The 113,888-nt window shown below is 42.1% G+C and overlaps 1 protein-coding gene across 1 annotated transcript; it reads left to right on the top strand.

The window, feature by feature from the left end:
- The first annotated feature begins 7,424 nt into the window (after positions 1–7,424).
- HIBADH (3-hydroxyisobutyrate dehydrogenase) lies at positions 7,425–88,858 on the top strand. Its single transcript, XM_083706055.1, has 8 exons — positions 7,425–7,596; positions 13,277–13,437; positions 14,932–15,041; positions 17,591–17,712; positions 60,103–60,236; positions 61,456–61,532; positions 78,589–78,745; positions 87,972–88,858. The coding sequence occupies exons 1-8, from the start codon at positions 7,515–7,517 to the stop codon at positions 88,128–88,130; spliced, it is 1,002 nt and encodes a 333-aa protein (XP_083562181.1). The 5' UTR covers positions 7,425–7,514; the 3' UTR covers positions 88,131–88,858.
- The last annotated feature ends 25,030 nt before the right edge of the window (positions 88,859–113,888 follow it).

Genomic DNA, 113,888 nt, shown 5'->3' with positions numbered 1-113,888 from the left:
AGGGGATAGGTGAGAGCAGACACGTTAATTGTGTATATGAGTGTGTGCGGCAGGGTGGAAAGAGAGAAAAGAAAGGACTGGATTCTAAGGTGTGAAATTTGGCAGCTTTGCACTGTACAATGGGCATAAGAAACCACATTTTTCTGTCCATGAGCACATCTGACTTGCTGTTATTTCACAGTTGGATGACTGTATTGTTAAAGTAATGGAATGTTTTTTAATAAATGCAAATCATGAATTAAGTGCTTGAACTGGCTACAGTTGCGCTCTCTGGTGTGTAATTAATGTGTGTGTTGGAGACCCATGTCTGCGGGAGTGTTTCATTTATTATTTATAGCACACATTTTCCCCCTTTATTTTTTTTTTACTTCTAGCACACCTTCTCACATACACAGAAACAGAGTCCTATACCTGCAGTGTTGACAGTGAAACCCTGCTAACAGATAAAGCTTTAGCCATTGCTACCTCAAATTGCTACCTCCTGCCAACCTAGCAGTTTGAAAGCATGCCAAAGTGCAAGTAGATAAATAGGTACCGCTCCAGCGGGAAGGTAAATTGCGTTTCTGTGCGCTGCTCTGGTTCGCCAGAAGCGGCTTAGTCCTGCTGGCCACATGACCCGGAAGCTGTATGCCGGCTCCCTCGACCAATAAAGCGAGATGAGCGTCACAACCCCTGAGTCGGCCACGACTGGACCTAATGGTCAGGGGTCACTTTACCTTTACCTCTAATTGCTATCTGTTAATTCAATGTTTAATGAGAAAATTTCCCAGTCCAGATAACTGTTGGGCTCCAGATACAACCATGTTCATGGACTCATGACTTCAGCATTTTGTAGTTGCTGTTGGCATCTGTCTGCCTCGAGAGACAATGGAATGTGCCTCTCAGAGTGAAGTCAAATTGCTGTGTTAGCAGCACTGAAGTGACCTTGGCGCGCAAGCCTGGGCAGTGTGTATGAAGGTCCTGGGCTGCCCAGCCTTGCTGATGGGGTCCAAAGGAAATCAGAGCAATACATTTGGCACCATCATGGCTGCAAGAGTTGCCAGGAGGTGGCAATCAAGGTGCTACCCAACTCTCTTAAGGACTCTACTCCAGATTTGTGTAAGGTTTACTCCTTAGCGGCCTGGCCCTTTATTCTCCCAGTGTTTTCCTTCTCTTGATGAGCTACCTTCCCAGGTTGATGTCCCATCTGCCCCTCCCTTCCCTCTACAGCACATGTAGAAACCGCCCTGTTAACCACTAGACCCACTATTGGTCTTGTCTGCTCAATCCTCCTGAGCCTGTCTTCACATGCAGAGGAAGTCCCTAACTCACTGAGGGTTTGAGATCCCTCAGCTCCCCTCACCTGGTTTAACTGGCCAGTTGAAGCTGTTTCCAGGGTGTGGCTTCTGTCACACGCTGACAGCTTCTAGGAACCACAGGTGAGAGAGCTGAGTGCAGGGTGTGGAGCAACAGTGGACAAACTACTCCAGAAGGAGCACAAAGTATCCCCCACCAGAGGTACTACCCACCCCCTAACACCCCATAAACCCCATAGATAACCAGTGTACTTCTTCATGATGAGAGGCACCGCTTCTTTAAAGTTTCTCCAGAGACCCACTCATTACTTTCTCCACCTTATAGGCTCCCTGTGCCAAATAATAATGATGAACATCATATTGGCAGGGAGGTGTTGTATAAGATACATGGTCCTGTTTGAACACTGTCCTCTCACGATTTTAGACCATTGTATGTTTAATATACTCTTTTACTAAGAGATTAACTATTTGCATTTATAAGGGAGAACAAAGTTCTACTGAAGAAGTTCTCAAACTATGGCCTACAAGCTGCAGTCAAGTAGTCGGTGGAAAAGATCAGTCTTGGCCCTGCAATTGATTTATCATTTTTCATGACAATAGGAACATCTACAGTGGTACCTCGGGTTAAGAATTTAATTCCTTCTGGAGGTTCATTTTTAACCTGAAACTGTTCTTAACCTGAGATACCATTTTAGCTAATGGGGCCTCCTGCTGCTGCTGTGTTGCTGGAGCACGATTTCTGTTCTCATCCTGAAGCAAAGTCCTTAACCCGAGGTACTATTTCTGGGTTATCGGAGTCTGTAACCTGAAGCGTCTGTAACCCGAGGTATCGCTGTACTGTACTTCCTAAAAAGGTAAAGGGACGTGGGTGGTGCTGTGGTCTAAACCACTGGGCTTCTTGGGCTTGCCTATCAGAAGGTTGGCAGTTTGAATCTGCTTGATGGTGATGAGCTCCCATTGCTTTGTCCCAGCTCCTGCCAACCTAGCAGTTCGAAAGCACACCAGTGCAAGTAGATAAATAGGTACTGCTGCAGCAGGAAGGTAAATGGCTGTCTTCCATCACAGTGTTCCGTTGTGCCAGAAGCGGTTTAGTCATGCTGGCCACATGACCCAGAAAGCTGTCTGTGGACAAACATTGGCTGCCTTGGCCTGAAGCGAGATGACTGGAGTTAATGGTCCAGGGGTCCTTTACCTTTACCTACTTCTTAAAACCATGAACATAAGCACTTTAGAAAGTCAAGACTACATTTATTTAAAAACTGTGTATTTTATTTATTTCATAAAATTTATGCACCACTTGATTGTTAAAAAAACACCAACACACTCAAAATAGGTTGCAAAAGATAAAACAGTAAAATTGAGAAAAATTCACAACCATACTTTAAAACATATGCAAGTTAAAATACAAAATATTAAAATGTCTTACACGTTTGGATTTGTTTGTTGTTGTTTTTTAACAAGTTTAAGTGGTCTGAAATGCACGTTAATTTTCCAGTAGTCTGCTGGGGGCAGGCAGAGTTTGCAGATCACTGTTCTGTAGGTTGCAATCTTATGCTCACCCAAGGCCCACCCTATATTTAGGCTCCAGGCAGCTGCAGCAAAGTTTTGGTTATTTAATTCATTATTATATTTCTAATGCCAGGGAGCAGGAACAAGTGCTTGTGGGATTTTCTGCCTTAGATGCCAAACTAGCCTGGCAGCTTTGAGTGTTATGCATCTTGACATGGTGGGAGGGGTTTGTTTTGTCTTCTCAGAAGACAAACAAGCAAGCCTTAGTGGAACTTCAGTTAATCACAGCCTTATCAAGGGAGTCACTGTCATGTGTAGAGTTGTTGTTTTGTTCTGCTATTTCATGTAGTATCTTGAAACTGCGGTGAATGCAAATGTTATGCTTACTTTCATCTCTGTAAGAGGAATGCAGTTGACAAGGCCATAGAAGGAATGTTTCAAACATAGAAGATGCCAATGACTGGGCAAATCACAGCTCTAATCTTGTCAATTGCTCTTCCTGAGATATGTGCCCACTGCCTTTACCAGTATTTCCTAGCTCCTGAGATGAATAACCAGGGGTTACCCACCCATGTTAATTCTGAGCTTAGAAATACTGCAAGTCAAAACAATACGCTTTCTTCATAATTCCTCATTCCTTACAGAAACATGAAAAAGGATATTACCTTTAAAGCCTGAAACCTCGGTAATTGAAAAGCCACTTCTTCTCATACCGTGTACATGTGATATATACACATACGCAAAGACTCATACTCCGATCAATCACAGTCCTTTTCATCATGGCCCCTTCGTTGTGAAATATTCTCACTAAGGCAGAAGTAGGGAACCTGTGGTCCTCCAAATGCTGCTAGATGTCAGATCCCATCAGCCTCGGCGACTATGACCAATGCTCAGTTGTTGTTTAGTCATTTAGTCGTATCTGACTCTTTGTGACCCCATGGACCACAGCACATCAGGCACTCCTGTCTTCCACTGCTTCCCGCAGTTTGGTCAGACTCATGCTGTTAGCTTCAAGAACACTGTCCAACCATCTCCTCCTCTGTCGTCCCCTTCTCCTTGTGCCCTCCATCTTTCCAACATCAGGGTCTTTTCCAGGGAGTCTTCTCTTCTCATGAGGTGGCCAAAGTATTGGAGCCTCAGCTTCAGGATCTGTCCTTCCAGTGAGCACTCAGGGCTGATTTCCTTAAGAATTGAGAGGTTTGATCTTCTTGCAGTCCATGGGACTCTCAAGAGTCTCCTCCAGCACCATAATTCAAAAGCATCAATTCTACGGCGATCAGCCTTCTTTATGGTCCAGCTTTCACTTCCATACATCACTACTGGGAAAACCATAGCTTTTACTATACGGACCTTTGTTGGCAAGGTCCAAATCAAAGAATTGTAAAGTTGGAAGGGACTCTGAGAGTCATTTAGTTCAACCCCATGCAGCACAGAAATCTCAGCTAAAGCATCTCTGATAGATGGCCAACCAACCTCTGCTTAAAACCTATAAGGAAGGAGAGTCCACTACCTCTTGTGGGAGTCTGTTCCACTGTCAGAAAGTTCTTACTGGTGTTTAGTCCGTAACTCCTTTCTTGTAATTTGAATCCATTGGTTTGGGTCCTAGCCTATGGAGCAAAATAAACAAGCTAGCTCCACCCTCCATGTAGCAGCCCTTGAGATATTTGAAGATGGCTTTCATGGCTCCTCATGAACCAGCTTCTTTACCAGCTTTAACATACCCAACTCCCTCAATTGTTCCTCATAAGGCTTGGTTTCCAGACCCTTTGTCATCTTGTCACCCTTCTCTGCACACATTCCAGTTTGACAATATCCTTCTTAAATTGTGGTGCTCAGAACTGGACACAGTACTCCAGGTATTGTCTGACCAAGGCAGAATAGAGTAGCACTATTACTTCCCTTGATAATAATAATAATAATTTAGAGAGCCAGAGTGGTGTAGTGGTTAAGAGCGGTAGTCTCGTTATCTGGGGAACCGGGTTCGCGACTCTGCTCCTCCACATACAGCTGCTGGGTGATCTTGGGCCAGTCACACTTCTCTGAAGTCTCTCAGCCCCACTCACCTCACAGAGTGTTTGTTGTAGGGGAGGAAGGGAAAGGAGATTGTTAGCCGCTTTGAGACTCCTTAAAGGGAGTGAACGGCGGGATATCAAATCCAAACTCTTCTTCTTCTTCTATTACTTATTCTCCACCCATCCAACTGGATTGCTATACTTCTGTTGATGCAGCCTAGAATATCAGTAGCTTTTTCAGTGTTGCATCACTGTTTATTCATGTTAAGCGTATAGTCTACTAAGACTCCTAGATCCTTTTCACATGTACTACTGGCAAGCCAGGTGTCCTTTATCTTATATTTGTGCAGATGGTTGTTCCTGCATAAGTGCAGAACCGTACCTTTGTCCCTATTGAAATTCATTTTCTTAGTTTTGGCCTACTTCTCCAATCTGTTGAGGTCATCTTGAAGCCCACAAGTTCCTCATTGCATCCCTAAAGAGTCTCACTTGGCTTTCTGGCACCTTTTGGGACATGTTAAGAACAAGCTCTTTTGGAACAAGACATGAGTATCGGCACTTCATTTGTTATAAAAAAGCAGCAATACAGTAGTGATACTTACTGAAGTATCCAATCTAGCAAAAGATTTGGTTAGTTACCTGTACTTCACTCTCTCATCTCTGCAGTCTTAATATATATTTAAAGATAGCAAATACATTGGTGGTGAGGTAGAGAAAATATGTTCCATATTGTATTTACCAAGGTTTCCCCCCACAAAAAAACCGTTTAACGCTAAAACCATAAAGCTAGTATTATTGCCTTTAAGACACAATGCTCCATTGATTGAAGAATAGCTTTTAAGCCAATTAAAGTTTGGCAGCAATCCTACTACAGGCAAAGTAATGCTTGTTAACAGTTCATTTTTGTTACACAGTTTTCAGTATAATCGTGCATTTCTAAAAAGCCTATTTAATGCTTATGAGTATTTTGAAATCTCATTTTACAGACATTTTTAGCCTTTGCTTTCATATTGAAAGGTATTTTAAATGTTATGGGCACCCATATATTTAATACAGGGGAGACAAAAATGTTATAGTGTGTAGAAATAAGCTATGCAGTTAACAAGCAGTTAATGCCTGTTTACATTTTAAATATCCTTCAGTTTCTGAAAATATACACAAATCTGTTTGAGTGTCTGTATTATTAATGGCAACTCTATCAATACTGTGGCTCTATGGACCCCTTTGGAGCATTAAAAAAAAGGCAGTTTAACACAGTAGTAAGCTTTCACAACTGTTGAAACAAAAAAACAAACAAACCAGAAAGCCTGCAAAATCTTTATAATTCATTAATACCCAATATGCAATATACTAGGCTTTGTGCTAATTTCTCACACATCATCTTATTACCTGTCAATGCTGAAACAGATTATCATGGGAATTCGAAATAAAATTTAACGAATACCTGATTTGTAGTTGTAATTTGCAAACAACTACAATCAGAAACTTCATTTTCCAGGTCACAAGCACAATATCCTCAAGGAAGCCTGGATCCGGAAGGAGATAGTTCTTCCTTTCATGGCTGCAGATGATACATTTCTTTCCATTGTTTGTTATGCAACTTTCTGATAATGTTTTGAATCATATCCATCTTGTGTGAATATTCTCTGCGAGCCAATGTCCGTAGTTTAAAATACTCAATAGACCAGTGAAGCAATTTTAAAGTTGGAAATACCTACAGCCAGATCCCCTTATCTGGTGCAGCAGTTCTCTAAACGGAACACATTGAGCTAGCGTTACACAAGAAAGCAGGGAAGGATCGCTGACTGAATCGGCTTATTCAAACCGGAGGCTGGGAGTAAGTGCCACTGAACTCAACGTGACTTAATTCCGAGCAGATATTAGGACAGCACTGCAAATTACTTGCGTTACTCCCAGGTTAGCAAGTCACCCGCACTTACCTGGGAGTAAGGCCGCCATCCTTGACCCACTATTGAATTCAGTGAGACTCAGCGCCTAGTTTAGGCACACATAGAAATTGAACCCGGAGAGACCTGCAAATAAACCATAGCTGTCAGCGTTTTCCTTTTTTTTAAAAGGGAAATTCCCTTATTCCGAATAGGATTCCTCGCAAGAAAAGGGAAAAGTTGACAGCTATGCAATAAACATGTATAGGGGGTTGCAGAAGAACACAAAACGTGCAGCCCCATCTCGCGCACGTCCCGCCCGTTTCCACCCCCCAAGTAAGCGTCCCTCGAATTGAAATTTGCAGCTGCAAAGGTGGGGGGGGAATATCCCCTTTTAACTGACAGCTCCCCCAGAGCAAAGCCTCATCTGAAAGTGAGGTGGTAGGAGGCAGGTCTTGCATCAAAACAAGGGATCGCGGCCCGCAAAGAAGAGGTTCATCCAGCTAAGGGAGGGATCCAGGCCAGATCCTCCCAGCAGGGCGATCCCTGCCTCTAAGGGGGGAAAAACTGCTCTGCTGCCTCTGCTTGGGTCTGGGTGGGTGTAGCCACCGCGGGTCACAGCCAGGCACAGCTTGGCTCCGATTGGCGCTCGGCCTCCCGTGGGGCGCGGCGGTTGGCTGGCGAGGCCGCCACTCCCGCCGCCCGCCTCCTCCCGTGCTCGGCGGCCGCGAGTGAGAGCGAAGGGGAGCGGCGGGCGGAGGTGGGCGGCGCTTAGGCTGGAGGTCGCGGCGGCGCGGAGGCGGGCAGGCAGCATGGCAGCGGCTCTGGTGCTGAGAGGCTCCGCCAGTTGGTTGCGCAGGCAGAGGAGGGTCTGCACGGGCAGCGTGGCGATGGGTAAGGAGCGCCGGGCTGCGGGGATGAGCTCGGCTGAGCTGCTGGCGGATCCTTGCAGAGGAGCAGCAGCAGCAGAAGGGCCTGGCCTCTTCCTAAGGAAGCCCCGAGGGGAGATGGGGCTACTGTTTCCCCCTCCACCCCACAGCCCCTCGCCTTGTCACCAGGTCCAGGGGTCTGACAGCCCTTTGCCCAAACTTATTGTCAACTGCATAGGCAGCAAATCAGGTGCAAAGAAATGGTGCGTTAGAAATGCAGCCTTCCAACGATGACATCTGGGTCTTGCTTCTCCAGAGCTAGCCTGCTTTTATTCCCCCCCCCCCCCCAACCTCCTGGTCTAAAGTTTGCATAGGCTTGCAAGGTGCTGATCAGAAGGAAAGGCAAGGTTGTATGACTTGCATTTGGCGCCCTTTACAAGTATTGTACCCGCACTGTTAAAACCCACACAAGCTGTAAAATTATATTGGGCTAATATCAGAACGTACGGTCGGCTGAAGAGAAGGCCGGTGTAATAAATACTTTAACATGTTTACTTAAAATAACATGCACCGTGTTTAAAACAGGCCACAAAAGTTTATGTGACGCTAGTGACCTAACGTATCGAGTTAATGGTATTTATAATCTGCTCACATTTGCTTTTCACATAATACTGATTATTTTTCTCGCAGAGAACTAGGCATTTTATTAATTGCTGTGATCCTGGACAGTTTTATACATACATGTAAAACTTGGTACAGGTGTGGTTAGTGTTGTTGTACCATGTACACTATCCTTTTTGTAAAGTTAGCCATAGCCTTTGGGTTTGCGCAAGCGATATTCATGCTGCAGCACAAGCCAACGTCTGAATTCCATGGAGTTTGCTCTGAGATAAGTGTATAGTATCTAGGATTGCAGGGTACTTTCTCATCTTTAAAGGAGCAAGTTTAATTGGATGCTTTTACTTGTCTGCCTTAGTTAGGTTATTAGTAACGCCAAATAATATAAAAGAAAATGTTTTAAAACCCTCTCGTTCATCCTTAATCAATCTCTGTGTGTATTTTTCCATTCTTTTTGATAAGGAGCTCTGTGCTCTCAAAAGGCTTGCATGTTGTCTTACTAGCAAAAGCCTGGCTTTGTATAAAACAGCTTGTTTTATTGGGTGAAGCTATTGACATCCAACATACAGTGGTGCTTGTTTAACTTCCAAAATGACTTCAATTCCTAGTGTCTTTGAATAGAACAACATGTGACTGCATAATAGTGAATTTCAGTAAATTAAATTGGTTCTCAGTAGAACGTGTATAGAAGTTCTGTATCATTAAAAGTGTGCCCTATGAGTGCAAAAGTCCGTAATTCAAAACGCCCCTCTGCCATGAACTCATGCACTGACTTGAGGGAAAACATTTCTCATTCCATCTCCAGATCTGTAATATGATAATACTAAAGCTGGCTTGCTTTACAGGGTAGTTTTACGGATTACCAGGAAAATATACACTGAGCGCTTTGAGCACTTCAAAATTACCGTATAAGCAATGAGTTATAATATATATGAACATATATATATATATATGTATGCTTGCATATATATTATATATTGTTGCCATCATGTGTCAATAAGTCTTTGGTCATGTTAGAATTGTCGAGTTGGAAGGGACCCTGAGGGAAATCTAGTCCAACTCCCTCCTGCAATGCAGGAATCTTTTGCCCCTTGTGGGGCTCAAAGCCATGACCCCGAGCTTAAGAGTCCCATACTCTACCAGCTGAGCTCTAAACTGTATTTATGCAGACATAAATCCACACACTTTACACAGTTGTTAGATTGTGCAGCTTATTATGCTTACGGCATTAAAGTTGAAATCCTAAACATGGTTGCTCATGAGCAAGCCCCAAAGAGCACAGTGGTGGTGTTTACTTTTAAGTAAACATGAATAGGATTGGTGCCGCACATCATTCATTTCCTAGTGGCTTTGGAAATCAACTTGTTCCTTATGTTTACTGTCCTTTGCAAGTCATCATTGGCTGTTCTCTGACCAAGTCACATGATTACATAAATAATACTACATCTTTTAAAAAATGCGGGAGCCTTCAGTTGCTGTAGCTCAGCATGTAAGGGGTCTTAGGCTGAAGCTATAGCATCCCTATATAGTGCTAGAAGAGCTGTCTGAAATCGTGAAAACGTGCTGCTAGTCACTATAGACAGTGTAGGTTAATGAGAAAGGATTTGCACCTGCAGGAGCCATAACAGCTGTTATTCAACAGGGCTTGTTCTTCTCTTTCCCTCTCTAAGACCTTGATATCGACCTCTCCACAAATCACTCCATGTTTGACACTATTTGATATATTGCAGGGGTAGGGAATCCATAGCCCTCTAGATGTTTGATTACAATTCCCATTAGTTTTAGTTAGCAAGGGATGATGGAAGATGTAGTCCCTCCACATCTGGAACAGAGCCTGCATCTCTGTTGTGTATGCCCCTTTGTCTGTATGGCTACTGATTTAACATGTGACATAGAAGGTTTGGTTTCTTGCTTTTCACTATCCCATCCCCATATCTGGGGGGGGGGGGGGGACGACACTTCAGCATCTTTGTGTGACAGGACTGGAAGCCAGATTTCTTGTTTCCCATTTTATCATCACAAACCCCCTATTGAGCAGGTAGAGAGCATGTGGTCCTCCAGATATAGTTGGACCACAGCTCCCATTAACCCTATCTATTGGCCATACTAGATGGGACTGATGGAAGTTGGAGTCCAGTAACATCTGAAGAGCTACAGGTCCCCTATCTATGTGAAACGAGGTGTGAAATAGAAGCCTTGTACAGTGGTACTTCAGGTTACATACACTTCAGGTTACAGACTCTGCTAACCCAGAAATAGTGCTTCAGGTTAAGAACTTTGCTTCAGGTTGAGAACAGAAATTGTGCTCGGTCTGATTGGCGGCAGCAGGAGGCCCCATCAGCTAAAGTGGTGCTTCAGGTTAATAACAGTTTCAGGTTAAGAACGGACCTCCGGAACGAATTAAGTACTTAACCCGAGGTACCACTGTATATTGTTGTTAAACTGTTGTACCCCTATTTATTAAAAATATTTATACAGTAATAGTATTGCTTCTGGGTAACTTTCTGTGGTTAGAGAACAGTTTGTCTCAGCTTGCACATCTTCTGCTGGCTTGATAGTTGTCGTAGGTAACTCTGATCAGGAAGTCTGATACAAGATGTTGGCATATTAATCATGGCACCAACAATATCATGTGGAGAGCAGCTGCATCTGTCTTCTGTTGGGGCTAAGAAAGAGCCTAACATCCGAAGACTAATAACTCAGATGCTACTGATCTAAGAAGGAACACTTCCAATGTACTCTTGTCAGTTTCTGATTTTTCAATATGAATGCTATTTTTCTTTAGATATGCTGTTGAGGTTGAACAGTTTGGTAAATTTCGTGTAAGCTTGATATTCATTCATAATGATGCCTGGTATGATTCTACTCCATTTTATTTTGCTTTAAGTCAACGTTTCTTACAATTGGCAGTCAAACTGAGAACAGATGGCATTCAGGCTCCAAGATAGGATTGTATTCATTTAGAAAAGGAAATTATTGTTTATCCTCTTGCCTAACATTCCCTGTTCATGTATGCCTAGTAGCTAGCGCTTATGTTACGACTGCATGGTTCAGTACTGAGAGTTGTGTGCCTCTAAGATTTTTTTCAGTGGGTCTTGAATACACTTTTTCCAAATTACATCTATAGCCCATACCAAACTGTAGTGCTACAGGTTCTAATTCTGTTGATGGCTACTCTTGGCATTTGAGTGTCTGTCATTTACCTAATTTTCATGAATGTTCTACTAACACCAGAGGATAGCTTTCAGACTGCTGGGGAAAGGCATTAAATACCGTATTTTTCGTCATATAAGACGCACCGGCCCATAGGACGCACCTCGTTTTTTGGGGTGGGGAATGAATAAAAAAAAATTATTTCCCCCCTCCAGCCGCGGCTGCCGCCCCAAGCCTTGCACACGCCTGCCCGAAGCACGGGGCACCCTCCGGAGGGCTCCACGTGCTTCGGGCGGCAGGCTGCCGCCCCAAGCCTCGCGCGCCCGGCGGGAGCTCCTGCCGGGTGCGCAAGGCTTGCAGACACTCGCCCGAAGCACGGGGAGCCCTCCTGCCGGGTGCGCAAGGCTTGCAGACACTCGCCCGAAGCACGGGGAGCCCTCTGGAGGGCTCCCTGTGCTTCGGGCAACAGGCTGCCGCCCCAAGCCTTGCGCGCCTGGCGGGAGCTCCTGCCGGGCGCGCAGGGTTGCAGATACTCGCCCGAAGCACGGGGCACCCTCCGGAGGGCTCCGCGTGCTTCGGGCAACAGATGCCACCCCAAGCCTCGCGCGCCTGGTGGGAGCTCCTGCCGGGCGCGCAAGGCTTGCAGACACTCGCCCGAAGCACGGGGAGCCCTCCGGAGGGCTCCCTATGCTTCGGGCAACAGGCTGCCGCCCCAAGCCTTGCGCGCCTGGCGGGAGCTCCTGCCGGGTGCGCAAGGCTTGCAGACACTCGCCCGAAGCACGGGGAGCCCTCCGGAGGGCTCCCTGTGCTTCGGGCAACAGGCTGCCGCCCCAAGCCTTGCGCGCCTGGCGGGAGCTCCTGCCGGGCGCGCAAGGCTTGCGGACAGCTTCCTGAAGCCTGGAGAGCGAGAGGGGTCGGTGCGCACCGACGCCTCTTGCTCTCCAGGCTTCAGCAAAAGCCTGCATTCGCCCCATAGGACGCACACACATTTCCCCTTCATTTTTGGAGGGGAAAAAGTGCGTCCTATGGGGCGAAAAATACGGTAACTGTGTTGTGAAAGTTCTCCATTATGCTTTTTTAAAAAATGCATCTTTAACTCCATGCAGACAAACTGCCATATGATAGTAGTTTGTACATCTCAACATCTGGTGGACAGCTGTTTGTGTCTTGAATTACAGCTGATACTGGCTGGATTGGCAGTCAGGAAAAGAAAAGGGATCAGCTATGCGTGGAATCTGTACAATCTTTCCTGCCAGTCCATATTAAGGTTGAACTCATTCTCTTTGCCCTGTAACCCAAGAACAATGGGTAATCAAGTGGAATTGTTTTAGAATTACTACATTCACATGACAAAATTTAAGCAGAAACGCCCCTGCAACTGAAAGTTAAAGGCAACATGCAAAGCACACCTTAAAATAATTTTGCATCACTTTGTTACATGAGATTACTCAAAATAGTAACCATTACAAATTAATATTTTTTATTGCGTTTTCCGAGTTTATAAAGATAAACTAGGATAAACATTTGTTAAAGAATAAGAAAAAATTCTGTGTTTATTAAAGTTTTCTTAAAGATGAAAAAAATGGCAAGAACAAGTTCAAGCAAGTTTAAATTCTAACTGAAATACAACATAAATAGATTTTATCTTTGCGTGATACAGTGGCTATTATAAAACACAGGAATAGTACAGATGTCTTCAATTGCATATTAGTAGCAGATAAAAACTCTTGCCAGGGCAGGGACCAGAGAAGCTGGGAGAAAACATAGCACTAATAATATATGACATAATAATTAACAGTATGAACTCAATGAACAACAGCATCAGATTGCTACTGTAGATGGTCACAAATACAGTAACCGTATAATCTGTTTTTGTTATGGAAATGTATTTCAAGATCATTTACTAATGCTGAAACTCTTGGAACTGTCTTTAGTGTCTTCTAGGGCAATGGCTTCCAAAACTGCTGTTGGATTCATTGGTTTGGGCAACATGGGAAATCCAATGGCGAAAAACCTTGTAAAACATGGGTACCCTGTCATAGCATATGATGTATTTCCAGAAGCGTGTAAAGAATTTCAAGACTTGGGCTCACAGGTATAGTAGTTGGTATCTTATTTTAAGAATCTTACTTCATAAGGGGTGGGGGCTGTGAAATTCCATTAATTCCATCTCAAGATAGGAATTGTTATGAAAAAAATACCACTCTGGGTGGCTTCCAACAAGTTAAAACACAGTAAGACATCAAACATTAAAAACTTCCTTATACAGGGCTGCCTTCAGATGTCTTCTGAAAACTGTATAGTTATTTATCTCCTTGACATCTGCTAGGAGGGTGTTCCACAGGGCAGGCACGACTACCAAGAAGGCCCTCTACTCGGTTCTCTATCAGCTCACTTCTTGTAGTGAGGGAACTGCCAGAAAACTTCGGTGCTGGATCCCAGTGTCTGGGCTGAGTGTGGGTGTGATTGTGCCCTGGTTCAGACACCGTGGGCACCCATGGCTAGTTAAAAAAAAATTCAGTGGTACCTCGGTTTACAAACTTAATCCTTTCTGAAAGTCCGTTCTTAAACCAAAACCGTTCTTAAATCGAGGTGCGCTTTCCCTAATGAGGCCTCTCACCACCGGTGCCCTTCCACCGTTCAGATTCCATTCCTACACTGAGGTAAAGTTTGCAAACTGGGACACTACTTTTGCGGAGTTTGTAAACTGAATCATTCGTAAACATGGCTGTTCTTAAACCAAGGTTACCACTGTAGACTCAAGCTGTGGTTTGTGAAGTTCAGGTATTATTTCTCAGTTCAAAATAGTAATAGTTCACCCTCCACCCAATGTGCACAAGCAAGAGAGGGATAAAGGCTTGAGTAGGGTCAAGTGAGCCTTGATCCTGACCTGCTTACCCTACGCCTCTAATTGTTGGACCACAGCCCCCATAACCTTTGGTCATTGAGGGTCACAAGCTCCCAACCTGGATGGTTAAACCCATTCTTTTTCCCTTTTTGTAACTAAGGGCTATAACTATAAGCTATAGCTGACTAGAATGTCTTAAGATGAAATGTATGTGCCTATTTTGGGAAATCCTGGCACCATATATGGTAATGATGATTTGATTAACAGTGAAGTAATTAGCATCATGGAACAAATAAAGCAGGCATAGGCAAACTCGGCCTTCCAGATGTTTTGGTACTACAACTCCCATCATCCCTAGCTAACAGGACCCGTGGTCAGGGATGATGGGAGTTGTAGTCCCAAAACATCCGGAGGGCCGAGTTTGCCTATGCCTGAAATAAAGGGTTCTTGCTGTCACTTGTACTCTGCCTGGACCCATGATGCCCTCCTTCTAACCAATCGGCTGTTACATCTTTGTGCTGTCTCTTGTTAAAATTCATAGGAGTGGGAGGATATGGCAAGATTTCACCCTTCCATTGTCGCATCTGATTCTGTGGCTTAGCTACACGGTACTGTTTCCGTTCTACTGAAGTACTTGTAATACTTGCTTAAAAGGTTGAAACGATAAAACATGAAAGGATAACTTCTGTTTCAACAGGCAACAGAACACTGATCTTTTTCTTACGCCCTCTTTCTTGAAAGGTGACAGATTCCCCAGCAGATGTAGCGGACAAAGCTGACAGGATTATTACGATGCTTCCATCTAATGCTAATGCAATTGAAGTCTACGTAGGCTCCAATGGAATTCTGAAGTGAGAATTTCCTCTTATCTTCCCTCCTCTCCCCCATTTCTAAGCTTAATAATAAAATAAAGCATTTTATGCTACATTCTGCCTAGAGTGTTATTTGCATTCATTTTCTACTTGCCTGCTGAATTAAAACGTTGCTAAGCACATAGTGTCTATCAGCTATCCGTGTGTGCAAACAATTCCCTGCTGCACTTATGGCAACAAACTGCATTTGGCAATAGACTTTTACTCCTAGAGATGCATGCCTGTCCCCAAACTTGAGCACTAATCCCCGTTACTATATGAATGCAACATCTTGCTGCTCTTGCAGTACTCCGGAAAGAAATAATAGCTAGAAGTCCATTATCTTAATCCTTCATGTCTGTGTTTTTCCCTGTTGAAACTCAAAGGGGAGATTGTAAGGAATTTCTAATAACACAAGTTGATATTTTGATGACTTTGAAGAAAATTGTTCAGAGCCAGGGGTAGCCATCTTAGGCTGCTGCAGCAAAAGTACAAATTTGTCAGCTTGAAAGGGACCCAAAGGGTCATCCAGTCCAACCATCTGCAATGCAGGAATCACTGACAGATGGCCATCTGGCCTCTGTTTAAAAACCTCTGATGAAGGCGAGTCCACCATGTTCTGAGGTAGTCTATTCCACTGTCAAACAGCTCTTACCATCAGAAAGTTTTTCCTAATGCTTAAGCACAGCCTCCTTTCATGTAATTTGAATCCATTGGTTTGGGTCGTGCCCTCCGGAGCAGCAAAAAAACAAGCTTGCTCCATCTTCCATGTAATAGTATTTAGGAAATTTTAATTTTTATTTGTTAAATTTGTATACAGTGGTACCTCTGGTTGCGAACAGGATCCCTTCCTGAGGCCTGTTCGCAGCAACGCATTTGCGCCTGCGCAGGTCGTGATTCGCCGCTTCTGCACATGCACGTGATGTCATTTTGTGCATCGGCACATGCACGAGTGGTGAAACCCGGAAGTAACCCTTTCCAGTACTTCTGGGTTGCCGCGGGACGCAACCTGAAAAAACGTATCATGAAACAAACATAACATCAGGTATGAATGTACTGCCCTATTCCTGTAGATCTCAGGGCTGCTCACAAAATATTTTAAGATGTCTATCATATCACCTCTTGATTCAGGTAGGTAGCCATGTTGGTCTGATGCAGTTGAAATAAAAAAATTGTCCAGTAGCACCTTAGAGAAGCAAAAGCTTATACACAGAACAAACATAGTTGGTCTCTAAGGTGCTACTGGACATTCTTTTTATTCTTTTATTTATATCACCTCTTGGTTACATCTTGTACATCAGATGCAAATGTTATCATGGCGTAAGCTTTCATATACAGTCATACCCTGGATCCTGAATGCCTTGTACTCAGACGTTTTGGCTCCCAAATGCCACAAACCTGGAAGTGAGTGTTCCGGTTTGCGAACATTCTTTGGAACCCGGATGTCTGATGCGGCTTCCACGGCTTCCGATTGGCTGCAGCCAATCCGCAGCCGTGCTTTCATTTCCGAACATTTTGGAATTCAAATGGACTTCCGGAACGGATTCCCGTTCGACTTTCGAGGTACCACTATACTAGAGTTCATTTCATCAGATGCATGAAGCATAATTCTCAGTTGCAGGTGTATAGCACATGGTTATAAAAGAGGAGGAAACAGTTGTAAACTGTGGACTCAGAAGTGAATGAAATGCAAAGGAAATTAAATGCAGGAAGTGTAGATGGTCAGAATTCAGTTTGCACTTAACTTTAAACCATAGTTAAAACTGCCTGATTTAACACGAATGAGCAGTGTGCTGTGCGTGCTGCTCAACAGTCTCTGCTTCACTTATGCTGAATTGGCCATGTCAGGCAGGAAACAAACCATAGGCTGGCATCCTGTTGTTTGTGAAGCTGCTCTGGTTCACATGTAGCGTAACACCAGCTGCTGGTTTGTTTTGTGCTCATGGCGGGAGGGAGGGAAGGAGGGAGAGAAGTGGGGATGTTTGAGCAGCGTCAGTGTGCTGATCATTCATATTAAACCATAGTTTATAATTAAGTAAAACTTTGTGTGTACCAGGCCAGAAGATATGCAAGAGAAGCACTGGCCCTTCACAACAGCAGTGATAACAGCATTGCCAAGCTTATTATTTAGATTAACATCTGCAGTGGAAAAGAAAACCATTGTTTCTATTCAGATAGAGTTGACCATCTTGATAAATTGTAATTTAGAAGATTCACACAGGAGCATCTCTTAGAAATTCCTTTGTTCCACAGGAGCATCTCTTAGAAATTCCTTTGTTTCAGTTGCAGAATGCCCTGGTAAATTGTGTTATAGCCAATTACCAATGTGAATTTATGAAATAGCATATCCGTATTGAAGATCTCATTGATACTTTTTTTATATATCTGCGATGAACTTCATTTGATTGTGCCAGCTTCTGTACTCAAGCTGTGTTGCCTCTAGGCCAGATGGTATCAGTAAAAAAATTAAGCTAATTTTGTTGACTTTTTTACATATCTACAAAGCTCTCTGTCTTATTCGTCTTTTGCTTCTTTTTTTTCTTCTTCAGGAAAGTGAAGAAAGGTTCTTTGCTAATAGACTCCAGTACTATTGATCCTGCAGTTTCAAAAGATCTAGCTAAAGAAGCTGAAAAAATGGGAGCTGTTTTTATGGATGCCCCTGTTTCTGGTGGTAAGCTTTCCCCCCTAAACTTGTGTTTTCCCTGATGTTGGAGGTTAGGGAAGGCTGGCCTATATACGTACTGCTCATTAGGAAAAAATAAAAAAGAACCCTGAATTTTCATATCCAAGATTCATAAAGATATGTAGGCTCATGCAGAGGGGCTCATGCTAGCCGAGTGAAACAATTGCTGTCTCTGTTGACCTGATCACCACATTACAAACTACTTTTAATAGTCCCCTCTGTTTGAAAAGAAATTTGCCATGCGGCAAGGGGAGCTGGAATTCACTGAAAACAAGCGTAAATCATCAGATGCATAGGACAAGTTCTGTGGGTCCTCATACTACATATTTTGTATTTTCTCTCTCTTCAAATTATCAAGTTGGTAATTTTCTACTTAGTATATTGGAAGCTTGTAAAGTAGAGGGTCAGCAATATGAAACACGGAATTTGAATGTACTATTAAAAAGGATTATTTCTCTAGACTTAAAGGTAAAGGTAAAAGGGACCCCTGACCATTAGGTCCAGTCGCGTACGACTCTGGGGTTGCGGAGCTCATCTCGCTTTACTGGCCGAGGGAGCCAGCATACAGCTTCCGGGTCATGTAGCCAGCATGACTAAGCCTCTTCTGGCGAACCAGAGCAGCACACGGAAACACCGTTTACCTTCCCGCTGGAGCGGTACCTATTTATCTACTTGCACTTTGACGTGCTTTCGAACTGCTAGGTGGGCAGGAGCAGGGATTGAGCAATGGGAGCTCTCTAGACTTAGAATCCTGCAAATTCAGGAAAAGATTGATGGATTCAACAAAAATTGATGTTTTGGGTATACTGGATTCCTCAACAGGAGGTTTAACAATAGAAGTATCTCACTGAGGGTTGTACAGTGATACCTCCTTTTTGGCTGAAAGTTATTGGCTTTTCATTTTGCCTTGGTGAAACCTTTGATATTTGCAGATGTCAATGTACTTTTGAAATTCTACAGTAAACAAGGTACCACTTTAACTGCTTGTCTTACACAGAAGAGCATAATAGGTCCACTGACCAGGTTGGAAGGCAAATGAACCTATGAAAAGGATAGTATATGTTCATAACCAGTGCTTTTGAACAATTTACTGGATTTTTGGCTTCACTGTCAAGCCTGCTCTTCTCCTCCACACTTTTTCTTACCCTTCAACTTGAAGAAAAGTTTTGGAACTCTTCTGTTTGTGACATTTTGGTTAGTCCTAGGAATATAGGAAGCTTCTGTAGACGTAGAGGCTCAGTATTGGTCCATATAGTATTACCTACTCTGACTTGCAACAGCTCTCCATTATTTCAGATGGGAAATTCCCATCCTAGTACCAGGAATTGAACCAGGGACCCATAGCTCTACCAGTGAGCTACCACTGAGCGCCCCTGAATAATTGTCTGACTAAATTTTTAATTTATTGTAATGGAGCAACACAACTTCCCCTGCTTTTTGTGTATCTTAGAGGATACCAAGTTTAGCCATAGATCAGGGGTCAGCAAACTTTTTCAGCAGGGGTTCGGTCCACTGTCCCTCAGACCTTTTGGGGGGCCGGGCTATATTTTTTTGGGTGGGTGTGTGTGTGAATGAATTCCTATGCCCCACAAATAACCCAGCGATGCATTTTAAATAAAAGCACACATTCTACTCATGTAAAAACATGCTGATTCCTGGAGCGTCTGTGGGCCGGATATAGAAGGCGATTGGGCCGGATCCGGCCCCCGGGCCTTACTTTGCCTACCCATGCCACAGATGATATCAAAACCAGAAGATTACTTTCGACCGCCTGAAAATGGGACTTTTATTTTGTGGCAGGTGGGGTGGGGTTACATGACCTCCCGCTTCTAGATAAACCTCTGCAAGCTGGAAAACTAAATAGCTTGTTTATGGCTTGGTGACATTTTGGTTGGTTCTAATAAAGGTATTTAGCCTAACTGGATTTTAAAGGGAGAAGGTATGGGTATCTGGCTGAACTTGGAGGAGTAGAATCAATATAAGAAAATATAGGGTAGCAGCAGTGTGGCAAGCTGCCAACCCAAGTAGCTGATTACAGTAATGGTGGAGAGACAAGAAAGGTACAGGGAAAAGGCATTTATTCAGCGCAAACCTAGAAAAAAGAGAGAGAGGGCAGATAGCCATGTTGTGGCTCAATCTGTAGGAGAAAATCCAGTTTCTTATATTTGCATTTCCCACAATGTAACACTATGCAAATACACATCATTGACCTGCCCTATTCAAGAGAGAGCTATGTTTGTACGCTGGTCTCCATTATTTCTGTCTTTATTTTCCATTGGTATGTTCTACCATCTTCCCTTGTACAGCTGACCTCTGTAGGCGAATGTAATTTGAAGTTCTCCATATTGCCTGGATAGGTTCCCCTCCAATTGCATCTTGCCTGCCTGAAAGGAAACTGGAATATGTTAAGTCATTTATTGACACTGTAGTGACAAGTGTAAACTGAGAACGAAGAAAGTGACTCTATGGCCTTGTATGCATAAGAGCTTCTTTGTACACGTCATGTTACTAATGTGGCATTTGTAGCAGTTGCTTGTGTCAAACGAATGTGTCCTTTAAGGAATCTTAAGAGTGTATATATATATATATATATATATATATGTGCATGCATGAGTGCATCTGTGTGCATTTTTTTTCCTCATTGGAGAAAATAACATACGTTGAATAGAGTCGTTTTTACTAACTTGTATAAATGCTTTCTAGAAGATTGAAACAGTAGGCAGCGGAGCTTGTTAAAGACTTCTTATTTTACAAGCTTTAAAGAATTCAGAATATGGCTTGACTCCTTTTTTTTTTTTAATCGAAACCCTCATATAGACTTCGTTTCAGAGCCAGCATCAAGTCTGTACACTGCTTGTCTTTTTTAAAAATACAAACATACACTCTTGCTCTTTCTATTTACTGAATCAGAACCCTACTGTTTCCACTGGTGCTGTGTCTTAATTTATGACGTGACCACAAAAACTAAAATTATTTATATGTTGGCACAAAACGGCACCACTGTAGTTAAGAGTCTGTTGGCATTTCTATTATAAATCCTCCCTAGGACAAGTTTATAACTTGGCATTTTTACTTTGCTTCAGGCTCTAAACATGCTGTTTTCTGTCCAAGCACAATTGGGGTTTTTTTAATATATAAAAAATCATTTAAATAAGCTTGGGCCACTTATTTATGTTTCACAACTAGTACTGCAAGCTAGAGTTTTGAGAATGGTACATGGCCCAAACTGTAGTGAAATAAAATAATAGTGGCTTTTAGGGGGACTTTACAAACTCTTTATTATTATTTACTAAATGGCACAAGTATACATGCAACAGTTTTTACGTGCAATTTTTTTTTTTTATTTTTTTTTTGGCATAGTGCTCTACATTCCGATCTTTTCATTGAGAGGTCTTAACAGTCAGCAGTGCACATTTAATAGGATAAATATTTTAAAACCCACAAAAATAGTCTCTGGATGTATGAACCCATGTTTATCAGACTCATGATACCTCCTTTTTTAAATCCCAAATTCTCCCTCCTTCTCTGTTTGAAATCAGGTTGTATTTTTCCACTTCTGTGTCTAAATGAAGGCAGCATCACTTAGCATTAGTAAACTGGTAGGAAAGGATAGCTCAAGAAAAGGGGACCAGCTAGTAGTTTGTGTGAATTTTTCATTACAGTTACCAGTTCGGACTGCATGTGAGAGTCCAATTGGATGAGAAGCAGTTTTCTGGTCTTGTGCAGTTGCCATGTGAGTTGAATTTTTGGTACTCGCAAAGCTCTTTCACTAGAAGGGCTCACACTGCTCACATTACCCCCCTTCTTTAGTCTTGTGGCCTGTCATCTTCCCTTGTCCTTAGTTTACAAATCCTTGTTTCCATTGGTGTGCCTGAGAAAAGGATTCTGTATGTTTAAGACAAGGTCTGCTCCATGTGTGAGGGGACCCTGCATAGAGGCCACCTCTTGACAGGCCACCTCCTCCATCAGTGGACCTTTGTAAGCTGTGCCAAACAGTGCTTGTTGGTTGGGTCTAGCTGCCATTTTGGTTGTTTGTGGTGCCCTTGATATTGTGTCATACTGTACTGTGGTGGAAAATTAAGCTGTGGCTTGACCCAGCTACTTGATGCTGTTCAGCATGCTGGGCCAGAAAAAAAATCCAAAGCAGTGGACACTTCCAGAGGGCAGAAAATTGTCTTATACCGTGTCAGACCATTGGTCCATCAGCCTTGCTGTTGTCAATACTGATTGGCAGTGACTCCTGGCAAGCCCTACCTACAGAAACCAGACATTGAACCCGCAACCTTTTCAATCCGAAGCATGTGCTTTGGCCAAGTTCTGAAGCCAGTCCTGACTTGAGATTGAGAGATGCCAGGAAATGATTCAAGTTACAGTCATACCTCGGGTTACAAACGCTTCAAGTTGCATTTTTTCAGGTTATGGATCCGCCGAAACCCAGAAGTACTGCAATGGGTTACGCCCGGGTTTCGGGGGTCACGCATTTGCAGAAGTGCTAAATCGCACTTTGCGCATGCGCAGAAGTGCCGAATCGCAACCCACGCATGCAGAGACGCGCCGCTGCAGGTTGTGAACGTTGTAGGTTGCGAACGTGCATCCCGCACGGATCACATTCGCAACCTGAGCGTCCACTGTAATTCATTGTGGAATGGAGAAGCAGAAATACTATGATGTTACTGGATGGATTTGTTGAATTTTGAAAAAAGAAAATCGGAGTGATCTCTGTGTGCATTTTTTTTTGGGGGGGGGGAATATGGTGATGCTGTTTACAGCTCATCGTATCAGACAATTGCTCTTCAGCCATTGGCTCAGTTTCGGTTGATTCCCTAGCTGCCCAACTCACTGATAGAGGCACATTCTTCTCCCCCCACTCTTCCACAGCTGTTTGGGCTGGAGTTGACAACTACTGTTTCCAATGAAAACTCATTTCTGGAAACAAATGGCATTCTTGACGTTTTATGGTGTTAACAACTTTAAATATCTTTCCCATCCGCTGATAAAAGTGGAAAGGAATATCCCTCTCCCCATTCCATTCTCATGTTGAATATACGCAGTAATAAACAACCCCCTGAAAATATAAGCGTTGTTGCGAGGAGAGGAACATTTATTAGCTTCAAGATACTTTTTTTGGGTAGAAACAGGCTAAAATATATCTCAAAATGAGAATGCAGCGTTTTATTGCTTTATGGCTTTGGCCACAGAGCAGAGCTAGAATTCCAGGCGAAAACCTACAAAGGTTAGTCCAAATATTGCGTGTTTTGTTCTTAAACCTCATGCTACGGTTTACACAGCTGGTCTTGCATTAGGTTATGGTTAGGGATTTTGCATCTCGTCCCCAGCCTGTGCCACTCATGAGTCACCAGGAACCGTTGTTGAATATAACAGAGCCTTAAAGCGCTTGGCCCCCACTAAGGGTAGGATCCAGCATTCAGCCTCAGATAAGGGCATTCCCTTGCTTCCAGTGAACAAAGTGGGGATGGGAACAGCATTTGCAAAAGAAAGAGAGGGAGGGTGGAAATAGGATGAAAAGTTGCCATATTCTGAAGAGCAAAAAAGAGGATATATTTTCCGACTTCTACTTTTAACTACAGATTGCTATGATGACTCTCATTTTAAATACCCCTACTAGTTATGTAGGCAATAGAAGCTGTGATATATTGCTAGTAGCAATGTTCTTAATGTTTCAAAAACAAAATAATAACTCCCTCCCCTCCATTTTGTACATTATAAGCAGACTTCTCATTAGGAATTAACTCTTGCATAGCTAGCTGGAACGAGGAACGGTTGCAGGGTGTGTTTAAATACTATTTGTTCTGAAGTACAGTGGTATCTCTGGTTACGTACTTAATTCGTTCTTAACCTGAAACTGTTCTTAACCTGAAGCACCACTTTAGCTAATGGGGCCTCCCACTGCTGCTGTGCTGCCGCCACGCAATTTCTGTTCTCATCCTGAAGCAAAGTTCTTAACCCGAGGTACTATTTCTGGGTTAGCGGAGTCTGTAACCTGAAGCGTATGTAACCTGAAGCGTATGTAACCCGAGGTACCACTGTACTTATATCCCACAACTGATTTGATTCATTAATATGCCACTTAACTATGATCATCCTTAAGTGGTGTACAATCAATATAACACAGAAAATATTCTTTTGATTGCTGAAATGCATGATTCAGGTGAGAGTGCTATTACAAGATGGAATAGAGGTATCCGCACTTTTAAAATCGAAGGTAGGTAACTTTTTGGTGTTGGCAATAACAGTCATTTAAGCTGAAGCATCTCAGGAAAATTGTGGACAGAATGTAGAGAACGGTGGGCAGAGTTCCATCTGTACAATAGGACTTTCCCGCTGCAGCTTCTTTCACAAAAGCCATTGTAGAGAGTGATGTCATGTCAGGCGCTACGATCTGTGAATGGGGGGAAGGGAATTGGCAAAAACTGGAGACTCCCCTCACCCTCACTTCTGTGAGCAGAAGTGCCATTTCTTCACACAAAGAGGCCCCTGGATCCTGGCTGTTGTGTCACTAGGAACAACAACAACCACATGATTAAAATGTTGTTCAGAGGTAGAAAGTGGTTAGCATCCTCCCTGAGGATTGTGGCAAACTCAGTAACAAATTTGTAGTGTTTTCAAGCCATCATAAAGAATGGGAGGCACTTGTATCATTAGGAGTAAATGAATGACCAGAAACCATGTAATTAGCTCTTCAAATGTTTGCGACCTTGTCTCTTCTTGCAGTTACAACGGCGATCCATAATCTTCAACCATGCAGAGTCTTACCCCTAGATTTCGCCAGATAGAATATCAACATTTGCTATAAAGAGCAATGTCAGAGGGCATTTTCGGAGAAATAGTTTTTAAGAACTGGTTCAAACACAGCTTGCCCTAAGAGAATTCTGGGGATTTCAGCTGTGTGGTTGCTTATAGATTCCTATGAAGAGACTTGTGGCACCTTAAAGACTAACAATAACAATAATAATTTATTATTATTTCCCCAGCCACTCTGGGCGGCTCCCAACAGAATATTAAAAACGATAAAACATCAAACGTTCAAATCTTCCCTAGACAGGGCTGCCTTCAGATGTCTTCTAAAACTCAGATAGTTGTTTATTTCCTTGACATCTGATGGGAGGACAAATTTCTTACAGCATAACCCTTTGTGGATGACAGATCAGATGCAACAGGACCTAGAAATTATATAGATTCTGGGCCGTCTTGCAGAATAAGTTTACATAAGTTACATATACACTGTAATATGACATGATTTCCTGGCATAATCCTGACCGGTGAGATCACATCCAACCCTTTGGAGAGCCTAGTTCCCTACCAGTGATTATTTTTAAAAGTAATAATTATGTAGTGGAAAAATTATTTTTCTGAATCTAAGTCTGCAGTTTATTCCACCCACCTCTTACATTTGAGTGAACTCATTTCCACTATCTCATTTGGTATAATAATGCAGGCATTATTACCATCCTAAGCTCTCAGCAGAGAACTTGAACTAATGTAGCTCTTTTTAAAAAATGGGGGAAGGACTTGCTTCACATTAAGGTTAAGGTCATTTGATTGTCTGCCAAATAGCTGGTTTAGCAAATGGCAGGAAAATTGCAATTAAGTCAACATTCATATTTCCACAGGAAGACCTGCTATATAAATCAAAATTCTTTTAAAAGCAATAAAATCACACTATAAAAACTAACATCAGCTCTCATCTTGCAAGGTTTTCCAGATTATTAGAATAATTATTTTGCTTCAGGTATTTTAAAAGGTGACAGTTGGCTAGCACTGTAAATTGCACCACAGATCAGAAGAAAAATGGCGGGGGAAAAAATCAGCATAAATGCATACTGCACTAACTGTTAACAAGCAACAATGGGGTTTTAAAGCATCAATATCTGAAGCAGAATTTATCCACACATATGGTAGGAACTTCCTGAATGCTGAGGGTTCCTGACTAAGTACACCTGTAACCTCTTTTTTTTGGGGGGGGGGGTGTTTAAAAGTCTATAGTGAGCCAGTCTCAGAAGGGGCTGCCAAACAGCAGTGCCTATTATTGATCCTTTGTAATGGCGTGTGACTTCCATAATCCAATATTCTACATTTCTGCTCAGAAGGCAGTCCCACTGAGTTTACTTGGAATTAGATGTAGGGTTGTAGCGTTAGTAATGTTCAAACATGTGGAACTTGTGGCTTCTGTCACACACTGGGGGGAAAAGAATGCTTTCCCACTTCTGCCTCATTGCATAGTTATTTGCTCTGGAATCCACAGAAATATGTGCAGCAATACTATGCTTACTGGATGGGTGAGGTTACTGTGGTGCCTCTCCAAACTTGACCACAGCCTCGTCTGTTGCTGTAATGAGGCACTTGGGCCAATGGCTTTGGACTAGGTAATCTAAAGGACCTTGTCCTGCATGATCCTGCTAAGGTCACTAAGAAAGGTTCTCTGAGTCCCACCCTCACCAGAATTTAAATTATTGGGTAAACATCTGAGGGCTTTCCCTACTGCAATACCCAGATTTTGGAACTGTCTTCCCCAGGAGATCCACCTGTCTCCATTTCTGATGACATTTCATTTCAACAATCATGTGGAGGAGCATCTCCACCCCCATCGTTAAATCGGGACACTGAGGTCCAGTTCCGAAGGCCTTCTGGCAGTTCCCTCACTGTGAGAAGTGAGGTTACAGGGAACCAGGCAGAGGGCCTTCTCGGTGGTGGCACTCACCCTGCGGAGTGCTCATCAGATGTCAAGGAATAAACAACTATCTGACTTTTAGAAGACATCTGAAGGCAGCCCTGTTTAGGGAAGTTTTTTATGTTTGATGTTTTATCGTGTTTTTAATATTCTGTTGGGAGCCACCCAGAGTGGCTGGAGAAACACAGCCAGATGGGTGGGGTGTGAATAATAATATATGATGAAGAACTCATTTGAACATTTTGGACCATGATCTGCCAGTCCCCCCTGCCCTTTCTGGTTTTATCTTATTTTGCATTGTGTTGCAATTTTAACTGTTGATTGTAGGCTGCGTAGTTGGCCAGTGGAAAGGTAGGATACAAACATTTAAATAAATACTAAGGCAGCTAAGAAGTGGTTGACTGATGGCATCTCACCAGTATCAAAGGGTAGTATCCTGTTCTCTGCCAAGGAGCTCTGAGCATCATAATTGGGTTCCCATCTCTTTGTTTTATCCCTGTAACAACCCGGTGAGGTAGGCTGGTTTAAGAGAGAGGAGGAAAGAGACTCACCCATGGCCACCCAATCAGCTTTATGGCCAAGTGTCTCTTTGAACCCAGATCTCTCCAAAGTCCAATACTGTCTACTTCACTTCATCGCACTGGTTGAGTGTTTTTATGGGTATATGCTACTAGTACTTCAGACTGGAAATGGTAAAGCTATACTCTTCAGCATTGACACTGGCCCAAGAGAGATTATAAACCATTCTGAACAAAATTTATTTAACCTATTAAAAAGTCAACCTTAAACTGCAGTTAATTAGTTTACACTATTACCTCACTTCTGCTGAGGACTAAAATTCCCTCAGAGTAAAAGGAGCTCTATCAGGTGAGTTGACTGCTGCCCATATGGAGCTTTAAGATAATGATGAGTTTAAATTTCCTCTTAGAGCTAAGTGAGAATAAAACTGAAGGCAATAAATACTGTTGGCCAAACCCATTAAACCAAAAAGCTGGGAATTCTCCAGTTCTTGACTTAAATTGTTTGTTTATCAGCTGGCGCCTAGTCTGGAGTCAAAAGCTGGAGATTTCTATCTGTGACAGAACTTTGAAACTCTTACAGGACACTTTCATTTTAACTTAAGGTAACTTGAGTTTATAGCTTTGGCTTTAAAGATTACTAATGATTTACTCATTTCCTTACCATTTAACCAGAGTGGACTTCTTTCCCAGGAAGGGATCTGTGTTTATTTAGGGTCTTTGTCTGCGGAGGGATTAAAAGGCAGCCCACCAGCATTGTGAACTTGATGGTAATAAAGGGTCACCAAAACACGCCATAAAAACATTCTTACTATGGAATTAATTATACAGTGTAATTTTACAAAGCAGTTCAGTAACCCTTCTTTTAAGGCTTCAGCAACATTTTATTCTTCTTCTTCAGAAAGTTGGAACTGGTGGGGGGGGGGGGAGAAAACAGTTTTTATTTAATGTCAAGAAGCCTGATGTGTACATAAACTGATCCAGGCGTTCAACTTACAAAGACTTGAAACAACTGGGGAAATCCTAGTTTCAGTTTCTGCTATATGTGTAAATTTTAAACACTTTACTAGGTTGTGCACAGAGGATAAAAGTCTTTTTGAAGCTCTGTTAACAGATGCAGCTATAGATACCTAGCGCAGGGAAAATTCTTAAGAATGCTGCGTGTTTCCCCCACCTCCCCAAAAACCTTTCGATCTTTTCAAAGGAATCCATTCATTTTCCGCACCACCAGGTGGCATTGCAACCAAGCATGATTTCAAAATAGTTGGCGGCTGCATTTGGAAGTATTTGGGCAGAAGAGTATCATACTTTGTTTTGTTTTTTTAAAAGAAAATCTTCCATTTTCAAAACTTCTTTTTTTTGTTTTATAAAGAAAAGTAGTAGCTGCTTAGGATGACTTAGGAAGTCAGGTCTTTGAGCTTCCAAGAGAGGATGGTACAATAGGAAGAGAATAGAAGTGAATGGTTGTTAGAGTGGAAAGCTAAATGATCCGTCTTTGCTATGAAATGATGATTCATCCTTTGTTGATATGAATCAGCTGTGTACTGATTTATCTTTTAGTTCAGCTGTGAGAAAGGAATTTTGAAATTTGCTGTTTTATTTATTTGAAACTTTTCCAAAATGAAGTCTTCAAGGCAGCTTATTCACCCATCTCTTTAAAACCCTTTCACCTAATCTAGCAAGCATTTTAGGCATGGGTAGGCAAACTAAGGCCCAGGGGCTGGATGCGGCCCAGTTGCCTTCTAAATCTGGCCTGTGGACGGTCCGGGAATCAGCATGGTTTTAACATGAATACAATGTGTTCTTTTATTTATAATGCATCTCTTGGTTATTTGTGGGGCATAGGAATTCATTCATTCCCCCCCCCCAAAAAATATAGTCCAGCCCCCCCCACAAGGTCTGAGGGACAGTGGACTGGCCCCTTGCTGAAAAAGTTTGCTGACCCCTGATTTTAGGCATGCATTGAGGGGGGGGTCTGTTCACCCAGAGCAGTTGTTTCAGGTGCCCCCGGATCCTATTGCAAGCAATGAAGAAAAAGTGGATCTAGAGGAGTCTTCAACTCTGGATGTGGTTAAACTGATTTGTGCAGAAAGAGGTGCCAGTTGGACGGGGCTGGATGTGGATGGTGTTGAAAACAGTGCGCATGCTAGACAGCCACGTTGGTCCCCATTGAAATACATAGTACATGCTTGGAAATAATTTCAGCCTGATGCAGGTGTTCCACCGCCATGTTCACAAAATACGTGATGAGTACTTCATGCGTACTGGAGGCTCATTATTTCACATAGTTGCCCTTGAACCCATAGCGAGCAATGAAAACAACAATGAGGGGAGTAGAGCTTTTATCACATATTTAGTGAACATGGTATCCAGACATGGCTGTTCTGTGAATAATGGTTGTATGACTGTCACTAGTTGTATGTAACAAGTTGTTGCATGCAGCTATCTTTGCATCATAGCTGGAATAGATGTTTTGAGCGTTGGAAATCCATTACACCGACTGGTTCGGTTGAGAGGGAATCTTTACAATCTCTGTGATGGGGTTTTCCCCACTCCAGCCCATCCCATAGAAACCTGGATAACTAGGTTGGATGCAGAGAAATGTCCTCCTCTGAAAAAAGTGCATTTCTCCCACAGAATAAGCCTTTTTTCAGAAAATCCATCTTAATGTTTACTCTTCTTATATTTTCTAAAATTAAGATTATTACCCTTTCAAAGTATGGTTATTCCCCCCCCCCCCAACATGCATTAGGCAGAACATTAGTTCTTAAAATATACTTGGGGAATTTCTATAGAAGAAATTTATTTTTATTTTTTTAAATGCCATCTTCTAAAAAATCAAATCTTACTAAATCAAACTGGAAAAATGGCAACTTAAAGAATTTGTTTCTCCTCGTAATAGTATTTTACCCTTTCCATGTATTATCCTTGCCTAATTCATGGAGGTGATAATTTATCAACAGCTTTATGAAGTGCCATTCATCTTACACCATTACTCTTTCTCTTCAAGTATTTAATGTGTATAATCTGTTGAGAAATGTATATGCTTTCAAAGTGAATGTCTGTGACCTCCCACCTTGTCCTCAGACCGAGTATATATCTTACGGCCTACTTGTTCAAAGAGCAGCTTGAATATTTTATATCTGAAATCCCCAAAGTGTTGAGAAAAAGAGATGTCATGTTATAATTTACATATATGGGTTTTTGAACAGACACATTTATTGGTAAACAGCAGCAGTATACGGTAATTGTGACTTTTGACCCTCCGTGTTACACTTTTAAACTTGATACAACGGTCTGTTTCTAAGCTTTGTTGTTGTGTGCGATGTTGCTACTTATTTAACATCAAAAAGCTGTGGCAGTTTGCCTTTATAGATGGTGCCTGTGTTCTGGAATTGCCTCCTGCTGTCCCTGAAACCTTGCTTGGTTTAATGTGTCAGATTTTCTCACCAGAGCCCTTAATAAGCAAGACTTTAGCTAACACACTAGTCTTTATCAAATCTGATACAGCAGAGACTGTGCTTGAGTAACTGCCCAATTCATTAACACACATAACAGCTTGGGCCTTTTTCTCGGAGCACTTAATGATGTTGTGGAGTAATGACATGCACATGCAGATTTTTACATTGCATGTAATCTTTGTGTTTTCCCACTTTTTTAAAAAAAACAGACATTGCTTTAGGTCTGGAGTAAATGAGTGTTTTTCTGCTAAAGATTCTCAAAGTAAACTGGTCTCATTAAAAATAATGGTCGCGGGGGGGGGGGGGAATCCCGCAAGTTACAACAAATAAAGCCACTTAAATCATAACTATACAGTAGATTCTCCTCTAGTTCGGTTTGGAATGGCACCTATTACTAGCGCATGTTGCCATGGGAACCTCTGCATAGAGGTGAAAGATAAGTAGGCCTCGGTTAAAGGAAAAATTGAATAATAGCTGTCGGCTTAAATGATCTATTGACATAATGTGTATGTGTTGCAATGGAAGTCTAATAATCTATGTCTTCCGATTTTTTTGCTCCCTGAGTCTTCCAATATGTTTAAGAATGCTTTTGTCTATATTTAGTAAAGAAATTAAAATGGGGGGGGGGATTCTTAGAACAACGATCAGGTTGTGTTTATTTGAAATTAGCAAGTATTCTTTGTAGTGTGTGTGTGGAAATTACTTTTCAGGTTAAGAGTTGTGAGAGGGCTTTAGTAGTTAGATGGGTAGCTGGTGTTCAATAGCTGATGGGATTTTTAATCTTGTCGCCCCATTTGTGGCGTTGGCGGCTTTTTCCTTTTTCAACACCAGGTGAAGATAATTTTATTTGTCTAGGCATTCATGCGGGGGATGTGCATTAGTTACTAAAATAGGTTTTATCCCCACCATTGGATTTTTACACTGATTTTTTTATGCTGCTGTTTTACTTTGTGTCCATTTTATCCGTGAGCTTATATTGACGTTCTTACTGTTCTGTTGTATGCCGCATTGAAAGGTGGTTCTCTGAAACTGTGGGATTTATATGGGATTGTGCAGGTAGGATTCTGCCCTTATTCTTGAAAGTATCATTTCAATATTAATGATTCGATGCTATAGATACACTGTTGTATGGACATTATTTTCCCTTTTATCTTTCAACCTGTATTTGTGACAATGGGGAAACTTAAATACAACTATTAATTGGCAGGATGCTGGCTAACTGGGCTTCCTAATGAGTTACTCTAAAGGAGTAATAAGTTGTGTGTCATAGTATCATAGAATTGTAGAGTTGGAAAGGACCACGAGGGGCATCTAGTCAAATACTGGTAATATTTTGCCCATTGTGGGGCTCAAATCCACAACCTTGAGATTAAAGAGTCTCATGCTCTACTATTAATATACATATATATATTTAAATAAGATTGTTTAGTAGCATAACATATATTTGACATTTAAATTTAGTGCTTGAATTTTTTCCTCTTTTTAGTAAGTGATGCAATGCTCCACCTATTGAAAGCATCCCTATACATTGCAATAGTTGCAGGGAAACCAACAACATCTAGCATCTCTGGGCAGCCGCCAACGCATCAGCACCCTGGCAAGTCCTGCTGATTGTCCTGGGACACCCCTCCCCCCCTTTAAACAAAATTTCTTGGTCCAGCACTCTGAACACCACTGTGTGGCTGGTGCAGCTGCCAGTTTAATTTCTCACAGTATCCCTGATGTGATCAAGGGTGTTCTGGGAAGTTTAAATCTTGGACTATAGCCACGCAGCACAGGTTGGATTGCTCCTGCTGCTGCCTACCACTGCTACCAGGTAATTCCACCAGCACCAACGGAGGAAGGAGGACTTACCAGAGCAAAACTTTATCAGCAGGGGGCTGGTCCACTGTCCCTCAGACCTTGTGGGGGGCCGGACAATATATATATATATATATATATATATATATATATATATATATATATATGCTTTCGTAGATTTTCACGGGTACAGGAATGCAGGTTTTGGTGTCCTCGGGTGTCTTCCCGTGTAAAAGTTGGGGTGTCTAGGCGACGTTTCGACGAGGTCTCACTCGTCATCTTCAGGCTGGTGCTTTCGGCTTCTTGTTACTGGAACAGAGCGGGATCTCAATGTTTGAGTTCCTATAAATACTGTAGAGGGGGTGTGGTGTCTAGCCTCCAATGTTCTGGGCAGAGAGGAAGTTCCCAGGCTAGTGTGCCTTTTCTTCTTTTGTTCCTTAATTACTTGAGAGATACCTTGAGTGATTTCTTGAGTGATATCCTGAGTACCACTTAGGTGGGTCATTAGGTGTGGATTAGTTGCTAAAGTCTTTGTGTCTTGACCTCTTGAACTTTGTGAAGAGTTTTCCTGAGAAGATGGCTGTATTGCACTTAGTTGTGCTTTGGCTTGGCTTCGTGTATAGGGGCGAGCTGTGGTTTTGTGGCTTGTGTCAGCCAGATCTGTGTAGGGATTGCAGGGGGGTGCAGCATCCGGAGGTGCCACCATGGATTGGCTACTGGATGGTGTCAGTAATTCATCTGTGGAGAGGGTCTGGGTTTGGGTCTGGTGTGGTTGATTGGTGTTGGCGTTCTGTGTGCCTCTGGATCTGGTGTCAGTTTTTGTGGGGAGGGCTAATTTCCAAGCAACTCGCCAAGCAACTCGCCAAGCAACTCGCCAAGCAACTTCAGCCCTATGCAGAATCCATCTCTTCACACGTACCAAACTCCTTCCAGTTCATAGAAACAATAAAGAAGCAAAACCTACATCCTAATGACCTACTTGTGAGCTTCGATGTTGTATCTCTCTTCACACAAGTGCCCATTAATGAAGCCTTGACAGCTATTCAAAACAAATACAATCCCCCCGAATACATCTTGGACCTGACCAACCACTGCCTAACCAACACGTACTTCATCCACAATGGACAAAGATACAAACAGATAGAAGGAGCACCTATGGGATCACCCCTCTCACCGGTCATCGCAAACCTGTACATGGAACACTTTGAAACCAATGCTTTAGACAAGTCAGAACACAAACCCAAACTTTGGCTCAGATATGTTGACGACACCTTTGTAATTTGGCCACACGGGAAGGAAAAACTGGATAGCTTCCTCACACATCTCAACAACTTACACCCCAAAATACAATTCACTATGGAAATAGAAGCCAACAACCAACTTCCCTTCCTTGACGTCCTAATCTACAAAAAACCTGATGGCTCCCTAGGACACACTATCTACCAGAAAAAAACACACACCAACCGCTACTTACATGCACAATCACACCACCACCCTGCACAAATAAACTCCGTAGCCAAGACTCTCATCTCCAGAACCAAACGCCTGGCTGACAAAGACCACTTGACAACTGAGTTACAGAATCTCTCAAATGTGTTAATTGCCAATGGATACCAGCAAAACAGGATTACGAAGCTAATCCAAAAGGAAACACCCCCCAAAAACCAAGACACAGAAGAAAACAATGGCATGGCCCTCCTTCCTTATATCAAGGGCACTACAGATAAAATTAGCAAAATCCTCCATAAACACAATATCAAAACAGCCTTTTGCACCAACCAAAAAATAGCCAATATCCTCAGAAACCCCAAGGATAAAATCCAGTTGGAAAACCAAGGGATCTATGAAATACCCTGCAAAGTCTGCCCAGCCACGTACATTGGACAAACAAACAGACGAATAAATGCACGTATCGCAGAACACAAGAATGCCGTCAAAAAAGAAGAAAAAACTTCCTCTCTTTTCCAACACATGAAAGAAACAGGACACAAAATTAATTTTGCAGATTCCAAATTGCTCTTTAACACGGAACATCACCACAAGAGAATAATCATGGAAGCCATCGAGATAGAGAAACACCCTCACAACATGAACAAGCGTGACGACACATCCCGCTTGCCAGACATCTGGAAATTAGCCCTCCCCACAAAAACTGACACCAGATCCAGAGGCACACAGAACGCCAACACCAATCAACCACACCAGACCCAAACCCAGACCCTCTCCACAGATGAATTACTGACACCATCCAGTAGCCAATCCATGGTGGCACCTCCGGATGCTGCACCCCCCTGCAATCCCTACACAGATCTGGCTGACACAAGCCACAAAACCACAGCTCGCCCCTATACACGAAGCCAAGCCAAAGCACAACTAAGTGCAATACAGCCATCTTCTCAGGAAAACTCTTCACAAAGTTCAAGAGGTCAAGACACAAAGACTTTAGCAACTAATCCACACCTAATGACCCACCTAAGTGGTACTCAGGATATCACTCAAGAAATCACTCAAGGTATCTCTCAAGTAATTAAGGAACAAAAGAAGAAAAGGCACACTAGCCTGGGAACTTCCTCTCTGCCCAGAACATTGGAGGCTAGACACCACACCCCCTCTACAGTATTTATAGGAACTCAAACATTGAGATCCCGCTCTGTTCCAGTAACAAGAAGCCGAAAGCACCAGCCTGAAGATGACGAGTGAGACCTCGTCGAAACGTCGCCTAGACACCCCAACTTTTACACGGGAAGACACCCGAGGACACCAAAACCTGCATATATATATATATATATATATATATATATATATATATTGGGGGGTAATGAACAAATTCCTATGCCCCACAAAGAACCCAGAGATGCATTTTAAATAAAAGCACACATTCTACTCATGTGAAAACACCAGGCAGACCCCACAAATAACCCAGAGATGCATTTTAAATAAAAGGACACAATATACTCATGTAAAAACATGCTGATTCCCGGACCGTCCGTGGGCCAGATATAGAAGGCAATTGGGCCAGATCCAGGCCCCAGGCCTTAATTTGCCTACCCATGTACCAGAGGGTGCATTCTCTTCCACCCCCTCCATCCTGGAGCCTGTTCTGGCAGTGTGAATGCAAACAACCCTAAAGGCCTATATCCACCAACTTGAACCAATGGGGTTTCTCAGTAGACCTATGTGTAGGATTACATTTACTTATATTTATTTATTTTATTTCATAGGTAGGTCGTCTCCCCAAATAGTCCAAAGTAATCAGATGAGCCCTTTTATAGTAGAGTGGTAAAACTTTTAACCCCTCCTGAAGGACTATATTCCCTTTGTCAGACGGGACTTCTAAGCCTGCGGCCTCTGCATTACCTGTTTTTCAGCCCTGTTGTTGCTCTTTTAAGAAACGCCCAAGGTGTTGTCCTTCTAGTCTTCTGTATCAGCTAAAATAGGCAGGATGAAAGGATGGCAAGTGGGTGAGATAATTCCCCCTGCTGGACCAGAGAGAGGGTGGGGGAAACCATCAGAACCAAGAAGCTCTCATGTCTTGCCTGGGGTGCAGGAAGTGCAGCCACCTGAGAGCTTCACGCCCTTACGCAAAGCAAGAAAAATTCAAAAAAATAAGGAAACACCCTCAGCACCTTGTAAGTAAGCAGCAGGGCAAGGTAAACAGAAATTTCTTTCTATCCCTAAAGCAGAATAAGATATAAAAAGCTCCCTGGCCAAGGCGGACACTTGTTTCGGTGATTCTCATTCCCTGTTCTGGAGTATTGTTCTGGACTTTGAATCCACTCTTAATGAAAATAAGAACAAATAGTGCGCTACATTAAAGAGTTGTCATGAAGTTAATAGCCTGCGAGTTATATAGTAGCTGTTGATGGAGTTTATGGGAAAGGTCTGACTTTGCAAACCATGCATATGACTTCCTTTCTGAAACTGATTTTCTGGTTGGTACACATGTAAAGAGGAATGAAACATATGTTTTTTAAAAAAGCCAGTTAACAGAAATACTGCCTGAGGGAAATGAGTTTATCTCTTTTAAAAACACTGTTTTCCTTCTAACACTGCAGCTGTGGCATGGGTCAAAGAAAGAGGGCTTAAATCAGAATTTTCCAATTTTGGGTCTCTAGCTGTTGTTGGACTACAACTCCCATCATCCCTAGCTAGCAGGACCAGTGGTCAGGGGAGATGGGAATTGTAATCCAAAAACAGCTGGAGACCCAAGTTTGGGAAACCCTGGCTTAAATAGATGACCTTCAGTCATGTTCAGTTTGTGATTCTGCTGCTTCAAGAATGTTTTAATAAATCCATGTCCTCCTCAATGTCCTGCAGAAACCATTAACTTTTATCAATTTACCAACAGAATTATATAACCAGACTTGCTCACTTCTGTTTGAAACAGCTTTTGGCTAAGTTTAAGAATTCTCGTCTTGAGTAATAAGCTTTTTACCATTGCTGCATCTCACAAATTCTGAACTGGCATTTTTAAATTTCCTCCGTCAAACCCAAAATTTCATGGAGTCAGACAGTGATTGAATTAATCATTGTACTATCTGATGATGCTCCTGGAAAACCTGCATTCAGGATCAGAGGATTTCAGTAGATGGTGAGCATCTACCCATTGAAGCAGCCAGATGCCACCTACTTCCCCTAATCTATGCATGTCAAACGTCTGTAATCCTGTCCAGTAGTACCTTGGTTCTCAAACGCCTTGGTACTCAAACAACTTGAAACCCAAGCACTGCAAACCTGGAAGTAAGTGTTGCAGTTTGCGAACATTTTTCAGAAAGCTGAACATGCTCCGTTTTGAGTGTTACGCTGAGGTCTGTCTGCTTTTGCTATTTATTTTGCGTTTTTGTGGCTCTTTTTCGTTTTGTTTTTGTGACTGTGTGGAACCCAGTTCAGCTACTGATTGATTGATTGATTGAGTGACTACAGTAAGTTGTTTATTGCTTTCATTTTATGGATCAATGAAATTGCTGTTTTAGGGGTTGTTTTTAAAACTCTGAAACGGATTAATCCATTTTGCATTACTTTCTATGGGAAAGCACGCCTTGGTTTTGGAACGCTTTGGTTTTGAAACTGACTTCCGGAACGGATTAAGTTTGAGAATGAAGGTACCACTGTACTGATGTTGAAATGAATCTGTGTGATTCAGGGGATCAACTGAATAGAGCTAGAGAGAGCAGACTAGTTTGTCTGTTTCACATTGTATAAAGACACAATGCCACTGACGTTGAACACCAGCATAAAAATACCACACAAGTAGAAAGGGAATCCAGTTTGAAATTATAGTAGACAAAGGGAGGCCTCAACTTCAAAAACACATTATTGGGGTTTGTCATGAACTTCCTTCTCCCCTTTTATACTGGATCTTGAAATTCTGGCAACCCTGTGTGGGGCACAACTCAGTTCTATCAGCTGTTGCCAGTGGACTGTTTGTGTTTTCCTCTTAAAGGCACTAGTTAGCCGCATATCTTTGGCACTGCTTTTTATATTTTAAAACCAGTTATTAAGCTAAGAGACACCTTCCTGAATCCATGGCGGTGCCTGGCTCCTTGAGTAGCATCCAGTTCAATCGCAGGTGGAATGGGATACTACTTTGAGATAATTTGAGGTTAACAAGCCCTGGTGGTCAGTCGGATTGTGTAAATAATTTTATCAAGATTAAATACACTTATTATGTAGGTGGGATAGAAAGGGGCTTCATTTCCACTGGCTTCGAGGGCTTAAATGGTTGGCCTAAATGGTCCAGGACCAGGATAGTTGAAGGACTGTCTCTCCCACACACATCTACCTGCCTGCTTTTTTTTTATCACTGGATTCCCTACTTGCCTCTGGTTGCCTTCAGAGGTACATTTGAATATTCCCTGTCCGATGTCCCAGCTAGTGGTGGTACCCAGTGGTGGTACCCAGTGGTGGGAACGCCATCCTCTTTTTCTTCTTTTATTTTTGGGTTACATACTCATTTAATAACGGACGCGGGTGGCGCTATGGGTAAAACCTCAGTGCCTAGGACTTGCCGATCGTATGGTCGGTGGTTCGAATCCCCGGGGCGGGGTGAGCTCCCGTCTTTCGGTCCCAGCTCCTGCCCACCTAGCAGTTCGAAAGCACTCCTGAGTGCAAGTAGATAAATAGGTACCGCTTTATAGCGGGAAGGTAAACGGCGTTTCCATGTGCTGCGCTGGTGCTGGCTCGCACCAGAGCAGCTTCGTCACGCTGGCCACGTGACCCGGAAGTGTCTCCGGACAGCGCTGGCCCCCGGCCTCTTAAGTGAGATGGGCGCACAACCCCAGAGTCGGACACGACTGGCCCGTACGGCCAGGGGTACCTTTACCTTTTACTCATTTAATAATTGCAGCTAAAACCATGTTCACAGCAGGTTAATTTTACATTAATTTACCCTCAATGCCACTCAGAAAATTATGGCCTACTTAAACATCAGGTGAGAAGGTAAACCTGTTTCTAGGGTATATCGCCTCAGACATGGGGACTCACATATCTGAATATTCTTCCATACCAAAAGTCATAGAATCATAGAATTGTAAGGGACCGCGAGGGTCATCTAGTCCAGCCCCAGCAGGAATATTTTGCCCAACATGGGGCTCGAAACCATGATCTTGAGATTAAGTGTTTCATGCTCTACCAACTCAGCCACTCTCACTCACTTTAGTTACTGAAATTTAGACATACTAGTTTCTGTATGTTGTGTTCGCCACTATATTTTTCTTCATATTATTTCCTGTGTTTGTCTTTAAAAGTTTGAGGAACGCTTTCAGTAGGCAAAGGCAAAGGTTTACAAGACTACTGGGAAGTAGTCATCTCAGATTTCCATGTTCACAAGTTACTAGTGTAGTAAATATTGCATGCTTTTATAAAGAGGTTGACTATTGCCGCATAGCTTTGGGTGGAACAGCTCATTTTGTTTCACTAGATTAGGAACGGCGTTTTGTTAATGGTTTATCCTTTAGTGGGGACTTTTGTTCTGTGACTGATTTCCTTCTTTCTATCGAATGCTTATAAAGCAAATGAATAAAAGTGAGTATCCTTGTTTATATATTTTCAAACATAAAAGGGCTGCTGTCATTTCACGGGAGATGACTCGAGATTAGGTGGGTATTTGAAATATTCACATAATGTTTTGTTTCAATCTTTTAAAAAAGAAAAAAACTTGTTAGGCTGGTCGGTTGTGATTTCAAGTCTACATTTTTAACAATAAAATGATACTGGAGACTGTGTTGATATAAAGTCTCTGTTAAGATAAGATGTGCTGGGTTTTTTTTAAAAAAAAATATTTTCCCCCCTCAAAGCTTTTTCTCGTAAGTGAACCATTGTCCACTTGCAGAGAGGTTACAGTGCTGTGGACTTTGTTCTGCATTATTAATACAAGTGAACAGTTGAGCAGGAATAAATGAGGTACTTTGGGTAAGTAAAAATGTGAGCTGACTGTCAGTGTGAGATTGGTTCAAGGAGCAGTTAGCCAGCAGTAATGGGGTACACTTGAGTAATTGAATTTGCATAACAAGGCTTGCTGGAAAGATCTGACAGGCGTAGAGATTTGTCTGGCTGGAGATCTCCAGATGGATATGACCACGCAGCAGCTGGGTGGCACGTTGCTCAGCATGGTCAGCAATGCCCAGGCTGTCAGCTGCCCCATGCAATTGCAAAGCCCTGGCAGGCCAGCTGGTGGCTTCCAACAGACTAGGTCCCTGTTAGCTGAGTTTTCACATTGCTTGTCAGCCCACTGGACCTGCAGGGACTTGCTGGCAGCAAACATAACAAGTCGCCTCTGAGAATTGTTAAAAAGCTTTAGAAATCTGCTTTGGCTATGTGGATGCAGCTCTAGAACAAAGGTGATGAAAACCTTTCTGTGTTTGTGTGCTAAGTATGGGTCATGGTTTATCATGGCCCCTATGTTATGAAATCTATCCCTCCCCCCCCCCCCACATCTGAACCAAGGGAATTAAATTTGTTTTTCATTCCGAACACTGCATCATTTCGTCTTTCTCCTTTTGATGATGATACAGTGGTACCTCAGGTTACATACGCTTCAGGTTACAGACTCCGCTAACCCAGAAATAGTGCTTCAGGTTAAGAACTTTGCTTCAGGATGAGAACAGAAATTGTGCTGCGGCAGCAGCAGGAGGCCCCATTAGCTAAAGTGGTGCTTCAGGTTAAGAACAGTTTCAGGTTAAGAACGGACCTCCGGAACGAATTAAGTACTTAACCTGAGGTACCACTGTACTAAAGATTGCGGGCTGATTGGATAGGTATGAAATCAGAGGCTTTTTTAAAAATAAATAAATGAGCACTTCACTTATTATGTTTGCCAACAGAAAGTTGATCTATATATTATACAGAATGAACTGGTAGAATTCTGAGTTGTACCACTTCAGACTGCGTGCTAAGGGTCAAGCTTTTATTAAAATGGAAGCCCTTACATATAAAGTGAAAATTTATATGGGTCTTCTCTTCCCACTGAGTTGAGACTTATTCTCTCATATATAAGACTTCAGCATAGATAAAGAGCAGGGCTTTTTTCCCCCAGCCAGAACTCACTTGAACATGTCAGAAGTATATAGCCATCTTACCTAGGAGAACACTTTTGTAGAATATTTTATCTCTCTTATTTCAACAAAGATTGATTGAGCAACTAGCTTATAAAGAAACATATTATCAACAGGATGCAACTGGTTTTATAATCTGTGTTTGTAATTTGTGCATTAAAAAAACAAATACTTTCTGTGTGCCATTCCAGTTGCAAGAAAATGACATTCAAAATGATCAAGCGGTTGAAACAATTCCCTTATGTGGAAAGGCTACAAGACTTGAGGCTTTTTACATTAGAAAAAGGGTGTGTGAGCAGGAGGGTGCACGATAGAAATGTATGGAATTGAGCATGGTTTGGTTTGGGACAGACACAGGCTTTCCCCCCTCTCTTGTCATGAAGTTGAATGTTGGAAGATTCAGGACAGGCAAAAGAAAAAACTCCACACACCACCGAGCTATACTGTGGAATTTGTACCCCACAAAGTAGCAATGGCCACACATTTGGATGACCATAAAAGCGCGGGTGGCGCTGTGGGTTAAGCCACAGAGCCTAGGACTTGCCGATCAGAAGGTCAGCGGTTCGAATCCCCGTGATGGGGTGAGCTCCCGTTGCTCTGTCCCTGCTCCTGCCAACCTAGCAGTTCGAAAGCATGTCAAAGTGCAAGTAGATAAATAGGTACCTCTCCAGCGGGAAGGTAAATGGCATTTCCGTGCTCTGCTCTGGTCCGCCAGAAGCGGCTTAGTCATGCTGGCCACATGACCCGGAAGCTGTCTGCGGAGAAATGCCGGCTCCCTCGGCCAATAAAGCGAGATGAGCGCTGCAACCCCAGATGCGCCCACGACTGGACTTAATGGTCAGGGATGCCTTTACCTTTACCTTCAAAGAGGATTAGACAGAATCATGGAGGAGAAGGATATCAACTGCTACCAGCCACGATGGCTATGTGCTACCTCTACTGTTGGAGACGGCATGCCTCTAAATACCTGTTGCTGAGAATCGCAGGTGTGGAGGGCACTGTTGTGCTCAGGTCCTGCTTTGTCCCAAGGGCATCTGGTTGACCACTGCAAGAACAGGAGGCCAGACTAGATGGGTCTTTGGTCTGATCCACGAGGGCTTTTCTTATACCTCGGGTTACATACGCTTCAGGTTACAGACTCCGCTAACCCAGAAATAGTACCTTGAGTTAAGAACTTTGCTTCAGGATGAGAACAGAAATCACGTGGTGGTGGCGCAGCAGCAGCATGAGGCCCCATTAGCTAAAGTGGTGCTTCAGGGTAAGAACAGTTTCAGGTTAAGAACAGACCTCCGGAACAAATTAAGTACTTAACCCGAGGTACCACGGTATTCTAGGTTTGCATATAAATGCATATGAATTAGAGAGCATAGTGGGGAGCCTTTTTTCCCCCATTGGGGGCCACATGTTGACAGTGGATGAGCCTTAAGCCCTTTCCCCCGCCACCTCATTTCCCCCCATTTTTTCTTTCCTTGTCATCCACATAAATTTAAGTCAGTGGTCCTATGTGGGCAGCCTGTGGCTCATCCCTGTATTGGATTATCTAACAGCATATTGATAAAATAAATAAAAAATAAATATGTTTATTATGACCTTGTAGCACTTTGGAGATTTGTTTAGGGGTACTCTCTCTTTTCTTTCTTTTTTGGAATTGCACTTTTTTAAAAAATAACTTTTTTATTGATTTTCAGTTCAAATATACAATTATATCCAATTTTGACAAATTAATCCTTTTTTGACTTCCTTTGGCTGCTCTGACAATCATCCATATTAATCTCTCTATTTCGCATTCCTTATTTTTGTATTGCCATTGTCTTCCCTCCCACTTCTATTTCTTTTAAGCAATGCATCTTATGACTCACAGTGCTTCTTGAAACCCCACTAGTGTTGTTTGCACATCACATATACTTTTCATGTTTAGGAGTACTCTCATTTTCCTACTCATATTGAAATACTGACCCTCAATGAGGCCAAACTTTGATTCACAAAATGTTTAGGGGTCTGCGTACCCCCAGAAAAAAAGCAACTGGATAAGAAACATTTTCAAAATGTATACTTTTTAAAAACTGTTTACAAAACTGATTGCACCTTATTTCATGAGAATTTAATATTTAAAATACTTTAAGGCACACACAAAAAAATAGGGACACTGGTGGCGCTGTGGGTTAAACCACAGAGCCTAGGTCTTGCTGATCAGAAGGTCAGCGGTTCGAATCCCCGCGACAGGGTGAGCTCCCGTTGCTCGGTTCCTGCTCCTGCCAACCTAGCAGTTCGAAAGCACGTCAAAGTGCAAGTAGATAAATAGGTACCGCTCTGGCGGGAAGGTAAACGGCGTTTCCATGCGCTGTTCTGGTTTGCCAGAAGCGCCTCAGTCATGCTGGCCACATGAACCGGAAGCTGTACGCCGGCTCCCTCAGCCAATAAAGCGGGATGAGTGCCACAACCCCAGAGTCAGTCACGACTGGACCTAATGGTCAGGGGTCCCTTTACCTTTAAGGCACAAAATATGCCCTTTGATGTCACACATTTGCCCATTTTGAAATGAGTAAGTTCTATCTGCTTAACTGTTTTGACAAGCAGCAGTCCTAACAAATCTCTACCGGTTTTTATACCTTTATTGAGGCAGTATGTATTCCTAGGAGGAGCAATATATTGCAGTCTTGTGTGTTAGCATTTGAAATATTTACATTAGCTAGTCCTAAAACCTATTCCCAGAAGGAGTGTTCAATATTCTTGATACACATAATGTTTTCACTTTTAGTTAATACTCTGGCAGTGTATTTATATTGTGAGACAAGCTAAATTATATCATCTCGGTTTTCTCATGCATTGCATTTTTCTCCAAAACTGCTTATTAGATGGTAATGTGGAAGTAGTATAATAGGTTCCATCAAAGCAAAAATTTATATCACTTTCTATAAAATTACAGGTAATAGGACTGCTGCTTGCATAAATTATTATCCCATTCCATTCATCAACTTCCAAATGGAAGTTAAGCACTTTCAACCCATTTATCTTTATGATTAACTTTTAAAATGTTTCCCAAACTACATAAACTTCCATAAATTTTACCTGTAATCCTCTTCCTCTTGGAATTATATATGCACCAGTAGTTTTTAGTTTCTTTTCTATTGCAAAATTGCTTTAAAAAATCCTTAAGATATACTGCATAAGAAAGTCAAGGAGATTCCTTCCGTTTTTATTACAACCTTATAATACCAATGCGCTTTTGGAATATATTATATAGTTTAAGATTCACAACTTGAATAATATGTTAATATATGTGCTTGCTCTCTGTCCCTCCCTCCCTCCCCCCCAACACACTTTTAAACCATTTCTGTTAATTCTCCAGTAACTAGTGTTGGTTTACAGTTCCGGATTATGAAGATCCAAAATTTAGTGTAGCCCTGTTGAAGACCATAGTTCCACAATTCTCAGACCACCAGAATCTGTACATAGGTCAGACTCTGTTACTTTTAATCTTCATTCCAGCCTACATTTTTGTTTTAAGTCTGCTCTTCAATAATATCATTTTAAATATTTGATTGAACTTTTTTTTTTCTAAAGGCAACTGTAAACCCTTTTTTCCCTTTTGACTCAGGTTTTTAAAGGCCCATAAAAATTGAAATTGGTGTTCTTTTCTAGCTTTCTGAAAAGATCTTAAGAATTTTTATAGGGAGCATATAAAACAATTAGAGAACTCTCAAAGTAAGTTCATGCCTACGGCATATGGTCTCCCTAAGTAGATTCTTCAAAATGGTTCTTCAGTTTCTGTGATGACTTTTGGAAACTGCTGTACGTAGGAAAGAAAACTTTGTATGTTATTCATCTACAGTGGCATAATGGAAGTATTATTATTATTATTATTATTATTTCATTTGATAGTACAACTCAAGTGGTTTCTGCCATACCAGATGTAGGTATGGCTGTGCTCAGGCAACTGCACTGTTTCTTGCAAAGCTGACACAGACCAAAACCGTATCCATATTCAGATCCATTGCAATCTAGGTTCAGGCCTCGCAATGGGACTGAGTTGGTGTCAGTCACCATGACTTCTGCTTCTTCCCAAAAGACTAAGCAGAGAGTAGCATTGGGTGAGTGCTTTTTGGCCCTCTGGTGGTTACATTATGGGGTGTTTCAGGGTACTCTCTTATGCCTGATGCTATTTAATATGTATATGAAGCTACTGGGTGGGAGTGGTCATTAGGAGTTTGGGGGCAAGAGCTCTGTCCAAATCAGGAGAAGCCGTGTAGGCCCTCGACCAATGCCTGGACTCAATGGTGTGATTGACAAAGGGAAATAAGTTGAGCCTGAAACTGGCAAGATGGAGGCATTGTGGGTTAGTGGTTCCCATTTCTAAGAATCTGGTCAATTCCCTGTCTTAGGTGGCATTACATTTCCTTCTAAGGAGCAGGTACATAGTCTGGGACTGCTTCTGGATCCAGCTTTGTCGCTGGAAACCCAGGTAACGTCAGTGGCTAGAACTTATTTTTCCAGCTGTGCTTGGTATGGCAGCTTTGATGGTTCCTGGACTGGGATACCTTGCCAACAGTAATTAAATGATTGGTGTCTGCAATGTTGATTGCTGCAATGTTGGCCTTCCCTTGTACTTGGCTCAGAATCTGTAGTTATGGCAGAAGATCCCAGGGTGGTTAAAATGTAGATCGCCTTCCTTACATAACAAAACGCTGCATTTTGTGCCGTTCAGGGTGGGTGTGTGGAAACCAATTTATGTATGGTTTCCACTTGCTGCCAAATGTTTAATTCACTTATTTATGTACAGCCATCTGGCTCTAAACCACTTTGTGGCATTTAAATGGCTTGGAGGCGGCCAGTCAGATGTTCTCTAAAGCATTTAGCATCTGTTTTTACACCTTTTGTATACTATGATTTTACTAAGCTAACCAGTGCTAGCTTACTCTGTGTCTCAGTTATATATACAGTGGTACCTCGGGTTACAGACGCTTCAGGTTACAGACTCCGCTAACCCAGAAATAGTACCTCGGGTTAAGAACTTTGCTTCAGTATGAGAACAGAAATTGTGCTCCGGCAGTGCAGCAACAGCAGGAGGCCCCATTAGCTAAAGTGGTGCTTCAGGTTAACAGTTTCAGGTTAAGAACGGACCTCCAGAACAAATTAAGTTCTTAACCCGAGGTACCACTGTATAAAAAGGCTAAGTCACCTCAGCCTCTCTCTCATAAAAGCCTGTGCATGTGAACCAGTGTGTGTTCAGCTCCTTCCCTTCCCTGCCTCCATGCTCCAGTTAGCCACTACTCTTCCCTGCATTGAAAGCCAAGCTAGATGTACAAGAGATGCTTCCTTGTAGAGCAGTGCCATTGTACAGAGTGGAAGCAAATTTTGGACCTTATTTATTCAAAACCTGCTCCTAAATTATGCCTGCAAGAGGCAAGGTATTTTTCCAACCTCCTTTTGCTTCAAAGGTTGTGTGATGGAAGAACATATTTTGCCCTGTAAATTCTGTATACAGTGGTACCTCGGGTTAAGTACTTAATTCGTTCCAGAGGTCCGTTCTTAACCTAAAACTGTTCTTAACCTGAAGACCACTTTAGCTAATGGGGCTTCCCACTGCCGCTGCACGATTTCTGTTCTCATCCTGAAGCAAAGTTCTTAACCTGAGGTAATATTTCTGGGTTAGCGGAGTCTGTAACCTGAAGCGTATCTAACCTGAAGCGTATGTAACCTGAGGTACCACTGTATTTAGTCAAAACCCGTTCCTAAATTATGCCTGGAAGAGGCAAGCTATTTTTCCCACCTCCTTTTGCTTCAAAGGTTGTGTGATGGAAGAACATATTTTGCCCTATAAATTCTGTATATATGACTTGAGAATACATAATATCGTATTGGACATAGCGTTCCTAGCACTGGTAAAAGGTACTGTCCATGATTCCTAACAGGTTTTCCTTTGGGCTATCAATGCCTGAATCCATGTTCTTACGTACAAGGGGAGCATTTTGGTCTTGTCATATATTTGCAGCTGTTTTAGTTATTCAGTGAAACCACTCTTGTGTTTGTGGCAAGTGAATATGAATATGAATTGCCAATATTTTATTAGTTGGTTGTGTTAATAAAAGCAAATCTAGGAAATACCTGTCCTGCTGCAGCTAATTGAGTATTGCGATTAAAATCTTACGATGATATTAAAGTAAAGGGAAGACTATTTCTTTCTCCATCTTTCCCCCTGTCCTGGTTTTATTGTACCACTTTGTATTCTGTACCCAAATGAGCTATATAGCCTGGAATGTCTTTCTTTTAGGAGTCATAGAGAATAATTTTCATAGCTCTCCTTAAATATCATCTTGGTTCTTATATCCTATGAGGGAATAATTACACTTTGCTGAACAGAAGGTCTGAATTTTAGGATAGACCATAAATTTCTGCTGTGTCTGGAGACTGAAGTGTATATCAACGCAACTTCGTTTACCTGACATCTAAAGATCTTTCTAGTTATCATCTACAACCACAGTCTTGTTTGTTTTAAAATTTAATTTTTAGTGTTCTAATTCCCAAACTCATGGTTAATGATGCAATACCCTGTTTGTCCCCTAGCAAGAACAGAAGTGCTTATTGCCCAAGAGAAATGCAACTCTGTTTTTTGTTTTTTACTTTAACTTTTGATAGCTATGCAGCACTGCAGAGAAGTATGCACGGTCCGAGGAAACACACTTTGTGTTTAACATGTGCTCGAATGTGCCAAAGTAACAGTGTGTTTATTTTATGATGACATCCCCTGGAACACCTCAAATGGAAAGGAGCTTTTGAGATCTTTGGTGAGACATTAATGTACCACCACATATTTGATTCACTCAACTGTGAAAAAACCAAAATCTTAATATTTACAACATACAGTGGTACCTCTGGTTATGGACGCTTCTGGTTACGAACGCTTCAGGTTATGAGCTCCGCTAACCCAGAAGCAGCTGCTCCTGGTTTCGAACTTTGCCCCAGGATGCGAATGGAAATTGCGTGCCGGACGTGCGCACACAACGGGAGGCCCCATTAGCGAAAGCGCGCCTCAGGATAAGAACGGTTTCAGCTTAAGGACGGACCTCCGGAACGAATTAAGCTTGTAACCAGAGGTACCACTGTATAGTCATTTTACAAAAGTGACGTATATGTTTTTCTCCTTTCTGAGATCTCTTTCTGAAGGCAGCATTTAGTGTTCACCTTTTTTAAAATGAACAACAATTCTAAAACGACTGTTTCATCAGATACTATATATTACACCCAACATACACCTAGCAGATGCTATCAGATGGCTTTACAGGATTTTAAGAAAACACTGAAACTAAAGCAATAGATTTCCAAAAATTCCCTTTTGCATGTTTTGGTTTGTTTTTGGATAGCTACTTCATTGGTTTTTAAATGTGTAAGAGACGCAGGCAAAAATTAAGGCCAAGCAACCATTAGCAGCAATATTCGGACAGCCGGGTTGCTTTCCTTCTCTGAGGTCAGCTTCACTGAGATGAGATTAATCAGGTTGACATTTCGTGCTGGTGGGTCATGAACTGATGATAATAGCATTAAATGGTGATTCACTTGCTGCGGAAAGCACAGCTCATTATTCAGTCAGCATATTAAATCATCACCACAAACAACTGGAACTTTTACATGTCGCTTTGCTCGCATGCAAAGTGGATAAGTCTCTTTTCACATCCTATATTTAGCTCTACCCCTAAGCGTTCCCTGGTTCTAGTAGAATATAAATATATTTGCTGATAAAGGAATGGTAGGAATGCCCAAAGTTCAAGAACCTGCTTTTATCTCTGTTTTTATGATAACGTTTTACTTTTTTATTTGGATTTGGATTTTCTACATATCACTTAGATTTTTCTGTAAAGAAAAATGAAGTGCAAACTTCTCAGTTGGCTTCACGCTTGTGCTGAAAACAATTGGGAATATAATCTGAAAATGCAAAGTGGGGTCTTGATATTTTTATAAGCTAGATTTTGAAATGTAGCTTGCTGTTTTAAAATACACACAGGAATCCCTTGGCCCTTTAAAAGTGCAATCTCATATATGTATGTTTTGCAGAAGTGAATCAGTAAGGCCACTGAATTCAATGGGGCTTACTTGCAGGGAAGTGGATACTGGATTGCAGTTTAAATTCTGCAAGTAAAAGAAGCTTTGTAGCTAAACTACCAAAGTAGCTTAAACCACAAATCAGATACAGAACTTTTTGTGTAAAACATTACGGTGTATTTTTAGTCTCAGGTGGAATTGTGCGATTCTAACTTAGTCAATGTGCTATTTTATGTTCACTTGTATTTCTGAGTTGCACTTGGCACTTTGTGTGGTTGTGATGTAGAAATCAGGAACTGACCTCAGTGGTTGGCAGAAAAATACAAATTTAACTCTTAATGTTGACTGACTCTGAGGTTAAAACCTAGGCAGCTCCATGCTGTCTGTCTGTAAAGAAAAGCAAGCTAGTAGGAGCGACTCCTATGCCACTAGAGGTCAGTCTTTGGTAATCAACCTTTAATGAACCAGAACTGTCAGGAAAGCTAATAAATTACACTGTGGACTTTTCTAATTATGAATTCCTATTTAATCATTCACTGACAAGTTAACTGAGGCAGTAGTTCTATGTACTTTGCATACACAGTTATGCTCATGTATTATTATATTTCTTGAGATGCAGGTCTTCCATCATAAGAACAGGTCATTACCAAAGACTCTCTTATCTAATCATAATTACTTATTATGGGAAATAATTAACTTTGTTACCCTCTTGATGCTACTCACAGCAAAAGAAAATGCATACTACCACCAAAAGGCATTTTACATAAAAGGCACATTCTGATTTCTGTGTAATGGAGAATGTTCAAATAAAAAAATACAGAGGATCAGATGTGTTTGATTTCAAATACTGAGTTATACTATGACCACAATAGTAGACTGACCAAAATAACTAGAGAAAAGATGCTACATGAGAATAGGTGTTCAAGGAGTATGTATAAGTAATTCAAGCTATTTAAATCAATGTTAAGGGTGAAATCCAACAGACCTTTGCCTTTGCAAATGGGATTTGCCATTCCTTCCCTCCAACCTACAGATTTCACCCACCCCCAAAAAATTGCTGGAGGATTGAGGGAGTGTAGGGGCAGGACAGGAATGGGAATCTGATTGTGTCTGCTGTTGCAATTTTGGATCTTGCTATAAGTAAATATTTAAGTAATGTGCAACTATGTGAATTAATTGTTTCACTTTGGATTTCTTTGCAATTAGCCTTTTTAGGCAAAACCTCACAAGGCGTTCTCACATGTCGGAGAACGTTTTTAAAATAAGCGCAGAGTAGGGTAACTGTGTGTTCTGCTTTACAGAGTATAATTCTCAATTTGAAGGAGATGTCTGTTTGGTTTCAGTGTGGTTTAAACATAGCACCATGTAACACCTATCCTGAAAGAGCTACATTGGCTCCCAGTACATTTCCAAGCACAATTCAAAGTGTTGGTGCTGACCTTTAAAGCCCTAAACAGCCTCAGCCCAGGATACCTGAAGGAACATCTCCACTTCCATCGTTCAACTGAGGTCCAGCTCCGAGGGCCTTCTGGCAGTTCTGAAGTAAGTGAAGTTACAGGAAACTAGGCAGAGGGCCTTCTTGGTACTGGCACCCTTCCTGTGTATTTCAAAAAGGGAAATTCCGGACAGCCGCAGAGTTATTTAACTTATTTCAGGAAGACCCCATAATTGTTGAGCTTTTTTGGGTAAACCTCCCCCAAAGCTATGTATCATATTGCCATACATCCAGGTTTTCCCTGATATTTTGCCAGTTTGGCAAAATCCTCCCCCCCCCCCCCGACATGTGGCAAGCCAATTCCTGTGGAACGCCTTCCTATCAGATGTCAGGGAGATGAGTAACTTTATAACCTTTAGGATACATCTGAAGGCAGCCCTGTATAGGGAAGTTTTAATGTTTAATGCTGTATTATGTTATTGTATATGCCGGTAGCCGCCCAGAGTGGTTTGGGCAACCTAGTCAGATGGCTGAGGTGCAAATAATAAAATTATTACTATTACTATTACTACTACTACTACTACTACTACTACTACTATTATCATCATCATCATCAAGAGCCATAAGAAGTGAGAGCTGGGGCCTTGAAGTTGGCTGTCAACAGCTAGTACCTGGACAGCAGACTGAGCTGGTTCACAGGTCACCTTGTCACAAACCTTCCTACCGTGGCATTTCATCTTAAATTATAATAATAGTTTCTAAGTGTACATCTATGCCATATATATTAGCAGATAAGTGTGTGTCCTCTTTTGACCTCTTTGGCGAAGCATGACCTCCTTTTTCAATTCTGGTGCAGAGCAAGTGCAAGCCTTTTGCCAGCTACAAAAATAAACCCTTAACTAAATAATTGCAGCAAAACATTAGAAAAAAGAGACTTTCTAATATTCCCATTTAGGTTCCTTTTTATCACCTTGGCTGGAGGAAAACCTGCGTGTCACAAACATTAAACTGACAGCATGTTGGAGTACAATATAAAACACAGCATATAGATTTGCTTTTAGATACTGTAATGGGAAAAGGGGGCTGCTCGTGCGTAAGCGTTTAAAGCCTCCAAGCTTTACCATCAGTTCCTAAACTTTCCCAGTCCGAGGAGCCATGGGTGCGTGGCTACCTCAATCGCTGGCAGAATCCGTCAGTGGGCGTTTCCGGAATTTACTCCAACATAAGAGTTCCTTGACGGAAACTCTTCTTCTGGATTCTCTGCGTGACAGTTTCCTCCGCGGAGTGGGCGTCCCCAGCGGAGGTCCTGAGCCCTCCCCGCTATTCTCACTGGAAACATCTTGGAGCCCTTCCTCCAATTGAGTTGCTGCAGGAACTCTCCCTCTCCCCCTACTGGTTCCTTCCTCCGCATCCTAGGCTCTCCTAGCCTCCTTGAGCCCTTCCACCACCTGACTCTCCGATGGCAGTTCCCTGACAGATACATATTGGAAAATCCTTTATTACATGTCCTTACAGCTGTAGAAAAGGGACAGAAACAAAATATTCCATACAAGTTTCAAAAGGCTTTACTGTAGCTTTATTAGGTAGAATGCTGTCATGTTTGGATTTTTCAAAAAAAAATATCAAAAATCCATACCTTTATTTTATCAAATCAGTTCTCTAATTGGGAGTTAGATAGCAAAATAAGTTACCATTTCAATATCTTTGAACAAGTGCATTGATTTCTAAAGCAACTTCTGAGTTATATTATGACCAGGCATTCTGTTTTGCATGTTAAAATGTAGTAATATTAAGCATTGCATTAAAATGGTTATCATGATGGTAACTGATCAGTTTATGTGTAATCAAAGGAAAGGAGCTGTTTACTGTCATTAAATGGACATCACTTGAGATGATAGCCTAGTTTAATTTTTAAAATCTAATATTCCTCATGGATAACTTTTCAGGGCTGAAAGGCAATATATAATTTTTTATTAAAAAAACCAACATGAGTTTTTTTAAATCTGCTTACAGATTTTATTGACTGCCCTTCAGCTTGGGATTGGATGCTGTTTGACTAAACAGAGAGGAATCTTCCATAGTTATACTGATAGTAAAAGTTGCACAGTTTAGACAAAAGTCTCTTACCCCATTTCCCTAAACATGGGGCTGTTCTGGCCAGTTTAGGTTTTGTGAGATGTCTTTAAGTAGCTGGAGTCTTAGTGTTAGGCTCAGAGTAGAAGATTCTGGGGTTTTGCCACAGACTCTTGCAAAGGACCGGTTCTCACAACTCTGTTCGCCCTGTGATGACTTGGTTGAGCAAAACAGGTATACCAGATCAATTGTTATGGATACAACACTGTATCTGTCAATAAACCTATCAAGTTAATGACATTGATTCATAACTGCCAGGTCACCTGGCCAACTGTGAATTTATTGTTCTGTTCTGCAAATTGAAGGGTGCCATTTTGCTGTTTTCCCAAATGTGATTTGTAAAAGTACCCAAATAATATCTAAAAAGCAATACTGTGAAGCATTCATGTATACAAGCTTCCTTTGCTCTGAAATCCACACCTTTTTTTTTTTACAACCTCACACATATTTTAAAAATACTGCATGTGTGGAAAACTGACAAATGACCAGCAATCTAGAGTATATGTGTACAAGTCGTCATATTAAGAGTCTTGATTTAGTAGCCAGATATCATTTCTGGTTGTCCTCCCAATCTTTCCCTCAGTCCCTCTGCTCTGATACAACACATAGAGAGTTTTGGGGGGTAGGAACCGAAGTGGTTTTCTCATTTTGTGACAAGCCTTGGAGATGGTTGGAATGTTTCCAATGCCTGGTGCAAACTGGGAGTGATTGCTCCCATCACATCTTTGTGTTGATATGTTTTAACTTCCTCTTGGATTGTCTTTTGCGTCTATGTGATTTCTATTGTGGTGGATGTTGGCTACAAAAAGTAACAACCTGACTGATGGCTTGAGATCTCTGTGTATGCCAGAGGAATCACAGGGTACAAGTGGGTGTTGTCTTCCCTACCTGACATGTGAAGAATCCATGCTCCCTTCTGAGTTTACTGCACTGTGTAGAGAATTTACAGGCCAGGATGGATATCGCAGCCACATTTCTCATCCCCCGTCCTGTGGCCTGAGATTGCAATTAAACAAATGTGATACGTGTGCACCATTCTGGAACTTGTTGAAGGGCAGGATGTAAAATAAACACTTGCTTCCTAAAGTTTTCCTAGGTAGCCCTTTAAAAGCAGTCAATTTCCTTTAAAAAACAGTTGGGGAGAGCGGCTGCACCACTGAAAGAAATGCACATTGTGAAAGCATCAGCTTGTTGATTTATTGCTTGGGGGTATCTGGATCACTGTGCATGTTTATAAAAAATACATTAGCCTCAATATTTGCCACCATTTTATTTGTGGGAAATAGTTTTAACAGAACCTTGGGAGATGTGTTCAGTTTTCCATGTGCCTCTGGAATCATGCCCCAATCCCAATTTTGGTGTATATTTTAAGAGGGACTTTTGACATTGGGGAGTGGACAGAATCTAAACACTAAGAGAGGCATCTCATGCTAGGCAGGCAGATTTTTTCTTTGCTATGTCATTGTAATTTACACACTTACCTGCCACTGTAGGTTTGGCCTCTCTCGCCCTACCTGGTAACTTTTCAAGTGCTGTCATATTTCTTTGCTATAAGTGACCAGCATAGAGCATCATGCGTTATAAATTGCATCATGCTATCCTTAATCTTGCTGGATTGGTTTTTCCTGATGCTAGAATACCTTGTCGCTTTATATTCTTTTTTCGTAATCCTTTGGTGCCTACAGACATACATGGTGTGTATTAACGACTTTTAAACATCTTTGTCCCTATTGGCCAAACTTTTTTTATTACATTTACTAGGCTTGTTTTCTGTCTTCGGGATATATCTAACTTCCTCTGCAGTTTTACTGTTTGTTTTCTCCCACTCATGTCCATGGTCAAGTTCAAGCACTTTAATCCTTATAGCCACTCAGCACCTTCTTTTGAAGCATAAATCCTTTCATTATTGTTCTGTTCGGGTCAGGCAGTTTCCTTGAGTCTCCTGTATGAGCTGCCTTGAATGGCAAGTTTTACTTCTTAGTTTGTTTTTTTCTGGGCACACTGAAACAATGTAGGATGACTGCAAGGCAAACTCCCTGATTCTTTGAAGTGTGTCATAATTATCCCGTATTTTGTGTTCAGGGCAGCTGTTTACCAGCTCCATCTGGTACGTAGGCTGAGACCCTATCTGCCTGCGGACTGTCTCGCCAGAGTGGTGCATGCTCTGGTTATCTCCCGCTTGGACTACTGCAATGCACTCTACGTGGGGCTACCTTTGAAGGTGACTCGGAAACTACAACTAATCCAGAATGCGACAGCTAGACTGGTGACTGGGAGCGGCCGCCGAGACCATATAACACTGGTCTTGAAAGACCTACATTGGCTCCCAGTATGTTTCCGAGCACAATTCAAAGTGTTGGTGCTGACCTTTAAAGCCCTAAATGGCCTCGGTCCAGTATACCTGAAGGAGCGTCTCCACCCCCATCATTCTGCCCGGACGCTGAGGTCCAGCGCCGAGGGCCTTCTGGCGGTTCCCTCATTGTGAGAAGCAAAGCTACAGGGAACCAGGCAGAGGGCCTTCTCGGTAGTGGCGCCCACCCTGTGGAACGCCCTTCCAGCAGATGTCAAAGCGATAAACAACTACCTGACATTCAGAAGACATCTTAAGGCAGCCCTGTTCAGGGAAGTTTTTAACGTGTGATATTTTACTGTACTTTTGGTTTTTATGGAAGCCGCCCAGAGTGGCTGGGGAGGCCCTGCCAGATGGGCGGGGTATAAATAATAAAATAAATTATTATTATTATTATTATTATTATTATTATTATTATTTTCCATAGAGTGAAAAAAGTAAATGAAACCTATGCTGAGTCACATCACTATATATATAAAAAATAATTAGTAGGCTTCTAACTGCAGCAGGAGTGTTCCTCAACCCTAAGCAGTATACTTCGTTGATTCTGAAGTCCTCATGTGGAATGTGTACAGCTTTGGAATATTCTAGAACTCTCTCTGATTCTTCATCCTCATCCCTCTGAACAAGGGATGACAGAGCGTCTTGCGGCTACTACAAAAGCAACATCTTGGGAATCTTTTTTTTTCCACACAGCCTTGTCAAAAGTCTATTGTTTGTGTCTCAGAATACATGAAAATGATAACTGGATTTAGAGCAGTGGACCTCAGAATCTCTACTTCAGAGACCCAGCAATGAAACATTGACCTGTGGGCCATATGCAACTTACGTTTACTTCTGCTCCCAACAACATGGTGTCTACAAAGCATCCTTAACATGGATGGTTCGCAGAAATGGATGGTTCGCAGCACACAGTTTGGCCCCTAACAGGCTACAGAGTGAACAACAGCCAGAGAAGCTGACAACAAAAATGTTCCCCTTCTATAGTGAATGTTTTAGTACAACTTATTTGTAATAGAGATGTATACTGCCTTTATAATGATCAAGCTCTGAATGGAAATATTTGTAAGGTGAGCTAATTTCCTGAAAGCATTTGTGTGCACAAACTCTACCGTACAATTCTTCTTCTGCTTATGTAATAATATTATGTAAATATTTGTGGGGCTTTTTGTGGTAGGTCCCTCTGGTGACACACACTCAGTTTGATTTGTGTCCCCACTGGGTAGGGAGATCATTATTCCAGTGACATGAGCACAAAGAGAGGGATCTGATAATGCAATGGAAGATTATGATCTTCGAGATTAAACAAAATAAAGGAGATAAATAGGATGAGAGGCTAATCTGTTTTAATTCTGGAATGATCTTTAAAATATGCCTTTTTCAAAGAAAATAGAACTGTGTGTGTGTGTGTGTGTGTGTGTGTGTGTGTGTGTGTGTAAAAATGTGTGTGTGCGTGTGCGTGTGTGTGTGTATGTATGTATGTATGTATGTATATGAATGAAAACAATAAAAGTGTCAGTAAGTTGTGCTTTAAAATATATCCCAGAGTGGAAAAAAAAGGCTGATGCAAAAATCTTTTCAGAAACTGAGAGCCTTTGGTGGTGGGAAGCCTGATGTTCACAAATCCTTATTAATATACAAGTATATTTTTAAATATGCTTGCATAGCACAGTTCTTTCTACTTCCTCTCCGTATGGGTAGTTCTGAAGTCAGATCAGCTCATCTTTTACGGTATTCTGTTGCTCTTTCAGCAGAAGTTGGGCCATTGTGATATTTATCTGAATTCAAACAAGGCTAATTAAAAGAGCTGCTGACAGTTGTTGTGATCCGATTTTGACTGCAGCTTGATGGTCATTATGGGTAAATAATGAACCAGGTCTGCAAATGTAGCAGCTGCCAACTCTGGATAGAAGAACAGCTATTGCTACCAATTTAAAGATCTATCGACCGCTTTCTTTTCTCCCTACAGATCTTCTGCAGAAATCTAGTGTTTTCTGCTGCTGTGTTTTTGTCATTTTAGCTATTGTAAAACTACCCTATAATTTCCTCCTTAATATTTAACTTTGTCCATTATTAGCTTTCAGAGTTAACTTTCCCAGTTAAAAGCTTACTTTGTTTCTTTTTAGGAATCAGATTCAGTTATAATTCCTTGCTATTTGAATGTTTTGCATATATCAGTGCCATCTTTTAATTTGTGTGTTCAGCTAGCTCTCCTTTTCTTTGCTTAAACAGTCAGTAACAAAGTAATTATTTTCTAAACGTTTCCCACTGATTGTAGTACACTGAGTTGCAGTAATGAGTGGCTGTTCTTTATGATCTATTCCCACAGCACTGAGACAAACCTGCTTTTTGTTTATGTTTTGTTTTGATTGCATTGCTAAGGTAAGAAATAATCTGATCTGGAGCTCTGCTTGTCAGTGCTGACTGAGAAACACAGACTTGTTCATTAAGACGCACTTCTGAATACATTGTCACTTCATCATGTTTTGCCTTGTCCCATTAGCAAGCAGAAAACCTGCTCTAAAGGAAATAAAGATAGATCGTAATCGTAGATGAATCTAACTTTCTTACAGAATCCCCCATTATAAATGTATCTCAGAAATGTGTAAAAGTCCCACTGTAGTTTCAGATATGTGCCTGTACTAAGAACAGCTACACAACATTTATTTCAGCTGCCATTATTAAAGGCAATGCACACTAGGTAAAATGTAGGAGTTTGCTTGTGCATAATGCAGCAGAACCAGGAATCTTGCTGTGAGGAAATGATCCTAACGTGCCCCTAAAAGGAAAGACTTTCCTTGAGAAATAATGGTGAAAAATGGTTCATTTCAGTGTCTCTTTGTGTTTCAGAAGAAGATTAAACTTTATTTTGTTTTCTGCAGAGCCCTCTTGCTTGCTTGTTTGTTTGTGTGTGTGTGTGTGTGTGTGTGTGTGTGTGTGTGTATATGCTGCTGTTTTCCCTTCTAGGTGAAACCAGCAATATGTTAACAAGAGGTTATGTTATGCTACTTTATGTTAAACCAGATCACCCCTGAAACATGTGTAGAGCCATTCATCTGTGTCACCAAAACCCAAGAGAACAGCTGACATCGACTCTAAAACCGAAACAGTGATCACTTACAAATCAAACATGGCACGCTCTAAACCGATTGTGCACGGCAATCTTTTCTCTAGAAAGGGCAACTAATTGAACATGATAAAGTGTAAAGTTAATTAACACTCTTAAATTTGTTGATTACTTTTCACGGGATTATATTGTTCTGTTGAGTAGCAGCTTTCTGTCCCAGCTGTCGCCTTTTTAGCACGAATGTCTCTGGTAAACAATAGAGACACCATGACAAGTCGTAAATGGTCCCTGTGACAGCAGACCCTTGTGAGGCTACATCTGTAGAAAATGATTAAAACAATTGTATTTTAAAGACAGTTCACATAGCAGCCTGGTCCCCTCGGTCCTCTTCTTTATCTCATTTGATGGTAGACTGGTTAAAACATTTAAGTGCATTTTAGTAAATTAAGTGATTTACTGGTTTCAGTGGAATTAACCGTAAATGCTGTTTTAAGGTGCTGTTCTGCTGAAATGTATGCCTGTGCTAGATTCAAGAAGATTTATATCTCTTCTCACACATTTGGTTCAGTTGTAAATGGAATAAAGTTAATGTTTGCATATCATAGTTTGCAAATACATAAGAAATAATGCAATCGCTAACTTTGAACTTTAGCAGCTAGTATGTTATATTTTAGTGTTTATTTGTTTTTAATATTTATGGTACAATTTGGTTTCCTTAAGCAAATGGTAAAAATATTTCTTGTGATGCAGCAGGAATTTCAAGGGGGAAATGTTCCAGGCTTTAAAGTCACATAAGAACAATTGTCGAAAACAACGAGGTGATAGTAGCAAACTACAATGGGTCCTAATCCCTTAAAATGCCTATTTGCAAAAAAACTGTTGGCATCAGAACCCTCCATTTTCTTGCACTTCCAGAGTGCAGGAAGAGCTTTAATTTCCTTAATAAAAAGTCAAGGATGTAAAATTGGAGAGGGCTGAAACTTTGACCTCCTTTTCCTTGGTGTTCTTGTTCAAACAACAAATTATGTTGTAGTGATTGGTGCAAACTGTAGTGATTGGTGCAATGTGTTTGTAATGAGGTATTTGCAAAGCAGATAGTAACTGCTAGCTATTCTCTAGGAATCAGATATAAGGTAGAGCTTTATGCATTCATAATCTCTTTCCAAGGTAGATTCAAGATAAACATAATTAGAGACATCTGCAAATTTCTCCCAAGCCAGAGTCAAAGGAAAACTTTGGGGGCTCACCAAGCTTGCTATAATAAAAGAGATGAGATTTCAAACTCTGGAATCCTTTTCTGGGTTGCAATGGAAGGATGGAGGTTGGAGGGGAGAAACTTCCTTCTTCCCAGCACTGTACTTGCTGCTGCCGCCGCTGCCACCACCACCATGTTCTTTGAGTTAAAAGGGGCACCCAGAATGCTACTCTGCACCAGGTTGCTCTCCCTCCCACAAAAAGAATCACCACAAAACTAGTGGTGTGTGGTGAATTTTTTTGTGGGGAACAGTTAGGGCCACACAAAACATTTCAAAAGCTTGCTGAAACATTAAAATCAGTAAGAACATTAGAAGAGTCTTGCTAGATCAGACCACAAGGCTCATCTGGTCCAGCATTCTGTTCTTAGGCTGGCCAACCAGATACTACAGGAAGTCCACACAGGTAGATCATAAGCACAATAACAGCTCTCCTTTCTCCTGATTCTCAGCAGCACACACCAATTAAGTTTTACTCAGGGTAGACCTATTAAAATCAAAGGATGTAAATAAGTAATGCTCTTTAATTTTAATGAGTCTAATCCAAACACAACATTGGATGCTAACCACTTTGTCTGATGGTATAAATAGTACACAATAGTAGAAATTTGCGACCAGTAGCCATTGATAGCCTTTTCTTCCACAAGCCCAGAATGCTAGTTACGGAGGGGGCAAACTGTACTCTGCACTTCTTGAGGTGAGGAGTTCCACAGCCAGGGTGCCACAACCAGAAATATCCTGCCGTGTATGTCCCAGCTGGCTGAAAGTACGATGGCAGCAGTACATGAGGCAGGACCTCTGATGAAGAATGCAGTGGGCATGCAGGCTTCCACAGGACCAGTAAAATAAGAATCAAGTTTAAGTTTTGGGTATCAAGTTTTCATTGGTGCACAAGGATAGAGTTCATTTAAATGAAAAGCGGCATAGAAATACAATAAATCAAATCAGTGTCTTTGTACTTGTCGCATTGAACTCCACAGCGTCACTTCTGTGTCTTCACGTTCTTGCATCATTAAGTAGCTGCGAATGGAGTGAACTGAAAAGAAGCTAAACTTCATTGTGTGTTGCTGTTTTGAACTTTAGGTGTTGGAGCTGCCCGAGCAGGAAACCTTACCTTCATGGTTGGAGGAGTAGAGCAAGAGTTTGATGCTGCAAAGGAGCTGCTTACATGTATGGGTTCCAATGTGGTCTACTGTGGAGAAGTTGGAACTGGACAGGTACAGACTGAAAAAAGCCCCTAGACATTTCTAGCCATCTTTCCACAGACATGCTTAGACTATCTTTTTCCTTGTTTAGGGAAGTTTTTAATGTTTGGAGTTTTATTCTTTTTAATATTCTGTTGGGAGCCACCCAGGGTGGCTGGGGAAACTCAGCCAGATGGGTGGGCTATAAATAAGTAGTAGTAGTAGTTGTTGTTTCAATGTGTCCTTGGTTACTAAGTTGTCATATTGCCTTTTGATCCTGTCACGTTTGTGATTATTTTTGGGGGTGGGGGTGGTAGGGTTTTATGGTTTATTTGACCTTATTCTCCATATCAGGCTTCCTCAAACTCGGCCCTCCAGATATTTTTGGCCTACAACTCCCATGATCCCTAGCTAGCAGGACCAGTGGTCAGGGATGATGGGAATTGAAGTCTCAAAACATCTGGAGGGCTGAGTTTGAGGATGCCTGCTCTATTTAACTGGGAAATGGTATAGAAGACTTTAAGATAACCAATTAAGGATGAAGGTGCCTGGAATGCTTCTTACATCAATTTGTATATCACAGAATAAGCAAAGGTCTAAGTCCTGGGATGCATGCATTGGTTTACAGTGGAAGATAAACCAAGATAAATAACTATACAACCTTTAGAAGTTGTCCGGAGGCAGCCCCTGTATAGGAACGTTTTAAATGCTTAATGTTTTATTACGTTTTTGTAAATGCTGGAAGCCACCCAGAGTGGCTGGGGAAACCCAGTCAGATGGGTGGGGTACAAATATTCTTATTCCTGTTTATTATTCAGTTAACAAAGTGAGAAGTAAACATAAGAAGCCTACAAAGAACATATCATGATAGGTGGCGCGTAAAACAGAATATGTACCTACCATCTTTTCAGTCCATTCTGTGGCGGATATCTGCTTACACATCCAAAACTATAAGCACTTATTTGTTGGAGTTTGCTAACTGTACTTTTCTGGTTGGTTACTAGACAGTGGCATCAACACATTGTCAACAAGAACAAATATTTATACAGTTATTTTAAAAGTGCAAATGCAGATGACTGTGCAAGTGTGCCAAAAATTGTTTTGCAGCTTTTGATATCATTGCCCCTGAAAACATGTTGCTGTCTGTTCTAGGGACTGGCTGTGGAGCAAATGCATTCATAATAGAATTTGAGTTCCTGTTGGATAGTTATCTGGATAACAGAAATTCATGGGGTGTTGAATTTCTTTTCAGGCTGCAAAAATCTGCAACAATATGTTATTAGCCATTAGTATGATTGGAACTGCTGAGGCCATGAATCTTGGAATCAGGTATGTTTGCATTTTATGGTATCCTTTTTATATTGGTTTGTGTTTATGTGTTTTTCTGACTGACTCTTCTATGGGCGAAGAATGATGTTTCAGAAATGTAGATTAACAGCTGTTTGCAGCATAAGTGTAGTATTTCATTATTGCAATGCTCCCCCCCCCAAAAAAGCCCAACCCCGACAACCTTGTTGTTAATCTAGGCTAGGATTTCAGGAAGAAGGAACATTATTTATAAAGACCATAAAATGAAATTACATTTTGATATTGTTATATATAGGAGCTCTTTTTCTTATTTTCAGACGAAACATGAAACAGATAAAGAATAACGGGTGCAACCACTTGCAAAAGACAAAGGGTTTTTAAATTATTATTCACACGATTATGTGATCTAGAAGTTTGCAGTTGTGTGAACTCCCCCGTATGCAGCTCTGACATTTAGCTGCCACATTTTGAAACATGCTTTGTGGCATCATGTCCTGTATCTACTAACTGCTGAGCATGCACTTACTAAGCTGGCAAGGTTTCTGGGAAGCCCCAGACATGGGAATTCCTGTCTTACTTTCTTTCTACTTGATCCTTGGCTCTGAAAACCACAATAGATATTAAATAATAGTTGCATCCCTGTGATTGTAAACCGCAGCAAACCCAGGTTTGTTCCCAACATAGCATTAGTGTTGCTTTTGTTGCTTTTTATTACATTGGTACCTCGGGTTACAAACACCTCGGGTTACAGACTCCACACAGCTGGAAGTAGTACCTCGGATTAAGAACTTAACCTCAGGATGAAAACAGAAATTGTGCGGTGGCAGCAGGAGGCTCTACATTAGCTAAAATGGTACCTCAGGTTAAGAACGGTTGCAGGTTAAGAACAGACCTCCGGAACGAATTAAGTTTGTACAGTGGTACCTCGGTTCCCGAACGTTTTGGAACTCGAACGCTGCAAACCCGGAAGTAAATGCTTCCATTTTCGAACATGCCTCAGAAGTCGAACATCTTCCGCTGCGTGTTTCTCACTTTTCTGATTTGAATTTGCAGACTGCCCTTTGCGCCTTGGTTTTCAAACGTTTCGGAACTCGAACAGTTTTCCAGAAGGGATTACGTTCGAAAACCGAGGTACCACTGTATTTATAAAACTGCCTACAGTACACTGGCTGCTGTACATTAGTCAGAGGACTAATGGTCACTGTGATGTTGCATCCTCATGACAAGAGCTAAACAAACTTGGACCCAGCCATTGGCCTGAGAAGGAGAAACTGTAGGGAAGTTTTTCTAAGGCTGCTGAGTTGGGAGAGGGAGGGTTGCTTTATGTTACTACAGTCTGTCACAAGCCATTTTGAGGATCATTGGATTAACAGGTCAGTTATAAATTTTCTAAATATTCTTCCATATTCCAACACAGTAGCAAATAGCCACAATGCTTCCCTGTCTCAAATCTGCACCCACTTCTGTTTGATGTGAAAAATGGAAAACTTGCTGCTGCTGTTGTTGATTCCTTGTTTTTAATATTTTGACAAGTGTAGATCACAGTCCATTCTGGTGGCTCCTATCTATAGAGAAGTACGGATAAGAATCTCAGTCAGTAAGAATCTTGCCTTGAGATATAGGAGTCTGTTTCTCCTTGCAGACTATCTATCTCACCACAGCATGATTGATCATGTAAAAAGTCCAGAGACAGAGGTTGTTTACATTCTAGCCATTTTCTCTAGAATTAATGCCATTCATTCACTAGTTGGAGAGTCTGGATGAAGTCATTGCCGTACCATTGCAATCTAGTCTTTTCCCCTGCTGTCTTCCCCTATTTTTAAAAACCTGCTTTGACTGGACAGACTGTCCAGTATGGGCTGGTTAAGTACCATTGAAACATTTCTCTGATACTGGGCCTTTAATAATGTCCTGGTAATTGCTGGCCACAGCAATCATTCCCATAATTAATTGTTTTCTTCCTATAACCTGAACAATACCATGGTTTGGCATAGTAAAAAACAAAATTAAGAAAATTATCACAAAGGTCATGCTACAAATAAGAAACATGACTTTTCTAAATAACTAAATAACATGACATTTGTGGCCTCAGCTATCTGGAAATAACATATATTAAGATCTTGGCCATGGGCAAGATGCATTAAGGGATTTTTTATGGAGATTATAGTGTCATCTTAAGTCTCATGTGGAAACAATGCATTTTGTTTTCCTTTAAAAAAAATCTGCATTTAATTGATTGCAGAAGTGCCTCAGTTTTGTTAAAGGGCTGTACTGTGGGAGAAGATCAGTGTGTTGGTAGATCAGTGTGGAAGTTTTAGAAAAGTAAGGACATCTCTGGCACCATGAACTATGGGATGTGTAGACTTGGAGCAACATACACGAGCATTAATGTAAGCTGTGAGATGACGAAAAGCTTTGAGAACAAATAACTGACCCTCCATATTCCTATGCCTTAATACAAAGGTAGGCAATTGCCTGTTATCCTTGACTCCTATCATCCTTGGCCACCATGCTGGCAAGGGTTGGTGGGAGTTGTAGTTGGACAACATCTGGAGAACACTGTGTTAGCCATTCCTGCACTCCAAGAATGAGCTTCCTCCCTCTTCTGTGAAGCATATTCTAAGTGGCTAGGCTAGAAAGCAACCGATGGGACATTCTGTTGACTTTTCTCATTGTCTTATTTTATCTTGGCTCATTTAAAATGTGACGTCCTGAAATATATGCTACAAAACACTTTAATAAAAAGCCTCACACACCATGAAAAGGAGGCTAGCAATTAGACTACAAGTAAGGTATTGCTAATTCAGCACTCGGGAAATATAATTGCTTGGTTTGCTTACTTTAGCTGAATCAAAAGTGTGGAGAACACTGCCACCACTGAAACAATGTCCAAGCTCTGCTGTTACATAGTCTTCTGCCTGAGCCCTGCATGGAGCTGTCCAGGGTCCCGCTGAAGCCTCACCTGGAACATGCCGGGTCCATTGCTCAAAACAGAACAATGGTTTTCCATCCTCCACCACCACACAATTTGTCAGTCACCGTTCGGTGTGTACTGAGCATGCTCAGTTTTCTTTGGACTTTTTTTTTTGTGGGAGAGAGGTTTCCAAGGGGAGAGTTGGTAAGTACGATGGGTGCCCAGTTCAAACTACAACAAGATGTTTCATTTCTCCCTTGATTTCTATAGTAAGCTCTCACTTCCATTACAGTGGTACCTTGGGTTACAGAGGCTTCAGGTTACAGACTCCACTAACCCAGAAATAGTACCTTGGGTTAAGAACTTTGCTTCAGGATGAGAACAGAAATCCCTGTGACAGGGTGAGCTCCCGTTGCTCTGTTCCAGCTCCTGCCAACCTAGCAGTTCGAAATCACACCATTGCAAGTAGATAAATAGGTACCACTGCAGCAGGAAGGTAAACAGTGTTTCCGTGCGCTCTGGTTTCCATCACGGTGTTCCATTGTGCCAGAAGCGGTTTAGTCATGCTGGCCACATGACACAGAAAGCTGTCTGCGGACAAATGCCAGCTCCCTTGGCCTGAAAGTGAGATGAGCACCACGCCCCGTAGTTGCCTTTGACTGGACTTAACTGTCCAGGGGTCCTTTAGCTTTACCTTTTACCTTTTCCATGGGCATTAAGCATGTTACGCACTCCTTGGCCCATTTGCAGTGAAGAGTTCTCTCACCTTTTCTCTAAGTTTCCCCCTTAGATTTGCAAACTCTGAACTGCATAGCTGTTGCTGTTTGGGATACAAAAACAAGGACACTAAAAAAATTGAATTGGAACAAGGATAAGGGATGGTTTAAAGCAATTTAAACTTATGTTCAATGTCTATCCTGCAGTTCTGTTTTGTTCTTTTAAAAATTATTTTTATTGTGTTTAACTCTTTTTCTAGCCATGTATTCCAGATCTTATAGTTTGCATACCAGTAAACATAACTCCCTCCTGTAGTGAGTGAGCCATTAGCTACTCCTTGGACCATCTAGCCAATCCTCTTAAACTCGATTTTGCCAGCCAATTCAGTTCTCAGTTCTCAAACCTTCATTGGCATATATACAAGATTCCAGTAAGGTTCAGTACAATCAAATCACTCGGCAAAATATGCATCTACCACTTAAGTTAATGTTGTATAGCGTTCACGCGTGTTGCATAAACCTGGCTACTACAGTCATACCTTGGTCGACGAACACCTTAGCAGTCGAATGTTTTGGCTCCCAAACGCCACAAACCTGGAAGTGAGTGTTCCAGTTTGCGAATGTTCTTTTGGAAGCCGAATGTCCACCGTGAATGTCCGCCATGTCTTAGTTTTCAAACCGTTTCGGGAGTCAAACGCACTTCCGGAGCAGATTAAATTCGAGAACCAAGGTACAACTGTATCTCCATTTTATCCCTGCCCTGAGTAAAGATGAGGAAGGCTATCTTACATTTCAACTGCTGCTAACAGTTCACTAAGGAAGGTGGGTAGGCATTGGGGTGGATAGTCCAGCAGCAAGATCTCTGTTTTGCTTCTGCCACCTATCACTTAAGTACAAACCCTCACATCCAACTCCCACATGGAATGACGTTTATTAATTAAACTGAGAGAGATTATTGTTGTTAAGAGATTGATTCCCTGTCAACATATTTATGATTTTCTGCTCTACATGTTGTATGTAGTGATGTGCTTCCTTACGAACAGTATACATTTAATTTAAGTTTTCAGTCTTTGACCGTTTTGTTCCTAAATAGTGTGAGGGTTTCAGTAATTTTGACCACATTGTTTTATATTTGTCATTTCAGTTGCTCTCTAGGAGCTGTGTACCCCGTAAATACTTGTGGGTCCTGATCCTAAATAATAAATTCCTGTTTTGATATTGGCGAAGATAATAAGAAACACACGAGTGTGTGCAAAGCTGTATATATATATATATATATATAAGTAAATGTATATTAACACATGCACACACATGTACCCAAAAGGCAGGATAATGGATTCACATTTCCTCTTAATTACCATATCAAGATGCAGTTGTTTTATTGAATTGCCCTTGTCTCAGATGTTAGACTATCTTGACCTATTAAGTTGTCATGTTGTAATTGAGATAAAAGAGGAATTTGCTTTGCATCAGTGCTAATTGGTTTATCAATATCCTCTACCATTTACATTTTAAAATTGAGCATCTGTAAGATAGGGAAGCGTATCTTTAACAAGCCATAATAAAACCCATAAGGTGGTATAGTGCTGTTGTAATTGAGGATTGTAAAGCTGTATCATAGTCAGTTTTAAGTCATGGTTTGCTTAATGAAAAATCAATCACCTATGACTTCATTGTATTTAGTTCAAGTAGAAACTCACATTTTCTGTTATAAAAAATATTCAGTAGCCTGAAGTATCTGGCACCATAATGCTATGCAACCCTAATTGGTTTTTGCAGCCACTGTAGCATGCAAGTATCTCTGGGTTTTCATATTCCAGGTTAAGGTTTGTGGTGCAAATTTGGATTCTGTTTAGGTTCTGACTGCTTTGATTGATGCCAGGTTTAAGGAATTCTATGAGCCCACATCATTAGCAATGCAGCATTGTCTGCAGTCTAAATTATCTGCCTCTCCTGAGCATAAGTCTGCCCCTATTGCCAGATTGCATAAAGAGAAAGCATTTCTATCTTGAAGAAAATGAAATGGTGGAAAGAGACTTCTCAAGGCAACAACATTCCCAGTCATGGTGAGTGTGACACTCTCGCCTATGTGTCTTTCTCCTGCCCCCAGAGGGGAGAACTAGACTAGTCCACAAGCTATGCTTCCAAGTCTATAACACAGGATAAATGGCCCTGCTTCTTACCTTTCCCTGCTATCTCCCCCGCCCTACCTACTATGTGTATGCAAATCTAAGAGGATCTGAGCAGAGAAATATTGCTGGTATTTGTTACTTCCTACGTGTAGAGAAGGAGGTCATGCATATAATCAGCCTGGTGTGTGTCTGTGTGTTTGTGTGGTGCTGTGGGTTAAAGCCTCAGCGCCTAGGACTTGCCGATCGAAAGGTCGGCGGTTCGAATCCCTGCGGCGGGGTGCGCTCCCGCTGCTCGGTCCCAGCGCCTGCCAACCTAGCAGTTTGAAAGCACGTCAAAGTGCAAGTAGATAAATAGGGACCGCTTACTGGCGGGAAGGTAAACGGCGTTTCCGTGTGCGGCTCTGGCTCGCCAGATGCAGCTTTGTCACGCTGGCCACGTGACCCGGAAGTGTCTCCGGACAGCGCTGGCCCCTGGCCTCTTAAGTGAGATGGGCGCACAACCCCAGAGTCTGTCAAGACTGGCCCGTACGGGCAGGGGTACCTTTACCTTTACCTTTTTATATAGATAGATAGATAGATAGATAGAGTGTTGTTGTTTAGTCGTCTTAGTTGTGTTCGACTCTCCGTGACCCCATGAACCAGAGCATGCCTTGGAGAAACTCACTTTCTTCTCAAAGTTTCTCCTTTTTTATGTCCATGGAGTTTTCTTGGCAAAATACTGGAGTGGTTTGTCAGTTCCTTCGCCAGGTGGGTCACATTTAGTCTAAACTCTTGGCTATGACCTGTCCGTCTTGGGTGGCCCTGCACGGCATAGCTCATAGCTTCTTGGATTCATTCAAGCCCCTTCGCCACGACAAGGCAGTGATCCATGAAGGGGATATATATATATATGTTCACACACAATTAGTGAATTGATGCAACTGCTAATAGAACAGATCTGTGTGAGCAAAGTCTAACAGAAAGCATTGAGATTTGGTTTAAGTTTCATTTTATGAGGATATAAATGACTTCGACTTCTGGAAATGTGGGAAGAAGCTTTATTGTGAGTCAGACCATTGGTCCAACTAGGTCAGTTTTATCTGCTCAAGTGTGGCGAGCTGTTGTGGTCAACCCTCTGATGGGGAGGGGGTATGTCAGCGGCACTTAGGACCAAGCCAAAAGCAAGTGGGGACAACTTATGTGCACCATGCATGCATGCACGCATACACACACACACACACACACACACACACACACACAACTGTGAACTGGCAAAAGAGAAGAACAATCTGTTTATCCATGGGTTGCAGTTTTGAAAATAGCTCTTTCTCAGCATGCAGCACAGGAGCACAACAATCAGCCCAAGGAGACTCTTCCTTCTAGGGCAAGTCATAACATAGAAGCCGGAAGAAGCATGGGGGCTGAGGAGAGGCTGTTGGGCTGCTACAAAAGGCCATCACCTGGGTCAAATCTGGTCCACCGGCTGCCAATTCCCTGCCTCTCATTTGCACTGACTAGCACTGACCTTTAAAGCCCTAAATGGCCTCGGTCCAGTATACCTGAAGGAGCGTCTCCACCACCACCGTTCTGCCCGGACACTGAGGTCCAGCTCCGAGGGCCTTCTGGCGGTTCCCTCACTGCAAGAAGCCAAGTTACAGGGAACCAGGCAGAGGGCTTTCTCGGTAGTGGCACCTGCCCTGTGGAACGCCCTCCCACCAGATGTCAAAGAGAAAAACAACTACCTGACATTTAGAAGACATCTGAAGACAGCCCTGTTTAGGGAAGCTTTTAATGTTTAACAGGTTGTTGTATTTTAATATTCTGTTGGAAGCCACCCAGCGTGGCTGGGGAAACCCAGCCAGATGGGCGGGGTATAAATAATAAATTATTATTATAGCAGGGGCTTCCCAGGATTACAGACAGGAATGTTTCCTAGGCTTATCTGAAGATGGCAGGATTGAACTGGGTTGTTGTTGTTTTTTCTTCACGTAGGGCATGTTTTCTACCACTGAACATGGCTCTTTCCATTTTACAAGACGGCACATGAGTTTTCTTCCTCCAGAAAACGTTTGACCCAAATCTGCTTAGTATTCAAACAGTGTCTTTCATTCAGTTTTCTTTTCTGTTCTAAAACATTTTACAAATGTGGGTGCAGCTGGATCTCATGGTTGGCCAATCTGCATGTGAAAACCATTTCCTAGCCAACAGTGGTCAAGTTATTCTTATCATAAACACTCCCTGGATTTTGGGCATTGTCCTTTGGAACTATTAGTGGGTCTAATTAGCAACTAGTCCAAGATGGTGCATGTTTCCTTCTAACCTTGGCTGCTAAACCATGGAGTCATTTCATCATGTGCTGTGCCCATTTGCATGTATGTTCAGAAACGGTGGTCCACTGTCTTGTAGCAAAGCTACACAATGAAGTGTAACAGTTGGTTGGGAACACTTGGCAATCCATCTTGCTCTTTAGAAGTTCTCATGCCTGTTAATGAAAGTTGATATTGCTGGGTGGGGGGGTTATTTAAAAAAATCCTGTAAAGTGTTATGAACTTTGAATGCTGGTTCCTTGCCTAAGGAACAATAAATGCAAAAATTAGGCTAGTTGTGAAGGATACTGGAATACAGCTCTGCACACCCATTGAAGGATCACTAATGTGTGCATGAGATCAGAAAGTGCACAGAAGTGATGCTAGAATTGTGAAGGATTGGCTCCCACCCACAGTATCAGGTAATAGCACATCCATTCTCCTATTACAAAATGCATGAGTGTGTGCCTGTGTATATGAAACAGTGACTTGGGCTGGAGAACTCAAGCATCTGTCCTGCATTAATTTTTCTTCTCCTTTTACGGCTCCATTACACTCTTCGCCGTTTCTACTACTGATGGGTCAGGATAGTATGTTATACTGAAACATTATTTTCTCATTTACTATAAACCTGACTGTACTTTAAATGTGTTTTCAGATTCTCAGTTGTTGTTTTTAAAAAGGAAACTGTGCTGCATGACAGGGAACTCAGCCATCCTCAAAACAGCATGGGGAAAATATGCACATTGAATCTTAAGCTCTGATTGACTTTTCTTCTAACTTTTGGAAATTGCCATAGTCTTAAATTTGCAGCAGTGTCCCCCTACTAGCAAAATCAAAGCAGCATAGTTCTGTGCATGTGAATAGCTGTGAGTAAGCACTTACCAACATTCTTCAAGTAGCTTAGAACCACTAAAAATGAATGTTGTCTGCTATCAATTTCTTTGGGGCTGACAAGTGTGTTTTTCGAAGTGACAGAATTGTTCTCTAATAAAATACACACCGTGTTTGCAATTTATAGAGCTTTTGCTAGGTTGGAAAAGAAAATTGTTTCAGCAAGTAGAAATCCCTCTGTAGTAAATTCTCCCCTGAAGAATACATTATCATGATAGGAACGCATTGTTATTCTGCTTATGTCACTAGAACGCTTAATTAAAGCACAAGGCTAGTTTTGCAGGATTCTTCATTCCGAACACCGGAGAAGCAGATTATTCAAGCCGAATACGGATTTGTGAACTGTTTGCACATGTATGTGTGCAGATCTTACTTTCCGTGGCTTCTGCTTTTAAGAGCAAAGAAGAGAGGATGAAAAGGGATATATGCACTTTGGACAACATAAAGTACATAGGAATAATATATGGTGGGAAGGACTCAACAAGCACAGAGGGTACAAGTAGGAAGTGCCTCCACGTGCCCTTGAGGGTGGGGTGTCTGGAGTGAAGCTGCTGCTGCCCATTGGACGAGGGGAGGTTATTCAGGAGAGGGAAGGCATTGCTGGGGCTGGAAACAGGAATGGGAACGTCTCCAGCATAAAATGGTGGCACTGCTTATGTGCTTTGAATCTCAGCATTTACCTGGGAGTTATCCACACTCAATTCAGTTGGACTGACTTCTGAGTAAACATGCAGTAGGCTTGTGCTACATGAAGGCTGGCTTTCAAATCAAAAAGATTTTTCTTAAAAATAAACACCCTGAAATATTTATGAATGTCGGCATGTTGCTGTTATTCTGAAGCTGGCCACTTTACAGAATGATGTGTAAAACCTGTCTTAATACCTCTGTACAATGCAACATTTTAGATATTTATGTCTACTTAGGTAGTAATGCCAATTTTTTCTTTATATAGCACATCCAAGTATAAAGGAAACTTACGACTCAGCCAAAATTAATCAATTTGGGTTTCTCAAATTGGTTGCATATAGTCTGAAAAGCATTTTTTAAAAGTTTGGGTTTAGATCTTTATCACCCCACTGAAAGATTGGCAGCAAATTAAACTACGCTAGTAATGTTGGTCTGGTTTAAACGATTGCCTCATTATTTGTGCATTGTTAATTCCTGATAGCACCCCTAAATCTGAGAGAGCTCAACACTATCTTTCAATATTTCAGCTACTTCGGTCCCAGTTAAGTACCTTGAAGTATTGTTTCTTTTTATTCCAGGCCAAAATGTTTTAACTATGGTAATGAGTTGTATAACCCCTAGTTTTATCTTCGGTGTGGGATTTCAGAGGAAATGAAACTTCAAATTATAAGGTAGGATAATGAATGGGCCAAAGTTACCCTGTGGGCTGAGCAGGGATTTAAACCTCAGTATCCCCTGTCCTAGTTCCAAACTCCAACCCCAGGGTGGCCAATGTGGAGTCCAAATGTGACTGGACTCCCAACTCTCTTCAGTCCCAACCCGCATGGCCCTATGAATGGTTGGAATTGTAGTCCAACATCATCTAGAGAGCATCACATTGGCTACCCCTATCCCAACCCCTAACCCACCTTGGCTGTAGAGTTTCAGTTAACTCCTTCAGAAGTTATGATGTAGTGGTTAGAGTGCCTGAGCTGGGTTCAAATCTCCACTCATCCACAAAGTTCACTGGATGACCTTGGGCCGCTCATCATTTCTTAGCCTAACATACCCTCCATAGAGTTGTTGTGAGGACGAAACTAGGAGGAGGGAAACCTTGAGCTCTGCAGGAAAGGTAGAATAGAAAAGTAACACTGCATTTTTTTAAACAATTTTTTGAAATGTTGAAAGTGCTTATCCAGCAACTTCCAATTTCTTTGTTCCTTTTGATGTGTCTCAAGAGGAGGTAAGATGAAGTGGTGAGAGAAGCTAGGAAAGGGTTCTCAAATGAAAGGTCTCTTCCAACCATAAACCTTTCTTTTCACTCTACCTCTATTCTACTAAGAAATCCATGCCTTGTAAGTTACAAGGCAATTCTCCATAGTCTATATCAAGCATGTCCAAGTGGTTGATCATGGGTCATCCATGGTTGATCAGAGTCGATTGCGTAATCCTGATTGATTGCCCCCAAAAACACACGTGAAGGCTCCCCGCTCCAATGGGTAGATCACTGCCAGTTTTTCTTATAGTGGGAGTAGATCATAGTCTCTTGGGAGTTGGACATGCCTGATCTATATACATTGTTGGATCAAGTAGTCCTTTAAAATGCACATGAAGAAGTTGCCACTCTCACTGCTCCTAGCTGGGATGAGATAACAAAAACTAACCTAGGAATGTGGCTGCTATTTAAACTTGCTTCAGACTATAGACCCAGTGGCGTAGCAGCAGTTGCCAGTGCCCAGGGTGCACGTGTGTGCTGGTCAGGGGCGCCAGCCCAGCCCCCGCCACCAAAGCAACCCCACTCCCTCCAGAGCAAAACTCGGTCGTGCTGAGCTGCCTGCAGGGGAGAGTCTGGCCGGCCAACAAGGCCCTTGGCAGTGGTGAGGAGCGCTGGGCTGGGCTGGGGTTGCCTGCATGGAGCACCTGGTTTGTGCCCCCTCAAAAATTGTGCACCTGGCCACACCATGCCCGCAGCACCTCCCACGCTATTGTTAGTATTTCATTCCTCCAATGCTGTAGATGAGATTGTTGTAAATCACATACCTGTCTGAGAAGAGCATGAGAAGATGAAGACAGTCTTATTTCTTCTGCTGTAATATACTTTCACTTTAATAATAATAATAATTTATTATTTATACCCCGCCCATCTGGCTGGGCTTCCCCAGCCACTCTGGGCAGCTTCCAAAAAAATATTAAAATACTGTAATACATCAAACATTAAAAGCTTCCCTAAACAGGGCTGCCTTCAGATGTCTTCTAAAAGTCTGGTAGTTGTTGTTCTCTTTGACATCTGGTGGGAGGGCATTCCACAGGGAGGGCACCACTACCGAGAAGGCCCTCTGCCTGGTTCCCTGTAACTTGGCTTCTCGTAGCGAGGGAACCGCCAGAAGGCCCTCGGTACTGGACCTCAGTGTCCGGGTAGAATGATGGGGGTGGAGATGCTCCTTCAGGTATACTGAACTGAGGCCGTTTAGGGCTTTAAAGGTCAGCACCAACACTTTGAATTGTGCTTGGAAACGTACTGGGAGCCAGTGTAGGTCTTTCAAGACCAGTATTATATGGTCTCGGCGGCCGCTCCCAGTCACCAGTCTAGCTGCCGCCTTCTGGATTAGTTGTAGTTTCCTGGTCACCTTCAAAGGTAGCCCCACGTTTTACTTGTCCTGTTTGTTCTCTCGGAGCTGGAGAGGACAGACGACATTATGTTTTTGTCTGTACATAGTGTGTAAATAAATAGTAGATTAGCTCTACGATGCCTCAAGCTACTTGCTGTGTTAAGCTAGAATATTAGTGTGCATAATACCAACTGGTTTATGTCGCTGAGCGCACTGGAGATGAGGGAAGAATGTCTTCTATGGAGCTGCGCCTACTTGAGGACACTCGGAGTTCCAGGGGCTTCCAGGCTCACCCCCCAGGGCGTTTTCCAACAGCTATGCCCCTGAATAGACGAAGCGTGAACCAGAAGTCGGTTACCATTGAGGTTGCAATTGCATAATAAAATCTACAAGATTTAGCTAGTCAGATAACTGAAGTTTCAAACTTACCTTTAACAAACAAAACTAGACGTGTTGTGCACTTCAGTAGACCTGAACTCCCTGCTAGCTTTTGAAGACTTTTAAGTATTTCCGTGTGGATTATCTGCTGCAATTATTGACGGGATGCTGCACAAACAATGTGGTACTTTTCTCCCTCTCTCTCCTCACCCCCTGACCAAAATGTGGAACACCTTTGCAATTGTAAATGCATGCGTGCGTTGCACATCCTCTCGCTATGTCCGGTGGCAAGTTATTATGGGGACTGACAGACTGTCATCGTTTTGATAGCTTGAGCAGTATATCTCTTGAACAGCAATAGAGCTCTTATGCAGAAAGTATCATATGTTCCAAGCCAATTTACAGGGAAACAGCAATAACATTTTATCATGGTTGAGAGCCCAGTAGCTGCTTCCTATTAAACTTGCCCTTTCAGATACCTGTCTTGGATTAATTTGTTGATTTCAAATGGAAACTCAGTCTTCTCCACTGAAGCATGACTTTCTAGGATAGACTCTTACTGAATGACAATTACTGTATATTCTACCCGCTTTCAAACCATTACAAGCTTTGGGCGCAGTGGAAGACAGAGGACTTCTTCAGTAACTGATTTTAATACGTGTCTAATTTTAGCTGTCAGTTATCTACGCACCAGTAGACGAATCCACAGAAAGATGAAATGCAAAACACCTCTAACTTGCTCCTTTTAATGATATACTTGCTGCAAGGGATAAAAAGGGAAGGATCAGGGAAAGGAGTCGCTTGAAGAGCACCACATGGTGTGTGAGAACACATCATTTTGAACACTGGGCTTTCTGGATTTTTTAAAAGTTTTCTTTTAAAATTGAGTGGTGTGAATGCATGGGAGTTTTTTTTAGAACAGGGGTAGCCAACATGGCACCTCCATATGTTGTGGACTAGAACTTCCACCATCCTTGCCATTGGCCATGCTAGCTGAGGGAGTTGTTGAGGGCACCAGGACTTGTCCAGGGTTGCCTTCCTCCAAATGATGCTGATGGATACATTCCATCAGTGGATGTCATGGACTGGCTGGATGCAGACGAGTGGTGGGAGACACCACCTGGGGCTCAGATGGTGGGATGACTATGAGCGGTCGGAGGTATGAAGAGGGTGGAGCAAAGACAGACAAGGCAGAGAAGTCTCTAGTTGCTCGGGATGGACCTGGGAGAGGAAGAGACTTAGAGAATGGTGGGCAGGCAGGGACCCTCAGTCTTTGCAACTGTGTCATTGGGGCAAAAACTACTGGGAAGAGTTGCTCTGCTCACTAGGACTGAGCTGTTTTGTTTCTTTGAATAAGGAGTTAACTTCACTGACACCTTGTGAGTTATTGATGACCCACTCCTGCCTTGACAGTGGAGCTGCACCAGTTTGATTCCACATGGAAAACCACTTTTCTCTTTCCCCATTCTCCCCACCCCCCAGGTTTGCACTTCAGATTACATCTCCTTGGGTGGTTGGTAAATATCAAATATACAATCTGCCCATTTTTTATATAACAGAGGTAAGTTCTGTTCTGGAAGTGGTATAATGTCAAAGTATCTAAATCCTGAATTTGGTAACAAGAGTTTTGAGTGACCCAAACCCTCGTGGTACTTAATAATTTTCAGTGGAGCCTTAACTAACATTCCAGTATATGGTCCACTGACTTGTCTACAACCATGGTGGTATGGGTTACCTTAGTGAGTTGCTGGGAGTGTACCTATGTGGGGAGTGCATTGAAAATTAAACATGCACGAAATGTTGTCAAGTGAGTCTCCTGTATTAAAATGGGAAAAATGGACGAGGTACCCTTCACATGACTGAGGATCAGTCTTTAGGCTAGAGGTTAGTTTAGCAGCGCCAGGGGTGGTTTTAAGAGTAGCGCAACCAATGTGGTCGCACCGGGTGCCGCCCTGCCAGTTACACCAAAACAATGCTTTAGAAGAGAGCACAAGAGGCGGGTGGGGAGGAATTTTAGTGTCGCACAGGTGACCGCTGAAATTTGAGAGCCCAGAGTCCACCACTGCAGGGGATGAACGTCAGTTCATCTTGCCTGTGCTGACAGAGGTTTGCTGGCTAACGGTCTGTTTCCAAGTGCGATTCAGAGGGCTGTCACTTACCTTTTAAAGCTGTGCATGGTTTTGAGATATGAGAAGGAATTTCTGCTCCCTGTGCACTGAAGTCATCTTCAGAAAACCCTTCTCTGATTACCCCCAGTATATGATGTGAGGTAAGGTGGGTGGTGGGATGCGGGTGGTGCTGTGGGTTAAACCACAGAGCCTAGGACTTGCTGATGAGAAGGTCGAATCCCCGCTCCTATGAGCTCCTGTTGCTTGGTCCCTGCTCCTGCCAACCTAGCAGTTCGAAAGCACGTCAAAGTGCAAGTAGATAAATAGGTACCGCTCCGGCGGGAAGGTAAACGGCATTTCCGTGCGATGCTCTGGTTCGCCAGAAGAGGCTTAGTCAGCTGGCCACATGACCCGGAAGCTGTACGCCGGCTCCCTCGGCCAATAAAGCGAGATGAGTGCCGCAACCCCAGAGTCAGTCACCACTGGACCTAATGGTCAGGGGTCCCTTTACCTTTACTAAGGTGGGTGGCAACTGTGAAGAGGGTCTGTTGTGAAACCTCATCTATGAAATTCTCTCCCCAGGAGGCCTCGCCTGGTGCCTTTTCAGCACCAAGGGTAGCCTTTTCTTCCTCCCAGACTTTGTACTATCTATTATCATTTTTTTACTGCTGCTTTTATTCCACTGCTTATGCCAATTTTAGGTGGCTGGGGTTGTCTTTTTTTGGAGGGGGGTACTTCTATATATTTTTCAACATTTTGTATACCACCCTGATTATTTCTGTAAGGAAGAATGATGTAAAATCCTAATGCAGTCTAACCTCGGTTGTCGAACGTAATCCGTTCCGGAAGACCATTTGACTTCCAAAACGTTTGACAACCGAGGCGCGGCTTCCGATTGGGTGCAAGAGCTTCTTGCACTCAAGCAGAAGCCACGTCAGACGTTCGGGTTCTGAAAAACATTCGAAAACCGGAGCATTTACTTCTGGGTTTTCGGTGTTAGGGAACCGAAACATTTGAAAACGGAGCTGTTTGAGAACGGAGGTTTGACTGTAATATGAGGATGACTGTTAATCAGGAGCACTGCGATAAATTATTTAAAATATATAAATATTGAATTTCTAGAAGGATTTTGGAAAATTGCATCAGAGCCTGTAGATTTATAATGCAAAGAAATACATTATGTGTTGTGTGGATGAATGGGGATTGAATTGCTTTAGTACTTGAGCTTTAGTGTTTCTTAAATGGCATACTACAGACAAGAACTGCTGATTGCTTTCACTGTTTGTTGTACCACGGAAAACAATTCTGGTTTTTTTTTTGCCTAGTATGGTTTTCAGACAAGAGTCCTTGATAAATGCTGTTAACAAAAGCAGTAACTCCTGAGAGGTTTTCATTTTCAGGGGGTTAATGTTATAAAAAGTTCTGTTCCTCTTTCTCTTATTAACTTAACTTCTAGTTTTAAAACTACAAAGTGTGGATGTTTTGCTTTCCTAGAACCATTACTTTTCTTTCTCTTGTTAACCAAATCTCTGTAAGTCTCTCCTTTTTACATACCTAGCATTTATGTGAAACTAACTTTTAACAGCTTTTGTTTCTGATTATACCTGCTAGTATAACTGCTATAAAATCACACTTTGCAGCTTGACGGCAACAACCACAGGAACATGCCAGATTTTATTTTTTTTTAAAAACACACAAAACCAACCAGCCTGCAGTATTAAAATATTTTCCACTATGTTTTAAAGACTACCCTCCACTGCATAGTGGCTTGTTCTTTCAACTCAGTGATGGCGATAGAACAAATGATGTTTCTGCTTGGACAAGCTTTGTTTTATCAGGATCAGTAACCTTCTCAGCAATTGACCCAGAACTATAATGCATGTCTCTGAATAGATAGAGAGCATATGTCACAGTGTTGTGTAGACTTGCCTCTTGAGCAAGAGAGTGTAATAAAGATTTAATAAAAAGAAAGATAATAATAAGGAGAAGATCTTAGTCTTATTACTGATACTGCAGTGTGTATAACAACCATGCTTCTAACTTGGCAGTTGATGGTTCACCTCACTTCCAAGAATATCACTTGAATTTTAAGGATATAATGTTATCTTCTAGGGAGCCTCTGGCTCTGAAGCGCCTGGTTTTTTATTATTATTCCTACTTTCACCTCACAATTTGCATGCAAAAAGTGTATGGACGATTGATGACCTTTAATTTAAGGAAGGGTCTCCCCTCTCTTCATATCAGTGCTCCAGATCATTTTTCAAGTCTTGGAATAAAGGTAGAGAAATGACAACACGGGCCTCGCATATAAAAATAAGTCACCCATAACATGTGCATTTTGACACGAACACTTCTCTTCTTTTGACCTTTGACAGGTTAGGGCTTGACCCAAAGCTGCTGGCCAAAATCCTAAATATGAGCTCAGGCCGTTGTTGGTCAAGCGATACTTACAATCCAGTGCCAGGAGTAATGGATGGCGTCCCTTCTGCTAACAATTATCAAGGTGGCTTTGGAACGACCCTCATGGCCAAGGTACGTATATAGGGAGAAAAAATGTGCTCATATAGAAAAGTTACTTGTCCTTCTTGCTGAACAGAATAAATGTTTTCTTTCAGTACCTTCTCCTGCTCATGACTTTTAGCAGCATATCCTATTATTGTATATAGATTTTCCTGCATTTCACAGAAAAATACAAAATCAGTTCAAAGCAGCGTCCATCTAAATCATGGGTAGGCAAACTAAGGCCTGGGGGCCAGATCCGCGGATGATCCGGGAATCAGCGTGTTTTTACATGAGTAGAATGTGTCCTTTTATTTAAAATGCATCTCTGGGTTATTTGTGGGGCATATATTTTTTTTTCAAAATATATTCCGAGCCACCACCCCCCCCAAAGGTCTGACAGACAGTGGACCGGTGCTCCCTGCAGAAAAAGGTTGCTGACCCCTGATCTTAGGATTTATCCTAAGGGCTTGGGAAAGCTAACGTCACACGGAAAAACACATTAAACCAACCAATTAAGATGCAATGCCTATAAAACATAGGCTGGTTCTTGGATGGATGAAGGAAAATCAGCTGAGCTGGACTCCTGGAGGCACTGTGGGTGAGTGGTTCCCATGTCCAAGAAACGGACCCATCGCCCACCTTGCCTGGGGTCACAGTCCACCTGAAGAGACACAGTCTCAGGGAGCTTCTGGATCCAGCTTTGTCACCAGAGGCCTAGCTGGCCTCAGTGACTAGAAGTGCCTTCTACCAGTCATGACTGGTACCCGTACCTGCACCAGCTGATGCAAAGAGAAGACGATCCTGCTTGCTGCAGACAGTAGCATAGCATGGGGAGGCCACAGGGGTGGTTGCCCCAGGTGCAAAATTGTTAGGGGGCACAAAATTTCTTTCTTTATATTTTATTGATTTTCCAGGATTTTTAACAAATTATACCAGATTAGTACAAATTACTGTATTTTTTGGCTTCTATGGAAGCCGCCCAGAGTGGCTGGGGAGGCCCAGCCAGATGGGCGGGGTATAAATAATAATAATAATAATAATAATAATAATAATAATAATAATAATAATAATAATAATTAATAATAATTAATAATAATTAATAATAGTTAATAATAATAATAATACAAATTAAAAAGCTGATTACTCCCCCCCAGTTGTTTGTTCTTTTTTTCCTCCCTCCATTGCTGTCCCAAGTACAATATCTTTTCCAGCTTTCATTTGGGGTCTGTGTGCAAAATTTCAACACCCAACGTTGCCTCAATACGGTTTCATGCTTCTGTCACTAAACAGCTTCTCCATGCGAACCAGGAAGTGACCTCTCCAGACGACGGACCTGCTCTTCCTTTTCTTATATCTGTGGTTGCGATCATCTGCGTGACACGGATGCCACTACTGGGCAGTTGAATGCGAATGTGTATTCTGTCCATTTCTCTCCCACTCACCCGTGCCTACGTGCTGGCAACCCATGCTATGTCGCTGGCTCCAGGTGTGCGAGAGAGCCTTCTGTGGGAAGTTTTCATGTGCACCCAAACCCAGCGCTAAGCAGGATTCCCCCCTACCATACTCCTTCCTGGAAGAATGTTTGGTTTCTGAACACAGCTGATTGTTCTGACAAGCCAGATTCTGTGTACAGTGGTACCTCAGGTTAAGTACTTAATTGGTTCCGGAAGTCTGTTCTTAACCTGAAGCGGACTTTCCCATTGAAAGTAATGGAAAGTGGATTGATCCGTTCCAGACAATGAAAAACACGCCCTAAAACAGCAATTTAACACGAATATTACTGTTTCACAAGACCATTGATCCATAAAATGAAAGCAATAATCAATGTACTATACTATAAAATAAATAAGACAGTATTTTAGATGAAAAAAATTAACATTTCTTTTCTTATGTGCACTCACTGTTTGGAGGGGGCTCAGGGTCATTTTCCACAATCACAATCAGCTTGGCTCCTGGCATTCGTGGAGGCCTCAGAGAGCTCCTGCGGCTGGAGCCCAGTTGCAAAGCCTCTGCAGGCCCCATGGGCATCGGGGCTTGGCTCCCGGCATTCACGGAGCCCTGCAGGCACCGTGGACGTCAGGGCATGGCTCCTGGCATTCACGGAGCCGCTCTAGGCACCACGGACATTGGGGCTTGGTTCCTGGCATTCGCGGAGCCGCTCTAGGCACAGCGGACATCGGGGCTTGGCTCCTGGAATTCACGGAGCCCTGCAGGCACCGTGGACGTCGGGGCATGGTTCCCGGCATTCGCGGAGCTACTCTAGGCACTGCGGACATCGGGGCTTGGTTCCTGGCATTCGCGGAGCCGCTCTAGGCACCATGGATGTCGGGGCTTGGTTCCCGGCATTTGCGGAGGCCTCAGGTCCGTAGGCCCCGCCGATGTCCAGGTTTGCCTCCAGGCAGCGGGGAGGCCTCTGAGAGCTTGGACAACTTACTTCTGGGTTACAGTCGTTCGTAACCTGAGAAAACGTAAATTGAAGCGTTCGTAACCCGAGGTACCACTGTATAAGCTGTATAATAAAAACAACAATTGGATTTTAATTCTTTTTTTTTTTTTGCATTTTAAAATTTTATTGATATCCTTATATATACATTATTTCCAAATTTCAACCTTTCGCATACATTTAGGACTTCCTTCGACGTCGTTGAACCTTCATTCGTGTTTAAATCTTAGATACACATTTCAAATTACACATTGCCATTCATACCCCTTTGATACATTATTTCTGTTAAGCAATACTTATTAGTTCTTTACAGAGCCTCTTTGAATCCCACAAGCGTTGTTTTTACCATACATTTGTTCTCCAGATATCCTATGAATTTCCCCCAGTCTTCAATAAATTTTTGATCTTTTAGGAACCTTATTTTCCCTGTTAACTTATCCAACTCAGCATATTCTATCAGTTTTCCTCTCCAATCTGCCACCGTTGGGGTTTCTTCTTGTTTCCACCTCTGGGCTACTACTATTCTGGCTGCCGTCACCGCATACTGAAAGAATTTGTGGTCCTTTCTCCTAATGTCTTTTCCCATAATACATAGTAGGAATGCTTCTGGTTTTTTAACAAAGGTATAACCTAAGATCTTTTTCAATTCATTATATATTTCCTCCCAGAAACTTTTAACCTTCTTACACTCCCACCATAGATGGTAAAATGTCCCTTCCTTTTGTTTGCATTTCCAGCATTTGTTGTCTATCTTATACATCTTGGCCAGTTTAACGGGCGTCATATACCACCTGTACTGCATCTTCATGATATTTTCCTTCAGTAACGAACAGGCCGTAAATTTTATATTCTCCCTCCAGAGTTTTTCCCAATCTTCCATTTGAATGTTATACCCGAAGTCCCTAGCCCATTGTACCATCACTGACTTCACCTCCTCATCCTTTGTGTGCCACTCTAATAAGATTTTATACATTTTGGAGAGGTTTTTATATTCACTATTTATTATCTCTTTTTGAAATATAGATTCTTTCTCCTCATATCCCCTTTCCTTCACCTCTGTTTTAAACATCTCGTTTATCTGAAAATAGTGAAGCCAGCCCTGTGTGAGCGCTTTTACCTGGTCGTATGGTTTGATTTTCCATTTACCCCCTTCGTTAATGACCATCTCCCCGTACTTCCCCCACTCTTCTTCCATATTAACTTTCTTAACACTTGTTAACTCCTGCGGGGATAGCCAGTGTGGTATTCTCGGCTCCAGTATGTTTTTATATCTGTCCCAGACCTCTATTAGTGGACCCTTAAAAATATGACAGCTGAAACCCTTATGCACCCTCTTTTTGTCCGTCCATAAATATGCATGCCACCCAAATTTGTTATTGTACCCTTCCAAATCTAAGAACCCTCTGTTCTCCAACTTAACCCATTCTTTTAACCAGCACAAACAGGATGCTTCGTAGTACAATCTCATGTCAGGAAGGGCAAAGCCCCCTCTTTCTGTTGTGTCGGTTAGCAACTTAAATTTAATTCTGGGCTTCTTCCCTTCCCAAACGTATCTAGAGATCGCTCTTTGCCATTCTCTAAAGTTTTTGGATCCTTTTAGTATGGGTAATGTTTGGAACAGAAATAACAGTTTGGGTAGCAGCATCATTTTCACCATGGATATTCTTCCCTAGAATGATAATTTCATTCTGGCCCAGACCTCCAGATCTTTTTTAATTTTATTCCAAAGCGGGATGTAATTGTTTTGATATAAGTCAATATTTTTGTTGGTAATCCAGATTCCCAAATACTTTATCTTTTTAACAACCTCAATTTCAGTTTGTTGTTGCACTGTTGCCACCGTATCCTGATCCATGTTTTTGACAATCATTTTTGTCTTACTCTTATTCAATTTAAAACCTGCGAGCTTCCCAAATTCTTCCATCTCATTCAGGATCGCCCTTATACTTTCTATAGGTTCTTCCACCGTAAGAACAACATCATCCGCGTAGGCTTTGACTTTATACTCATTTGAACCTAATGTTACCCCTTTGATTTTCTTATTTTGTCGTATTGCGTTCAATAGTACCTCCAACACCACTATGAAGAGCAGCGGCGAGAGCGGGCAGCCCTGCCTTGTTCCCTTACATATATTTATCTCCTCAGTGATGACATTGTTGACTATCAGCCTCGCCTTCTGCTCTGTGTAAATCGCCTTGATGCCGTTTAAAAACTCTTGTCCCACATCCATTACTTCCAGATTTTTTAACATGAAGTCCCAAGTTACATTATCGAAGGCTTTCTCCGCGTCTATGAAAATTAGGCTAGCTGGTTTGTCGTGTCTATCTGATAAATATTCAATAAGATTAATTATACATCTTGTGTTGTTTCTTATTAGCCTACCCGGGAGAAAGCCCGTCTGGTCTTCATGTATCGTCCTTATTAATATCTTTTTTAGTCTTTTGGCTAAAATGCCAGCAAAAATCTTATAGTCCGTATTCAATAAGGAGATGGGTCTATAATTCTTAACTTGGGTTAGGTCCGAATCTTGTTTTGGGATGATGGTAATAAAGGCCTCTTTCCATGATCTGGGCATATCTCTTTCTTTTAAGATGTTGTTCATTACTTCCATAAGCGGAATCATCAATGTGTCTTTCATTTCTTTATAGTAGCTCGGTGTAAACCCGTCTGGACCCGGGGCCTTCCCTCTTTTCAGTTCTCTAATCATTTCTTCCACCTCTATTCTACAGATTGGGGCGTTTAGTTGTTCTTTCTGCTCAGATGACATCTTCTTCACCATCTTTTCTTTTAAGTATCTGTCTATTTTTTTCTTATTATTCCTTTCCTTATGTCGGTATAGTTGCTCATAGAAGTCTAAAAAACCTTTTCTAATTTCTTTCGGATCAGTTGTTTCTTCATCATTTATTAGTATTTTATTGATTGTATTTTGTTCTTTCCTCTTTTTAACTTGCCATGCGAGCCATTTACCTGACTTATTGGCAAATTCAAAGTTTTTTTGTCTTAACCTTTTTATGTTCCACTCGACCTCCTTATTTATCATCATTGCAAATTGCGTTTGAAGGGACTTATTTCCAGCATTATATTTACATTATTCGGTTCTGTGATCAATTTCTGCTCATTATCCATAATCTGTCTCAGAATTTCTTTTGACCTCTTTTCCTTATTCTTTTTTTTCAGAACATTTTGCTGGATAAAAAGACCCCTCGTTACCGCTTTACTAGCGTCCCATACCACACTTGATTTCACCCCTTTATCTGAATTGTCTAGGAAGTATTCCCCTAGTTTTTTCCGGATTCTATCGACAAATTTTTGATCATCCCATAGATTATCATTTAATCTCCATCTGAACGTTCGATCTTCTGTCCCCTTCATTTCCATTTCAATTGGGTTGTGATCTGATAGTACTTTGGCCTGGATTTCAATTTTTTTTATTCTTGGTGTCAATTTGTTCGATATCCATATTTGGTCTATTCTTGAAAATGATTGGTTCGGTTCTGAGTGATATGTGAACTGTTTCTCTAGAGGGTGTTTTAATCTCCAGATATCGATAAGGTTACAGTTTTCAATCAGTGTGAAAAATGTCTTAGGTAGCTTCCCTTCTCTATTCTTAGAGTTTCTTAGTCTGTCCATCTCAATTGAGGTCACATCATTCAAATCTCCCATTATTATAATTTTTTGGTCCATGTATTCAAATAATTTTTCTTCCAGTGAGCTAAAGAATTCTGTTTTATTCCCATTAGGGGCATAAATCCCCACTATTATCAATGCTTCACCTTGCCATTTGATACGAACCGCGATCACTCTTCCTTCCTCATCCTTAAATAGTTGGTGTGCCTCGATTTTGTTTTTAATGTATAGTACTACTCCCCTTTTCTTCTCTTTATCTGAGGAGATGAATTCGTTCCCTAGCCTCTTATTGATCAGAATTTTCCTATGTTTCTTTGCGACATGCGTTTCTTGTAAACATGTAATATCTAGATTTTTCTTTTTTAGAATGCGTTCAATACAATTCCGTTTTTTCTTATCATTCATCCCATTCACATTCCAACTCCATAGTTTTAAAGTCATCTTTATTAATTTCAAATTTTTTGCCTAAGATCCTTCTATTCCTTCTTCTTCTTCGTTTTCTTCCTCTTCGTCTGTCTTTCTTTCGTTCTGTTCTTCCTCTTCTACCGGCTCTGAGTCTTCCCTCCGTCTGATTCCGCCTTCGGCTCCTTTCGGCTCCTCCTCTCCTTGTTGCAGTTCTTTATATCTTCTTGTAAACTTTCCTATTTCCTCCAGACTAGTCAGTCTTCTTTTGACTCCTTTGTAAAAGAAAGTAACACCTTCCGGAAATTCCCAGCGGAAGTCTATTCTATTTTTTTTGAGCAAGTGCACCAGTGGTTTATACGATTCTCTTCGTTTCAATAATCTTATTGGAATATCTTTAAATATGATTATGTAATTTCCGTCAATGTAGAGTCTCTTCTCTCTATTTCTTTGCAAAATCAGATTTCTCATCTCTTTGTCTTTGAATGTGACTAAACAGTCACCTGGATATTTCTTTGCTTTATTTGCTTTAATTTTCATTCTGTATGCATTTTGTATTGCTCCTGCCACCTCCTCCTCCGTTAGTTCTAACCACTGTGCCATTTCCTTTGTTAGTCTTTCTTTTATATTTTCATTTAGTAATTCCGGAATCTGTCTCAGCCTTAAGTTCGCTTCTCTTTGTTTAAGTTCATTCATCGCGATAGAGTCTTTTAATTCTTCCTGTTTTTTATATAGGTCTACTATCTCATCTTTCATTTTATCTTCTTCCCGTCTCATTTCTTTCATTTCCTGTTTGGTCTTTTTAAACCCCTCATCCACTCTTTTTGATACCTCCTTAATCTGACCTTTAAGTTCACTTACTGTCTCTTCAATCTTTTTATCCATTTTTCCAATTTTATTGTCTACTTGCTCTAATTTTGTCTCTAAATTTTTCTCGCTTTGTTTTATTTCTGCGAACATTCTCAATATTTCTGTTCTAAATTCTGTTTCTTGTTTTGAGGCTTTCCTATCTGTTGGGGTACCCCCCTCCGGTCCTTTTTTTTGATTATATGCCATTATCGCAGTTCTTTGGGGGTCAGGTTGTGGCCTGTCTGATCTGATGTTTCTATGTTTTAGGGCTTCTGCCCTTACTTCAAACACAGTCTTAAGTTAGTACCGAAACCCCTTAATCAATATCACATTGGCCATCATGATCAGAGGAAAGGAGATACAGCCCCAAGTGAATAAATCGGAGAATTACGTTAACCAAACAGAAAACTAAATCACAAATGAGTGTAGGGAATAGCCCAGTCCGTTCACCGTTCCCCGCTGCTTAGTATGCTTGATATACTTGACTTCTGTCCTTTTCCCCCCCAAATCTCAGGGTGGGTTAGTTGGCCGTTTTTAATCGAAAGTGTTCAGTCTATAAGCTTCTTGCCCCCACTCGGGCTAATCCAACCGATATCTCGATATCCGTGAATTCAGTTTGCGAGCTGATAACCCATACTGTCCTAATATTGATAAGCTGGGGAGTGAGTCAGAGTTGTAAGGGGCTACTCCGAATGTCACAAATGAAAGAAGGATTTGACTGTCAGTATTGATATCAATTTGAATGACCTAAGCTATTTTGAGATGGTCCGTACCTACTTCGTAAGCATTTATGTTGGAAGTATCTAAAGCTCAGTCCTGCAAGGAGGGAGGCTACTCTCCGAGGCTGACACCGGCCCGAAGGCTCAGAGGAGAGTAATAAAGTGGCCCCAATGTGGTCATAAAATAGTGCAGTGTACTACTAGGCGCACCCCTCCATGGGAATCCGTCTGTCCCGTCTGTTTGCCGCGTCAACCAAAGTTTCTTAGTTAGCTTCCCGGGCGGGGGGTAGCAACCCCGCGGGGGTCTGATAAGCTGCGACGTAACCTCTCCAACAACTGAGCCGGTATGTTTGTAGTACCCGGTATCCCCGTGTTTAACGCTTTTTTGAGTCGTTTAGTGCAACCTCCACGGCGCCTCTCCTTGCCTCCCCTCTTAAGATGGCGTCGGAGCGTCTTCTCACTCTCTCGCTGCTTTAACTTTCCGGAAAATATTCTAGCTCCAATCCTTTCTATTTTTCCGTTTCTTCAGTTACCCTGCCGGCTGGGATTTCTTTTCTATCACCCCTCTTTTCTGCTCCCTCTTAACTTTCTCCCTTACCAAGAAAGGAGTTTCTTTTTTCCTTTTAAACTATAGCTACCCGAGGGAGACGGAAACAGTATCCGCTGGCGGTAACTTACTTTCTCTTTAAGCTCTGCTCGCAACGCTGCGTCTTTTTCCGCTGAAGTCAAACCAACGCAGAACTCGAACTTTCTCCCCTTTTTTTACCCGGAGACTTCCTTATTTTGTTTTATTCAGTTCGCTGTCTGTTTTATATGTCCGGGTCTCTTCGTATTGAGAGCAAAGCGCTATCCCTTGCAGGCTCGGGGCTTCGCTAAATCGCCGTTAAATCGCCGCTGTAATGGCTGCCCGACTGCCTGCCGCCCGCACCGTCGTACTCTTCACCTTTTTATCAAAGGCTACCTGACGACAGAGCGATCGGCTGTCTGGCACTGCCGGGTACCTGGACCTCTAGACACCCACCAGAGGCTTGGTTGGAGGTTCTGGCGCCCTCAAATCCTCCAAAAACTGGCGAAAAAGCTGGGGTTACCTCCGCAGGAAGAACCCTCGCCTGCGTTAGGTTCCGCGCTCCACCGGAAGTCCCAATTGGATTTTAATTCTTGTTTTACTTTCTTTCTTTTTTTGCTCTGCTTCTCCCAATTCTGTTTTGTTTTCCAGGATCTTGGCTTGGCCCAGGTTTCCGCTACCAACACCAAGACGCCAGTCCTTCTGGGCTCTCTAGCCCATCAGGTCTACAGGGTCATGTGTGCCAAGGGCTATTCCCAGAAAGACTTCTCGTCTGTGTTCCAGTTCCTACGTGAAGAGGAGACCTTGTGAAATCTCTTTTGACAACGGACACTGTTAACAACCAAACTGTCTTTGGAGCCTTCTTGCCGATTACTCATCAAATACATGGGTTTAATCGAAGGTCATGAATCATGATCTCACCCACCTCTAATTTGCTGGGCTACAGCAGATGCCAGGATTTATTTTGAAATATTATAAAGAGAAAGGGTTTTGGTGCGTGTTTTAGCTTTACGGTACATAACTGACTTAATTAAAGACCTGTAATCAGGTTTAAATAAAATTCAGTATCCTTGTATACGAAATGACTTTAGCGTGGTCCTAAACTGTGCAAATGTAACTGTGATTTAAGGGACTGATTCTGAGCTTCCTATCTAAGTAACAAGCCATTTCATCTTTTAAAAAAAAATTATTCCCATGAAGAATTTTCCTGATATTTTTTACATCTCGCTTTGGCCTAATTATAAATGCTGGTGGAAAGTTATATTAGAAGAGGTTTGCGAGTTTATTGAAAGGCTGCTGCTTATACGGTTTTAAATGGTAGACATAGTTAAAATAACACTGTGTGTGATTAATCTTTGCTAATCTGATTTTATATATATATATTTTTACCCTTTTCACATATTTTCGAAAGGTTCATGTCTACTAACCTCACTGTTACACATTTGCTTTAGGTATATCCTGCATTATTATAAATCTAAATAAATAAACCCCATGCCTTCAAAGGCAAATAAAAACCAAGATAGTGAATGATCACTAAATGTGGGTTTTTTTGTGTGTGATTACATTTGTTTTCCTGCCCTAATTTTAGGACTCTGGCTGTACAAATATATGTATTTGTATAAAATTTGTGTAAACCTCTATAGATGACTATATTCTTTAAAGTTTCCCTCGTTTTTCACTGCAGTCCATATGTATTAACAGTGATGACTACAGTCCAGAGCAATAAGACCTGTTAGTCTTTCTACATAATAAATATAGCATGTGAGTATACTTTTTTATTTTGCACACGAAGGAACCCTCTGAACCTATTCATGAGGAGAAGTAAATTGTTAATCAGAGCTGGCAATTACCACAGCTTTGGGCCAGGGATGGGTAGGAGAAAAACTAAGACCTAACAATCATTGTGTAATTTTGCTGTGCTCTTTAAGTACACCCATCTCTGCTTAATGGTGGGGACCAAGTAGAGATTTACCATTGGTTTCAGTAAGCTATGGGCGATTGTGTGTGTAGGGAACCCCTGATACATGTTTATCCTGGATGATGCAGCACCATTAAATAGGACAATTGTAAGTACACTGGTACTTCAGGTTACATACGCTTCAGGTTACAGACTCCGCTAACCCAGAAATAGTGCTTCAGGTTAAGAACTTTGCTTCAGCATGAGAACAGAAATTTTGCTCCGGCGGTATGGCGGCAGCAGGATGCCCCATTAGCTAAAGTGGTGCTTCAGGTTAAGAACAGTTTCAGGTTAAGAACGGACCTCTGGAACGAATTAAGTACTTAACCCGAGGTACCACTGTATAAGTATAGTGCAAGTATATTCCCATTAGTTGTTTTGAATAAGGTCAATATTTGTTTGTTTCCATCAACGCATTCACATTGCAATCCAATCCAATCCAATCCAATACATGTCTACTCAGAAAGAGGCTTTATTGAGTTCATCGGGGCTTTCTCCCAGTCTTTACATCTCAAGCCCCAAGATGTGATGTGGAGGAAAGTCCCACAGAAAGAAAATTTTGGATACAGGTGTTGAAATTTTGCTGTTTAAATAAAAAAAGTGTTTGGGGAAGTAGCATTCCAACGGCTGCACCTAGCAGGACATCAGAGAACACATTTCATGGTTCTCTCATTAATGGCCGGAGAGCTTTGTGGAATGATAATTGTAGTACAAACGTTTGCTATTATGGAGTACTCATTCGCACATTATTTTTTTACTTCTGCTTTTCTTCTCCAGCAGCTCCCAATGTTGAAATCTCGTTTTTTTAATAAAAGCAGTTTGTGGATATATGGCATGGGTTCAGCTTAAAAAGAAACACAGGAGGAAATACAGTGTGTTTCCCTAACCTACAAACTGTTCTGTTGCACAACAGTTGATAGCACTCAGAAAAATTAGAAGTGTGTGTATGTTTATGGACCATGGAAGTGGGAAGTCCTGACTTTGTTGAGTTGATGGCACAGACACATAAATGGTTATCTGCTAATGGAAGTCAGGTTGGGAAACGGGTTAAGAAACCGACATGTTCAAATTACAAGTTCTGCATAAAATAGACCCTTGATATACATATATTTATTTTTAAACCTACTTACTGGCTTTTGTGCTTTTTGAGCGTGTTTATTCTTTTAAGATTCTCTCCACCTTTTAAGTAAAACTTGAATTGTGATGTTGGCACTGAGCCATCACTCAGTAAAATCTGAGTATTTCTCTGACAGGGTTGAGAAATCCTAATGAAGGCACACTTTCCTTTTTAAAGAAAAGATCAACACAGATTCAAATATTCCTGTGTGCTTTACGTAACGATTTGTGAAAATAGTTTGTTGAAAAATATGAGTGATTGATGGCAGGGGGGAATTGACCCCTACAATTTCTTGAGTCAATGGTATTTAATTTAATACCACGGGCTAAAATCTGCATATTTTTGCAAACAAATTTTGACTGGAACCCCTTTGTAGATAGAGATAAAGAGAAGACTGGGGCTGCTGTTCCTCATTCTCCTTAACCGTGACCTAGAGTCTTCCTTCTCCTTAGGGGTCGGAGGTAATTAGTTATGTCTGCTTGTTAAATGTTGAGGTTTGCTGAGCCAAGTTCCCAGGAAGACAAGGCTGTTAGTGTGGTAACTATATAGTCTATTAGTCACCAGGCTTTACCCTTGAGTTGGAAATAAATGAGTATACATGATCTTTCATTTTATGTGGCAGATCCCATAGCATTTGCAAAATTTATCTGATCACACAACAGATAAAGGTCACCAACTGCTGAATCACAGCATGTTATTTAGCAGCAAATAGAAATGGTTCTACCATACTTTGTGAGGGTAGACCAGCCCTTTGCAGATACCATTTTCCACTCCCCTCTGCATAGGTATGTGTGGAGGGTGGGTCACAATGGCAGCAATGTGTTCTCCTCCCTCTGTGGTTATTGGATATTACCTCTGCATGTAGGTGTAAATTGTCTGATCGATACGCCATATTTAAAAAATTTTTAGCAACGCAAAGATCATGTAAATTTTTGCGTACACAAACATGTTCATACGGACTTGAGTATGCTCAGCGGACACATGAAACTGACATGGTTGTTAGGGAGGGAAACTGAATGCAGTTGCTGGAACACTAAACCGAAACACTCACTGCATGCTGCAACCAGTTTGTTGCACTAGTATTGTGCATTTTCATTCTCAAAGGTTGGATCAAGTGGAGAACTGTTTGGGTATGATAGATTGTGGCTGTGTTCGAGGCGAAACGAGCTTGAATCGAAATACACTTCTACATACAAAAGGTTCTCCCCACCCCACTTTTCTCAAAATGATGGTGTCCTGAATCTAATAGTGCACTTATGTTAGCTGGAGTAGAGCCAACACACAGAAGATGCCAGAATTTGTTGGGGGTCTTAAATGCTTTTATTACATTCTTTAGCATTGTCCATTCTTTTTCTACCAATGTTATTTCATGCCATTGACCATGGAGAGTGGAATGTCTGCATCAGCTATCTGATATAATAATAATAATAATAATAATAATAATAATAATAATAATAATAATAATAACGTAATAATTATTATTTGTACCCCGCCCATCTGTTTCGGTTGCTCCAGCCACTCTGGGTAGCTTCCAGAGTTGTTTAAATTTATTAAACCATTCTTTCCCACTTGATTGTAATAAAACCTCAAAACAGTTTAATAAATTTATGTCCTGCTTTCACTGTAGGTCCAAAAGTCACAAGGTAGCTTATCTGCAGCATGCTATAGTTACCAATATAGATGCACACACACACATACACCCCATAAAACTCTTATTTTTTTTGTCCTTGCCCACAATTCAGTGGCCATTGTTAGGAGAAGAGTAATATTTTAGTCTGTTGCAAGTGTGATGTATGGTAACGGACGTCACTTTTGCTCACCTTGCTTTGCTAAACCAATAGAAGTGCTAGCAACCCAAACTTGAAGAGCGGGAAACTTCACAGCTCTGCAAAGAGCTCTGACTATTGACAGAGCTTGTTTAGATGTTGGCAAGACAGAAGCTACCTCCTACTAAAACAGAAGCCTGTGCCATAAAGGGAATGCCAAAATGCCTTGCCTCTCCAGAGGCCCCTGGAGGCTATAGCTTTGGCAGCAGTGCCTGATTCTTTCGCTCTGGTTGCCAGGAGCCTGGTGCCTTGCTAACATCCCGCTTTTGTTTATGACCTAATGTAGCGCTAGGTTTCCAGCTTGGATTGAATTAAGCTTTTTAGATCTTACTGTTTTGCATATGTACACAACCGAGCTGACAAGTGTATATTTAATATGTTGCCCTGACTCTAAGAGTAATGGTGGATACTCAATCTGCTGTAAGCCGAAGCGGTGGGAGGGGGCAGTGGTGTGTCTGCCAAGGCTTGTAAGAGAGACTCCAGCAAAAGAAAAAACGGGGTGGGGGGGGGGAGCATGGGAACGCTTTGTGCATTGCTGCAAACGCAGGATTTAATTTCTCCTTTTTATAAAGTAATTTACAAATAGATTAGGATATCATCAAGCAAAATAAATTCCACGTAATTAATGTGCATCGTGCACACATATATTTACAATCTGCTTTTAACTAACATCGTGAATTGGTGATTTTCATAACATCTTTTCAAGCTTGTTAAAAACGTGCTCCACTTGCACCGCAATAGTGGGAAACAAACCACAATATTTTCAGAACTTGCTCTCTCTTTCCTTTGTTCTTTAATGATTCCTGTAAAGCCTAGATATTTAAATGCTTGGGTGTACAAATGTACTTGGTGTGTGTTATGCGGCCCACGAGCCAAGGCGATGAGTAACTATACAACCATTTAGAAGACATCTGAAGGCAGCCCTGTACAGGGAAGGTTTTTATGTTTATGTTTTTCTATATGTTGGAATCTGTCCAGAGTGACTGAGGCCACCCAGTCCAATGGGTGGGGTGCAAATAATAAAAGAATAATGATAATAATAATAATAATAATAATAATAATAATAATAATAATAATAATAATTGAGTAAAGGTAAAGGTACCCCTGCCCGTACGGGCCAGTCTTGACAGACTCTGGGGTTGTGCACCCATCTCACTTAAGAGGCCAGGGGCCAGCGCTGTCCGGAGACACTTCCGGGTCACGTGGCCAGCGTGACATCGCTGCTCTGGCGAGCCAGAGCCGCACACGGAAATGCCGTTTACCTTCCCGCTGGTAAGCGGTCCCTATTTATCTACTTGCACCCGGAGGTGCTTTCGAACTGCTAGGTTGGCAGGCGCTGGGACCGAGCAACGGGAGCGCACCCCGCCGCAGGGATTCGAACCGCCGACCTTTCGATCGGCAAGTCCTAGGCGCTGAGGCTTTAACCCACAGCGCCACCTGCGTCCCAAAATAATTGAATAGGATGTCCCTATTTTCATTGGAGAACTGTTGGAAGGTATGTGTGCCTTTTACATGCATTGAAAGATAGAGATGTGCCTTATTCTGTGTAAGCTTAATTTTAAGACACTGCTAGACACCAGCAGGTTGTGTTTCCAGAAGCATTTTTTTAAAAAAACTCCATACCCACAGAGGCACTTTTAGGGTTCAGCCACACTGGGCGCCATGCTGCAGAATGATGTAGAATGGATTGCAAGAGACAAGGTGGCACCATATTTTAGTGTCACACTGGGGGCTGCTGAAATTTCATAGAATGGTAGAGTTGGAAGGGACCTTGAGGATAATCTGGTCCACACAAACCCTGCAATTCAGGAATAATATGCAATTGCCCCATGCGGGGATTGAACCAGCATCCTTGGCGTTATCAACACCATGCTATAACCAGCTGAGCTATCCAAAGTCTGCCACTGATAACCACATAGTATTCTCATATACTGTATAAAAACTAGAGCAAAGCTACCTCTGATAACAGGCACATCTCTCCCTTACATAAGATAAAGCATGCACTGTCTTTACTTTATTCAAATGCTCATGTTCATTTCCATTTGTTTTAATTTGTTTTATTGATACGCCAAAAGAAAAATACAAATAAAAACAGTGATAAACAGAATATTAATTGCAAATCAATAAAGCAAAAAGTGGTCCACATTTGAAGCTGATCTTGTGTGGTCCAGTAAGGGAGAGTGGCATATGAGATACCATACCAGTTGTTAAGAGTATTAGTTATGCTACTCTAAACTGAAGGGTTGGGTTTGATACTCATACATAGATTTAGGCTAGCCCTCCAAATACCTTGCCTACAAGATTCTCCATTTTGTACCTTGCATTCCTCTCTACTTCTGTGGAGTACATGTTGTTTAACTCGGCTGTGGACCAGGCTAGTAGCTGAAATGCTATGCTATGATTTAAGTGACTTTTGAGGTCTACTGACTTCAGGAAGAGGTAATCTCCTTAACTGAGTCATGGAACAGGCTGGTATTGTTTTATAAAATATATTCAGATTCTATCAAAGAACCTCTTCGTTCCAGAAGCAAGCCAGCCTAGAAGCAAATTGGCACCTGTGCTATTAATAATGCAAATTTGCAAACAAGAAAGTACCAAGTAGAAATAATGCACTCTTTGAGAAGTAATAAACTCTTTGATCTTTCTTTGAAGACGGGAGTATAGGTTTAAACTACCTATTCAGGAACAACCAGATGCCCATAAAGGCCGGTACTTTGCTTTGATAGAAAATCGCTGAGACCTGCCCAGCTGTGCTCATTTGTAAACAGATTAGTTAAGTGCTCATCAGCCCCAATTTGCATAGTATAACTGTATAGTTCACCATAGCCAGCATCAACAAAAATGTATTTGTTGGAAGTTTAAGAAAACCTGTTTCTATGAGCCTGAAATTGCAATGAGATAATTATGTGCACAGTAAAGCAGTCATTTTAAGAGTAGAGTTGTTTGCCATCCATTTAGTTGAATGGGAAAATAGATGCCAGCTTCATAAAAATACAGGTATGATTTTGGCTTTCTGGTGGTCAGCCATTATGTGCCACAAACATGTTTGTTCATTTTTATATATTGATTAAATAAACTTATATCCCACTGTTCCTCCCAAAGGAGCCCAGGGTGGCCAAAAAAACAACAACAACAACAAAAAACCAAGCAACAAAACAATAAAGACATATTAAAAACAATTCCAATATAGATGCAGACTGGTAAAGTTCTCAGCTTTAAAGTCTTATTGGAAGAGAAAGTTCTTCCAAAAAACAAACAGAGACAGACAGGTCTTGGGTTACAGAGCAGCACTTTTGGGAAGGTACATTCAGTAACTCAGCTAGGACATAATCCTAAACCAAGGCATGATTTAGCAAGCAAACTTAGCAGTTGTCCTGCTACACTGTTATTAGGCAAACTATAGTTTCACTTATGTCAGAAGCAGGGTGTGTGGTTTATCTTGCTCCAGACTGAGCTGTAGCCAAGGAGGCTTACAGCTTGTGGTTTCTCTGAGGGAGATAAACTATGAGCTCAGGTTCAGATGTAATGCTACAAAAAGACCATGGGAAGTAAGGCTGCCCAAACACCTTTCAACTTTCTTTTAAAAGAAAGGGATGGTGTTTCATATGGTGTTGAGCTTCAGCTCCCATGAAGAGTGGTCAGGGATTATGGGAGTTGTCATCCAACAGTATTCCTTATCCTTAATTTAACTCTCTCCACTTGCTGTTTTTTTATGTTATTCCATTTGAAATCAGGAATGTCCAACCAGTAGATCATGATCTACCGGTAGATCCCCGGCTGATCCTGACAGATCGCAGGATCCTTATCATGTACAAAAAAGTTACGGGGGGAGCTAAAAAACCTGTGCAATCCTCCCCCCAAAAAACTCAACAACTCTGGGCACTTCCCTCCTAAAAGAAGCTCAACACAGGAAAATTGGCTTCCAGGTGGAAAAATCAAAACTGGAAACAGAGTTGTTAGAATCCAAAACTAAGAATTTGTCAAAAATGTATAACTTGCTGTTGAAATGGAATACACAGGATGAAACAGTTAAATGAGCTATGATTAAGTGGGCACAAGATATTGGTCATAACATTATGTTTGCAGACTGGGAAAGGTTGTGGACCACCGGTATGAAATTCACGGCATGTAATGCCTTGAGAGAAAATATTATGAAAATGATCTATAGGTGGTACATGACCCCAGTCAAGCTTGCAAAAATTTACCACTTATCAGATAACAAATGTTGGAAATGTAAAGAAAATGAAGGTACATTTTTTCACCTCTGGTGGACATGCCCAAGGATTAAAGCTTTCTGGGAAATGATATATAACGAAATGAAAAAGGTATTTAAATATACCTTCTTGAAGAAACCAGAGGCTTTTCTCCTGGGTATGGTAAGCCATGTGGTGTTAAAGAAGGACAGAACTTTTTTTATGTATGCTACTACAGCAGCAAGGATCCTTATCGCAAAGTATTGGAAGACACCAGATCTACCCACCCTGGAAGAATGGCAGATGAAGATGACAGACTATATGAGACTCGCAGAGATGACTGGCAGAATCCGAGACCAGGACAAAGAGACAGTGGAAGAAGATTGGAAGAAGTTCAAAGACTATCTTAATAAACATTATAAAATCAATGAAGACTAAAAAGATATGGGTTTAAAAATTAGGGGTTTGCAGGGGCGTTGATTAAGGAAAATGAATAGAATTATCAAAAACTATGGGAAAAATGGGAATGGATTTGCTGATAAGATAAATGAGATTAGAATACAGAAGGGGGAGGTGTGAGGAGGTCGGTGAAATTAGGTTTAGAAAATAAGGTTTGAATTTATACTTGTTTTTGTTTTGTTTGTTGGTTTATGTATGTTTTTATTGTTGTTTGTGTTTATATGTGTTTATTTGAAACGTCAATAAATATCATTAAAAAAAAATAAAAGAAGCTCAACAATTCTGGGCAATCCACCCACCCCACGCACGCTCCCCTCCCCTCCAATGATAATGGTTAGATCACTGCCAGGTTTTTCATATGGGGGGGTAGATCGCAGTCTCTTGGGAGTTGGACATGCCAGGACTACATCATATAGAGAAATGGCAACACTTTGTGGTGTGTAAAAAACAAAGGCAGTCCTGTTGACCCAGAAGGAGGGGCAGGGAAACCGTCAAAATCCACAGTTGAGCAATACCTATTTTATGACCCAAGAAAATAGCACAAAATATTGAGCAAGCTTTAGCATTTTCCAGAACTCTTGATCAGGCTTAATTCTGCACAAATTGCAGGTGGTGATGGTGAGGAACACAATGTAAAATTTCAAAAATTAGGCCTTGAGGTCTTCCTTTCGATTGGAGTGAGAAACTTATCTCCTAAGTCAGGGGTCAGCAAACTTTTTCAGCAGGGGGCCGGTCCACTGTCCCTCAGACCTTGTGGGGGGCCAGACTATTTTTTTTGGGGGGGGGGGGGAATATGAATGAATTCCTATGCCCCACAAATAACCCAGAGATGCATTTAAAATAAAAGCACACATTCTATTCATGTAAAAACACGCTGATTCCCGGACTGTTCGCGGGCCCTATTTAGAAGGCGATTGGGCCGGATCCAGCCCCCGGGCCTTAGTTTGCTTACCCCTGCTGCACACCTGTCAGTTACTCAATATCACAATGACCTAAGATAACATGCATGCATGTTTGGTGCTTTCAAACTCTAACCATCAGCTAAGAGCTCAGACTTCAAAGTGCAAGCAGTGACATTCAGCTGTCCGTTGGGGCTTGAAGAGAGCTCTCCCTGGTGCTTTGCAGCCCCAACTCTTAGCTAACTGCTGGGGCTTCAAAGCACCATGGACAGCTCCTTGTAAGCACCAGTGATCAGGTGCTTGCAGGTGTGGGAATGTTGTGGGCAGCGGGAGAAGGATATATTGATTAAATATTATCCTTCCTAACTCACGCTAGTGAGTTTATTCATACAGCACAGTCCCCTCTTTACACAGCAAGGAAGCTATTTGCAGATTCGTTAGAATCTCTTAAGTTCTATTATTCCTGGTACGAGCCCTTTGATTCCCTCCTAAAAGAATAAAGACACAACAGTCTTCTTTTAAAAGTAATAAGAAGTTTGCTCACATTCAGTTCCCAGCTGGATCCCTGAAGGCAGGCTTTAGTTTAGAGTTACAAATGAGTAGAAGGAGTCGATTTACCCCATGTGGGTATAGTGCAGTCCAAGAGAAGAAATGGCATGAAAAGAGGAAGGTGGTTGCGTGACTGGACCTTTTGTGGGGTCTGTGTGGGGATGTTTAGGGAGGCAGGAGAGGATATATTATTTTATGTTATCCTTCCTAACTTGCATCAGCAAGTTCTATGACTTAACAGAGTTTTTAAACAACCTGCCTTTTAAATTACACAGCTGTTAGCTAGTTGCTGGCTCGTCTGAGCCTCACTATTAGGATTCCTGCTTTCCCTTTTTATATCCCTCCTAAAAGAATAGACGTGACCATCTGATTAAAGTTAACATAAAACTAGTTTACTTACAGTCATCCAGTTCACAATAAGATCCCTGAAGGCAGACTTAATTTACAGAACAACATATAACTATGTGAACTATCCCATAAGGGAAATAGTCTCAAGTGACTGCGACTCAGCAGTCAGTTCTCCTAACTCTTAGGAACACAGAAATGGAGAAAAAGAAGAACAGAACAACATGGAGGAAGGTCTGCTCCTCTGCCCAGAAGAAGCCACACCCTCTTTGAGTCACATGCAGTGAAAGTCTGTCCCAGCTCAAGAGGAAACAGGAAGTTTTCTCCTGAGTAGTACAAAACATCCCTTAACATGTCCACTGTAGGAATGTTGTGCTTGACTGCTATAAGTTTCACATCCCACAGACTGGAAGGGTCACACCCACCTACAAAGGAAAGTGGGCAAAGGAAGGATGCTCCAGACCAGGTGTAACAGGAAGTTCAACTGGCTGGACCAACATTCCCCTGCATGTCCACTCTAGGCAAACAGGAAATGTTGTATTTGACTGCTTATGTTACATTCCACAGCAGGGAGTTCAATAGGTTACCGTGCACTGGGCTCTGCAGGCACCACTGATCAGTGATGCCTGCAAATCCCTTTTCAACCCTATCCTGACTTCCATACCATAAAGGTATATGTGGCTTGGTCTGAGTGGCATCATGGCCAAAGCAAGGGCTGCACTTGGAATTTAGATCCTTTCTGTAGATGGAGATTGCAGACTGAATTAATTTATGCAAGATGCTTGCAGGGATCAGACTGCACTTTGGCTTCCCATGGGCATCTTACATTTTCCGTTTAAACCTCCCCTGTGAAAATGCCCTGAGCTAAGGTGAGAGGGAAATAGAAACCAGCAATCTGTGGCTGAGGTCACTGCATCTACTATGCAGTTGTCATGGCTAATTTAAAGGTAAACAAGTTGCTAAAAGAGTGCTGTGGTCCTCCCCTGGGGTAATAAAATCTAGCTTGGTGTAAGACTGGCCCTACAATTAGGAAGAGATCAAGATGTCAATTGAGGTTATTATTTCACCACCTGGAATTGGGTTGGGGCGTTGTTTGGATTTTCTGCCTTGGGGTGGCAGAAAATCTTGCAACCTGCTTTAGAGTGGGGAAATTTCTGAAGTGGAAACGGCAGGTTTGCTTATTCGTTTGTTTAGAGCAGCTCACAACACAAAACATTACAATTTAATTTAACAATGCGCAGACGTTGCAAGGAAAAAACAGGCATTTAAAAATAAAAATAAAAATTGCCTCATAAAGTAAAGGCCTCATGGAATAAAAACACATTTAGGAGGAGGAGGAGGAGGTGGTGGAGCAACCCTCCCTCTGTGGCTAAGTAATATTCTGGGGACAGCCACAGAATAGGCCCTTTTCTCCCCACATTGAACCATATTTCTACTTAGATGGGACACAGAGAAAGACATCTCCTTCTGCTCTTACAGAGCAGACTGGACGGTATGGGATAGCCTACTACTGCATATATGGATGGTCTATTGATTTCAATTGAAGTTATAGACAGAAGGAAAGTTTGCCACTTTTTTGGTACTCCTGTGTTTTTACTTTAAAACAGATGACTTTTCAGCTGCTTCCGGCAGCATTTACAATTGTCTTTGCGACCTGGCAAGGGACGTGGGTGGCGCTGTGGGTTAAACCACAGAGCCTAGGGCTTATGGATCAGAAGGTCGGCGGTTCGAATCCCTGCAACGGGGTGAGCTCCTGTTGCTCGGTCCCTGCTCCTGCCCACCTAGCAGTTCGAAAGCATGTCAAAGTGCAAGTAGATAAATAGGTACCGCTCCGGCGGGAAGGTAAATGGCGTTTCTGTGTGCTGCTCTGGTTCGCCAGAAGCGGCTTAGTCATGCTGGCCACATGACCCGGAAGCTTTACGCCGGCTCCCTCGGCCAATAAAGCAAGATGAGCGCCGCAGCCCCAGAGTTGGCCACAACTGGACCTAACAGTCAGGGGTCCCTTTACCTTTACCTTGCGACCTGGCATGGTAAATTGAAAGTTAGGCCATTATTCTGGGAACTTTTGTCTTTTGAAAGTTGAAGTTAAATTTTAATTTTGCTTCCTGGTAGCAAAACTTTGATCCTACACAGGCCTACTTGGGAGCAAGCCCCATTCATTTCAGTGGTACTTACTCCCAGGTAATGGTTGCAGCTTGGGTTACATTTTACTTTCAAAGCATATCATTTTTGCATATAACAAATTATTTTAAAGGACCCAGACTCAGAGCTATAGTTAGTAGTCAATGGCTTTTCAATAGCTTGCTTTCTTCATTCCTTTACATTTCACAGCAGCTGAATCTCCCTAGTAGTTCTATGGTTTAGATACCAGGCTAGCAAGCTTCAAAGTGGAATTCTCAGCCTTTTGCTGTGCTGATTGACATTGCTCTCATCCTTCACCTCTAATCCAGATCAGAAAGGTTGACCATAGAAATTAAGGTATGTTTAAAATAGGCTTCTAGCTAAATCAGTTGCTGTTTGATGAAGTGTGAAGGTTAAAAATAGGGAGGCAGAAGAAACCTCTTAAGAAGGAGGAAAAAACAAAACCCGAGTTCCTCCTCCTCTGCCCCCAACTGTGTTTGTCTAGTAATCATAGATCAGCATTTCTGTAACATAGCTGTAAAATCAGAACAGATTGCTGGTGTGCAAACAAAGCCCAAACAATTTTCTTCCTCCCAGCATTTTTGAACTCTTCTATCCAGTAAAACTTTCTATAAAAAATAATAAACACCCTGAGTAGCTGTATGTAAGGCCTAACTCCACATTTGCTTTCTTATATAAAGGTAAAAGGTAAAGGACCCCTGGACGGTAAAGTCCAATCAAAGAAGACTGTGGAGTTGTGGTGCTCATCTTGCTTTCAGGCTGAGGGAGTCGGTGTTTGTCCACAGGCAGCTTTCCAGTCATGTGGCCAGCATGACTGAACCGCTTCTGGCACAAGGAACACCATGATGGAAGCCAGAGGGCATGGAAATGCCATTTACTTTCCCGCCGCAGTGGTCCCTATTTATCTACTTGCACTGGCATGTTTTCAAACTGCTAGGTTGGCAGAAGCTGGGGCAGAGCAACGGGAGCTCACCCTGTTGCACGGATTCAAACTGCCAACCTTCCAGTCAGTAAGCCCAAGAGGCTCAGTGGTTTAGACCACAGCAACACCCACGTCCAACTTATTTATATACTGACCATTATTCTAACTTTCAAGGTCCTGGTTGTCTATGAACCACCACCCCCAGATTCTCATTAGGGTGAGATGCGCTGTTTTTCTATTTATTTCTAAATGTGCATCTAGGATGTAAATCACCATATGCAAATTTTATGCAAATCAGCACCCAAATTTTATTTATTTATTATTGGCTATATATATCCTTTTTTTCTGAGGGGAGGCATGAGTGGTCACCCTCCCCTCTTCTGTTTCAGGATATCCTTGACCAGAAAGCCTATATTCTAGGAGGAGGCCTTTGCATTTTCATCTATGCAGTGCCTTTGAAAAATCAGACCTTTTTATTCATGGCTGTGTATTAGGTGAAAAGCGCAAAATGATTGAATTTTGGTCTTTGTTTTCATCATCTTTATAGCACAGCCAGTCAAGCCCCAGTAGGCACTATTGTTATGTGGAGAATATATCATAGAGATCTTGGCAGGAGGTTATGTCTTGTGCAATACCCAAGACAAGCACTTAATGATACCTAAAACTTTGGCTGGGAGTTAAGGGCACATTTTACCTCACAGGAGATTTTTCGCCATGCACAGCGGCAGACATCTGAGTGACCTTATGGAAATCCAAGTTAACTTGTTTCACTCACCTGAGCTGGATAAACTGCTGGAAGCCATATGTTGCGAGTAAGCTAGGCTCTCCTGGGGAAATAAATTACAAGCAAGGTCATTGTTTGATGTAGTTTAGAAGTGACTTAATATAAATATTGGTGTTGTTTCAAATACAGCCAGCCAAGAGTTTGTCATTATGTTTCTTATTACCAGGTAATTATCTTTTCCAACTTCCATTTTAAAGAATACCTTTGGGAGAAAATATTCCTGTGGAATGAGTTCTCACCTGTGTATCCTCTCTAGTGGTTAGATCACTACTCCAGCTTTACACCAGATGTCAACCTTTGCTGTCAGCTCATCTTTCTATCTGCCAGCAACGCAAGACCATATTCCAATGGAGGATAGAGGGGATATGTATAAATTTTTTTTTAGTCTTCCTTAGAGGCCCACATAGGAAATCTGTGGTAAATGGTTCAGCATGAGATTGGACGACCAATTATCCACATTATTTTTCATCCCATCCAAGCCAGACTTGAAACATATGTGTCAGGTTTCACTGGAGCTGAAGCTGGATTGGGTGGAAGTCAACTTGTAAATTTATGGTACACAAAACTGTTTCTTTTCCTTTTACTCCAAGGAAAGGGGACTAGTGACCTCATTACTCCAAGGTCAGTCAGTCTCAGTGCCCTTCAGCCCCAACCAATATGGCCAATGGTGAAGGGTGATAGGAGGCAGCCCTACAAAAAGTGGAGAGCCACAGATTCCCCAGACTTGCTTTACTGTAAGATGAGGGTCCCAGTCTGGAATAAAGGGAGGAGGCTGAAACAAAAGGGGCAATTGTGGTTACAATCGGTGCCGGATTAAAATCCTAAGGCAGTCAAAACTTTGCCCTCCCCCAGCTCTAGTGGAATAACATTGAACTAAGAAAGCTTGGTTGTAATTTTCTTTCAAGATTAAATCGGTGTGTCAGGGACTGGGCAGAGGAGGAATGGTGGAGACTGCCTCCCCAGCCTGACCCTTCCAGAAAAGAAGACAGTTCAGAATTACAACAGAGGTTTGAGGGAGATTGCAGCTCAGAGGAAGATGAGGTGAAAAGTTGGGAAATAATGGGAGAAGAGGAGGAGGCAGAGCTGGAGCAGCTGGCTGATAACTTTATCACTATAAAGCATTCCAGGCCCACCATCTCTCAGAACCCAGCGAGCCTTAAAAATAGGAGAGCAAAGGGCTCAGAAGCAAAAGGCTCTCAGTGCCAGTCGTAGAAGCGATGGTGAATGAGGAAGTGGGTGAGGAGGGGACGGGGAAATTACTCGGAGCAATGTCATTATTCCAGGAGGCCACATTCTCAAGCTTCTCTCTGTGAATATTGAATAAAAGCAGATGGTAAGGGCTTTCCCTTGTCTTGTCCATTCCTAGCAACCTGCCGTGGGGGTTGGTTCCTCTGCTGCCTGACACAATATTATTTTGATCCATTGTCTCAGGGCCCCTAAAAGGCATTGGGCCTTAGGCCGGTGCCTGCTCTGCCTATTTGGTAATCTGGCACTGGTTACAATCAGTTCCTGCTGTGAGAAATGAATGCTGGACTAGATGGGCCCCTGGCCTGATGCAGCAGGGGTCTTCTTCGGGTCTTATGTGAGCAATCCAAACCTACTGATCAAGCTGGTGAGGTGGCCACCCCCATTACTTGAGGTAATCGGTGGCTTTATTTTTATAAGATGACCTAAAACAATTAAAAACATCTAAAGATAGTTAAAGTAAACAGTACAAAAGATTAAAACATGTCGGAATCTATGTGTTTGGATAGGCTTGCCCAAGCAAAATGTTTTCGGCAGGCGCCAAAAAGAGCCCAGGGAAGGTGTCAGCTTGTTGTCAACAGCATTAGTAGTAATTTATATACAGGGAATAGGCAGGGAATTCCAAAGTGTTGGCGCTGCCACACCAAAAGATTGATTTATTACAACTGTGGAATGAACATTATGTGGCACCTGTAGCAGTGGCAGTTCTCCAGACTGAAGTGGTCAAATTGACACGTATGGAATAAGGTGATCCTGCAAATAAACTGTTCCCAAGCTGTCAAGGCCCTTATATACCAATAGTTAACACCTTTAATTTGGCCAGTAACAAACAGGCAACCAGTGCAGATCTCTGAGCAGAGGTGTCATGAGATGAGAGTGTTTTACTCCTGTTAGCAACCGTGTTGCAGCATTCTGCCCAAATGACAGTTTTCAGTTCATGTGTAACAGAAGCCCAACTCGGAACGCATTTGCAGCAGACCAGTCACCAATCCCTGAATCAACGGTGGTCAAGCACTCCCAGTCCAGGTACATTTGTAGCTGTCATACCAATCACAGCTGGTCAAAGGTGCTTCTAGACATGGAGACCACCTACATTTCTAGTGACAAAGCTGGATCCAGAAACGGCCCCAGGGTCCCTAACTGCCCTTTCAGGAGCAGTGCAACCCTGCCCAGGTGGGCAATTGACCAATTTCTCAGACATGGCAACCACTCAGCCACTTTGCCTCCATCTTGTTGCTCTTATTTTTCCTCATCCACCCCATCCCTGCATCCAGGTTTAGGCACCACATGGCCTCTCTTGATTCAGATGGCATAGATAAATAGAAGAGTCTTATCAGAATACTGGTGGTAACTTGCCCCCAAGCTCCTAATGACCACTTCTTCCAGTAATTTGAGAGAGATACTGAATAGCATTGGGGATAAAATATTGCTCTGTAGCACCCCATAGCATAATGACCAGGGGCCATAAAATGCTCTTCCAATGCTACTTTCTAGACTGGGCCCTGTAGGTAGGACCAGATCTGCTATAGTACAGTGCCCCTAATTCCCTTCTATACAGAGCCAGTCCAGGAGGATACCAGGGTCAAAGGTACTGAGAGCTACCATAGGCACCAAGTTGTGCCTGACACTGGGGAGCAGCAGGGGGCGAACCTAACACGTGTGTGTGCGTGACATCACGCATGATGTGCAGTGCATGTGCGATGGTTGCATCGGGAGAGGTCAAGCAGGACTCCTCCCAAAGAGACATTCACCCACCAGGTTGTGCTGGTCCTCATGGTGTCGCCCATGGCAACATCCCACCCAGCCTTCTCTGCCCCCTCAAGATTGGGGGGCTGAGCCCCATCCAAGCAGACATTGGGGGGCCTCAGCCCCAGGGAGTTAGCACACCTGGGAGCCATAGGAAAATAAAGAAGCAAGAGCAAGGTCCCTTCTCTTTGTAAAGGGCGATCAAAACAGACTCAGTCCTGTGGCTAGGCCTGAACCCAGATTTGAACGGATCTAAATAATGATGAAGTGCCATTACACTTACCAGCAAGACGGCTAATTAGCCATATATAAGGACACAGCAACAAACCAGCCCAAAGACTGGCTTCCTTGTCTTGGGAACTCGTATTAGAATGCATATCCAGAGCAAAAGAGAGAGGTGGTCTGAGATAATGCAGGAAACAGAATGGCCATAAATCAGAAGGCAGAAACACATTCTTGGGAAGCAGCCACCTTTTACTGTAATTGGCTGCAAGGTGCTGTAATATACAAAGTATGCTGCTGTTTAAGAGCTTCTTTCAGGGCTGTACACTGCACATGGGCAACTTAGGCAACACTTTTTTGTTGTTTAATGCAAAAAGAAGAAGAAATAACAAGCTCCAAGGAAAGTAGATATTAGGGAAAGCTCTCCCTTTCTCTCTTGAGTAAATCTCACAAAGACAAGCAATCTCCTTCTGTGTACTCAACTAATGTTCTGATTAATGTTGCTCTGTAACATTAACTGGGGCGTATGGGGTGTTAAGGGAGGGGTAGTACCTCTGGTGGGGGACACGCCGTGCACCTTTTGGGATAGCTTGTCTACCTTTGGTCCCCTCAACTCTCATCTGTGGTTCCTAGAAGCTGTCAGCATGTGAATGGCTTCAACTGGCTGGCTAGACCAGGTGAGGGTAGCCAATGGGTCTCAGGCTCTCTGTGAGTTAGGGACTTCTCTACGTGCAAAGGCAGATTCTGGCAGATTGATCAGATGAGAAAATTAGAGGGTACAACATTCAGGAAGGCAGTTTCTGCATGTAATGCAGAGGGAAGTGAAGGGCAGATGGGGATTGTCAACCTGGGAAGGTAGGAGAAGGAAAACTCTGATCCAAAACTTCTGCTGCCTTGTGAGTTATCTCCAGGAGTAAACCCTACACAAATCCAAAGTGCAGTCCCTAAGGTGGTTAGGTGGTGCCTTGTAAACCTCCTTTCAGCAACTCCTGCAGCCAAGCTGGTGCCAAACGTACTGCTCAGCTTTTCTTTGGGCCACATTAATGAGGCCAAGAGGAAGGTCTTTGCATCTGGCTAGCCCAGGACCCCATACACACCGCCCAAGCTTGTGCACTATGGATAGCCACTTTGGTGCTGCTAACACAGCAGTTTGACTTCACCCCTGCAAACATACTCCATTGTCTCTTGAGACAGATGGCTGCCAACAATAATGACTAACCAGTGATGCTAGACCATGGGGTATGCCTTTATATCAGGCATGAGAGACTGGTGGCCTTTGGAGTCTCTCCTGGTTGGGAGATGCTGCTTGCCTGGTGGGTAACAGACCCAGAACAACTCAGGATCATCACACTAGAACAATCAGTAGTGGCTACATATACATGTTAATCCTAAAGACTATTGATTCCTTTGTTTTAATCAGTCACTTTATTTTCCTGCCCCTCCCCCTTGTGAATAGCCGAATGGTCTGCTAAGCTAAGTATAACGTGTTAACCAGAAACTGACAGGCTATTATGAAGCAGCTTCCATGATCAGAGGAGCAGAAGATATTTCCAATTGCCACACCACTCTGTCACTTTACACATTACACTGCTCACATGGCTAGGACACTTGATTAATTGGGAGAAGGAAACAAGTTGTAATTGTAATGTATGGATCATCCCTCAAATTTTGAACAATTGAATGGGAGGAATGCATTTAGATAAACACAACACAACCCACTGAAGGCCCCATGCATGAAGCATCTTAACAGCCCAGTGACTTTATGCTTATCAATATGCATAGCAATTAAGATAACCGATTTAGGTGGCATCAGAAAACATTTGCAGCATTAAAAAAGCCAATTTTGGATATAACCAGTAGATACTTGAGTGTTAAATATGCATGCTTTCTAACTCAATTTCCATAAACTTTATTGAGCTGATTGTAGCTTTTACTACTAGATTTTATGTTGACCAAACAACATGTTTATCATCCCATGCTAAAATATATTTTAGTTGTTGAGTAGAATACCTTGGTGATATAGTGTTGTACTTGTCAGCCTGCTGATTTGGCAAACATAGACAATACACATGGTTATTTAGATCAGTGTTTCCCAACCTTGTGCCTCCAGATGTTTTTGGCCTACAACTCCCATCATCCCTAGCTAGCAAGACCAGTGGTCAGGGATGATGGGAGTTGTAGGCCAAAAACATCTGGAGGCACAAGGTTGGGAAACACTGATTTAGATGACTCTCTGAGTTCGGAGAAGAGCTATACCTAAGTGGTGGGTAAGGGCTGTGGCTCAATAGTAGTGAAACTGTTTGCCATGCAGAAGATCCAAGGTGCAATCCCTGGCATCTCCAGGTAGGCATGGAGAGACCCCTGCTTGAAACCCTGGAGAACCGCTTCCAGTCAGCCTAGACCAGTGTTTTCCAAACTTGGGTCTCCAGCTTTTTTGGGGGACTACAATTCCCATCATCCCTGACACTGGTCTTGCTAGCTAGGGATGATGGGAGTTGTAGTCCAACCACAACTGGAGACCCAAGTTTGGGAAACACTGGTCTAGACAATACTGAACAAGGAGGAGCAATGCTTTGACTCAGTAGAAGACGGCTTCTTGTTTTTGGTGACACTTGTGCACAGGGTTGCAGCCACAGTCCACGTTGTTTTCTTTCCTAAGATCATGGTTACATGATCAATATATTTAGCTACAATCTCCTTGACTTATTGGCATCATGGTTCCTTTCCACCAGCTACCCTCAGTGCAACCAAAATTCAGGTTTGGACTGAACAGAGTCTAATCTAATTACCAGGGCAGTCCAATATATCTCTACTCAGAAGTTACCCCATTGAGATCAGTAGGACTTACTTTCAGCTAACTGCAAATAGGCTTGCAGCCTAATGCTCCCCATTGAGTGATTCCTGAGTGGAAATATGCAGCCATCGAGGCTGGTTTATTAGGGCAAAAGGGACACTGTCCTACCAACCTCAGTTGGCCCTCAGCAAGCTCTCACCTGCCCTACCATCTTACAACTAGTCTAGAGGGGGACCCTGTCTGTCAACTTCCTCCCGCTCTGTTTCAGTGTTGCTCTGCTGTAGAATTCAGCAGAGAGGAGGATAAGGACTAGAATTAGGATGAGTAACTAGAATTAGTTGGCTCTGCCTGTGATTGGCCCTGGCTCCACCTATCCTTGGCCCCTCTGCTTTCTGCACCACCAATCTGCTTTCTGCCAGTAACCACCCACATATAGGATTCTGCTGTTTTTCTGATTCCCCCTGCACTCCATCTTAAGACTGTTTCAAACAGCAGACTTTGGGCCTACAGCAGTATGATCAGTTTTTCTCTGTCTCACCCCAGTGTCCCAGTTACAGATAGGTAGCCGTGTTGGTCTGCCATAGTCAAAAAAAAAATAAAAAAAATCCTTCCAGTAGCACCTTAAAGACCAACTAAGTTAGTTCTTGGTATGAGAACTAACTCATACCAAGAACTAACTTAGTTCGTCTTTAAGGTGCTACTGGAAGGAATTTTTTTATTTTGTTTTCACCCCAGTGTCGTTTTGCTGGATATCCAACCTGAAGCTACTTTGTGACATTTTAGCCAGTCCTAATAAATATTTTCCCTGTCTCCACAGTGCCTTTTGGATTTTTACCGGTTGCCTAAGTTTCTTCTGCATTCAGCTGTAATTCAGTTATCATCTGAAATCTATAGTTCGCTCCTCATTTTATGTTACTGATGGAACTTGAGGAATTAAGCAGGGGATAGGAACAATAAATTTGTTAATGTAATGTATCGATCCAGGTTTGTGTGTTAGTCATTTGGGCTTGATGCTGCAGCAACGCCTCTTATGTTTATGTCTCAGCAAGAGAAATGAAAAGAAATTTGACTGTCGGTCAATGGGCTTAGGAGAAGCAACAAGTATCCTGTGTCAAATAAAAGGGGGGAATGGAAAAACATAACAAATAATGCTGAAATATTTTCAGCTGAAGCCATGCGATGAATGATGTAGTAGCTCAAGGGGTGCATACCAAAGGTTCAGTGCCTCGCACCTCTATGTTCACACTGACACTAAACATTTAAAGCACAATGATACGCCTCAGAGAGCTACAATTTCCAGAGTTACCTCTGAAGTGGGATTGATTGTGAGAGCACTCTGGAAATGGTAGCTCTGGGAGGGGATGTTCAATAGTCTTTTACGACCACTGGTTGGTAACCCCACTGGGTGAGGTAATCCAGTCAGGGAAAAAGGAAGGCAGGCTATCTTTAGGGCACCTTTTCTAGCCCCTCCCCTTTTCAAGATTGAGCAGAGTGGATCCTGAATAGGACTGCTCAGTCATGGGTACAGCTGCCAAGCTACTCAACTGCCTCATTCCTTGAGTCAAAATGACTGAATCTGTATCCACCGCCCATATACCAGTTCATGACTAAGGGCTTCCAGATTTCACGGTCCTGCTCCTATTACCATTTGTCGATTGCCATGGGACTTTCTTGGGTTTGGGTTTGGGTAGACGCCAGTGCATGGATTTGTTTTATGTGTGTAGATTAGTGCACATTGACCAATGCACAGTCTTCACAGTAAGGCTATATTCCAATGGCATGAGTATCATGACGAACAGTAGATTCTTATCTGCTGCAGCCTTCATCCACCTTCACAGCTATTGAAACATACCACTTGTTATCTTCCGCCTGTTCTGCCATTGAGGACTTCTTGGATCATTCTTTTTCAAGCTCCTCCCCCTTGACCTTACCGCATTGGGTGACCCTGCTGGGAGTACGACACTCCCGACGGCTTCACTCACAAGGATCAGAGGAACATGCAAGCCCACTCACCACGACAAGGTGAGGCTTACTCTAGTGAGTAAGTCTGGGAGGGGAATAGGAGTCTCCTAACAATTCTCAGCACTCTTCTCAAACTACAATTCCCAGGATTCTATCAGAGAGGGCATGACAGTTTAAAGTGGTACAAGAACATCCACACCATACATTTAAAGCATAAATCTCTTTATTCCTTTTCTTCGCCCTGTGCATGATTTTATACACTTCTATCACATACCCCCTTACTCACTGTTTTTCTTAACTAAAATGCCCCCAATGTATAACCTTTCCTCACAGGGATGTTGCTCAAGCTCCTTGAAGATTTTAGTTGCCCTTTTCTGTACATTTTCCAGCTCTCAGGAAAAAAACATGGAGGTGCACTGACAAGAACTGTACACGGTATTTCAAGTGTGGTCACACCACAGATTTGTATAATGGCATTATTGGCAGTTTTATTTCAAATCCCTTTCCTAATGATCCCTAGCATGCAATTTACCATGTGATGGGTCAACATCTCCATTGAACTGTCCACCACAACTCAAGATCATTTTCCTGATCAGTCAATGCAGACGCCATTAACATATTTGTGGTTACAATACACTTGCTTGCATTGAACTGCATTTTCAATTGTCATGCTCACTCACCCAGTTTGGAAAAATCCTCTTGGAGGTCCCTTTCTATCTGAAGGAAACTCTCTCTGTTTTAGTATCTTTCTGTTATCACATTGTTATAATGAAAGGATTAATCGCAACTGCATTGCTCCAAAGGGGTAAAAGGATATAGCTTTGGTCCTGGGAAGATAAGGCTTCAAGCTGTGCTAGATTTGATATAGATCAGGGCACAGTTGGAAGCCATAGTGGCTGGTGCTCAAGACACTGCTTACCTGACTTCCCAATATTAGAGTGCCTGCCTGTTTCTGAGAGGGGCGAGGCAGCAAGGAGGCTGGTGCAGTGCAGGTGCAGCAGCAGGAATGCTGGATTGGTTCCACCATAATGCTCTCACCACGCTGACCTCCCCACCACCTACTGCCTCTCCCTCTTGGTAACAGGCAGTGACCCCACAACGTTGAGAAGCTAGGTAAGCTGTGCATCCTCCACCACCCCCTCACCATGCTGAGTATAAGCCCCCACCCCAGATTATATGGACTCTTCACTATGAATATAATTATATAGGAAGATAATGAGAAAAACCCAGAAAGCAGTGGTAGTTCAATAGTAGAGTATATGTTTTGTGTACATAAGGTGCCAGATTCAATCCCTGGCATCTCCAGATAACAGATGGGAATGTCCCCTGTCCGAAACTCTAGCCTGGAGAGCTGCAGCCAGTTAGTACTGACAACGCCAAGATAGATGGGCTACTGGTCTGACTTGATCTAAAGTAGCTTCCTATGTCCCTATTCTCCCCCTGTAAGCCCTGCTGAAATCAGTGGGAGTTGCACAGATCAGATTGCCTCCATAGCAAGGCTTTGTAGCTTGACAAACTTGGTATCTTCTGACTGATTTAAACCTCGAACTGTCTCTTGAAAATCTTTGGCACATTCCTTAATTGCTCTTTACTGCCGTTCACTTCATAAAGGCATGCCTTTGGTGATTTGATAGATAAGGGGTGGGGAACCAGAGGCCCCCCCCCAGAAAGTTGTAGGACACTAACTCCTATTAATGAGGGTGAAAGAGGAGAGTGCAGAATATGGTCTGAAGCTCAACATCAAAAAAACTAAAATCATGGCCACTGGGCCCATCACCTCCTGGCAAATAGAAGGGGAAGAAATGGAGGCAGTGAGAGATTTTACTTTCTTGGGCTCCATGATCACTGCAGATGGTGAGAGCAGCCACAAAATTAAACGACGCCTGCTTCTTGGTAGAAAAGCAATGACAAACCTAGACAGCATCTTAAAAAGCAGAGACATCACCTTGCCGACAAAAATCCGTGTAGTTAAAGCTATGGTTTCCCAGCAGTGATGTATGGAAGTGAGAGTAGGACCATAAAGAAGGCTGATCGCTGAAGAATTGATGCTTTGAATTGTGATGCTGGAGGTGACTCTTGAGAGTCCCATGGACTGCAAGAAGATCAAACCGATCCATTCTTAAGGAAATCATCCCTGAGTGCTCACTGGAAGGACAGATCCTGAAGCTGAGGCTCCAATACTGTGGCCACCTCATGAGAAGAGAAGACTCCCTGGAAAAGACCCTGATATTGGGGAAGATTGAGGGCACAAGGAGAAGGGGATGACAGAGGATGAGATGGTTGGAGGGCCACAGGTTCCCTTCTCCTGTGAGAGATGGTGCTGATAATGTGTAGTGACTTCAGAAGGAAAGAAGCCAAGTTCTGCAAAGAGGAAGAGGTCTAACAATGTATTTTCTCAATGCACAAAAGCTGGAGCAAAGTGGAGGCACATTTTATTTACAAACTGTGCCTCGGGACAGCTTATAACGAAATATGCAGCAGGTTTTTTTAATCTATAATTTCTATAAGTTTGTGAAAGGACAACTTTAGAATTTAAGCTCAGTCTTGTAGATTGCTAGCAATGGAGACAGTGTGGGAATACAGAACCACACTTCAGCTCACTTTTTAGGTTCCTTACTCCATCTACCGAAAACTGTTGTCTCACCATTTTCCCATAGTCAGTAGGGAAGCCTGCCAGCCAAAATGGCTTTCCCATTGTTATCTAATAATTATCAGTTACACAACAGCACTACAAATCACATTTCGCTGCACATTTTACCTTGCAGACAACCGAATCCAGTGTTTTCAGACTCTCCGGCACTCAGATATCATGGTGAGGTGCCATGTAAATACTTCACTAGATAAGCAAATTCATTCCATATGGCAAATCCTCTCTAGTAAGATAGTTGAATTTGGAGGAGCATCAGTGCATCAGCTCTATCTCTTAATCTCTATTTCTAAAGCCATTATTTAATCTTTCCATGCAGCAAGCAAGCAAATGATACCGTTGAGCTCATGGGAATCTTCACCCAAATTGAAACTGAAGGCAAAATGTATAGACTATTTAGAAACAAACAGCTTAAGTGTCAAGTATTTGCTTCTGCTTTATTCTTTCAAGGAAAGTTGATAGATCCATGGCCACAAACCAGACCTTTTTTTTTCGCAGGGTGAACAATGCAACACACATTATTGTTCTAACACATGCAGGAAGAGAACAGCGATGTCCCACCACTTCGTTCATTGACTGCATCTATTTTCAGATAGCCTATTAGTGACGGCTTGTGAATTAGGTCATGGGTAGGCAAACTAACGTCCGGGAATCAGCGTGTTTTTACATGAGTAGAATGTGTCCTTTTATTTAAAATGCACCTCTGGGTTATTTGTGGGGCCTGCCTGGTGTTTTTACATGCATAGAATGTGTGCTTTT

Source organism: Podarcis gaigeae (genome assembly GCF_964106915.1).
Source record: "Podarcis gaigeae genome assembly, chromosome: 12".
NCBI lineage: Eukaryota > Metazoa > Chordata > Lepidosauria > Squamata > Lacertidae > Podarcis > Podarcis gaigeae.
The sequence above is the reverse complement of the archived record's forward strand: the minus strand, read 5'-3'. Positions and strand labels throughout refer to the sequence as shown.

What these genes read in the sequence shown, in the direction of transcription:
- HIBADH (XM_083706055.1), top strand. Translation starts at nt 7,515, where the DNA reads ATGGCAGCGGCTCTGGTGCTGAGAGGCTCCGCCAGTTGGTTGCGCAGG. An exon ending in GGCTCCAATGGAATTCTGAA is followed by an intron (nt 15,042 to 17,590) that starts GTGAGAATTTCC and finishes TTTCTTCTTCAG; the next exon opens with GAAAGTGAAGAAAGGTTCTT. An exon ending in GCCATGAATCTTGGAATCAG is followed by an intron (nt 61,533 to 78,588) that starts GTATGTTTGCAT and finishes GACCTTTGACAG; the next exon opens with GTTAGGGCTTGACCCAAAGC.